Here is a 144,179-nt window from a genome sequence, read left to right on the forward strand (position 1 = left end):
AAAAACCCCTTCACCGGGATCTGCTGACAGAAGCCAGCCTCAGGGCTGGTCACACACTGGGATCGGGTTCCAGGACAGGTAGCAGGGGAGTGGGGTGAGGGTGGGGAGGGGTCTGCTCTGGGGGACAGGTTTAGTATCCGGTCAATTGCTCTTAGTATTTACATACAAAATCAGTTAGCTCTGTTTCTTAGAAATGCACAAGGAAAGAAATGAAAATCTGATCATTGCTTTATGAATTTGCCACTTTGCAATACCGACATCATCAGAAATAGAGACAAGTCACTCAGATACAAGTTTCAGTAGCAGGAAAGTATATCAAAACATTGTCACTGGCCCCTAATCCAAAACCTCTCCCTGACCTGATCCTCCCTCCTTGTCCCACCCCTTACCCTCCCTTGGCGGCTACCATTTCACTGCTGCCTGCTGTCCCCCACACATACCACACGAGTGTCATGCACCACCCCGAGGCTGGCTGAGAGAAGCAGGAGTGAAACAGGCCGATGACAGTGCTGCAACTCTGTCCCCATTTGTTTTTATACCACAGAATTCTTCAAGGATCTAGCCTTTCAATAGGAAGGTAAATAGCTTTTTAGAAGAAAAAAAAATCCTCAAAAAATAGGGGGATTAATTCTGATGACTCCAAACCAGTCATCTTCTTAAAGTAGAGCAGTCCACAGATTCACCAAGTCTATCAAACGGAGGTGAGGGGGGCCCCTGGAGGAAAGGCCTGTTAGGGGCAGGAGTCCTTGGGGCATGTGCCGGGGGTGAGGAGGGGGGCGGCAGTGGAGGAGCTGGCAGCCGGTCGGAGGCCCGGCCATCTGTCCTCCAAAACAAAAGCTGCCAAGTTGGGGTGTCTTGGTTTAAAAATTCCTGGTGGGGACAGAGAATCCTTGCAGGGAAACATAAAAAAAAAAAATTGTTGAGATGGGGGAGGAGAATGAGAGCTGTTGTCCAAGAGCTTCCATGTGAAGATCAAGTTTGAGAAAAAAGAGGGGGAAAAAAGTCTCTTAAATGATGGGAGGATTCTAGGGAGGAGCTGACAGGTGACTGGGACCATGGAGGAGATGGTCCTTAGCTGGAGCTTAGCTGTCTCCATCTGCAGCTCCTCCCTGCTCTGGGGCTCCGTGCCTGCCCCCAAACCAGAGTCAGAGCCTTGGGCAAAGACAGAGATGGCACTGCCCTTGGCATTGGGGTAGAAGCTGTTGTCTGAGGAGGGGTGGTTGGCCAAGTTGGGTACTGCACCTCACCGTCTCCATCGCATGGACTTGTTGCTCCAGAGGAACATCCTGCTGTGAGGTCATCAGTGTCTTCCTGGTGTGTGTGGTTTTTCCTTCACATTTCCTGGATGTCCTCTGTGGCTTTGTCTAGGACTTGGGCCCGGGACGCCTTCTGTCCTTGGAGTGACAGGTACTGAGTACCGCAAACTGGGAAAGCTTTCTTAATGTGCTCCCTATGTTTTCATTCTGGGAAATTATGATGAGCGGGCTTGTCAGCCATAGATTGAAACCTCGGTTGCTCTTTGTCACTCTCCATCTCAAGGTCATGTCGTCCTTATGGGTCATTTTCTAGGGTTCCCTCCCAAGGATGGGGGGCACCTCCCTGACAAAAAGCCCAGTCCCCCCACACACTCACTCACTCAATTGTGCATGCACGCACGCACACACACACACACACACACACAACATGGACAAGAACCACCTTCTCAGTCTAGTCAGCAGGTACTTATGAAGTGCCTACTGTGTGCAGACACTGGGGTCCATTCAGACTCTTCTCTTTGAGGTTCCTGGTCCCTGTTCAAGGGACACTGGACAAAATCTCCCATCCTTGAAAGGCCCAAGTTGCTCTCTGGGGGCCTGAGTTGACCAGGAAGGCCTCAGCCAGTTAGCAGGGGAGAGCAAGATACTAAGGCTTCTTAATCCCTCAGACCCCTCTCTCTCCTCAAAAGCTAGAACCCTCTGAAATAGACATTTCTTGCTCTGGAAAAGTCCTCTGGTCCTACGAACTAGAAAGACTTATGACTGGGAGATGCCATCCGAAAGCGGCTGAGATCTCTCCAGTGTGAAGGTGGTATGAAATGAGTTTTATGCCTCCAAATGTCCCTTATTCTTTCTCCTCAAAGTGACAAGATCTTCATTAGGCTTCAGCCCAGGGGAAAACTCAAGAATAAACCAACTGCCAATGCCACGGGGCTCTAGAATTTCAAAAGTGTCACAGCCATCAGCTAGACCGAGGATAGCCATGTAAAGTTGTTGCCAATGTAGAGCACTTGAGAATGGCAAGGAGTGCTGTTAATATGCGCACTGAACAACCACCAGAAACCCAGACCATCCTGGGCCAGCTGAGAGGTATGGTCACTCACTCTAGATTGGAGTTCCTCAGAAACGAACTGCAATGGAGAAATTTGGTTCCCCGTCAGCCGTCTCAGGATGTGACTCAGAACTCATGCTAACTGAGAGGAATCTTTCCTAGACAGGCCCACTCCCTTTTTCCAGAACACACGGCAGGAGAGCCTCCCCAAATGAGGCTGGGGTGGGCCACTTTAGAGAGCCACCCTGAGGGACCTCGAAGGCAGAGAGGGACACGGAAAAGATGCACGCAGGTCTCCTGTGAGGAAATCGCATCAATGCTGGAAACTTAGGGGCTCTTGAAAATATGCTGGCCAGAAGGAGGAAATTCTTGTAGTCAGTGAGGTTCAGAACACAGGCCTCCGCTCCACACTGACACTTTTCTAGAAGGTCAAAAATGTGTTTGGGCTTTGTAGCTGGTTTAGAGGAAGTTTCAGGCTCTGAGATTGAACTTTCCAGGCTCCCGTCTCTTGTTTCCATGTGGTGATGCGTTTACAGACTGTATTTTTAGAAGAAGATATTTGAAAATGGGAAGGCATTCATGACAGTGGAGTGACTCAGCCCTCATTGGCCGTGCCTCTGTTCTGGATGCCTTGGGATGGGATGGCATTCAGGACATGAGTGGGACTCAGAAGGTCCCAGCCTGTTACTATGAAGTGAGTGGAACCTAAACATTTTAACCAAGAGGCAGGCTCCCCAGTAGACCGGAGGCAGGGATACACTAGAATCCAGACTTACCCACGGGGCTGGAATGGAGCCGACCTGAAGTGTCTCAGCTCCCATCTGAGCGTGAGTGTCCAGCAGATCATATGCGTATGCGCCCTTCTCAAGTGAAAACCTTCCAGATCTGCTCAGCTATACACCCAACCAATAAGTGTCCTCTCTTCTTTAAGTACTGCAGTCGTGAGATGCGTCACGCTGCTCTCGGCAGAAGAGGGTAGCCCTGCAGAAGAGCTGGTTGCTTTGGACAAGGGTGGGTGTGGGCTGATCCTCTAGGCTGAGGGCATGGCACCAGGGAACAACTGGCTCTACCTTTTTTTGTCTCTAAAAACTGAAAAGGAAAACCCAGGGAGACCAAGAGAATAGACTTGATAATTAATTCTTACAACTAAAGATAGCTATACTAATAATAGCGTTCATGGTAATAATTACTGGGCACAGTAGCCAACATTTACTGAACATGCTTAAATGCAGGGTTTTAATGAATTCTCACGATAACCCTCTGAGGTTGGTATCATTGTCCCATATTTTAGATGGGAAACAGGCAGAGAGAGGCTATGTCACTAACCTGATCTCCAACTGCTGGAAGTGGACCTGGGTAGACCCAGCCTCCTTGGCAGGACATAATGGCCGTGGGTCAGATGGGAGTGTCCTTGGGCTCCCACCACCAAATCCCATGGCTTTCCCTCTGCTTCTTCCCGTCCTTCCCGTTTCTGACTGGTGAGAAAGGAAGAGGCACAGCTTACCAGTCTGATGGTCTATCCTCCTGGCCTGGCTCTGTCTTCAGCCTTTCCCTCCCTTACAGGTCCTTCCCATCACAAAGAAATATATGCAAGTCTCTCAGGGAAAAGAACCGAAAACTAAACCCTCTTCTTGGAGCCCATTCCCTTCCACCTCCTCTTCTTTCTACCCCCTACCACTAAACTTCTAGAAAAATTTGTTTGGGTTCTCTGTGTCCACTTCATTTCCTTTTATTCCACAACCTGCTATAACCTCTATTCTGCCCCATCCGCATCCCCTCTCCACCAATAACCTTACACCCTACCCAGCGTCCATCTCTGTCTCTACTGTACTTGCCTTCTTGAAGATTCCATCCCTGTTGGCCACTCTTTCCTTATTGAAGGGCTCCCTCCCTGTGACTTCCCTCCTACCACCTTCTTTTAATTTCCTCCTGTTCCTCTAGCCTCCCCTTTGTTGGCTTTATAGGCTCTATCCTTTCTGCCTACCTGTGATGGTTAATTTTATTTGTCAACTTGATGGGCCCATGGGATGCCCGGACATTAGATTAAGCATCATTCTGGGCATTACTGTGAGGGAGTTGGCCTTCTAGAAAAGGGTCAGGATCAGATTAACATGTGAATCAGTGGATGGAATAAAGCAAATGGCCCTCCCAATGTGGTGGTCCTCGTCTAATCCACGAAAGGCCTAACTAGACAAACAGGCTGAAAAAGGGAATTTGGTATCTCTGCCTGCCTTTGAGTTGGGTCATTAGTCTTCTTCTGCCCTTGGACTTAGACTCGGACTAGAAATTATACTGTTAGCTCTCCTGGGTCTCCAGCTTGCCCACTGTAGATCTTGGTCCTTCTCAGCTTCTAGAATCACTCAAGGCAATGCCTTATAACAGGCCTATCTCTCTCTACCCAGTACTCCTATAATATATATGATGTCCCACTGGTTCCATCTTCCTGGAGCCCTCTGACCAACAGGCTGGAGCCCCTGAGCACTCTTCAATTCTTATCCCCATCACATTATGTCTGTCATAAGAGAATGTGTTTCACATTTTCGTAGCCTAATGAGCTCCTAAGGACAGAGATTGTGTTTTGTTCATCTACCCAATCCATAATAAGTGCTCGGAGTTGTTTGTTGAATGAATGAATAAACCATGAACTTGGACGCACATAGGACTAAGTACGATGCATATAACCACAGGTGAGGCTCTTTTAATGTCCACGTGATCTTCACGTTGGCAGTGCGAACCCGCCATCTAGGGTAAGTAAGCTTCATGTACCTTAAATCCAATCTAGAGCTTAAAGTCCCTCAAATGCATTACCTCTGTCAGGCTTCCTGTGCTTTGGTCTCAATGGCCAGGCATGCTTGTTGGCTCAGTAAACAATCTTTGGGAAGGAGAAGAATAAGCATATATTTTCTTTCTGAACCTACAGACATGATTTCAAAATCTCACCTCCACCCAAGGCCCCAGATTCCCTTTCACTGTGCACTCTGTCACTTTCTTTCTCCACCTGTCCCCTTGCTATCACTCCGTCATATTTGCAAGACTGAGTTCTTGGAGAAGAGACTAAGCCTGCATGCCTCTTGTCTATAGCTAGAAATCATTTGGCAGGTTAACAGTCAGCCTTAGGCTTTATTCTCTGTCTTGAATTTATAGGGGAAGTACCTACACTCCTCAGGCTGACATAAAATCACAAGAACCTGTTTTGGCTTTTGTTGGGGATGAGCAGGGACCAGTGTGCAAGGGACCTGTACAAACAGGGCAGGGGAAATGTTAGAAGGCATGTCCAGGCCTGAGGGCTGCAGGTGGTGACAGCAGGAGAGAGTTTTGACAGAAGCCTATAAAACAGAAAAGGGCAGAAAAACAGGCTGTGAAGGTTCACAGGTCCATTAAGTAGAACATTCCATGACGTTCCTTCTGTGTTTTTCCCAGCCACATAGAACTAAATTCTCCCCTGTAGGTCATATACCCCACTTGGGACCCAAGGTGGGGTGTGAAGTGATAGAGAGGAGGGGTAAGTGCTTGCTTCCAGGATGGGCAGCCTGTGGTATAGGCTTGGACGGGGCTGCAGCAACTCCATCTTTGAAGAGAGGTAGGAAGCACCTGCCTCCAACGTCCACTGACTTCTGACATACAGTGTATGGAGATCTGCTCCTTTCCCCCAACGTGTTTATGATCCACCATTAAGGTCGCTGCCTCTAGCTAAAAATTCATATTGAATGTTCATTGGTGAATATCAGTGTTAATCAGACCAACGTAAATCCGTGGAGCTGGTAAAAGCTGAAATACTTCCTTAATTCTGAAAGAAGCCCTAGGGAGAACAGCAAAAATGCCTGCTGTCCTTTGGTACCAATGGACTCCACCTTTTTTGGGCCGGATTTCTCCTGAGTTGTGATCTGTGTGGCTGAGCTAGTTCACTACATCTCTGTTGGGGATGACTCTGAGGCAGCATTGAAGTCGGTCACTTGCAAGTTTGAAGTTGAATGCTTGGAGCGCCCAGTGCCCCTACCAAACAGTACAGAAGTAGAGCCTGAGGACCTTCGTGACTCTGGTGACACTGAAGCCACCTCCAGTGACGGCCCCTTCAGCATCAGGCCCTTTGCTCCTTGGGCTTATTCCTAATCAAGACAGATCTTCTCATGGCTGAGACAGTCTGAGCCTGGAGAATTCTCCCTCTCACTCGTGAGGAGCAGAACGGAGGGTTAGAACCCAGTGCCTCTCACCCATTGTGATCTCCCTATTATTTCCACTCCGCCTATTTCCTATGACTCCTTGGGTCTTTTTCATTCTGTTGTTCTTTTTCCAGCTTTCCAGAGAAGCTACAGAGAAGAACCCCTTGCTTGCCTAAAGTGACACGTTCCTGGCAGTCTTGAAAAGCCCAAACACCTGTCAAAGGCCTTTCTACTCAGAGATCTCCTTTAGGCACGTCTGATCCCTTCCTGCCCACTTCCTTGCACATTTGATCCCTTCCTGTCTGCTTCCCTGCACAGGCACTGTGCCCCAGGCTGTGGGGTGCCAGTCAGCAGTGCCTGGCTCTTGTTCCTCTTTGCATTCCAGGGCTGAGCCCCAGCAGAACGTGGTGCATGCTGCGTACGGACTGGACTTTCTCCTTCCTCAGTCCCACCTGTCCTGCTGGCCTTTCCTCCTATGTCCCAGTGTCCTGACTAGGACACTAGGCTAGAAGTCTGAAATCAAGGTGTTGCTGGTGAGGCCATGCTCTGTCTAGTGGAGGTTCTAGAGGGCAATCTGGTTTTTGTTTCTTTGGTTCCTGGAAACTCCAGGTGTTCTTTGGCTTGGGGTCACATATCTCCAAACTCTGCTGCCTGGGTCCCATGGCCTCCTCTCGTCTCTCTGTGAACTTTCCCCTGGCCTTTATCTTACAAGGACACATGCTGACATTTAGGCCCCACCGGGTACCCAAAAAAAGTCTCCTCACCTCAGAATCCTTCATGGAGTCACTTCTGAAAAGACCTCCTTCCAGCTAGGTCAGATTGACAACTTCTAGGGATCCGGACTTGTCACCTTTGGGGGCCATTACTCAGAGGACCACAATCCTTCAAGAATGGGCTTGGAGGGATCCCAGGTGCAAGTGGGGGCATGAGGTGGGCGGCAGCAGGGAGCCTATCACTTGGAGGAGGAGTGGGGGGCACTGGGATCCGGGGAAGTGTGCGAAAGGAGTCATGGGTGAGGAGTAGGGGCGGGTACTGGTAGGAAAGCGCCCACAGGGAGATTAAAGAGAGTGTGAAATCACTTCTGAGAGAATTAGAAAAGGGACTCGAGACCTGGAGAAGAACTGCCAGCAGCACCGAGGTCGCTGGGGGCTACAGGCCACAGATTTGTAGTGACACCAAACTCATGCCTGGGGAACATTCTCTGATAGTTTAAGCCTGTGTCTGTGTAAAAGAGAGAGAGAGAAAGAGAGAGCATGGCACAGAGAGCCCACCGTGTCTTTGGCCAGGTAGGTTTGCAAGGAGGACAGGGAGTGGGGCAGTTGGTGGCACTGGTTCAAGTATGGGCTCCCCAGGAACACCCAGGAAGGAAGGATCACCATGAAGAGCACAGAAAGACGGGCTAGTGAGTGCCGTCAAAGAGCAATTTGGTGCCTGCTGCTGGAATGAGTGTTTAAAGTTTTGGAAAATTGCCAGCTAGGCAGAATCCAAAGTTTGGGATGATGAGGGCACAGGATCGTGGGTATATTGAGAAAAATGGCTGAGATAGGGGGTGGTGGAGAGAGGGATAATGGGGGAGGGCCAGAGCTCTGGGACCAGCCTGCTGGATGTGACAGCCCTGGGGTGGGACTTACAAGGGAGGAGTTATGGGCTCAGGGGCCAAGGCCTTCCTTGAACACGGGAGGGGTGGATGGGCAGCCTCAGGATATCTAGGGGGCCCGGTGGGTGGGGCGATCTGCCTCCAGGTTGCAAACAGAACTCCAGTCTCTTCAAGGCAGAGCTGTGCCAAGGCCCTGGGGTGGGGTGGTGGAGTATGGGGGTGCTGAGTTAGCCTTGGAAGTTTCTGTTCCTTATTGGCTGACGATGCTCTGTTTGAGAGAGGTAGCTAAAGTTGGCGTTCGCTGCTGAAAGGCACTTGCAGAACAAAGGAAGAAGAGATGGTCTACTCTTGGGTCAGGGCCTGATGTCTGTTTTGGTTGCATAGGTTAGTCATTTATTTGCCAATGCTAAGGTCTGTGCTTGAGAAGCCCCTCTAGTCCGCAGAGTCGATGGCAAGCTCCTGCCATCAAGGAGAGGAGAGCTGCAAGCTGAAAGACTGCCGTGGCCCTTTGGGGTCTGCCCACAGGGGACCGAACAGCCCCCCTGCCAGAAAACCACCTTTGTGGCTGGACAGACCCACTCTGCTCTAACCTCTATTAGGGGCAACAACCCCCCTTGGTGGAGAGGTGAGGGTCCAGGCACCTCCAGGGACCGGAGGTGCAAACAAGGGACGACTTTGTACTGAGACCTTGTAGTAAAGGGTGGCCTCGGCTTAGGCAGGAAGTGACTTTCAACTCGCATAATTTAAGGTTGTTGCTGCAGAAATAAATACGAAGGAGGAAGACAGGGGCTTCGTTTTTTAAAAAATTATTTATTTATTTTTAAAGATTCTATTTATTTATTTGACAGACAGAGATCACAAGTAGGCAGAGAGGCAGGCAGGGAGAGTGGAAGGGAAGCGGACCCCTTGCTGAGCAGAGAGCCCAATGCAGAGCTTGATCTCAGGACCCTGGGATTATAACTTGAGCCGAAGGCAGAGCTTTAACCCACTGAGCCACCCAGACACCCCTTTTTAAAAATGTTTTATTTATTTTTTTAAAGATTTAAAAAAAAATTTTGGGGGGGACAGAGAGAGAGTGAATCTCAAGCAGGCTCCCCACTGAGCACAGAGCCTGTCACAGGGGCTCCATCTCAGGACCCTGAAACCATGACCTGAGACAAAATTGAGTGAGATGCTTAATTGATTGAGCCACCCAGGTGCCCCTAAAGATTTTATTTATTTATTTATTTATTTGGCTGAGAGTTGCTTTAAATCTTCTCCATCGTTGGCTTTTTACTATTTTGCCATGTTCTCTCTCCACAGTTGCCAGGGCGGGGGATTGGCGGAGCACAGTGGGCTTCTCCGTGACGTGTCAGCCTGCATGTTGGGTGAGCACTGCCGATTTGGGAAGAAGAATGTTGACTCCCGGCCACATGTGCTGTTTGCAGAACCAACCCGGGCTTTCCTCTTAGCTTCCAGATGCCCAAACCTTTGGCCTACCCAGCCTGGGGTGACAACAGCCAGATGTCAGCCCTGGGAGGAGCACACACGAGTGTGAAGTAGAGAATTCTGAATTCTAGTTCTAAAGTAGAGATGTAGAGTTTGGCAAAAGGAAGTGCTTGTGATTTTATAAACACAAGCAATCCGAAATTGAAGAACACATCCTTCTCTTACACCTGTCAGTGGTGTCCCAGCTGTACTATTATAATCACCTGTTACCTTTCCTAGCTTTCCCAGAAGGCTAGGAGGTCCTTGAGGGCTGAGGCGGTTTTCTCGTATCCCTAGAACCTAGTACCTAATAGATACTCAATAATGAATGAATGAATGAATGACTCCAATGTCAAGGGAAAAAAATAATTCACAGTGCTAACTAGCCTTATGATAACCAGGTCTTCATGTGTAAATGTGTGTGAATATAATACAATTTTATTTCTTGACCTAAGACTTAATACTCTATTATAACATTTTTCCTGTTGTAAAAACTCAGAGCAGCTTTTCTTAAACCATTGCACAGTATTGAAATGTGTGGCTAGGTCACTTTGGACAGTCAGTCATCCTTCACTGGTGAGCGGTTCCCATCTGCCGCACACCCTGAGACTTTCCACCTGCCAGCTTCTTCCGGGTTCTTCCTGGCCCATCCTGTGCACTCTGCTGTCTCACCATCCAGAAGTTCTGTGATGACTGACCGGATGCTCTCCTATGACCTGGCAAGAGGCAGGCAGTCTGTGAATTCTGGGAATGGAGAGGCGGAGCAAACCCACCCTCGTTCCCCTAAGTGGGTGCTCTCAGGAAGTCTTGCTCGGAGGACTTAGACACTTTGGCCCCCCTGAGGTACAGGAATCACCCTGCCCCACCCTGTCGCTGCTCACCTGCGTTTTCCCAGGGCCCCCTAGCCCAGCTGCTGGCTCTTATGAGGGGGATTGGGTCTGCCGGGCTCCCTATTTGATTCCCAGTGCTGGACATTCGGCCTGGCCTGCAGTAGGCTCTCCGTAGTTGTCTGCTCTCCCTCTCTGTGGCTCTCCCCCATGTGTCTACCTCACACACTGTGTCGGGTTATCTCATTACACCAGGGCTCCCCTTTCTCCTCCATGCCCTGTCCCTTGCTGTTGTGACCACCATGGGGCTTCTGGAGACAAATTCACCTGAGCTGCCTTTTTTTTTCTTATTTAAGATTTTATTTTTAAATAATCTTGACACCCAGTGTGGAGCTCAAACCCACAACCTTGAGATCAAGGGTTGCAGGTTCCCCTGACTGAGCCAGCCAGGGGCTCCTCTGAGCTGCAGGTTTTCCCTCCATCTTCAGGCAGAGTGTGGAACCAGTGTAATTAGCATAACAACACGGAGGCAGTTTACAGAGTGGGGGGCTGGTGAGGGAATCTGAGACAGCAGAGGGGAAGCATCTGATGGAAATGGACATCCGGAGGTGGGCAGCTTTCCACTCCTGCACCTTCCACTCTGAGGGCAGCTGGTGCTGTTTTCTGAGATAGAAAGCAGCCCCAGAAGAGAGTCACTGAGCCTGGCCACATCTGTGCACCTGTCAGCCTGGAAGGCCAGTGCATGGGTGGGTCACGAGGTTCTGGGCCAAGCATTCCCCAGTGTGTCCTCTGCAGGAAGGAGACAGCATTTCCTAAGGGCTGGATTCTGTCCTGGGCGGCTGGTTTTTCTCTGGAGCCACTTAGGTTCTGTCTCTGCTCACTACTTACTGAGTTGGTAACTTGAGGGCTAAAATCAAATATGACTTTAGAAGAATTCTTAGCCTGATACAAATGAACATATTCCAGACACTACTGATGCAGTCTTTAATATCTTTAATGTGTGCACTATTGATATGAAGAACATTTTCCAAGCTTCTAGGGACTTTCTGGAATTAAGCCTAGATATGTTAAGAAGGGTGTATAAATACACGCTCCCTCGCCCCCCCAAAACGTGTACCAGCTTCCAGAAGGAGATGCAGCTTCTCCTTTGGTGTTTCTCCTCCCTTCCCTCCTCCTCCTCCTCTTCTCATGCTCTTCTCCACTTTTTAAAGTTGTGGGTTTTTAGTTTTTTTCTTTTTAAGTAAGCTATGCCTAACATGGGCCTTGAACTCATGACCCTGAGACCAAGAATCGCATGCTCTAGGGGGCATCTGGGTGGCTCAGTCAGTGAAGTGTTCAACTCTTGACTTCAGCTCAGATCAGGACCTCAAGGTCCTGAGATAGAGCCCCGTCCCTGTTGGGCTACGTGAGGGGTATGGAGCCTGCTTAAGATTCTCCCTCTCCCTCTCTCTCTGCTCCTCCCCCTGCCTTCTCTCTCTCCAAACAAACAAACAAAGCCAAAACCCACCCAAAACCCCCCAAAAAACAAAAAGAGAATCACATGCTCTACCAACTGAAGCAGCCAGATGCCCCCATTTTTAAAAAGATTTTTAATGTCTATTTTTTTCTGGTTAATGAAACCCATATTCAGGAGTATTGTGTTTATGAAATAAAGGAGATCAAAATCAATAAATACTCCAGTGCAATGACACACCATGGTGTTCAGTAGAAAGGAAAGCTCTGTGGGAACAGTCATTTTCACTTACAGTGGGTTCAGCTATGGCACTTGTGAATTTGTTTCAAAGCAATTGATAGATTAGAGAACAATGGAAAATTACACGCATTCTGTGTTTGCCTATGAACAGTGATCTGCACCCAGCTGAACTGAGTTGGGTAGGAACACACAAAACACGTGCACACGTGTGCACACGTGCACATGCACACACACGCGCTCACACCTCAGCTACTAGCTACCTCGGTTCACCACGTGCACTCTCTCAGAAGGTGATCCTTTGTGATGTTTTTGCACATGCGAGCTCTTCGATATTACAGCAAACAAATATTCATCCAACATCCCAAACATGTCTAAGCCCGCTTGCTCCAAACCCCAAAGAGTCCCAGCGGTGAGGAAAGCATTATTTATATACGAAGATCTTAACGGCAATTGCCGAGTCCTGCAGAAGTGACTCCGTCCCAGTGCCAGGAACGGCTCATTTCGTGGTTTCAGGCAAACATTGCTACAATTTCCAAAGCACTGAGTGCAGATGAGAAAAATTAGAAACGGTGATAGAAAATTGTAAAAGAAGTCTATAATGTTGGATTCGATTTTCCCTTTTGATGAAACCAGTATTTATCAGAAACACATGCTGCAAGGGACCTGAATCTCAAAGGCAGAAAAACATGTCTCAGGATTTAAGGTTACAGAAGGTTACCTCTGATATTTGGTGCCAAGGGAAACCAAGGGCGATAAACCCACCCATCATCAAGGGTGCTCCCTCTTTCTGATCAATTTCAAATAATGCTCTTTCCACTGTTCAGGATCACAGACATGCCACAACCCTTCCGAGCCTCCTCTACAAGTACACCTCAGGGTCCTTCTCAAGGGAAAGTGCCCTATTCACTGTCATGTTTTCTGTTATTTATGAACCACTTCACATGTTCTAACCATCCCTGTTTTTATTCGGGTCCCATCTTCTTTCTTGGAAGAAGTCTTGGTGTCACTGATGGCATTTAAAATCGTGCGGAAATCACATTGACTCCCCTGTCCCTGAGCTGTTTAATTTTGCTTAGTCTGGTGATTTTTAGGAACACCTACATCAAGAGAAAGCACAATGGACTGTATTTGGAAGTGGTTTTTCAGCTGCATTACTTAATTAGACTTAGTAATCTTGCCACATGGCCGTGAGTGACTCATGACGTGTGGGGCAAGGCGAGGGTGGGGGAGTCTGAGCCAGGGTTAAACTTCTGAGGACCTCACATTTATTTACTTTTTATTATGTGGTTTCCCAAACATACACAAATGTTCCTTTTCTTTTTTTTTTTCTTTCTTTCTTTTTTTTTTTTAATGTTGGAAGCTATCGACCTGGAGCTTCTAATGTAAAAGATCCTGGAGCTGGCAGAGTCGGCAAAAGACACCAGGGCAGGCACTGCAAACCCAGCGAACCCACAAAACGAACCGAAGATGATTCAAGAAAACGCGTCAGAGAGGTGTGTGATCTGGGCAGACTCTCCAGAAGTGCAGCAGGGTCAGAGGTGTGAGCTCAAAGTGCGGGCTGGCGCTGGTGGGGTGTACATGTCTGGTGCGGGGGGTTATCCTGGGGAAACAGGGGCAGAGCGGAGGGTGTGGTGGAACAGGTGGGAGGTTACAAGCAAGAGAAACAACACATCTGAAGGGCTGGGTGCAAGAAGGGGGGCCACATACCACATCTGGACAAGACCAGTGACTCCTCTGGGCTCCTGACATCCAGTGTTTGGTTCTGTGAATGATGTCCCCCTTGCTTCAAGGTCTCAGTCAGTCAGAGTGTGGAGCCTTGGGCTCTGCAGCCAGAGGGAATGTGCTAAGGTTTGTGAGGAGTACCCTGGGAATAGCCACCAAATCCCTCACCTGAAGGGAGCAGAGCGAGCGCAGAGCTCGTCTCATGGCATGTCATAGTGGCCTCCTCGCTTCCCTGGACACACAGTTTTAAGAATCCGAGAGGAGCTGCACAAAGCAGGAAGGGCAGAAGGAGAGGTGGAGAGTGGGGCAGGATGCTGACGACTGCCTCACCACCCAGGCTTATCCCACAGGAGTGACTGGAGGGGCCAGAAAGGGATCGCAGCCAGGAAAGCTCTCTCAGGTCTCACATTGCTCACTCCATTGTTCAGCTTTTGGGGTGTGGGTAGAAGCAGAGGGGATAATCCCCTCTCAGCTATTCTGTCAAAGCTTCCTCACATTCCTCTGGGTCCTACCACTCCCTCTGGCATTACTTCCTGCTTTGGTCTTGAGGCTAGAGTCCGCTTGCTTGTCTAGAACTGTGGGGGTAAGGACCACCTCTCCTCCTCCATGGGGGTGACGGGTGACACCAGTGACCTGACAACTCTCCGCTAAGAAATTCTTCCTTCCCACTAACCACCTCCATCCATTCTCCTCCCCACATCCCCCTACCTCAACTGCTCTCTCAGACGGCAAGGGTGTCAGGGGGCACCTCCGAGCAATGTCTGACGTAGGTAGTCCAACATCTCTAGACTAAGTGGGCACTTGTCGTCTGTTATTTTCAGCTGGGGAGCCTCTGTTGAAACACCACCACAGTGAAAGATGTCTTTGGTTACAATCCTCCACACATGGACCTTCTGTGAAATTACTGTTCTCTTCCCTTGCTCCTTTGTTTGTGCCATGTCATGACTACTGTGTTTTTACTCTGAAGACCTTGTTGCATTTCTGATTCTCTAGAAATGTGGCATATCTGCGACCTTGGAATATATTCTCAGGTTGAAAAGAACAGTAGAGAAATCTTAAATTACATTCAGTTTTATTTTCTGTAGTAATATTGGCATTGTAATTTTGAAACTCATGTATATTGTAGGATAAAATAGGCAAATCTGTGGATGCAATGAGTCAAGATTTTCAGGGAGAGAGAAAACACATATAAAATTAAGGAAGAAAACCTTCTTTGTTGATTTTGAACTGATAATATTGGTGTAAATTCACAATTAAAAATAAAAAGTATTTCCTAGCTTTGTCCATTGAAAGGCACCCAAACTATGACACACAGTAGCAATGAGCACATTTGGGTCCAGACCCTGGTTTCTCAGTATTAGGCTGAAAGCTAGAAAATTGTCATATGGTATGGTATGGTATAGTATAATTCAGTCTAATATTGACCTAACTAAAGGAACCAGAGCTTTTAGAGATATGGCTGATTTCAGATCTAGGCAGAAGGATAAGGGGACCTTGATGTGTCATGCGCCAAAAAGTAAGGAATCTGTCAAAGATTAATGGAGTTGTACCAAAAATACACAGATTTGAAGGTGTTTCCTAATAGCCAAATTTGGGACAGTCTGAGCACTGGAAGAAAAAAAAATTAAGGTTGATTATAATTAAATAGATAAATATTTTGTTAATAGTTTAATAAATAAAAATCAATGGCTCCATAATTTTACAGACAAAAAGAGAAAAAGAAAATCATTTCCCACCATGGGTTATGACAGTTACACAAATTTTTTTCTCTACATATCTGTAATTAAAGGGAGAGAATTAAACTAGTATCCTGCCTTTTAAGGAGAAAGTGTTTTGCATTCCTCATTGAGAAGAAGCCATTCTGTACAGAAGAATGTCAGTTAATATGGGTAGAAGAGCAATTGAATGAGAAAATTACCATTTGGTGAACACCAGTGAAATAATTGGCTTGGGAAATAACTGAATTCTTTAAAACATGGACTCAGGAAAGTTCCTTCTACCTGTCAAATCCAGCCCACCATCTCTCTGATATTGTATATCCCATGAATTGAGAATGTTTTTTAAAAATTTAGATAGTTGACAAAATCCAAAGGACAGCAATACGTCTTGACACATGAAATTTTTATACAAATTGAAATTTCAGTGTCCGTAAGTAAGGTTTTTTTCTTTTTAAGGTTTTATTTATTTATTTGACAGAGAGAGAGAGACACAGGAAGAGAGGAAACGCAACTGCGGGGAGTGGGAGAGGGAGAAGCAGGCTTCCCGCTGAGCAGGGAGCCTGATGCGGGGCTCAATCCTAGGACCCTGGGATCATGACCTGAGCCGAAGGTAGACGCCTAACGGCTGAGCCACCCAGGCACCCCTATAAGTCAGGTTTTACTGGACCACCGCCATGCTCATTCATCACTGTGTTGCCAATGCCTGCGTCTGTAGTCCAATGGCAGATACACATAATTGAGATAGAGACAATGTGGTCTACAAAGCGTAAATTATTTAGTATCTGGAACTTCACAGAAATACTTGGCTGACTCGTGCTGCAAACATTTGTAGAAGGGGAACTGAGGAAGAGGGTGTTTGCACAGGGCAGATGTATCATTCTATAAATCATTCATTAATTGCAAAAGGAAAATGCACTTTATAATGGGAAGATCTGGCAGTCGCCCCTTGCCAAGTTATCAGCACTTAGCATCACCAGCAGAGCAACAACCTGACGGTCTGTACCCACTGGTGGTGAGGCGATAGGAATCCCTGTACCACCTCAGGAGCGCTCTTGCCAACCATGTTTAATTTGACAATTTTAAAATAGTTTCATCGAGGTAGAGTTGACAGACAATAAACCACACGTATTTATTTATTTATCTTTTAAAAAAAATTTTAAAGACTTTACTTATGTATTTGAGAGACAGAGAGAGCATGAGCAGGGGAAGGGGCAGAGGGAGAGGGAGAAGCAGACTCTCCGCTGAAGAGGGAGCCCCACATGGGGATCGATCCCAGGACCGCAGTTTTAGGACCTGAGCTGAAGACAGATGCTTAACTGACCCAGCCACCCAGGCGTCCCTAAACCACACGTATTTAAAGTGCATGATCTGATATGCTTTGGCTCTTGTATACCAGTAAGTGAAACCACCACCATCAAGATAATGAACATGTCTGTACCAACAAATGGTTCATCACACCCCTTTTAATTCTCTGTTCCCACCCCCCGCATCTCTCTCTATCTCATCGATCTGCTTTCGAGCACTGCAGGTTAGTTTACATTTTGTAAAACATTAAATAAATGGAATCCTACAGTGTGTATACTTTTTTATCTGGCTTCTTGAAGTCACCGTGATTATTTTGAGACTGAGCCCTGTTGTTTCATGAATCAATATTTTATTCCCTTCCTTCCACCTAAAAATAGGGATATATTATTATATTCATTTTTCCATTCACACGTTGATGGGCATTTGGATAATTTCCCAGTTGGGGCGAGGACAAATAGAGATACTGTGGACATTCATATATAAGTCTTTGTATGGGCAAGTACTTTTAATTCTCTGGGGTAAAGATCTAAGAGTGGAATGGTTGAATCATGTGGTAGGTTTATGTTAAGGTGTTTTTTTTTTTAAAGATTTTATTTATTTATTTGACAGAGAGAGATTACAAGTAGGCAGAGAGGCAGGCAGAGAGAGAGAGAGGAGGAAGTAGGCTCCCTGCTGAGCAGAGAGCCAGATGCGGGACTCGATCCCAGGACCCTGAGATCATGACCTGAGCCAAAGGCAGCGGCTTAACCCACTGAGCCACCCAGGCGCCCCTATGTTAAGGTTTTTAAGAAACTTCCAAACTGAATTCCGTTTACTCTGTATCCTTGCCACCCTTGGCATGATCAGTCTTTTTAGCTTTGGTCATTTGTGGTTTTAATTTGTCATTCCTGTAATGACTAATGATATTGAGTATGTTTTCATGGGTTTTTGCCATCTGTGTGTCTTTTATCCATTAGAAAAAAAAATTAAGTGCTTTTCTTCTTCTTGAATTTTGAAAGGTTTTCAAAAAGAATACATTCTATTTGCAAAAACATGGATGGAGCTTGAGGGCATTATGCTAATTGAAACAATCTAGACAGGAAAACAAATACTTGTTTGACTTCACTCTCATGTGGAATCTAAAACAAACAAACAAACAAACAAACAAAAAAACCCCAGAAACCAAACTCATAGAAAAGAGATCAGATTTGTGGTTACCAGAGTTGGGGAGCTGCAGGGTGGGGTGGGAAACTGGATCTGGGTGAGGTGGTCCAAGGTACTAACTTCCAGTTACAGAATAGATAAGTGCCAGGAGTCTGATGTATATCATGACATTAGCTAACACCGCTATGTGGTTTACTTGAAAGTTGCTAAGACAGTAAGTCCTTAAAGTTTTCATAACGAGGAAAAAATTTTTTTTCCTTTTTTTTTCAAGCATTTCTATGAGATGGTACATGTTAACTAAGTGTATTTTAATTATTTCACAATATGTGTAAATCAAACCATTATGCTATACACCTTGCCCCTATACAGTGATACTATCAATTATATCTCAATAAAATTGAGATATAAGATTAAGAAATAAATACATGTTCTGGAGACAAGTTTCTTATCAGATATATGACTTTCAAATGTTTTCTCCCAATCTGTGTCTCGATTTTTAGTCTCTTACTGTTTTTTCAAAAAGCAGAGGTTTTAGTTTGGACAAAGTCTAATGTATCCCTATTTCTTTTATGGACCATTTCTCCAGAGTTGCCTCTGCATCTTTGTAAAAGAAGTTGTCCATATGTATGTATGTGAGTCTGTTTCTTGAATCTATTCTGTTTCATTGATCTGTGTGAGCAGTGCATTCTCTTGTACAGGATTAGGTAAGTCTTGAAATCTGGTAGTGTTAATTCTCCAACTTTGATTTTTTTTAAGAATTTATTTACTTATTTGACAGAGAGAAAGAGATCACAATTAGGCAGAGAGTCAGGCAGAGGGAGAGGGGGAAGCAGGCTCCCCACTGAGCAGAGAGCCCAATGCGGGGCTTGATCCCAGGATCCTGAGATCATGACCTGAGTTGAAGGCAGAGGCTTAACCCACTGAGCCACCCAGGCACCCGTGATCGTTTTTTTAAAAGTCATTTTGGCTGGTCTGGTTTCTTTGGCTATTCTCCACATGTCCATATAAATTTTAGAACCAACTTGTCAATATCTACAAGAAAGTCTGTTGGGATTTTAATTTTGATTGCACTGACTCTATAAATCAATTTGGAAAGAGTTCATATCTCACAAATATTGAGTCTCCCAACTCATGAACATGGTATACTTCTCTGTTTACCTAGGTCTTTAATTCCTTCCAGCCATGTTTTGTAGTCTTTACAGTGCAAGTTGTGGTTGGCAGAGTTCAAAGATGTACCCCAAGGGACGCCTGGGTGGCTCAGTCAGTTAAGTGTCTGCCTTTGGCTCTGGTCATGATCCCAGGGTCATGGGATTGAGCTCCACATCAGGCTCCCTGCTCAGTGGGGAGCCTGCCCGGCTTCTCCCTCTGCCAGCCACCCCTCCTGCTTGTGTTCTGTCTCTCTCTGACAAATAAATAAATAACATCTTAAAGCAAGCAAATGAACAAACAAAAAAAAGATATCCACCAAAATTCCTGTCTCCTGGGATAGGCACCCTGTGTAATCTCCTCCCCTTGAGTGTGGGTAGGACCCATGAGTATAGCGTGTGGGTAGGACCCATTACATGCCTGTAATGAGGTTACTAATGGTTGATTCTGAGTTAATAAAAAGGACGTAATCTTACATGGCCCTAATTTTATTAGGGGAGTTCTTAAAAGAGGATGAAACACTGAAAAGACTTTCCTGTTGGCCTCAAGGACAATGGCTTCCCTGAGGTCTCCAGCTGCAGTGAACTAAATTCTGCCTGCGAGCTGATTGCGTTTTTAAGAGGTCCCCAAGCATCAGAGGAGACCACGGCTTCAATTGACAGTTTGCTCATGGCCTGGGTGACCCGAGCAGAGGATTCAGATATGCTGTGTCCAGACTCTTGACCCACAGAAACTGTGAGTAGACTTCTAAGCTATTGAGGTTATGATAGTCTGCAGCACAGCAAAACTAATCCATAGGCCTTGAAAATCTTCTGTCAGATTTGTCCTTGTTTCAGATTTTCGGAAACAGCTAAAAATGTCAATGAACTTGTTTTCTTAATTTCATTAGATAGAATATGGAAATACAATGGATTTTTGTATGTTGATCATGGATTCTGCTGGACTGCTAAGTTCATTTCACAGATTTATTAGGATTTTCTATATGTAGGATAATAGAAAAAACATCCCATAGAGGGTCTACGTATAGAATAATGTGAAAATTAAAACATTATTTTGTCCCTTCCAGTCAGCAAACCTTTAATTTATTTCTCTTGCCTACTTACTGCTCTGGCTAGATCTTTCAGTTCAGTGTTGAACAGAAGTGGTAAAAGAGGACATCTTTGCCTTGTTCTCATCTTAGGGAAAGGCATTCAGCTGCTCACTCTTAGTTTAGGGATTTTTTGTATATGTCTATTATCATGTTGAGGAAGTTCCCTTGTGTTCCTCATTGGGTTTCTTTTTGTTGTTGTTGTTGTTGTTGTTTTTAATGAGAAATAGATGTTGGATTTTGTCAAAAATTTTTTGCATCTGTTGGGATGACCATGTGATTTTTCTCCTCTATTCCACCAATATGGTGAATTACATAAACTGATTTTCTCATGGTGAACCAACTTTGGATCCCTGGGACGTGTATCAATAGGCTACGATGCATTATCCGTTTGCTATATCATTGGACTCTATTTGTTAATATTTTGTTTATAATTCTATGTTCTGGTTTGTTCCTTTCTTTTCTTATAATTCTTTGATTTTAGTAATAGATAATACAGATCTCATACAATGAGATAGGAAAGGTTCTCTCTTCAGTTTTCTGGGAGATTTTGTATAAATGTGTATTACCTTTTCCTTAAATATTTTACAGAAATTACCAAATTCACCACTAGAATTGACTACCTTTGGGCTGTGGTTTTCTCTGTGGGAATATTTTAAGTTACCAATTCTATTTATTTACTTTTCAATAGGTCTTTTAGGGTTTTCTATTTGTTCTTGAGTCATTCTTGGCAATTTTATCTTCCTAGGATTTTTTTTCCATTTTATCTCAGTTGCATCATGTCTTGGTGTCATATTTTGGTTTATAGTAAGAAATCTGTATTTGGTCTTTGGCCTTGCACAGAACTTCTAAAAACCTTGGGGTTTTTCTAAGTAACGAGATTGATAAAGGTGTCTTTTGTTGTGAATAAGGTGACCTGTGGAAAGCCCCTAGACAACCTAAAGATGGGGACTGGTTACCAGGGGAACCAGCCCTGTGATTAAAAGATTCGAAATTTTGGGCCCCACCCCCACAGCACCAGGCACCTCAGGCAAGGGAAGAGGCACTGGAGATTCAACAAGTGGCCAATGATTTAATCAATTGTGTTTATGTGCATGAAGCCTCCATAAAACCCAAAGGAATGAATACACGGAGAGTGGCATAGGAGAGCTGAGCTCAGAGAGGGCATGGAAGCTTTCTGCACCTTTCCCTATACCTTACCCTCTGTATCTCTTTGATCTAGCTACTCCCAAATTATATCATTTTTAAATAAACCAGTGATACAGTAAGTAACATGTTTCTCTGAGTTCTGGAAACTACCCATGCAAATTAATCAAACCTGAGGAGGGGTCGGGGAATGTCTGATTTATAAACAGTCATTCTGATGCACAGGTGACATCCTGGACTTTGAACTGGTACCCGAAGTTGGGCTAAGCAAGTCATAATGGACTGAGTTCTTGACCTGTGGGGTCTGATGCTATCTCCAGGTGGATAGTGTCAGCATGGGTTTGGACTTGTGGGATACACAGTTGGTGTTACAAAATTGCTTGGTAACATGGAGGAAAAATCATACACTAGAGTCAGTATGAAGTTATTCATAATTTTCCCTTATCATTTTTTAATATTTGTAGAATCTGTAGTAATGCATCTTCTTTCATTCATGACATGTACTTCTGTATTCTTTTCTTTTATATTGGTTAGTCTGACAAAAGGTTTATCAATCTTTGGACATTTTCAAAGAACCAGTTTTGGTTGCTTTATTTTCTCTGTTGTGTTTCTGTTTTCTATTTCATGGATTTGTTTTTTGATATTTATTATTTCCTTCTATTTACTATAGGCATGATTTGTTATTCTTAAATAGTTTATTTAGGCAGAAACTCAGATTATTGGTCTTAGATATGTAATTTTTAAAAAAGATTTTATTTATTTATGACAGATATGGAGAGAGGGAACATAAGCGGGGTTTGGGGAGGGCAGAGCTAGAGAGGGACAAGCAGGCTTCCTGCTGAGCAGGGAGCTTGATATGGGGCTGATCCCAGGACACTGGGATCATGACCTGAGCCAAAGGCAGATGCTTAACGACTGAGCCACCCAGGCACCTCTAGACATGTAATTTTTCTAATGTAAGTATTTAAAGTATTTTTTTCTCTAGGTATCACTTTCTCTACATTTCATAAATTTTACATTATGTTTTCACTTTCATCCAGTTCAAGATATTTTTATATATTTTTATTTTTTTAAGATTTTATTTATTTATTTGATAGAGAGAGAGCTCACAAGTAGGCAGAGAGGGAGGTGGAGAGAAGAGGACGAAGCAGGCTCCCTGCCGAACAGAGAGACCTACGCCGATCCCAGAACCCTTGGATCACAACCTGAGCCGAAGACAGAGGCTTTAACCCACTGAGCCACACGGGTGCCCCTCAAGATATTTTTTTTTTCGGGAGGAGTCAAGATGGCGGAGAAGTAGCAGGCTGAGACTACCTCAGCTAGCAGGAGATCAGCTAGAGAGCTTATCTAAAGATTGCAAACATCTGCAAATCCATCGGCAGATCGAAGAGAAGAAGAACAGCAATTCTAGAAACAGAAAAACAACCACTTTCTGAAAGGTAAGACTGGCGGAGAAGTGAATCCAAAGCGACGGGAAGATAGACCCCGGGGGGAGGGGCCGGCTCCCGGCAAGCGGCGGAGCAACGGAGCACAAAATCGGGACTTTTAAAAGTCTTGTTCCGCTGAGGGACATCGCTCCGGAGGCTAAACCGGGGCGAAGCCCAAGCGGGGTCGGTGTGACCTCAGGTCCCGCAGGGTCACAGAAGGATCGGGGGTGTCTGAGTGTTGCAGAGCTTGCGGGTATTGGAACTGGAAAGCAGGCTGCAGAGACGGAGCCGACAGTGAGCTCGCAGCTCGGAGTTGCCTTGAACCGGTCGCAGGCTCGGTGAGCTCAGAGCGCGGCCGGAGGTTAGGCAGACGCGAGTTACTAGGAGCTGTTCGCTGAGGGCGCACTGGGGAGCGGGGCCCCGGGCTCTCGGCTCCTCCGGGCTGGAGACCAGGAGGCCGCCATTTGTATTCCCGTCCTCCGGAACTCTACAGAAAGCGCTCAGGGAACAAAAGCTCCTGAAAGCAAAGCCAAGCAGATCACTCAGCCCGGCCCCTGCTAAGGGCGGTGCAATTCCGCCTGGGGCAAAGACACTTGAGAATCACTACAACAGGCCCCTCCCCCAGAAGATCAACAAGAAATCCAGGCAAGACCAAGTTCACCTACCAAGGAGTGCAGTTTCAATACCAAGGAGAGAGCAGCAGAATTCCAGAGGAGGAGAAAACAAAACACGGAACTCATGGCTTTCTGCCTGTGATATTTTAGTCTTGCAATTAATTTAATTTTTTTCTTTTTCATTTTTTTTCTCTTCTTCTGCTAAAATTTTTTATAACTTTTACCCTTTTCTTTTTTAAAGTTTTTTAACTAGATTATCTAATATATATATATTTTTTTCTTTTTTATACTTTTCTTTATTCATTTACTTTTTTTTTAATTCTTTTTTTTTCTTTTTTTTCTTTCTTTCTTTTTGAACCTCTTTTTATCCCCAAATCAGAAGAGATCCTAATCTCTTCAATCTTTTTTTCTTAATTCTTTTTTAAATTCTTCATTGAATTTTTAATTCAATCTCTTTTTTTTAATTCCTTTTTCTTTTTTTTCTTTCTTTCTTTTTGAACCTCTTTTTATCCCCAAATCAGAAAGAGATCCCAATCAGAAGAGATTGGGAGATCCCAATCAAAGGAGATCCCAATCAGAGGAGATCCCTCACCCAATCGTGAGGGGGGAGAAATCCGCCCTCACGATTTGGGATCTCTTCTGATTTGGTTTAAGCATATTTTCCTGGGATTGTTGCCACCCTTTTAGTATTTTACTTGCTCCTTCATATACTCTTAGCTGGACAATATGACAAGGCAGAAAAATTCACAACAAAAAAAAGAACAAGAGGCAGTACCGAAGGCTAGGGACCTAATCAATACAGACATTGGTAATATGTCAGATCTAGAGTTCAAAATGACAATTCTCAAGGTTATAGCCGGGCTTGAAAAAGGCATGGAAGATATTAGAGAAACCATCTCCAGAGATATAAAAGCCCTTTATGGAGAAATAAAAGAACTAAAATCTAACCAAGTTGAAATCAAAAAAGCTATTAATGAAGTTCAATCAAAAATGGAGGCTCTCACTGCTCGGATAAATGAGGCAGAAGAAAGAATTAGCGATATAGAAGACCAAATGACAGAGAATAAAGAAGCTGAGCAAAAGAGGGACAAACAGCTACTGGACCATGAGGGGAGAATTTGAGAGATAAGTGACACCATAAGACGAAACAACATTAGAATAATTGGGATTCCAGAAGAAGAAGAAAGAGAGAGGGGAGCAGAAGGTATACTGGAGAGAGTTATGGGGGAGAATTTCACCAATATGGCAAAGGGAAGGAGCATCAAAATTCAGGAGGTTCAGTGAACACCCCTCAAAATCAATAAGAATAGGCCCACACCCCGTCACCTAATAGTAAAATTTACAAGCCTTAGTGACAAAGAGAAAATCCTGAAAGCAGCCCGGGAAAAGAAGTCTGTAACATACAATGGTAAAAGTATTAGATTGGCAGCTGACTTATCCACAGAGACCTGGCAGGCCAGAAAGAGCTGGCATGACATTTTCAGAGCACTAAACGAGAAAAACATGCAGCCAAGAATACTATATCCAGCTAGGCTATCATTGAAAATAGAAGGAGAGATTAAAAGCTTCCAGGACAAACAAAAACTGAAAGAATTTGCAAACACCAAACCAGCTCTACAGGAAATACTGAAAGGGGTCCTCTAAGCAAAGAGAGAGCCTACAAGTGGTAGATCAGAAAGGAACAGAGACAATATACAGTAACAGTCACCTTACACGCAATACAATGGCACTAAAATCATATCTTTCAATAGTTACCCTGAATGTTAATGGGCTAAATGCCCCAATCAAAAGACACAGGGTATCAGAATGGATAAAAAAACAAAACCCATCTATATGTTGCCTCCAAGAAACTCATTTTAAGCCCGAAGACACCTCCAGACTTAAAGTGAGGGGGTGGAAAAGAATTTACCATGCTAATGGACAACAGAAAAAAGCAGGAGTGGCAATCCTTATATCAGATCAATTAGATTTTAAGCCGAAGACTATAATAAGAGATGAGGAAGGACACTATATCATACTCAAAGGGTCTGTCCAACAAGAAGATCTAACAATTTTAAATATCTATGCCCCCAACGTGGGCGCAGCCAACTATATAAACCAATTAATAATAAAATCAAAGAAACACATCAACAATAATACAATAATAGTAGGGGACTTTAACACTCCCCTCACTGAAATGGACAGATCATCCAAGCAAAAGATCAACAGGGAAATAAAGGCCTTAAATGATACACTGGATGAGATGGACATCACAGATATATTCACAACATTTCATCGCAAAGCATCAGAATACACATTCTTCTCTAGTGCACATGGAACATTCTCCAGAATAGATCACATCCTCGGTCCTAAATCAGGACTCAACCGGTATCAAAAGATTGGGATCATTCCCTGCATATTTTCAGACCACAATGCTCTGAAGCTAGAACTCAACCACAAGAGAAAGTTTGGAAAGAACACAAATACATGGAGACTAAACAGCATCCTTCTAAAGAATGAATGGGTCAACCGGGAAATTAAAGAAGAATTGAAAAAAATCATGGAAACAAATGATAATGAAAATACAACGGTTCAAAATCTGTGGGACACAACAAAGGCAGTCCTGAGAGGAAAATATATAGCGGTACAAGCTTTTCTCAAGAAACAAGAAAGGTCTCAGGTACACAACCTAACCCTACACCTAAAGGAGCTGGAGAAAGAACAAGAAAGAAACCCTAAGCCCAGCAGGAGAAGAGAAATCATAAAGATCAGAGCAGAAATCAATGAAATAGAAACCAAAAAAACAATAGAACAAATCAACGAAACTAGGAACTGGTTCTTTGAAAGAATTAATAAAATTGATAAACCCTTGGCCAGACTTATCAAAAAGAAAAGAGAAAGGACCCAAATAAATAAAATCATGAATGAAAGAGGAGAGATCACAACTAACACCAAAGCAAATACAAACTATTATAAGAACATACTATGAGCAACTCTACGCCAACAAATTTGACAATCTGGAAGAAATGGATGCATTCCTAGAAACATATAAACTACCAAAATTGAACCAGGAAGAAATAGAAAGCCTAAACAGACCCATAACCAGTAAGGAGATTGAAACAGTCATTAAAAATCTCCAAACAAACAAAAGCCCAGGGCCAGATGGCTTCCCGGGGGAATTCTACCAAACATTTAAAGAAGAACTAATTCCTATTCTCCTGAAACTGTTCCAAAAAATAGAAATGGAAGGAAAACTCCCAAACTCATTTTATGAGGCCAGCATCACCTTGATCCCAAAACCAGACAAGGATCCCATCAAAAAAGAGAGCTATAGACCAATATCCTTGATGAACACAGATGCAAAAATTCTCACCAAAATACTAGCCAATAGGATTCAACAGTACATTAAAAGGATTATTCACCACGACCAAGTGGGATTTATCCCAGGGCTGCAAGGTTGGTTCAACATCTGCAAATCAGTCAATGTGATACAACACATCAATAAAAGAAAGAACAAGAACCATATGATACTCTCAATAGATGCTGAAAAAGCATTTGACAAAGTACAGCATCCCTTCCTGATCAAAACCCTTCAAAGTGTAGGGATAGAGGGCACATACCTCAATATCATCAAAGCCATCTATGAAAAACCCACTGCAAATATCATTCTCAATGGAGAAAAACTGAAAGCTTTTCCACTAAGGTCAGGAACACGGCAGGGATGTCCATTATCACCACTGCTATTCAACGTAGTACTAGAAGTCCTAGCCTCAGCAATCAGACCACAAAAGGAAATTAAAGGCATCCAAATCGGCAAAGAAGAAGTCAAACTATCACTCTTCGCAGATGATATGATACTCTATGTGGAAAACCCAAAAGACTCCACTCCAAAACTGCTAGAACTTGTACAGGAATTCAGTAAAGTGTCAGGATATAAGATCAATGCACAGAAATCAGTTGCATTTCTCTATACCAACAACAAGACAGAAGAAAGAGAAATTAAGGAGTCAATCCCATTTACAATTGCACCCCAAACCATAAGATACCTAGGAATAAACCTAACCAAAGAGGCTAAGAATCTATACTCAGAAAACTATAAAGTACTCATGAAAGAAATTGAGGAAGACACAAAGAAATGGAAAAATGTTCCATGCTCCTGGATTGGAAGAATAAATATTGTGAAAATGTCTATGATACCTAAAGCAATCTACACATTTAATGCAATTCCTATCAAAGTACCATCCATCTTTTTCAAAGAAATGGAACAAATAATTTTAAAATTTATATGGAACCAGAAAAGACCTCGAATAGCCAAAGGGATATTGAAAAACAAAGCCAAAGTTGGTGGCATCACAATTCCGGACTTCAAGCTTTATTACAAAGCTGTCATCATCAAGACAGCATGGTACTGGCACAAAAACAGACACATAGACCAATGGAACAGAATAGAGAGCCCAGAAATAGACCCTCAACTCTATGGTCAACTAATCTTCGACAAAGCAGGAAAGAATGTCCAATGGAAAAAAGACAGCCTCTTCAATAAATGGTGCTGGGAAAATTGGACAGCCACGTGCAGAAAAATGAAATTGGACCATTTCCTTACACCACACACAAAAATAGATTCAAAATGGATTAAGGACCTCAATGTGAGAAAGGAATCCATCAAAATCCTTGAGGAGAACACAGGCAGCAACCTCTTCGACCTCAGCCGCAGCAACATCTTCCTAGGAACATCGCCAAAGGCAAGGGAAGCAAGGGCAAAAACGAACTTTTGGGATTTCATCAAGATCAAAAGCTTTTGCACAGCAAAGGAAACAGTTAACAAAACCAAAAGACAACTGACAGAATGGGAGAAGATATTTGCAAACGACATATCAGATAAAGGACTAGTGTCCAAAATCTATAAAGAACTTAACAAACTCAACACCCAAAGAACAAATAATCCAATCAAGAAATGGGCAGAGGACATGAACAGACGTTTCTGCAAAGAAGACATCCAGATGGCCAACAGACACATGAAAAAGTGCTCCATATCACTCGGCATCAGGGAAATACAAATCAAAACCACAATGAGATATCACCTCACACCAGTCAGAATGGCTAAAATCAACAAGTCAGGAAATGACAGATGCTGGCGAGGATGCGGAGAAAGGGGAACCCTCCTACACTGTTGGTGGGAATGCAAGCTGGTGCAACCACTCTGGAAAACAGCATGGAGGTTCCTCAAAATGTTGAAAATAGAACTGCCCTATGACCCAGCAATTGCACTACTGGGAATTTACCCTAAAGATACAAACGTAGTGATCCAAAGGGGCACGTGCACCCGAATGTTTATAGCAGCAATGTCCACAATAGCCAAACTATGGAAAGAACCTAGATGTCCATCAACAGATGACTGGATCAAGAAGATGTGGTATATATACACAATGGAATACTATGCAGCCATCCAAAGAAACGAAATCTTGCCATTTGCGACAACATGGATGGAACTAGAGCGTATCATGCTTAGCGAAATAAGTCAAGCGGAGAAAGACAACTATCATATGATCTCCCTGATATGAGGGAGTGGTGATGCAACATGGGGGCTTAAGTGGGTAGGAGAAGAATCCATGAAACAAGATGGGATAGGGAGGGAGACAAACCATAAGTGACTCTTAATCTCACGAAACAAACTGTGGGTTGCTGGGGGGAGGGGGGTTGGGAGAAGGGGTGTAAGGTTATGGACATTGGGGAGGGTATGTGCTTTTGGGTAAATTGGAAGGGGAGATGAACCATGAGAGACTATGGACTCTGAAAAACAGTCTGAGGGGTTTGAAGTGGCGGGGGGGTGGGAGGTTGGGGTACCAGGTGGTGGGTATTATAGAGGGCACGGCTTGCATGGAGCACTGGGTGTGGTGAAAAAATAATGAATACTGTTTTTCTGAGAATAAATAAATTGGAAAAAAAATTAAAAAAATAAATAAATAAAATAAAAAAAAGATTTTTTTCTTCAATTTATTTATTTTCAGAAAAACAGTACTCATCATTTTTTCACCACACCCAGTGCTCCATGCAAGCCATGCCCTCTACAATACCCACCACCTGGTACCCCAACCTCCCACCCCCCCGCCACTTCAAACCCCTCAGACTGTTTTTCAGAGTCCATAGTCTCTCATGGTTCACCTCCCCTTCCAATTTACCCAAATTCCCTACTCCTCTCTAATGCCTCAAGATATTTTTTAAAGATTTATTGATTTTACAGAGAGAGAGAGAGGGAGAGTGTACAAATCAGGTAGGGGCAGAGGGAAAGAGAGAATCTTCAGAGAGACTCACAGCTGAGCGTGAAGCCCAATACAAATCCCCAACAGGGCTCTATCCCAAGACCCTGAGATCATGACCTGAGCCGAAATCAAGAGTTTTCTGCTTAACCGATTTAGCCATCCAGGTGCCCCCTATTCAAGATATTTTAAAATTTGTCTTGTGATTTCTGTTTTGATCCAGGGTTACTTAGAAGTGTATTGTTTAACTTCCAAATTATTGGTGATTTCCCTATTTTCTTTCTGTTTTTGACATCTGATTAATTCTGTGGGGACTAGAAAACACATGTGCTATTAAATAATTCTTCTTATATTTACTGAGACTTGTTTAAGAGTCTAGCATATGGTCTATTCTGGAGAATCCCTAATGTGTATTTGAATGTCTAATTCTGATATTTTGGGGAGGAATGTTCAAGTCTTTATATTCATATTGAGTTTCTGTCTAGGTCAATCAATTTCTGAGAAAGGAGTATTGAATTCTCCGTCTATAATTGTTGAATTGTCTCTATTTCCTTTCAGTCCTGTCAGTTTTTTCTTTATGTATTTTGAGACTCTCTTGTCAGTTGCAAATACACTATTTAATATGATATTTCCCTGATGGATTATTCATCATATTTATAAAAATTTTGGAGATTGAAAAATTTACTTGACAATTACTTTTTCAAATAATTTTCCTATTCTTTCTCTTCCTTTCCTGTTTTTCTTAGACTCCCACTGCATGTATGTTGTTGTACCTTGCTGGACTTTGAACCTCTGTCTATTTTTCTTCAAATCAATTCTTGCGGTTCTTCAGTTTGGATAATTTCCATTGATCAGTCTTCAATGTCACTGATTCTTCTGCCAACTCTAATCCCCACTGAGCCTCTCTAGTGAGTTTTAAATTTCAGTTATTGTATTTTTTAACTATAAAATTTCTGTTCAAATCTTTATAATAGTTTCTATTCCTCTATTGAGATTTTGTGAAGTCGTTGTATTAATATGTTCAGGCTACTATAATAGAATACCACAGATTAGGTGGTCTAAACAATGTTTATTTTCTCAGTTTGAAGTCTAGATGTTCCAGATCAAGGACCTGCGAGATGGATGTCCAGTGAGGACTTTCTTCCCAGTTTGCAAACAGCTGCTTTCTTGCTGAGCTCTCGCACTGGTGGAGAGAAAGAACGAAGAATGCCTCTTCCTCTTCTTCTATGGGTACCAGCCCAAGCCTGTGATCTCATTTAACCTTCATGACAGGATTCCTCACTATCACTATGTCTAAATACAGTCACATTGAGGGTTAGAGCTTCAACATATGCATTTTGGAGAACACAAACATTCAGTCCATAACAGTCATTGATAGAATATTTTCTGTTGATTATTTGACAGTTTCCTTTACTTCTTTGAACATATTCATACTAGCCCTTTTGAAATTCTTGTTACTGAATCAAACATCTGATTCCTCTCAGAGTCACTTTCTGTTGACTATGTTCCTTCCCTTGAGTACAGACTGCAACTTCCTGTTTTTAGCATGTAATTTTATTAAAATATTCCATTTATTTATTTGACAGAGAGAGAGAGAGATCAGGCAGAGAGAGAGTCAGAGAGAGAGGGAGAAGCAGGCTCCCTGCTGAGGAGAGAGCCCAAGGAGGGGCTTGAACCCAGGACCTGAGATCATGATGTGAGCCAAAGGCGCCACCCAGTCACCCCTGCAGGTAATTTTTTTAATGGAAAAACAAACATTTTAGATAATATGAGGATTGTTGATGTTGTTTTAGTAACTGCTACCTGTTCATGTCCTTCTGTGATAAACCTGGCTTACAATGGTGATGTGTGCCTTAGGATGGAGACCTCATGGTACTGTGTTCAGTTCTTGAGGACACCCATTTAGTGTCCCTCACAAGACATTCTTGTCTCAGATGGATCTTTACTACACTCTCCCCTGGCATTCTTAGCAACTGTCTTCCTTGTTGCAGTTACCCAGTCTTTGAGGTGTGGGGCATTCAGGGCCAGGGGTTCAGGAAAGCTCAGGGGCTAATCAGTTTTCCTTGGTTGTTATGTGTGTCCCCCACTCTTCCCCCTGGCTGCTATTGTTGCCACAAATTTACTATGGTGTTTCCTCATCACAGGGGCTGTAAGGCAGGCATCAAGCACCCAGGTCCTATGGAGGAGAAAGGAACACATATTAGTCTCTTCTCCGGTGGTGGTACTATGCCTGCCTCTGACCAGGCCGCTCTGTACAAAATGAATACCCCCTCTCCCTTCCCTAAGAGTAAGTCACCATCTTTACTTCAGTTGTTCAACTTTATACCTTTTTCTTGCAGATCTTTGGCATCTCCAAGGTTGTACTTGGTGAAGGGGGCTAGCAATGGGCACTGGTTTGCCATCTTTTCAGGACTTCCTACTTCCTTGATTCATGCCTATCTTCTCTTGTAGACTGATGGCCTCATGAAGGTTGGCCTTGTCCCTCACTGCTGGGGCCTAGAACAGTGCCCATTACATAGGAAATATTCAATAAAAATGTCCCAAATGAATTGCCTACTTCCTTTTGGAAAGGCTCTGTTGTCTCTTGATTTTTTTACTCCTTCTCGGGGCCCTTTTCAGACTCCCTCCTCTCACAGGCCCTGAAATATTATTTCAAAGTTTCTGTCCTAAACTACATCCTTTCTCTTTCCCTGGGAATCTCATCCATATAAATAACTTAAATTACATGATGATGACTCCTGATTCTGGAATTTGTGAAAACTAAATTTCTTTCTTGAATCTAAGACTGTAATCTAACAATGATGGGCCTGGCTCGTGTCCTACCAATGATCCAGGTTCAATGTGATCAAAACTAAATTAACATGTTTCCCTGAAACTGGTATCCATCCTTCCATTCCTGAGTGGAGGGGTCTCTGTGGACTTTTCCCTCTCTGCCATCACTCTCATGTCATGTCTTTTGTGAGCTCATGAAATCCTGTAGACTCAGCCTCCTTTATGTGTTTTGTACTTATCTCCTTCTCCTCAACCCAGTGACCACTGCTTTGGATCTGACCTTGATCATTTTTCACCTAAGTAACTGCATGGACAATAGTCATCTTGCCTTTAGTTATTACTTCCTCTAGTTCAACCTCTGCATGGGTCCTAAAGAGAACTGTTACAAATGCCATTAATTAATTATGCCTTTATGTGATTAAATCCTATATCACTTGGCTCCCTGTGACCTTTTAGAGAACTCCAAATTCTTCAGTATGTATCTAGGATAACTCTGTGATCCATAAAGTAAACTGCATGAGGGTAGGGAGCATGGCTGTCTCATTGCATTCAGTGTCCAGGAAAGTACCTGGCACAGAGTTGCTGCTCGGTAAATATTTGTTGAATGATTGAGTGAATGAATATCTTTGCACACCACTCCAGCTTCATTTCTTTTTCTTTTTTTTTAAGATTTTATTTATTTGTTCGAGAGAGAGACAGAGAGACAGAGAGCACAAGCAGGGGAAAGGAGAAGCAGGCTCCCTGTTGAACGGGGAGACCAATGTGGGACCCAATTCCAGGACCCTGGGATCATGACCTGAGCTGAAAGCAGACACTTAAATGACTAAGCCACCCAGGCGTTCCCTCCAACTTCATTTCTTGATGTATCCTCCACTCCACTTTTAACTACACTAAAAACTACTATATAGTCACATATAGCTGAACACTTCATCTTGAGACAGCTGAGATCGGGATGTCTGGTGCATAGAGTAAGTGATATCTCTCCCCCACCCACCCCACATATCTATGGCCACTGATTTAAATGAGGGCAGAGAAACTCCCTGTGGAAAACACTCCAAATATATCTGAAACTGAGCTACACGCAATTCAGGAGTCATGATCAGGTCATGGAGATGTGCTGGTAGAAGGGAGTCACAGTACAAAGAATGGCTCTGAGGCATTTGAGAAAATTCATCAGTGGATCCATACAAGACAGAAGGGGAGGTAGTGTTTTTAGGAACAGCCTGGAGTCTGGCATGTAGAGCCAGCCCTTAGGATAAGATGTGAGCTCTGGGAAGGGAAAGACCACGAGTGCTAATCTGTAGAACAATTCCCTGAACTTCAGCACTTTCCAGTCAAGCAAACCTGATAGGGAGCCATTCTCATTCTCCATTCTCAGGGTCTGCCAAGATGTTGGGTCACATCAAGTCTGGGATCCATCAACAGAGATCTACAGTGTGGAGCAGTGGAGGCTGCACAGAAGAGCTGGGCTCAAGGAGGATACAGGTAGTGAGCAGCACTCTAGATTGCATATGAGGAAGCAACGGACACTGCTTTGGGATTACCAGAAATGAATGGGAGCATGGAAAGGGCCTAATGGTGGAGGTGGGAGCTGAGAACCATGGTTATTTGGATCTTAGTTCTCTTGCTTGCCTACCTATAGCCACTTTTTCTCTTCTTCTTTGCTAAAGAACCCTGGTTTTGTTCAGTTCAGCATTGGTGGAAGTATACATGTAGAAGTTGGGTTCAATTGTGTGGGATCAGTCATGATTGCTTGAAGCATCACAGAACCCTGTTTTTCTTTGGTTCATGGTTCATGAACTGGTAGTGAGTGGGCACATGACTTAGTTCTGGAAAATGAAACAGAGAGAGGGACTGCCAGGAGGTGTGATGCTTAATTTTATGTGCCAACTTGCCTAGGCCATGGGGTGCCAACATAGTTAGCCAAACATTATTCTGGGTGTTTCTGAAATGGTGCTTTTGAATGAGATTAACATTTAAATGAGTAGACTAAGGAAGGCAGATTGCTCTTTCTAATGTGGGTGAGTCTCATCCCATCAACTGAGGGCCAGAATAGAAACAAAAGCCTGCCTGAAAACCTTCAAGTTGAAACATTGGCTTTTATTGCCTGCAGATTTGAACCAAGACACTGGCTCTTCCTGGATTTAAGAGCCCACAGGCCTTTGAACCAAAACTTACACCATTGACTCTCCTTGTTCTCCGGCCTTCGGTCTTGAACGGGAATGACACCATTGGCTCTCTTGGGTCACCAGCTTCTGACTCCTCCTGCAGATACTGGCACTTCTCAGCCTCTGTGACTGAGCCAATTCCATATAATCTTTCTCTCTAAATACATGTATCTATCTATCTATTTACATACATATCATATATATTTTGGGAGGAAAATTATAATATAATATAATTTATTGTATATATAATACATATCATATAATAATATATGTAATATAATATTATTCTGTGAGAGATTTTCCTCTCTGGTGAAATGAAAGAGGTGAGGAGAAATGCCCTTTGTTGTCTTTGATTCTCTTGTGGGAGGATGGGAGGTCCAGAGCTTGTAATGGCCATCTTTTGATTATAAGAATATAAGATGAGGGGCGAGGTGCTAAGGATGGCAGGAAAGAGAGACAGAAAAGCCTGAGGCCGTGGTGACATTGTTGTGCCACCAAACCCATCATGGAACCACCTGATCCAGGTATTTTGCTGGATATATTAAGGCTTCCTCTTGACGTTCAATTCTTGCTGCCCAAAGTGTGGTCCACAGCTCATAGTGATTATATTATCAATTACGTTCTGCATTTCTTTTTTATTTTATTTTTTAAGATTTTATTTATTTATTTGACAGACAGAGATCACAAGTAGGCAGAGAGGCAGGCAGAGGGAGAAAGAGAAGCAGGCTTCTTGCTGAGCAGAGAGCCTGATGTGGGGCTCGATTCCAGGACCCTGGGATCATGACCTGAGCCAAACGCAGAGGCTTTAACCCACTGAGCCACCCAGGCACCCCACGTTCTGCATTTCTAATAAACTTGGCCCCACCCCAGATCCTCTCACTCAGTATCTTCATTTTAACAAGATCCCTAGTGATTTGTGTGTGCACTGAAGTCTGGAAAACCCTGGCTTGAGTGATTTTAGCTGGGTGTTATTTTTCTCACATCTGAGCACTAATATAATTGATATGACCTCATCTGGATCGACGGACTGCATTCTGTGACTGGATTATATGGTGTTCTGGCTAGGTGGTGCCCTTTCTCTCTTGCTTGTTCCTTTGGACAGTCTGGTCTCTCCCTTCCTTCCACTTATTCATGTACGAACATACCTCCTTCAACACTCTGCAAGACCTCACCTCCACCAGGAAGTCCACCTGACTCCCACCAGGTTGAATCGAAAGCGCTTCTGATTGAGGGTATGGTGTCATCCTTTCTTTGCATTGGTCCTTCTTTGACTCTCCTAGAACCCCAGTACTTTGAGACAATCTTTATTTACTCTTTGTACCCTCCACACCTATCTACTGTCGGGCACATACTAACAGCTGAGTAAGTGTTTCTGGAAGACGGAATGAAGTGTGCTTGGCTGACCTGCTGCTTGTTGCCATGTCCTGCCCCACAGGGCTCTGGGCATCTGAGGTGCCGAGGGCGGGCAGCCCAGGCAGGATTAGAGAATTAGGGGGCCTGCTGGCCCAGCAGCTGTCTCTCCCTCCCCTCCCGCCCCCTCGCCCTCCTGGGAGCACACACATCATAAACAGCTGCTCTCTTTCCCAGGAACAAATGTCACGAGGCACCCTAGTGACAGCTGAGCTAAAGGAAGACCCCACAGATAGGAGCTTCTGGAGCTGGACCGGCTTCTACTCCTGCCTGCTCCCTGGATTGGAGCCTGTGAGTGCCGCCAAGCCTCTCAGGCTGTGGCTGTCATTCTAGAAGCAGAGTGGAGTGGTAATAAAAGCTAACGAGCCTGGGGCCACAACAGCATTCTGCCAGTTACACCGTGAGAGCCTAAGTGCGTTTAATGGCACTTTCTTATTAAGAAATGATTAAAAATGGGATCTTTCCCCCTTGCTAGATGTGGCGCCCCCATTTTTATGGGCTGAGGTTTTTAATCAAAGCAAACTGGCTTTACTGTGGGGTAAGCCTGGGGCCTTGGTCAGGAGCAGGCTCCCAGAGTGGGGGGATGCAGAGCCCAAATCTGGACCAGAGCCAAGGACCCCTCGTGGCCAGGCATCAGTGAGCAGCCTGTATGGCTCATTTCCCGGCAGGCCGTGGCGCCTGTGACCTTGCCTCATTAGCTGGCGTGCCTCGGCCATCTGTGGCAGGCACACATGGCAGGGTGTGCTTGGGAAATCAGCTCCTGAGCTGAGACACACACACACACACACCCCAGCTGGTGCCTGCCTAGCCCGTTGTGCAGATGTGCTAATGGCCTGGCCTGACTTCAAGCAGGGGAAAGTACAGAGGATTCCGAGTGAAGAAGCATGAGTGTCTTTCCCCAGAGGGGCCCACGTGGAACATTCCTTTGGGAGGCCATGGACATTGCAAAGCCATGAGTAATTCATTGACTTTCTAAATGTTTTTGGAGTGAGCTGCTGTGAGCAGGAACCAGGGTCTGTGGTGGGTCATCAGGATTCGAATCTGGAGGTCATGTTCTTTCCCCGAAAGACCCATCCAGTGGGAAGAGGTGGAAGGAGATGGACAGACTGACAGATCTTATCTGGTGGGCTAAGTGCTGAGATACAGGTGACCCGAGGGTTTGAGGGGAACAAGGAGCCCAGGCCAAGGGGTCTGAGAATGTCCTGAGGAAGGAACACTGAGCTGTTTCTCAAAAAGACAAGGCTGGAGAGAAGGAAACTGACGTCCATGCAGAGCCCGTTATGCAGCTGGCAGCTGGTCTCTTCACCCACATCTTGTCCTGTGACCCTCCACAGATGGGGAACCAAAGCTCAGGGGGTGCTCCCTGGCCTACCTGAGGCCACAAGGGAAAGTCTTGAGCCTTATGCCATGACATGCTATCCACCAGTTATGCCAGGGATGAAAGGAAGGGCATTCTAGTCAGTTTAAACCACATTTTCTAGTTTCTGTAGTTGATGTTTTGACATCTAGAGCCTTGCTGACCAGAGGGACCAACAACCCTGGGGGTGAGCTGATTCCTAGGAGAGGCAAAAGACGGGCCTGGGAGTTTGCCTTCCATATGCAAACCAGTCAATCAAGAGCCCACAACCCACCCCCTCTTATTGGCTCCCTCACTCGGGGCCTCTATCCACCATGCTTGAATTTATTTAAATTAAATTAATTAAATTTAAAACACAGGCAAAAGGAGTTGCTGGTGAAAGGGGACTTACAAAAGCAAGTCATACACATTCCATGAGCTATTTGTGGGGCTGGAGCCCAAGGGTGTGGGGGCTTAGGAAGGTGGGCAGACACTGGTGGCCACGCTGAAAAGAGTCTTGAACCCAGAGGCGTGGAAGTGCTGTTGAGGTTGGGAGACAGACCGTGCTTTGTCATAATCCCTTCCTCAGCAGCTAGGAGAATGGTCAGGAGAGAGAGAGAGACAGAGAGGTGAGGACCCTGTGTAGTAATCCCAGTGTTAAAAGAAGGGAGATTTAACTGGGACCATGTTGGTGGGAATGAAGTGGAGGCGACAGACCTGAGAACCATGGAGGAGAACACAAGGACGAAAGCTTGGTGACTAGTTTGGTGGAATAAAAGGGAGGGCATGAGTTTTGGCAAAGACATGAATCAGTGGTGGCTCTTTATCATGATTGGAACCGCTGAGTCGACCGCCATGGACATCCATCTGGTGGGAGCCATAGACCACTGGGCCTCTGGAATCAGAGCTCAGGGAAGCAGATTAAACCAGAAGATTTGAGTTACATGGGAGGTTTGTCCTTTTACATAACAATGTTAAACTCCTTTATCTTTTGTAATTGGTTATTATTAAGCATTTCTCACAAAAACTGAACAGAAAATCTAATGGAAGGAGCTTCACGTATCTTCACACAAGGATCCCCAGAACTGTTAATAACCACGTGACAAAGAACAAATGTTCCTTATATAGTCTAGTTAGGGAACCGCTATGTTCTACATAGGGAGTTCAAAGGTGCTCTTTGTCCGCCATCCCTTAAAAGACTGCCACCACCACGTCGAAGGAGCTGGGAAAGCAGACATTTGGGAGGCAGAGAATTCGGATTTGCAATCTCAGGTTGATTGGGCAGGCATCCAATATTCTGGAATCACAAACACTCAAAGGTCAGGCAGGCCAAAAATGACTGATAAAGAAGAGAAACATCTGTGTGCTGGTTGGGGATGAAGGACCCGTGGTAGACACTCGCCGCTGGGTTCCTGTTCTGCATCAACTGCCAAAGTGCTGTAGGAGTCGTCCAGCCCTGGCACAGGGATCAGGTGTGATATGGGATCCTGGGAACCTACCTCTAGGACCTGGGACCTGGTGTGGAGCTTCCCAAAAGACCTGACAAATTAAAAAACGTGTGTGTGCACAGGTGTTGTGGGGGTACGCGGGTGCTCATGGAATGTTTTCGTACTAGCAAAAGGGTCCACAGCGAAGAGCCTCCGGTACTTGGTGCTTGAGAGATCCCAAAGCAGATGATGCGATCCTATTCCCGAGGACCTTCCAGGTCCTCGGAGGGCCCAGTCCTTCGTGAAGGACCTTCAGACATCTCCAGGGTATAATAAACATGAGTGTGCGGGATCTGTTTTGTAGCTGGAAAGGCCAAAGAAATCAAAAGTGGGAGCATATCCCCACGGATGGCCCAGGGGACGTGATGGAAAATGATGGACTTCAAAGCAGAGCGTGGCATCTTTATTACCCTCACGTCCTTCTTGGAGGGGAACCGGGCCCTTTGCAACAAGGTCTCTGGCCTCAGATGAGTTCAGGCCCCTGAGAGCCTGAGCTGTGAAAGTGTTATTTATAAGCTCCTGCACCTGTAGGGGACAGTAGAGTACCACGCAGACCCACAGAGGACATCGTCCACACCTGGGCCTCGGCCAGTTGGAGTGGATTTTGCTTGGTGCTTTCTGAGAGTTGTAGGGAGGCACACTAACGCTTTTCGGTCTCCTGAAGAATCACGGAGTTCGTTTGGTACCTGGAAAACAGAAAAGACAAAAGTAACCATAAACAAAATGAGAAGGTGGACACACTAGGGAACAACACTGGCTGGACAATGACAGACGAAGGCTGAGCATCCTTACTCTGTAAAGCTCATGCAAATGCTCAGAAAAGTAACAAGACTGCAACAGGGCCATGGGCACAGGCATATGTGGGGATGTCTTTTCCCTGCTGGGGAAGCCCACTCTGGAGGTAGAGACAGAGAAACGCCAGGAAGCCTCACTTGCTTCTTGCCTAGCAGATTCATATTGGTGTGTGTCCAGTTCTGACCGATGAGACATCATGATGTGGACTCAGGCTTTGGGGAAAGTACAGGAGAAAGAGGGGCAAGCGGGACTCCCTTCCTCTTTCCATCTTGCTGGTGAAGCGGGCTAAGTCAAGGGTTCATCCTCTGGCTGCTTGGAGGGCCCCAGCAGGCCGTGACCGTGAGGGTATCCCAAAGAAAATCACAGAACATTTGACCACAGCCTTTAAGTCACTGATGCTCTGAGCCAAGTTTCCAACAAATGTGAGGTTTTTCAATAACCTTATGTTGCTGAAGCTGTTTTTAGGTTAAGTATTCTGTTGCTTGGGATGGAGTCATCCTAACTAATAAAAGATGAAATAGGTAATTTTTGGAGGAGGAAATGACAGTCAGCTCATAAAGATATGCATAGTGTTTTGCCTCACTAACAGTTAAAGGAAATGCAAACCAGAATGACGCTGTTATTATTTGATTATCAGATTTGCAAACATAACGATGTGTGTGTGCCAGGATGGCTCCCTTTCCACACGTGATGAGAGAGCTCATTGGCATGATGTGTTTGTGAAGGAGTTTTATGATATATATGACGATATAAAAGTTCTTCCTCTTCGAGTCACTATTCTACTGCTGAAAATCATTAGAGATTCGAACAAAGATGCGTTGACTATTTATTTGACATCTTCATGTACAATGTTTTATGGGCGATTTTAGTTTTCTATTGGTACTATTGCAAATGATCACAAATGTAGTGGCTTAAAACAATACAAATGTATTATCTTATTGTTCTGAGGTCAGAAGTCTAAAGTCAGGATGTTGGCAGAGGCACCTTCCTTCTGGGAGCTCCACAGGAGGATCTGTTTCCTTGCATTTCCAGCTTCTAGAGGCTGCCTATGTTCCTTGGCTCCTGCCACTTCCTCCTGTCACTTCGACCCCCACTTCTATGGCCACAGCTCCTTTATCTCCAGGTATCCTGCCTCCCTCTTAGATGAACTCTTGGGTTAGGGATGCCTTGGTGGCTCCCTGGGTTAAGTGTCTGCCTTTGGCACAGGTCATGATCCCTGTAGCCTGGGGTCCAGTCCTACATCGGGCTTTTTGCTCAGTGGGGAAGCCTGCTTTTCCCTCGGCCTGCGACTCCCCCTGATTGTGCTTTCTCTACCTGACAAATGAAATCTTAAATAAATAAATAAATAATAAATAAAATGAACCCTGGGCTACAATGGGCTCACCTCAGTGACATCCTCATCTCTAGACCATTAACTTAGTCACACCTGCAAAGTCTCTTTGCTGTATAAGGTCACAGTACAGACTCTGGGGATTAGGGTGTGGGCACCATTGGGAAGGCATTGTTCTGTCTGCCACACAGGCATTTCCAACTTAAAATATAAGAAACGTCAGTTCTGTGTTCTTTTTTGCCCCAAACACTGCCTCTTCTTTTTGCCTCAAATCTCTGTGCCATGATCTACACAGTGGTCCAGCCCAGCAAACTGAGTGTCAAACTGAGTGTCAATACTGGCTCTTCCCTCTCTTATCCCCCATGTCCTGTTGTCATCTGTGAGTGTCACTTGTGTAGCCAGCACTGTTCTAGGCACAGAGACTCAGAGATGAGGGGACACATGGGGTCTCTGCTCAGAGGTGAACACACAAGGAGATATCACTGAGCTATCAATGCTTTAAAAAATAAAACCGAGGCAGTGTGATGTGTAGATTGGCTGGGGAATAGGTGGTCAGAGGAGGTCTCTCTGAAGGTGAAGGATTTAGTCTGGGATTTGATAAGGAGTCAATCACACAAAAGTCTCAAGGTGGTACAGCCCAGGTGGGGGAAAGAGCTTGAGCCAAGGCTTGTGGTAGGGACAGGCTTGTGTTGCTCAGGGATCTAAAAGAGCAGAGAGATCAAGGGCAAAGGAGAGATGAGGCCAGAGTAGAAGGTAGAACCTAGTAGACCAGAGCAAGGACTGTGGACATTATTGTCAGGAAGTAAGCCTCTTGCTTCTATCTTACCTCTGCCCTCGTAACCTGACCCACAGCCACCTCTCACTCGACTACCATCATTGCCTTCCTCTTGGCCTCCCTCCTTGACCTTTGCCTCCACTGATCATCTTCTACATGATAACCAAAGTGATACAGGTCTCTCGCAAATTTAATGTCTGTCCCAACATTCTCCCACTGTCTATCTATCTGTCCTGCAGCGGCTTGATAACTGAAGACCCTATTTCCCAGACTCCATGCATCTTGGCTTCCAGAAGCACCTTAGGCTCAGCTTAAATCAGATGTACTGGTGGGCCATGTGAGTTAGCTCAAAGAGAGGCAGGGAGAGAGACACACCCCATAGATGTGGGTCTCCCAGGTGTGGCTTTTACAGGTGTGTCTTGTACATTGGGTCTAGTAGGTGTGGCTGACACAGGTGCAGAGAGCCTCTGCAGCTACAGTCAAAACTGTGGCTTGTGGACGTGGGATTGCTGCCTCCATGGTGTGTTCTGGAACCAGCAGGTGTTGCCTCACTTGCCAGATTCCACAGCTTCCTGACTGCAGCAGACGTAATGGCTTCCCTGGTGGGTGAGCTCTGTGGTGATGTTCCAGAAACCCCTCCTCGAGGCCCAGTCCACAGGCTGTCCTTCCAGCCCTTCCAATAATCTGCAGGCAACTAACTCCCTGGGTTAGATTTCTTTCTATGTAAAAGAGTGAGAGTACTTTCTGTGATCTTCTGTGGATCTTGGAATACAAAAGGACCACCCTGATCATATCACTTCCCTGCTTCTCGACCAGAGAATAAACCCCAACATCCAATGCCTATGAGACCCCTCATCTTAATTTCAGCACATTCTCCTTTCCTCTATATCTGTCAGGTCCCGGCTTAACGTTACTTCCTCAGAGAGGCCTCTTGCGTCTAGGGCTGCTATAACCAAGTGGCACAGATGGGGGCGGGGTGGGCAGCTTGAATAGCAGTAATGTATTGTCTCGAGTGCCAGAGGCCAGAAGTCTGCAGTCAAGGCACCAGCAGGACTGGTTCCATCTGAAGGCTGTGAGGGAGAATCTGTTAGGGTTCTCTCCCCTTGGTTGGTAACCTGTCTTCATGTTCATGGGGCACTCTCCCTGTGTGTGTCTCTGTGTCCAAATTTTCCCTTTTAATAAGCACACCAGTCATAATGGATGGGGCCCCCACCCAAACGCCTTCATCTTAATTATATCCGCAATGATCTTTCTAAATTCTAATTTCATTCTGGGGTCCTGGGGCTTAGGGCTTCAACATATGTATTTGGGTGGGGAAGCACAACTGAGATCCTGGCAGTCAGGTTTCCAATTATAAGCTGTCGTCAAACTCCACTTTTTCATCCAAGTGGTCAGTGCAGTGTACAGCAATGTAGGCATTTGGCTGGCTGATGTCTTGCAACCAGACCATAAACTCCATTGGCTGGGAAGATTGTGTCTGCTTTGTGGGTTGCTGCATTCCAGCACTTTGCACAGTGACTGGCGCATAACAAGTGAGCAAAAATGATTCATCAAATTAGGAAATTAATGAATTGATAAATAATGATTATCTCTAAGAGCTAATGAAAGATCTAAAAGCCTAACGATAGGCAAATGGGCAAATCAACCAAGACACAGCTGTTTATTACATAGCTATTATACCTATTTATTACGTGGTTGTTAAAGTCTGTTTCTGAAGATTCCCACCCCCCCCCCTTTCTGGTAACCGTCAGTTTGTTCTCTGTATTTAAGAGTCTGTTTTTTGGTCTCTCTCTCTCTTTTTTTTTAATTCATTTGTTTTGTTTCTAAAGTTCTACATATGAGTGAAATGATATGGTATTTGTTTTTCTCTGACCGGCTTATTTTGCCTAGCAGAATACTTTCCAGCCCCACCCATCTTGCAAATGATAAGATTTCATTCCTTTTTATGGCTGAGTAACATTCTATTGTTAATACGTACCACATTGTCTTTATCCATTCATCTGTGAATCGACACTCAGGCTGCTTCCATATCTTGATTATTGTAAGTAAAGCTACGGTAAACGTTGGGTTGCATGGATCTTTTCAAAGTCATATTCTTTGGGTAAATATGCAGTAGTAGAATTACTGGATGGTATGGCATTTCTATGTTTAATTTTTTGAGGAAACTCCATACTGTTTTCCACAGTGGCTGTACCAGTTTGCATTCCCACCAACAGAGCATGAAGGTGTCTTTTTCTCTGTATCTTCACCAACACCTGTTGTTGCTGAAGAATTTTAACAATGTAAGGAAATGCTTATTATTTGTCATTGAGTGACATAATAGAATGTAACTATTTGTGCAATATTATTTGAAAAAAGAAGAGGAAAATGAGGTAGAGTCCAGCATTGACCTTTGCAGTAATTAGAAACCTTGATACAAACTAGATTCAAGTTTCTAAGTTTCCATATAGAATTTATTCAACAATTCTGATTATTTGCTCAGTGCCTTCCTGTCAGAGCAAAAAAATGATTCAGATCCTATTAACTATCCTATATTATTGGGGCTTAAATTATGGCGCTATGAGGAAATAAATAGGGCCTTGATGGTACTTATCTGGGCTAAGATAATCTTACTTTTAGTATCTCATTCTGTCATTAATAAAATAATGTCTGATTATATGTAAAAGTGATGGGTTTGAACTCCTTAGGTTGCATATTTGTTCCTTAAAATTAAAACTTTTTTTCTGATTTCAGAACTAATATGAGCTTATTATCAAAGAACTAAATGTCAAAGTAAAATAGAAATTGAAGTATTCTAAAATTCTGCCTCAAAACAATAATCATTGTATCACAATCCTGGTAATATTCTTCCAGAATGTACTCTAAATATACATATATGCTACATTAATAGCACACAAGCACTGTGCAGAAAGGAACCCACACTATATGATGGTCTGCAAATTGCCTTTTCATTTTGAAACATTTCTTGGCCACTGTTTCATATCAGTTTCCATGCACCTCTCTGGTTCCTTTTATCTGGAGAGTCTCAGACTTTGACTTGGTCACTTAGGGTCTGAGAAAATGAACAGGAAGCAACTGGTTGTCTTTCCAAGAGCTGAATGGCCAGGGTCCAGTGCCCAGATTGGTTCATACTCTTTTGCTTATTGCTTTTCCCGGCATGGAGGCCATGTTCACCAACCACATGTGCTGGTGTGATCGGAGGAATCGTGTGTGGAGTCCTTTTTGGGTGGAAGCTATTCCGTAAAGTAGAAGAACAGAGCCAGGGCTATCCTGTGCCTGCTGCAGTTAAAATCCTACCACTCTGCAGAATTTTCTGGAGCTTCCCAAGATTGGAGGAGTTATTTTACCATTGTTCAGAACTGTGACCCAGTCTGTCAAACTGTGTAGTGGGGCTAAGAATACAGTCAATATCTTTTAAGTGGTGTGTGATGCTACGGGATGTGGGTTGTGTGTGTGTGTGTGCATATGATCTCAGCATCATGAGATCGAGCCCTGTGTTGGTCTCTCATTTGGCATGGGGGTGGGAGTCTTGCTTGAGATTCTCTCTCCCTCTCTCTCTGTCCCTCACTCCTTTCTCTTTCTTTCTAAAATAAATAAATCTTTTTAAAAATAGAGGTTATTATAGTCTGTAAATAGAATTTTTTCTCACAAATCTGGAGTAACATGAAACTCCAAGACTGATTTTCTGCTCTGTTTTCCCATCTCCTCTCTGAGTAAGGGCTTGTGCTGGGAAGACCCAGTATCACCTTTCCAGGGAATGATGAATCCTATGACACTCAAGGTAAACAAGGATGTTATCTTCCAGCTGTGGGAAGACAAATCTCTGTGGAGAGGAAAACTGCAATCTGAAGGTGTTGTGGGTTTTCTTTTTTTATGATTTCATTTCCTTGCATTAAAATATTACATAAGACAATCTATCAATTATCTCATATTAGGACAGTTTTTCACCAATTTAACAGAGCAATTCTGTTCACTTTTTTCAGGGTATAGTACAAAGCTTAACAGCCAGCAATTAGGACAAAGAGGTTCTGGGGAGCCTTATTTCTGTCCACGATGCATACATCACCCACGTTTATTCGCTTCATCCCCGAAACTAAGCTAGGCACCAGACATGTCCTTTTAGGTCAGAATCAGGAGATACATTTCCTGGAGCAGCGATCGCAGATTATTTCATGCCATGGAGACTTACGTGAAGCAAGTGACGAGGGTACACAAAAAAGGACCTTGAGCCTGACCCTTGATTTTGAACCCTCACTGACACATTATGATGGTATTTTCCTTGTCTAGCCTCTGGGCAGCAGACCGCTGGAACCTGTCTGCTGGCCCATGTCCTGGGATCGCTCCACAGTCCAGCTTACAGCGAGCTCTGGGGCAGGGAGGGGAGCACTGTCCCGGTCAACCTGCACCTGGAGCAAGGTTCTGAACACAACAGGAGAGTGCTTGGCAAACGTTGCTCTGTCACTTAGACTTAACTCACTTGGAATTTCTTTCTGTGTCTAGTGTGCTTTCTGAAAGGAGTTCAAGAAACAGAAGCAATTTGAGGTTGGGGTTAAACCTGGCTCCGTCTTCACTGCAGGTATTACTCTGTATGTATTTTTTTTAAGATTTACTTATTTATTTTGGGAGGGGGAGGGATGGAGACAGAGGGAGAGAGAGAATCTCAAGAGGGAGACACCTTGCTAAGCACGGAGCCCCATGCAGGGCTTGATCTCATGACCCTAAGATCACGACCTTAGGATCATGACCCGAACCAAGTCAAGAGTTGGGTGCTTAACCTACTGAGTCACCCAGGTGCCCCTCAAACAGTTCTTTTTCTTCAAGAATAATTTGGAAAGTGGGGGGAGAGACTCCTGGCTTTGATATTAGGCAGAAACGATGACTCTGATTGTTACCTTCTGTTCAGGGAGTGGGGTGGAGTCGAAGATGAAGGAATGGCAGTCAGTGTGCAAATGTTGGGACTGTGACAGTGGATGAGAACACATTGCATAGTTCAATGGAAAGTGTAGGAGCCAGAGTTGAATACCAGCTCCTGGTGCTACCTTTTCTGTTTCTTTCTTTTTTAAATATTTTATTTATTTATTAGAGAGAGTCAGAGAGAGTGACAGAGAGCATGAGCGGGAGCAGAGGAAGAAGCAGGCTTCCCACTGAGCAGGGTGCTTGATGCGGGGCTCATACCCAGGACCCCAAGATCATGACCTGAGCCAAAGGCAAACGTTTAACCAACTGAGCCAGCCAGGCACCCCTTTTCTTTTCTTTTTCCTTTTTAAAGATTTTATTTTCATGGTGCCATCTTGATCACTGACAACCACAAACCTTCTTATGTGGCAGAGCTGTGGTTTGAACACAGACTTGGCTATGCCAGCCTAAACTTGTTTATGCTGAGACAGGGCCAATAAAAGCTGAGAAATTGGCTTAGTCTTCCTGAGGATGCAGGCTACATTATGCAAGTATATCATAGTTGTTACTTTTGAAGAGGCAATAACTCATTAAAGGAATTTTTTTTATCATTTTATCTATCATTTTCATTTCTTTGATCTCTTTTATATATTTATATGTTTCTATATAAATACATATATATATATAATAAAAATTATATATTTATCCATCATTATTATCATGGTAATATATAATAATATAATGATATCCATTTTTATCACTAATCAATATTATTAATGGAAAATTTTAATCTATAACTTAACTATATTCTATGCAAAGTGCTTTCTGTGCCTTATCTCATCTAATACCCACATGTACACAAACAGGATCTGGTAAAGCAGATGCAAGCATCATCCCCATTTTACAGGTGACAAAATTAAGGCTTTAAATACTGTATAGCCCAAACAGTCTTGAAAAAGAATAAAGTTGGAGGACTCCCATTCCCTGACTTTAGAACTTAACTACAAAGCTGCAGTAATTGAAACAATGTGGTTCTGGCCCAAAGACAGATATGTCGACCAACAGGATAGAATAGAGAGCCTAGAAATAAACTCTTGTGTTTTTGGTCACATGAACTGTTGACAAGGGAGCCAAGAGACACGCAATGAGAGGAAAGACCATCTTATTGACACTTGCTGCTGGGGAAACTGGACATAAGCTTGCAAATAATAACCTTTACCTAATGCCAGATACAAAAATTAGCTCCAGTTGGAGCAAGGATCTCCACATAAGAGCTACAATGATGAAACTCTTAGAAGTAAACAGGACAACAGCTTCATGAGGTTGGAGTTGGCAATGACTTCTTGGATGCAACAGCAGAGGCACAGGTAATTAAAGAATTCTACAAACTGGACTTCATGAAAATTAAAAAATTGTGTGCATTGAAAGACACAGTCAATGGAGGAATGAGGCAACCCATAAAATGGGAGATGATATTTTCAAATCCTAGCTGATAAGGGATTAATATCCAGGATAAATAAATATATATATGTATATTTATGATTAAAACACAACGACAGGAAAACTCAAACAGCCCAGTGGACAAAGCACTTAAGTAGATCTATCTCCAAGGAAGATACACAAATGGCTGTTCTTCACATGAAAAGATGGCACTAATTAGTAGGGAAACACAGACAAAACCCCAATGATATGATGCTTCACACCTATTATAGGACGGCAATTATCAAAAAACAAACAAACAGAAAATAACAAGGGCAGAAGAGGATGTGGGGAGATTGGAGCCCTGTGCCCCATTGGGCACGTGTTACAGTCACTGTGCAAAACTAGTCAGTAGTTCCTTCAAAAACTAAATATAGGATTATCATAAGGTCCAGCAATTTCACTTCTAGATATATATATATCTAAAAGATCGGGTGAAATCTCCAAAGATCCTTGTTCACTCATGCTCAGAGCAGGATTACTCATAATAGTTAAAAGGCAGAAGCAACCAAATGTCGAGGAACCGGTATACAGAATGTGGCATACGCATATAAGGGAATATTAATCAGTCCCCAAAGAGAAGGGAATTTCAACATATGCTACAGCATGGATAAACCTTGAAGACATTATGCTGAGTAAAATAAACGGTAAACCAGTCACCAAAGGGCAAATATGGTGTGGTTCCCCATATGGGAAATGCTGAGAGTAGTCAAATTCACAGAGACAGAAAGTAGGACAGTTGTTGCCAGGGGCTGGGAGGAAGGGAGAAGAGGGAGCTAGTGTTAATGGTGTGATGGTTAATTTTATGGCCACGGGGTGCCCAGATATCTGGTTAAGCATTATTTCTGGATGTGCCTTCGAGGCTGTGGAGAGCCCGGACTAATATAAATGGATACAGGGTTTCTGTTTTGCAAGGCAAGAAAGGTTCTGGAGATGGATGGTGGGGAAGTCTGGATCGTGTATAATGCCACTGAACTGTGCATTGAAAAACAATTAAAATGCTAAATTTTATGTTATATGTATTTTCCCATCATTTAAAAAAATGGGGGAACAAAAGAATAGCGCAATTTGCTCTCAGCCACACAACTAGCAAATGATGGAGTTTGGATTTAAAGTCGGATCTTTGGAACACTGAATAAAATAAAATTAAGATGTTTAAAAAAAAATAAAGCCATGGCTTAAACAGCTATGTAAAAAAAAAAAAAAAAAAAAGTTGGGTCTTTGGGATTCCAAAGTTCTGATTCAACACCAGGCAGTGGGTCTGTCTGCGGGACTGAGGCTGATCATATTTTGCCTTATAGAATATTTTTCAGTTGAGGTGTTTCAGTTGGACTGTCGGATCTGTGGACCGTGGCTGAATCTCCCCTAATTCACTCGTCTTCAACCCTGCTGATGTTTCACACCGGCTCGTGCGAAGGGTAGACATCTGAGATATCCAGGGGGCCAAGCAAGCCATTCATTTCCCCTCTCTTCATCCCTCAGGAGGACAAGCCACTTTAATTGGAAGAATCACAAATTGCTGTGTTGAATCGAACCCGTATAGTAAGTAGTCTTAGTAGAGAAACCCTTGTAGAGTTTAGCTTAAATGGGCCTTTCAGTGATTTTGAATTATGATTCTTGTCACAGTATAGAGTAATTCAGCTTCTGATGTTTTTTTTTTAAGATTTTATTTCTTTACTTGACAGACAGAGCCTCAGTGAGAGAGGGAACACAAGCAGAGGGAGTGGGAGAGGGAGAAGCAGGCTCCCTGCTGAGAAGGGGGCCCGATGTGGGGCTCCATCCCAGGACCCTGGGATCATGACCTGGGCTGGAGACAGATGCTTAACTGACTGAGCCACCCTGGTGCCCCCTGAAAGTTTTAAAAAGCATCTGTTTATTTATTCATAGAGCAAACGTTTGCTGAGCACCTAGTTGGTGTCAGGCACTATGCGGGGTCCCGTGGCTGGCCCTGTAGCCGGTCAGGGACCATCCGCCCTTGCAGAGGGCCACTGCTTAGGGCAGAGAGCCAAGTAGGTGAACCCTTGCCGGAGGGAATATGCTCTCCTGGCAAACATGGGTTGTATGGGCGGTGTAGCTAGAAGGAATCAGGACTCCTGGGAAGGTGTGTGGAAGCCAGGTGTCTGTGTTCAGACCTGGCAGGTGACTGGGAGTTAGCGAGCAGCAGGAGGACAGTGTTACAAGCAGAGGGACGTTAGTGGCAAATGCCCAGAGGTGAGGGAGAACATGGCGCCCACTTCAGGGACTGAACTTCATTGTTGGTGCTGGGGGGCATGGACGGTTGGGAAAGGGATAAAATGGTGAGAACTTCTTCTGGAGAGACAAGCATGAGCTAGGTGACCAAAGGCAGAGAGAACCTGGTCAGAAATTTGGACTTTTGTCCTGAGGCCAATGGGGAGCCACTGAAAAGCTCTTAGCAGGGAAGTTACGTGATCCAACTGACATTTTAGGAAGATTGTTTTGGCTTCAGGATGGGAAGTGGGTTGGAGGTGGTGGGGAGAGTGTGGGTGGGAACCTGCTTAGGAAGCCATTGGAGGGATGTAGTTGGAGGTCTGGGAGCCTGAACCAGAGAGGAGAGGGAGCCGAGCGGGCAGAGGGAATATATTTGCAGCATTAGACCGACTATGGGAGGGAGAAGGGGTGGTGGAGGGTGATCCCACAACTTCTGTGTGAGCAGATGGATGGAAGTTAGTGTGATTCTCCAGGAGGTGGGACACGAAGAGAATCAGGCTGGGGTGGGGGGCTGGGTTGCCATGGGGAGACGTAGTTACACTGGTTTTGGACAGCTGAAGCTCCAAATGATAATGTCCAGAAGGCAGGCAGACCTTTTGAAGCCACGGGAAAGGATGGTGAGGTCCATCACCACAAACCTAGTATCTAAAGACATAGGGACAAAGGTGCTGGCCCAGGAGAATGGGTGCATGGAGAAGTGGGGAGACAGAGGCCTGGGACAGGACTTCTCAACGCCAGCACTGCTGACACCTTGGGCTGCATAATTCCATGGTGGAGAGTGTCCTATGCATTACGGGGTGTTTAGCAGCATCTCTGGTCTCTACCAGTAGAGCTCCCTACTTGTGATAGACACGATTTCTTCTGGTCATTGCCAGATCCCTCCTGAGGCCTGAAACTGTCCTCTCTTGAGAATCATTGGCCTACGACAAAATAACGAGAAACATGAATTTTTAGAAAATGGGAAGAACCTGAAAAGGAGAAAAGGAGGAACCTGGGAAGGAGACTGGGAAGCAACGGCCAGAGAAGAGGGAAGAAAATCAGGAGAGTTTGAGAAACTAGAAAGTATTTAGAGGGGGACGAGTGGGTCTGAGCTGTCAAATATGCTGAGAGGCTGGGGACGAAGATGAGGACCCCACCAGAAGTAGGGTCAGGAAGTGGCCCACCTGTGTGCCAGGAGCCGCAAGAGGAGGTGGCCTGAGTGGGGCAGTGGGCGGGAGGGGGACAGAAATCAAGATGGTGAGGCTTTCCTGTCAGGAGTGGGGGGGGGCAGTGGCTGGAGAGGGTGACTATGGATGGCACTTTCAGGAGGCGGGGCTGGGGACAGGAGACATGGCTCTGAAGGCGGTGAGGGATCCCAGGAGCTTTTGGTTAAGATGAGAGAGACTTGTCCATGGGCAGTGGTGCTGGGAGGGGTGGGCGATGAACGTGGGGAGAGGGGAGGGGGTGAAGCTGCAGGAGCGATGGAAGCAAAGGACAGGAGGGGATGGGAAGCCAGACATGGGGGAGGGAAGCCGCCTCTGTCTGGTTTTGGGAGGGGAGGATAGGAAGTACAGAGGCTGAGGACATTCCCGTATGGAGGCTTCTGTTTACCAGAAAAGCAGATCAGCTCATTTGCTGGTGAGGCCACAGAGGTGTGAGTGAGCAGGAGAGTTGGAACAGCTGTTATTGGGAATGGGTGAGAGAACACAACAGGAGACCAGTGTTTGGTGGGGGGGTGACGGTGGAGGGTCAGAGCTGAGAGGCAGGTGAGGCTGGAGGCTGTGCCTTTATGGAGATGCCAACCTTCAGAGTCTGCAGCTTCCTCTAGCACAGCTCAGTTGCCTAGGGCTGGGGTTCCATGGAGGGACATCCGGCAAGGGAGCAGAGGCTGCTGATAAGAGGGGTTGATGGGATCACTGAAGAGTGTGAGCTCCTGAGGAGAAAGTATGCCAAGGGGTCCCACTGTTCCTGTCACCCCACCAAGGACAGAGGGCCCCAAGGGAAGCATTACCAGTCCAGGGTCCTATGTGCTGTCTGTCCCACTCTGGAAGAGCCGGGGGGCAGAGGGGACTGGGGCCTATGTTAATCATTGGGCTATTCCAGTTGGTTTCCCCATTTTATAAGATCAGTTCTGCTTCATGATCCAACTGGTTCACCCCTGTAGGTCACATCTGAAGACCCCACTGGCCAGAGGTGTAAGGGACTCATTCCATGACCTCAGCCTGTCGGATGACCCGAGAGCTGTGACCAGAACCAAGTCAGGTCTCAACAGCCTGGCCACGTCCAGGGTTGTGTGCCCCAGTGCCTCTGTATTGAAGCCAGAGGGATTGTTCCAAAAGCACTAACCGGAAGGTGCCCATTCACCACTTCAACCCTCCTGTGGTTTCCCATCATATCAAGAATGAAATGCAAACCCACTGTCAGGGTTTCCCTGGGCTTGGGCTCTGCTTCTTTTGGAGCTTATCTGGCCTACTCTCTGCCTCATAGCTGTACTGGCATCCACTGCTCAGTCCTCCTACCCCAAGGCCTTTGCATGTGCTGATTCTGCAGGCGGGGACTACTCCCCCATCTTCCCAGGACTGGCTCCTTTTCATCATTCAAACTGGCTCACATGCCATCTACTCAGAGGTTTCTCTACTCAGCGTCAGACCATTCAGAGCTGTCCTCCGCAGCCAGGCAATCCTGATCACATTTCTTGGCTTATTGTCTTTATAGCATTTACTGTGGTTAAAATGACCTTGTTTTGTGTTTGCTCATTTACTGATCGTCTGTCTCTCTCATGGGAATGTCAGATCCCTAAGAGCAAGGACCACGTCTAGTTCCATGCTTTGCCCCTAGGGGGCAGCCCAGCTAGGATCACTTAGATGGTGAATGATACTTTGGACAGTGTCTCGCACACATTCAACATCTGTGGGGCGGGGGGATGCTGAGTTATTAAACAGGATTTCCTAGAGTCCAACTGCAGCTGCTTTGGAATAATCACATTTCCTATGATATCACAAAGCTGTTTGAAGAGCACCCATGAGCATCTCGTCTTCCAAAGTTCTCCTGGAGGGTGGCTTGGAGGCAGGTTCACTCAGGTGTGAATGAACGGTCAGTCTTGCAGAGGAGACTCAGCGCTGCCCTCCCGCCAGCGTCCTGTCCCCCAGGCCTGTTGTCGTTGCCCTGGGAGCAGGCTGGAGACAGGGGCAGTTTGCCAGGAATCTTAGCTCCAGCCTTTTGCCGTCTAACTCAATGCATCCAAAGATCAACAGAAATATCACCAAATCAGAAGCTGTCCTCAAATCCAAAGCTCACAATTAGCGAAGGTGAAGCTTCCTGAGCTGCGTTGGCACAAGGTCTGGAAACAGCCCTGAATGAAGCCACCTAGTGCCCGACAAAGGCAATCGTTTCTACCCAAAGGAAACTGGAAAGATCCGCCAACTGCAGTGCCTCCGTCTGGTGCACTGACTGGGTGCTCGGGTTCCAGCAATCTTTAAGTCCCAACCCAGCCTTAGATGTGACCTGCCCTGCTAACTGAGGAGACACGGTTAAGGGGCGGAGATCGCTTCCCCTGTTGGAGGGCTCGAGGGTGCGCCTGAGATTATCAAAAAAATGACAAAGAGCTGTACCATCCCCTGCACTCTTGACCGTGTGTATTGAGAATGCTTTTGCCCTCCTAGATCATTTGTAGGAACAGAATCTGAATACTGGGAAAGCACACCTTGGGAGAGCTATTGATCCCTGAGAACCCAGGAGGACTAGCATCTTGGGATGAACACCCGGTGAGGCGCCCCCTGGGCAAGTGTCCACACCCCATCCCACCCCACCCCGCTTATGCCCAGCACTGGTTCTGAGGGTTCCAGATCAGCCGCGGCTCTCTGTTTCCCGCCTGCCCACAGGACGAGACTGTGAACCCAGAGGCTTTGCGTGCTGGCCAGGGCTCTCACGTGGCTGCGAGTGTGCTTGCACGGAGCTGGGAGGGGAGGGCAAGGCATGCCTGCGGCAGCACGCAACTGTTCATGCTAACTCGTCAACCCTGCAAGTGGGGTAGCGGTGGGAATTTCCTCCTTCAGTGGGTGGGAACGCAGTGTCCCCGGGGCTCTCAAGACAACACTTGGGGGTCCCAGGTGAGGAGTCTTAGCTGTTGGGTGTGGCCCGCATTAGCTGGACTGAGTGGGGGGAGTTAGGAGAGGGACCAAGGCGGACCCTCTCCCAGGAGGGAGCACTGGGGGAGACCCTGCTTAATTGGCCTCGGGTTTGGGTTCATGTAACTGGATTATTGCCCAGGCTGGGCCTTGTTAAACCACAGATCCTGGTTCCTTTCCTTTGTCACACTGGGGAATGACCCTAGAGGAATGTGGAAACTAGATTAGCAACAAGGTTCAAGGTTGGGGAGAGCAGTTGCTCACATAATTCCCAGAGTGTGAAAGGGGTGGAGGCTCTTTGTTATTTTATTCCATTTCCTTGTTTTCACTTTGTCCACTCTAGCCCCAACTACACATACGAAAAGGGGTGGTCTTCTCTTGTTTTTAACCCAACAGATTACAGACTGAAGGGCAGGGATACCACTTCCCCGGATAGGATTGGCGCACAGCGATGGCAAGGGGTGCCTGGCGCCATGGGGCAGTGACAGGCCAGGCAGCCTGGTTTCCTGCCCCAGCTCTGTGTAGTTACTGGGCCACTGGTGGGCTGTTATTCTGCCTGCCAGCCTCAGTCTCCTCATCTGTGAAATGGTCCTAACACCTGCCCTACCATCTCATAGGACGGCTATGAAGATCATACTGACCAACTGTGAGGTGTCGGAGGTCTCGCCAAGGCTTCTGCTTCTTCTAGACTCCTCCCAGGAAAGTGATCACCCAACTATGCTGTGATTCGGAGTACAGGGCATTACAGAGTAGAAAGCCAGGATGTAGCTTCACGGTTTTCAGCCATTTTCCCTAACTGATGTCTGGGAACTCTGAAGCATTCGGACCCCACCTAGCCTTCTGCGGACCACCGGGATACTGAGATCATGCTGTCACACCTGGGATATCACCCCACTTCACCCCTTGAACACTTTTAAGCCAGGAATGTCCCAGACAGGGGTAGACACCTAAGTGTTTCAATCATGCACCTGTCTGTTGATGGAAACTTTGCAGTAGGCTCCTTCGGGTAGGTGCCTCCCCTCGGATGTATCCATAGCCCCATCACCCACATAACTTGTTCCCACCCAAGGGCCAAGGGCCAAGGCCAGTCCCTTACTAAGGGATTTCATTGAAAATTCGAAGCCTAAGTTCTTGAGAAGCTATTACCCAGCCCTTTGTAGGTGGGGCTGTCGTCTTCTGGGACTCCAGAATGTGAGCACCGATGAACACATGTGTGCACACAGGAGCGAGTGTGCTTGTGCACACAAACACTCACACCCCAGGAGGGAATGTGGGGTGGGATGTGATTACTAGTAGATTCCAAGAAGTTGATAGGAGGGAGGAAATTGGGAGGTATTTCCTACCTGTGACAGCACTCCTCTAACATCATAGCTATTATCCAACCTATGCCTGTGGACATCTGATAGAAAGACATGCTGGAATCATCCATATTTTGCAGAGACCATCCCTGTGAGGCACAATGGCTTATCTAAGGTCCAAACGAGGTAAGCATAGAGACTTGTGTCTGAAACCAGGTGTGTTTGCAAGCTGGGGCCCTGGCTGCTCCCCGACCTTCCCTGGGGGCCTGTGGAGAGGGGTGTGTTGGGGTCACTGTACAGATAAGATGTGGCCTTGCATGCAGAAGGGGGATGAGGAGATGGCAGACGGGAGCACTGTTCATGTAGGGGTCCAACCAGGAGTGGGCCCTGGGAGGGGATCACAGGCGGTGATGTCACTGCCTGGATCACAAAGGCCCACAACTTGTAACCCCTGCAACCAGGACCAACACTCTAGTCCGGTATCAGGGCTATTTGGACAGAAACGTCTGACAGAGAAAGATGTTTTTGTGTTGTCTACGTACATCCCGGGGCTCTGGGGACCAGAACCCCCAGGAAAATGACTTGTTCCCTTCCTGGAGACATTGGCTAAAACCACCCCCACGATGCCTCAGGGCGTTTCGAGGGATATGCCATAAGGTACTTACTACTGAGGAGACTATGCAATGCTTACCCCTCTGAACAGTCCTAGGGAAGCCCCAACACTTCCTCTGGAGTTTGAGGGGAGGAGGGATATGTGGGGTTTCCCGTTAATGGGCTGGAGGACGGTGAGCACAGTGGATACCCTGGTGATCCCTTGTTCACACCAATGTCATGGTGGGCCGGGTACATAGGGCATTCCTGAGGTGCCTCTTAGCTGTGCCAGAGCACATCTAAGGCCCTGAAGCTGGGCCACGTTTCTCTCCTTGGGGGAGGGGTCTGCATCCTGGGCTGTGGTGTGTCTAGAATGGAGCGCCCTGGGTCTGAAGACCAGCAAAGGCCTCCAGACAGGGCTCTAAGGCCTCCTGCCTGGCTGCCGGGCACTGTCTTTACAGAACGCTCCAGAGGACATGGTGCAGGAGCTGAATGTTGACATCCCCTGCTCTCCTTCCTCGAAGGACAAGAAGCCGCACAGGGCCAACGGAGTCTGGCGCTGGCTCAGGGTGAGTGCAGGTGCTGGGGAGACCCGACCCCTGAGGCGCCGATGCAGCACCAAGGGCCCCACTTCCTAGAAGCCAGCCTGGCCTCCTAGAGTCCTGTACTCCCATGAATCTGCATCCCATCTATTCCCCAAACTGCCCCTCATGGTCCTGCCCATGCCTTCGACAGAAGCAGGGTCATTGTCCACATACTTATAGGAATATCATTAAAGAGACTTTAGACCAGATCTCATCCCATTTATCTAGACTCCTTTTGCCCTGTGCTAGGCATTTTCCTAACTTGTGCTCCCAGGGGTCCCCATTGGCCCAACAGTTCCTTCCTCAGGTTATACAAATCTTGCAAATGATCATTTGCAAGAGTGAGTTGAGAGACTCTGATCCAAAAGGACATGGGGCCCATGGTACTCTGTCTCTTGCTCTGTGCTTTTGTTTTGATGGAACATATCTTTGGGGCCCCTAGGGTGAGGAACAGGGGCCTCACTGCACTGCACGGCAGTCCGGAAGGCCAGTCATTTATCACCGGCATCGAGCCCTTTACAGGGACAGGACTGGATATAATCCCCTTCTGTGGCCAATGAACAGGCTGCATCCTACAGCCTACGTGCCCTCCTATCCTAAGCCCTCTCACCTAAAACGTCTGTGTTCTCATCTCAAGAATGAGATGTGTTGGGTGCCGGGGTGGCTCAGGGGGTTCAGCCTCTGCCTGCAGCTCAGGTCATGGTCTCATGATCCTGGGATCGAGGCCCACGTCGGTGTCTCTGCTTAGCGTGGAGGCCTGCTTCCCCCTGTCTGTCTGGCTATCTTTCTGCCTACTTGTGACCCCCCTCTCTCTCTCTGTCAAATAAATAAATAAATAATCTTTCAGAAAAATAAAAATAATGGGCTATGTCATGAGAAATTACAGGATCCATGCCACTCCTGCAGGGACGTGCTACCAATACTCCGCTCACAAAAGGACCTGAGATACTAGCAAGTTCAGACATCATTTTTTTCAATTCTTTGTATGGATATCAAGAATATTTTCTCTTTTCCTTTAAGGTTTCTTTCTTTTTTTCTTTCTTTTTTTAAATTTCATTTCTTTATTTGACAGACAGAGATCACAAGTAGGCAGAGAGGCAGGCTGAGACAGAGAGGGGAAATAGCCTCCCCACTGAGTAGAGAGCCCGATGCGGGGCTCGATCCCAGGACCCTGAGATCATGACCTGAGCCAAAGGCAGAGGCTTTAACCCACTGAGCCACACAGACACCCTTCCTTAAAGGGTTCTTAATTGATTGGTTGATTGATGGATTGAGAGGGAGGCAGGGGGAGAGTGGGGAGAAGCAGAGGGAGAGACAGAATCCTCAAGCAGACACTGCCCTATGGACACAGCCCTACGAGGAGCGCAGCCTCAGGACACGGAGACCATGACCTGAAGCAAAACCAAGAGCCTTAGGCTGAACCCAATGAGACACTGAGTCACGCGATCGTTTTTCGGACTCTGGGCTCTCTTGTCCCACCTCTTGCATAAGTCCCTGAGATCTGGGGGCTCATTCTGCCCTCCAAGCCCCAACCCTCCTGGTGGCCACAGCACTGACTCATGTCTCCTCTGATTCACCTCAGGGGAAAAATGGTTCAACGAGGAAAAGGAATAAGACCTCGATACTATGGAACACTCGGGCCAGTTCCTTGGAGGCCGGAATTGATTACCTGGTGACTGCCGTCATAAAACAAGATCTAAACTATGTTCATATGTTTCTGGAAATATACCGCACATTTGCTACCACCCAGGAGGTGCTGGCACTCCTCTTTGCAAGGTGAGCACCCTCCCCTGCCCCTAACTGCTCCGTGGGATTTGGCCAATGCCTGGTTGTGAGACTTTGGCAGGACCCCAAGCTTCCCCAAGCTTCCCTTGCTCCTAACTGGGGCAGAGGTATTATAGGGACACAGGGGGGTCTTGTAGGGAAAGAATACTTGGGAGACTGCGCCAGTGGAAAAGTCTGCTGGAGGGCCTGTGGGCATGCTCTTTGAACATTCCCGTGCCCTCATGATGAAGCCTCTGCCTCATTCCTGACTCTCAATGTGATCTTGAGCTGGGCTCCTTTGCCATTGAAAGGGAGATCTGAGATTCCTTCTGGGGTCTGTGTCTGGGTGAATCCAGAGCAGGCATCCCTGAGGGTGAGCAGGGGCCAGGCCCACTCAGATATCGGTGATGGGCTGGTTGGGGCCCTTTCATTCAGCAAGCATTCAGGAAGCCCCAGTAGGTGGAGGCAATAATCTAGGAGCTGAATGGGGTCCCTGCACAGAACAGACAGCACCCCGGGGCTGCAGGCTAGTCGAGGGTCAGGCGGTGAGAGCCAACATCCACAGACATCTCATGCGATGCCCCCTGTCCTCCTCTAGATTCGGATGTGCTTACTCCACGGATGACGAGGTCGGCGGGCCCCAGGAGCAGCACAACATGTGAGTAAGCTTTGGCTGCTCCAGGAGGGCCTTCCCTCTCCAGCAGGGTAGTGAGGGTACTGTGAGTTCGAGGGGCTGCTGGACCTTCACGCACAGCTCTGTGATTCCTGCTTTATGGTAAAGGTCTGAGAGCTTCTGCTGGAAACTGGGAAGGTGCCCTGGGGAGCTGGGGTAGGTGTGTGAGCACTGTGGGAGAGCAGAAGGGGATGGAGGACAGCTTCAACCCCTGAGAGGGTCATGCTCCATCCCTGCGCCCTCCCAGCCCTCTCTCTACCCCAATTCTGGGACCCAGAATGCAGGATTTAGGAACCATCGCACAGCATTCTGTTGGCACCTGCATGCTGGGTGCTCAGAGGGGGCTCAGGGAGAGTGGTGACCCAGTAGAGCTCAGGGAGCAGACATCCCACACCCTGTGGGAGGTGAGTGTCAGTGGAAACAGACCTAAAGATCACAGGAGAGTCCATCCATACCTAGTGAATGGGCAGAGGAGGTAACGGTGGAGGTATGTGGAGGGTCCCGGGAAGGCCTGGCTAGAGACAGAGTCCCTTTGTTCCCTCCTTGGTTGGATCTTCATGGAGCAGAGGCGAGTGCAGTGAGGATAATTAAGAGGCCAGACACCACCCCTCCCTGGGCACATGCAGTTGAATTCAACTGGCACGTGGGCAAGGAGACAGACTGAGGAGTGCGTCCAGCTCCCCTAAGAAGTCCAGAAATGCTCACCCCATTGATCAAGGACTCCCACTCCTAGCGGCTTTTGGCCAGCCTGCCGTGTGGGAGCAGGCCTGTCTCGGAAGGACTGCCAGGTCGCAGGTGGACAAGGAGTCCGACAGGTCTGGGACAGGAGCTGGAAGCCCAGGGGCCCAGGTTCCCACAGGGGTTCCCGGGAATATTGGTTTGGATGCGTACCCTGTGCTCTGACTTCTCTGCCTCCATGTCTGTCCCCAGGGCCGTCTATGCCATCCTGGATACGTGGGTGGAAAGGTATCCAGGGGATTTTGTGCAGCCTCCGGACTTTCCCAGCTTGCATGCGCTGCTGGCCTACCTGCAGGTCAATGTGCCGGGCTCGGACCTGCAGCGCCGTGCCCAGCTTCTGTTGCCAGAAAGGCAGCGCGCTGAGACCACAGAGCCAGAGGCTGGGGGTGAGGAGGACTGGGGGTGACTGATGTGGGCCTGAGGAGGAGGCAGGGTGGGCCACCCTGAGGAAGCCTCCGTAGATTGTCGTTGGGCCGAGAGAAGTGAGACGTCTCAGATCCCTGTCCCCATGGGCCTCCATTGGGGACACCTTCCAGGGGCTGGGTCTTGAAGGCAGACCATGCTGAGTGGTGGTGGGGAAAGGGAAAGGCAAAAGGGAAGTCAATCAAGCTGATGATGCTTTCTCTTCTTGGAGCTACAGCACCGGCCCCAGAGCCGGATCAGGTTGTGCCTCAGGAAGTCGTTCCAGCAGCCACTCTGGCACCCGCTGCACCTCTGGGGCCTGATCTGGCCCCTGCCATCCCTGCTGCGGCGGATCACAATGGATCTGGAAGACCAGTGACCCCCTCTGACCCGATGGGGCCAGGGCAGATGGTCATCAGGGCCCTTGTTCACTTCTCTGCCACGGAAGAGCCACCTGGCCTTAGGCCATTCCTGGATGACCAGCAGGGTCCTGCCCCGGAGCTGCCGCCCCCTGCCTCCGTGGAGCAAGCAGGCTCGACCCCCGAGCTGCCGCCCCCTGCCTCCGTGGAGCAAGCAGGCTCGACCCCCGAGCTGCCGCCCCCTGCCTCCGTGGAGCAAGCAGGCTCTGCCCCTGAGCTGCCGCCCCCTGCCTCCGTGGAGCAAGCAGGCTCGGCTCTTGAGCAGCACCTCGTGCTTGTTACAACCAGAAAACATGTTTTTCCCATTCCCCTCATTGCTCTGTTTATATTCCTTCTGTTTTGTGTATATGTATATAATTACATAAGAGATTTAATTGAATAAAGTAGAACTTGAGTTTACATAAAATTTGACTCGCATCCTTTGCAGTGGGATATGAAGGTCTCATTCGGTCCATTCAGAGTGTTGCACAACCAGGTCGTTCTACAACGTTTCCATCACAGAGACCCCCGCGCTCCTCATCGCTCACTGCTCAGTCCCTCCCCCAGTCTCTGCAACCACTGCTCTTCTCTCTATCACGGCCACTTCACTTCGACTTGGATTTTCCTCTGCCTGGAATCCTACAATATGGCCTTCTGTGTGTGTCTGCAGAACAGAAGAGTGATTCCCCTCCTTTCCAACTTCGTTATACAAATAATATTTTATTACATAGGACTGTTCCTGAAAGAACAAAGATCACGGGAAGCCCCCAGATGAACTGTTTTCCTTATCTGTGCTAGGTTTCCCTTTTAGAAGCATGCCTGGAAAAGCAGAAACCACAAGAGAAATGTCTGGGTCCATGAGACACCTTTACATGCTTTCATTTTTCTGGATAGTCTACGTTTCAACTATTCTAATGGGTATATTATCAAATATTAAAATTATATCTTAAATATTCTCATTTCTTGCTAACAAGTTAGGTCTCAAAAGAGTTCTTTAGGCTTTATCCAGAATGTGTTTATTTATTAAATAATGATTTAAAGATGAAAAAAGGAAGGCATGTTCCTTCTACCAATGAATAATCCCCTATAATACACGGCGTCCTTCTCTGCCTTTCCCTCTAAGTGTAGTGCGTGTGTGTGTGTGTGTGTGTGTGTGTGTGTGTGCCTGCGTGTGTGCACATGTATGTGACAGAGTGGGGCAGGGAAGGTTCCGGGGCTGTGCTCTTGTTCTACCTTTAGTCCCCTCAGTGGGCAGACACTGTCGCTCTGTCCCCTTGGGCATTCTCAGTGACAGCATTCAGGAAACCCCTCTGTTGGACAACTAATTCATTTCCAGTTATTTGACTCTCATAATGTAAGCGATAAGCATGTCTGTGACATAAATGCCTGTTTCTTTAGGAATGATTCCTATAAACACCAACACTGGAACACGCTATACCCACATTTTTAGGGGACTGGCTGCTGGCTCCTCTATGCTGTCTTCATTAGGGAGAAGCATTGCTTTGGAAAGGAGGGATTTAGGATTCTATAGATGAGACCTGAAATCATGAGGAGGACAAGCCAGCAGTGCTGACGTCAGGGTCCTGGGAGTGACCGTAGAGCATTGGGAGGCTGCCCATAGCCCCCCTCATATGTGCTCTCCCAGTCGCTCCCCTGCCCCGTGTCCTGGAACATACCTCACCCATGCCCTGTCTGGTTACACGCTCCACCCACTCCAGCCCCCCGGGCTCAATCACCCAGACTCTAACTGGAACGACCAGACCCTGCTCCAGGCCAGCAGAGGGGCGCAGGCCAGGCCACTCCTCTCGGCTTGCTCCCTGTCCTTCTTGGCTGAACCCCATCCTCCCAGGGACTAACCTCTAAGGATGGTGCCGGTCAGTGGGTTACAGACAGGTGTTCATGCAGATGGAGTTTTAGTGGCAACAGCAAGAGCCACGTGAACTGTGTGAGCAAGAGCGGCCTTTACAAAGCACATCGGCTGCTCATGGAAGCTGCAGGATGGACAGAGCCGCAACCAGGGCCTTTGGCACTGGACAGAGCTCATCCACACCCTCAGGATCCTCTGGCTGTGACCCCAATCCTGCCAACCCCAACCTTGGTATCCCTCAAGTTACGCTTGTGTGAGAGAGGGGGCCGGGCTTCCTGCTGACACCCCTTCTCTCCCACAAAGTCCGGTAAGAGGGAGTCCCCTTGTTCTGAGTCTCTAATAGAGGTCATCGCCAGTAACTCCTGTCTTGTCTGCCAGAAGATGGAGCTAACCAGGCACAGAAGATAGATCCTCAGAGAGAGGACATTTGGGGCTCTCCCTGCAGGAAGAGAGAGAAACACCAGCGAGTGGGACTCAGTGAGAAAGGGGAGTTCTGAGCACTAGGGGAGGGGCTGCCGTGGGCTGGGCGCTGCCTTACTGGTCAGGGGCTCAGGCTTCGTGTTGGCTTGCAGGGAGTGGCCAGGCTTCATCCCACCAACAGGTCCATCAAAAACCAAATTGACCTCCATCAAACATTTTCAACTCCAGCCACGAAAAGGCTCTGGGGCCCTGGCAGCCAAGGAGGCCTAAGACGCTATGTACCAATGACTCCACGTTGGGGGAAATGTGGGACAGGCATGGTGGTACTGGGGGCAGCTCATTTCCCTGCTCTGGGGAGAAAGAGCCGCATCACAAGGCACCCCAATATTTGTTCTAATAACAGGTGGCTGCACAGCGGGCTCCAGCCTGCCAGTCTCCACACGGAGGACTGTGCATGTCCAGGACACTAGCTCTGGGGGACTCTCTGCCCCAGGGCTGGCCTGGGTCTGATGGGTGAGCACCAGTGTAGTAGGATCCCATACTGGCAGGCAGGAAGGCTTTCTGGAAGGACAACTGGGTCAGGGGAGTCTGGATTGGCAGGCTGAAGGGACACAGTAGGGCAGAGGCCCAGAGCCCATCATGGCAACGTGCTCCCAGGGGGCTACTCTGAGCAGGTCAAGCTGAGGATTACTGAGTATCTTTTGAGAGCATGAATCATGACAGTCAATCCCCCTAACAAGCCCATGAGGAAGGGCGAAAGGCTGTCTCTGTTTGACTCCGAAGGAAACCAAGGCTTTAAGAACCCGCCCCTTTCCATGCTCCCCATTGAGTCACAGGCAGGATTTGAACCCAGGGCTTGCCAGACTTGTGGGCCCGACCTCACAAGAAGGTTGCGTCCAGATGCTTCAGAAGGGACTTCTCAACTCTGAGGTTCCATGACCCTTTGTACCCAGGGAGAAGCCTCCTCCTGCCCAGACAGGCTGGTTGGGACTGGGAGAGTCCTCAGTGCCAAGGCACAGCGTCGTCAGACAACAGACCCAGACCAAGTCCCAGTCAGAGGGGGCACCACTGCCCCTTGAGTTCAGGGAGGTCTCCAGGCCTGGGGTTGGATGTGGAATTTTGTTTCCAGCGAAATAGACTGCCCGACAACAGGGACGTTTTTTCCCAGCTGAAAACATCTCCCTGTTGAGAGAACATTCGTGGAGAGGTGACTCGCTGTAAACATATCCCTTAGTCGGTCCGCGTCACAGGACCTGGGGACCTGAGAAGCATGCCCGGCAAGGCCAGGAGTCAGCGCAAACATAGCACAGACTCTCTGTGTGAGTCTAACATCCCTGCCTGGGTTCAGCCCCTGGCGGGCCTTGGGTGGGCCGTGGGGCTCCTGGCACAGACTAGACCAGAGGTGACTCTAGCAAGAGCTTGACAACCAGCTTTCCGGGGGTGCAGCCCGGGCTCTGGTCCCACCACCTCCCCACCCCAGCCCTCTCCTGGGAAGGGTCTTACCTCCAGCTGCTCCTACTTCTGGTCACCTCCACTGTTCCTACTGGGTTTCTTGGCACTCCCATCACTTGTACTGAGTCCCTGCTCCCATATACAGGGTTGGATGGGGTGATCGACGGCACAGCTGGTTGCAGAATTGTGCACCTAGAGATGTTTACCTGTTTGGGTCGCCTGTGAGGACCAAGAATGATCCAATTCCCTTGTCACCATCCAACATCTGACGTGGCCGGGCAGCAAGGAGAAGACTGAACCTGCAGCCCGGCGGGCCAGACCCTGAGTTGCCTCAGCCCATTCCCCGACGGCTCCAGCCGCTGGAAGGAAGGTCCGATCCGTCCCAGCCGCTTGACAGTGAGAACTGTGCTCCAGGCATGATTCTTTTCACCTCTTCTCATAGATGGGATTTCCTGCTGTCAAGAAGTACATGTGGGGGGCACCTGGGTGGCTCAGTGGGTTAAGCCGCTGCCTTCAGCTCGGGTCATGATCTCAGTGTCCTGGGATCGAGTCCCGCATTGGGCTCTCTACTCAGCAGGGAGCCTGTTCCTCCTCTCTCTCTCTCTCTCTCTCTGCCTGCCTCTCTGCCTACTTGTGATCTCCCTCTGTCAAATAAATAAAATCTTAAAAAAAAAAAAGTACCCGTGGAAAAGGGCTTCCTAGAAACATCATGTATCATTGACAAAAATGTCCATTCTCCAAAAGTGCGATCTGCTGGACCTCCCCTCCTGTGGGTCAGATGACACGGGGCCTGGGGCCCTCGGGGGCGAGGAGCAGGCACAAGTCTGTCCCCCTCAAGTTTCGTGGCTATTCCGCCAGAAGCCGGCTGACCCTCTCCTTAGCCCATGTGTGTGTAAACTCCATGCGGTCACAGCGTCAGGGCCTGCCTTGGTCAAAACCTTGTCCAGGGTGGTTTTTGGACACATGGTGGGCAGTGGGGAGCCAGGAGGGACTGACAAAGCTCAGTGTAAGTAAAACCCCAAGAAGAAGACAAATGGGCAAACAAAACCCCAAGATCATGAGAGAATCCTCAGCCACGGTTTCTTGCCTGCGGCCCCCAGCCTGTCCTGTCTCTGTTTCGTGTCCATCCCTCGTTTCCTTCACTTTGGTCCCTGTACTCTGCTGTTTGGTTTTTGCTTCCCCAGCCTGAAAACGACACTGCCTTGAACCACGCCTTTGTCCTTTCCTGGATCTCCTTCCCACAGCTCTTTTCTGCTGCTTTTTGGCCAGGTATGCAAGGGGTCCGTGGCTGAATTTCAAAGGTCTGACCCCGTACTTCCCCCGCAGGGGAACAAGGCAGCCCCTGGTTCCTTCATTTCCATCCTTCTCTCTTCCCTTTCATATCTGATCCCCCCCCCCACCAGCCCTGTGGGGCCGCTCACTCTACCCCCTGTGCTCCTCTTACACCTCCCCCAGCGCCCCTGCCCCAGATCTTGGGCCCCTCAGAACCCCCCCAACATACCCCCAGGGAAGGCCCACATTAGTTTCCCCTGAGCTTTGTTCTCTTTTTATGTTTGTTTGCTTGTTTGTTTGTTTGTTTTTATCATACTACACCTTCTCACCTGGGTGAAAGTTCTCGGGGTAATTTGAGGCCAGGCACCAGGACTTTGCTGTTTCTCAGGCCTCTAAGTTCCCTGACCCAGGGACGGTAGAGATCAGGGCTCAGCCTCCGTGGGGGACGAGCCCCCTGGGAGCGGCTCGTGGTTTGGGTCCCCACCTGCAGCCTCGGCCTTCCTGCCCTTCCTGCACCTGCTCCCACCGGCCCCGCGCATCTTTCTCTGATGGGCTGAATGCAGGGCTGGTACCACAGACTCAGGCCTCGCTGCCCTGTGTGTCCCGCTCAGCTTCACGCCTCTTCCCGGTCCATCTTTGTGCCCAGGACAGCCCTCTCCATTCTAAGATTTCCACGAGCCTCCCCAGCTGAGAGCCCTCCCCTCTGACCCCAGGCTGGCACCCAGGATCCTCCCCACCAAGAGATGAATAGCGAGGTTCAGGATGGTTGCTCAAATGATTGAGAACTTGGAGAGAGGTGCTCTCCGAGGAACCACGCAGCTTGACACTCTGTCCTCTGATTTCAAAGCATCCTAAGCATGGTGATTCAGCTCAGTGGTGTGCAGGAAAATGTCCCAAAGACTAGAGGGAGTTCTGAGACAACGTGCATCTTGGTGGTACCTGGGTACATGAACAGACAGGCGGTCCATGTGCAGGGACCTCCACTCATTTTGCCTGACAGTGGATGTTTTCCAAAACTTTAAGAGCAGATCATGGAGGAGGACATGTGGGAAAGGGCTTCTGGGTCCCTGTTTGCATTTTGTTTCTCAGCTCCATGGCCCGACAGAAATATGCCAAACCTCTTTGCTTTTGCCATTGACCAGAGAGCATGCCCCTCCCCGAGTGGGAGTGCGTCTCAGGGCAGTGAGCGAGGAAGGTGCCAGCCGCGGCTCAACCCGGGGAGCCCATCAGCTGTCGGTGTCAGTGAACTTAGGACTTTCAGCCAGACCGTACCCCTACCCGTGATCCAACCTCTTAAACATATTTCGAGTTGGAGAGGGGATTAACAATCGAGGATAATGTTTTTCTAACCTTAAAAAAATGTAAACAGTAAACATAGCATTGATAAACAAAAGTGCCCAGACCAGAGATGTAAGACTTGCTGGATTTCACGCAGACCACACCTGAAGTACCTGCCACAACTGATCTTTCTCTGGTTTTCACAGATGCTGAGCTCCCAAGTTCATGTGCTTTCTGAGCACGTATGTCCTTTCCTTCCTGAGCACACAAATTTCTGAACCAGATGGGTTCTACTCCCTGGAGCTTGCTGTTGTGGACACACCAGTCCTGAGTGGGCTGAGAAGGGAAAGTCTTTCTCTGGGTCGGGTATGACAGAGCATTGCTGGAACCCACAGTGGCCAAGGGGCCTTCCAGATCGACACAGAGCTTCTTCCTGACTGGAAGACCCCATGGGATATGGAGACTTTGCACAAGAACCAGGAAAAGATGGAGCATGTGTGGCAGAGGACAGCTCCCACCTTCCAGCATCCCAGAGAGGGAGCTAGTGAAGTGGGGCTGGAGAGAAAGCTCATTGCTCCCCAGCACCACTGTCACCGCAGGGGGATACAGCCCACCCACGGAGGACAGCCTGCAGCATGGCCAATGCTTGGTAACTGGGAGCTGATGCAAGTCACGGACAGGTTCCTACATCCCACACCATTTCCTCCCTAAAGCCCTCCACCCCCGCCCTCCACACACCGTGATTGCTTTCTTCTCTGTATTCTGGATGGAATGCTAACGATAAATGCAATTAATCCAGCACACACTGATCAGCCACTGCTGGGGTCCCCACCGTGAACAAGACTGGTATTTTCCCCCTGGGACAGGCAGGGCAACGAGGAGCCCACGGGCGCATGCCGCCATGGGTTATCAGGGTCCAGTGTTCACAGAACCCTTCTTTGAGGAGACCATGTAAGTCAGTAGGACTCAGTGGCATAAAACAAATGGCAGGAGACAGTCGCTGACAGTGTGGAAAAGCCCAGGGAGGAGAGGGCTTGCGCACGTTCCAGGGACAAAGGGATTTCAGGCAGAGTCTCAGGGAGAACTGAGGGAGTGTGACTACCCTGTCCTGGGGCTGTGGAGGGCTTGACCACAGAAGGGGGCCCTTTCCCGAAGCTGGATTGAGCTTTAGTCCAGGGCCAAGGGAAAGCCCTCAGAGGCAGGTAGGTGAAGGGATGGCCCATTTGTGGGGAAGGCCCAGAGCCCCAGTGGGGCGGCACGGACCAAACATTGGAGGTGGAGGTCTGCTGGGGGGCTGGGCAACATTGCATGTGTAATCCACCCACAAACCAATCTGGACCAGTGGTTCAGATCTAGACAAACTAAGATCAGCAGGCCTTGCCCCATTTTTGGCATAAATTCCAGCTGAGAAAGCATGTGGATGCTTCCATTGTCTCTTGAAAACCTTAAAGGATTCAATTTTCCTCTCAAAAGATTAGAGTTAAAAAAAAAAAAAAGTTCCTCTAGATTTTGGAAACACACCTGTTCTGCCCCTCATTTAAAAAAAAAAAACTTATCTCCTAATTCTTAAAGATTCTGTAACATTTAAGAGATACAGAATAACACATATAAGATTGAGGCATCATAATAAAACAAACACCATGAACCCACCACTGGGCCTAAGAACAAGAATGTCATCAAGGTCACCAAGATGGTCACCAGTGTCACCAAGGCCCAAGAACAAGAGGGTCCCTCCCTGACTCTAACCCCTTGCTCTATCCATAACCCTGGGGAAACCAGGCTCCTAAATTTTCTTGGTATCAGCTCCTTGTTTTTTATTTAGTTTTATAACAGGAAGTCTAATTTTGAATGTTTTGATCTTCATAGAATATAGTACTCTATGTTGGCTTTTCTGAGACTTTTTTGATTCAATATTTTTCTAAGATTCATCTTTCCTTTTGCATGTGGTGGATAAACACTGTTTTCACCACTGCATAATATTTCATTAGGTGATCTCATCTTGATTTACTTACCCATTTTCCTGTGATGGACGCAATTCAGTTGTTACTAGTTTTCATCTATTCCAAACAGTGCTGCTGTGAACATTCCCCCAGATGCCCCTTGGCATTTCGGTGCAAGAGCAAGAGTGACCTTAGAGCATGAACCTAACAAAAACTTGCTGAATCTCTACATTGTTTGCTGAGTGGCCGTACCATTCTTATTTGCCACTTCCTTCTCTTCTGAATGATGTTTGTTCATGACTTTCACCCATTTTATTGTTGGGTGATATGATTATTTCTTATTGATCTTTTATTGTTCTCTAAAATTAACCTTTTTTTGATTATATATATTTTAAAAGCAATTCTCAGCTTGTGAATAAATTCTCTATTTTGGAATAATATCAAATTACAAAGTTGCAAAGATAGTATGGGGAATTACCATCCACTCTTCACTTGGTTTTCCCTAATGCTTACATCTGATATCACCAAGGGCACAACAAAGAAACCAACATTGGTATTTGCTAGTATTAATTAAACTCTAGACTTTCTTTGGATTCCACCAGTTTCCCCAGCAATGTCTTTTTGCTGCTTCAGGAGCCAATCTCGGCAGGATACCACCATGCGTTTCGTGTATATTGTCTTAATTCCCGTTATGTTGTCTTTTGGTGAATGGAGTCCTTAATTTTAAAGGAGTTGTATTTTTCATTTATAATTAGTACTTTGGGGAACTTGTTTAAGAAGTTCTTCCTTGTGCCTATGCCACGAGGATGAGCTCCGATATTTAGGTTTTGTCTTTTACATTACAGCCTTTCTTCCATTAGGACTGAACTTTGCGCCTCATGTCGGGTGGAGACCCAGTTTCCTTATTCACTTGTAGTAATACCTGCATAATGAGACCTTCGATTTAATATGAAAGTCCCTCCGCTTTTTTTCAAGAATTCTTGATCTGTCCTTGGTTCTTTACCCTTACATAGGATTTTAGATTCAACTTCTAAGTCCCTCGAAGAAGCCCGCCGGAATTCGGCTTGCAGCTGCGCGGGGATTCTTCAGAGGAATGGACTTCTGCACGATATCGCATTCACAATGTCCATATCTGTTATCCATGAACTTCACGTTCTCTGCATGGATTTTGGTCTTTTAAAATATGTCTCAATTCTTCCATTTTGCAACCACTGCTAAAGCACCAGTGGCCAAAATGAAGTTCAAATCCTTTGTGATTTCTGACTAGTGTAAGAACCATAAAGGGCATTTTAATGCCCCTTCCCACATTTGCAGCAAGATTATGTCTCTCCTCTGCCCAAACATCGGAAACAGAAGCGCAGTGTTCAATCCATGCCCATCTGAAAGGATGATGTCATTCCAGTTCTTGCAGGACAGCACAAAAATGTCAGCAAATTGGTAACATAGACCGGGCTTGAAAGAGCTCCGTCGTCTACACTGAGCAGGTGCTACAGGAGAAGGCTAATGGCACATTGTCTGTGCAGCGTGCACCCTCGCAAGGTTGTTAACACTAGACTACTACCAGACAGAGATCCTCCCAAAGATCCTTGAACATGAAGTCAAATCTCGTCAAGAGGAAATGAAAAGAGCAAATATAAGGAAGAAAAAATGGAGAAGATGCATGAATAAAGTAATCCTCAACTTTCATTAAAAATCACTAATATGGGGGCACCTGGGTGGCTCAGTGGTTCAGCGTCTGCCTTCGGCTCAGGTCATGATCCAAGGGTCCTGGGATCGGGCCCCACATGGACTCCCTGCTCGGCGGGAAGCCTGCTTCTCTCTCTCCCACTTCCCCTGCTTGTGTTCCCTTTCTCACTATGTTTATTGGTCAAATAAATAAATAAAATCTTTTAAGAAACATTGCTAATATGAAGGGTGCCTGGGTGACTCAGCTGGTTAAGTGTCCGACTCCTGGTTTCGGGTCAGGTTGTGATTCCAGAGTCATGAGATGGAGACCCAAGACTGGTACCCTGCTCAGAGGGGAGTCTGCTGCTCTCCCCCTCTGCCCCCCCACTTGCACATACTCTTTCTAGATACAATAAATAAACCTAACATAATCGCTGAAATGAATAAATAAAATAAATGTGTCAATGTCTTTTAATGTTTTCTCTAAAGAGAAAAAAATTTGCTTTTGTTAGATTTATTCCTACGTATTTGATGTTTTTGCTGATATTGTAAATAATATACAGATTTTTAAAGATTTTATTTATTTACTTGAGAGATAGAGAGAGCATGAGCAGGGGGAGGAGCATGGAGAGGAGCAGAGGGAGAAGCTGACCCCTGCTGAGCAGGGAGTCCAATGAGGGACTCTATCCCAGGACTCCAGGATCATGACCTGAGCTGAAGGTCATTGCTCAACCAACTGAGCCACCAAATATTATATTTTCTTGTTTAGTTGATGGCTAATGCATAGAAATCCAATTGGTTTTTAAAATTCATTAAGTTGGGAAAATTCACAAATCATAGAAGTTGTTCTTTCAAACTCTAGTGTGTTCACAGAGTTGTGCGACCATCAGCACTCTCTAATTCCAGAACATTTCATCCCCCAAAAAAGAATCCCCGTACCTGTTAACAATCAATCCTCAGTTCTCCTTCCCTATATAACAACTAAGTTATTATTGCTATTTTTTTCTGTGTGGACTTGCCGATCCTGGACACTCTGTGTAAATTGAATCATACAATGGGGAGTCTCATATGATGGGCTCCTTGCACTTAATATAATATTTTCAAGGTTCATCTCCATGCAGCATGTATCGTTCCTTCTTATAGCTGAATGATATTCCATCGTACGGGTGTCCCACGCTTCGTTTGTCCATTCATCAGCTGTCGCGCATGTAGATGGTTTCCCCTTTGGCTATGACGAAGAACCCTGCTATGAATCCTCATGTACAGATTTTTGGGTAGACACGTGTTTTCAGTTCTTCTGGATGAATACATAGGGATGAAATTGTCAGGTCTATGGTAACTCCACTTTTAACTTTTAGAGGAACTGTCAAACTGTTTTTCAAAAGAGTGGCACCATTTTGCATTCCCACAAGCAACGTAGGACGGTTCCAATTTCTCCCATCTTGGCCAACATTTGTTATTGTCCGTCTCTTTGGTTATAGCTATTCTAGTGGGACGTGCTCTCGTTGTAGTTTTGATCCACATTACTCTAATGACTAGGGACGTTGGGCTCCTTTTCACGTGTTTATTGGCCATTTGTATATCCTTTCCAGAAAAATGTGTATATGTATCCTTCGCCCATTTTTAAATTAGGTTATGTGTCTTTTTAGTGTTGTGTTGTGGGAGTTCTTTATATATTCCGGATATAAGTTTCTTGTCAGATGTATAATTTGCAAATATCTGTCTTCTAGTCTACAGGTTGTCTTTTTTCTTTTTTAATAACAAGGCACAGAAGTTTCTAATTGTGATGTAGTTCAGTTATTTTCACTGAAAATTCACTGATTTTTTTTTTCTTTTGTGCCCAGTGCTTTTTAATGGTGATAGACCAGACGCATCTCCCTTAAAATCAGGAACAAAACAACAGTGTGTGTGTTTGATTTAAGAGTTTCCTCTCTCACTGAACCAATCAATCAATCGCCTGCTCCCCCTCCACTGACTGTAGTCATCGCTTCCGGAAAGGACAGGTGACCAAGCCAGGTCCCCCAGCCTTCTTCAGTGGGATCCGTCCAACCGAACCTGGAACAGAGCAACCCATTCTCTCCTCTCTGATTGGAAAGATACAAAAAATTGCCCAGAAGTAACAACCTCAGTTCCCCTGCAGAGTGAAGAAGTCTAATTGCAGAAATGGCAAAACATACTGCTCCTTGTCGCTTCCCTGACCTCCCAAAAATTCACTTTTCATGTTGGGAAAATTAAAATAATTCCTACCTCATGGGTTGCTACAAATACAAATAAATATACAAATAATATACAAATACAAATACAAATAAAATAATGATTACTAAATGCTTTAGCACGAGGACTCACTAACTGCTCCCTGTCCATTTTGTCATTATTGATGTTACAGATAAGCTCATTCCACACTTGCAGCCTGACCTTCCTTCTCCCTCCTGGCATTGCCACCTCTCCTCCCACCATGACCCCCATCCCCACCCGTGGAGACTGTAGAAGGATTGATTTCCCCTCTAATATAGCACATGTTAGCATAGCATAGGTATCATTTGCACTGATAATTCCCATCCGCTGAGGATGTGTTTCCAGAATGCCAACTCCATCTTGTCTATTTTTAAAATATTCTTTTCTAAATTGTGATAACAATATACACAGAATTTACCATCTTGGCCATTTTTACGTGCAACATTTCCACCGGTGGTGACTATATTCACATGGTTGTGCAACCATCACCACCGTCCAGAACTTTTCATCTTGCCAAATTGAAACTATGTCTCCACTAAGCAATACCTCCTCGCACCCCCCTCTAGCCCCAGCCCCTGGCCACCACTATTCTGCTTTTTGTCTTTATGAATCTGACTACTGTAGGTACCTCATGTAAGTGGAATCATATAGTATTTTTCTTCGGGTGATTGGCTTATTTCCCTTAGTGTGATGTCCTCAAGTTTCATCCATGTTGTAGAACATGTCAGAACTTTGCTCCTTTTTAAGGCTGAACAATATTCCGTTATATGGATAGACCACATTTGCTCGCCCATTCATCTGTGGACACTTGGGTTGTCTTCACCTCTTGGCTATTGTGAGTAAGGTTTCTGTGAAGTGGGTCTACTGATATTTCTTTGTGACTCTGCTTTCAATTCTTTTGAGCATACACTCAATGGACCATATGACTTCTAAGAAAGAAAGAAGCTCTGGAGTTTCAGCACAAATCCTCTCTGGGGTTATTACCCCTTATCATCATCACTGGCAAAGACTCTGTGGCTCCGGGAAGGTGGCTTCTTGCCCGGACGTGTCCCACACAGGTCGTGAGAGATGATGAACCTGCAGCATGGCCCATCGGCTCCAGCGCCCAAGCTCTTCCCATCTCCCTCCCCAACAGAGTATTCTTGGGGATAATCGATGGGCTCACCAAAACAATGTGTTAGAACATGAATCCACAAGACCCAACACCTTCTAATGCATGAAGGCTAAACAGAAAACATAGTGAAGGAGGAAATTCCATTCACAGAAGCTTTGAAATTGCTTAGAAATTAACCAGTTGTAGTAAATTTCAGGATTTGCTGAAGAAGATTTAAAAATTCTTGAGGGAGAAATAAAGGAAGAATTGAAAGTTGAGGTTTGTTTCAGGCTAGGAAGATTCAGAATGATAAAGATCGAGAAGCTCCTCTAGTTCATTACAGATAGAGCACAAAAATGAACTAAAGCAGTGCCTGAGTGGCTCAGTCCTTAAGCGTCTGCATTCACCTCAGGTCATGATCATAGGGTCTTGGGATTGAGCCCCGCATCGGGCGCCCTGTTAAGCAGGGGGCCTGCTTCCTCGTCTCTCTCTCTCTCTGCCTACATGTGATCTCTGTCAAATAAATAAATAAAAATCTTCCTAAATATAAATAAAATAAAAGATTATAAATTATAAAATAAAACATTAAAAATAAAAATAAATAAATATTTAGATAACTAGATGAATAAAGGACATCCTTAGAGCACCAAGAGTTTATTAGGAAGACTTGTCTCTCCCACAGCTCTGCAAGGATGTCCAAGGTCACAGGAAGTGTTGAGTCCCATACTCATGCCCGAGACCCTCCCAGGGAAGCGAAACCCCAGAGCGCTTTTGCAGAGCTGCCCCCTCCCTTCTGTGCCCCTTTCCCTCCTCGATGGTGGAAGCAAGCCTCTGGCTATGGCCTACCCTCTTGCCCGCACGGGCTCTCCTCCTGCTCCTGGGGTCCGAGCCTGTGCTGATAAAGACGAGCGCTGTGTGGAGCTGTGGGTGCTCACGGCAGCAAAACCCACCCTGTGGAGAGTTCGTGGATATTTGAAGAAAAGTAGTGCTTGTCTCCGCTCACCTGGGAGGCATTCCAAAGGATGTGGTGACCTTGTGTCCTGCAAGTCCCCATACCCTGGGTATTCTCCTCCCCCACTGACCCCAAATCATTGAACCTTAGCTGTGAAGTCCTTATCCGTGTCTTTCTGATGCAGGAATCGCTGCTCTACCACGGTCGTCTAGCCTCTGCTCGAATGCTTCCGTGACAGGGACCTCACTGTGTCATTGCCAGTGGTTGCCCCTGTCTTTCTCCCCATCCGGAGCATAGACACTCAGGAGAGGAGGGTGGGCTCTTCACTCATCATCTTTTTTTTTTTCCAATTTATTTATTTTCAGAAAAACATTATTCATTATTTTTTCACCACACCCAGTGCTCCATGCAAGCCGTGCCCTCTATAATACCCACCACCTGGTACCCCAACCTCCCACCCCCCTGCCACTTCAAACCCCTCAGATTGTTTTTCAGAGTCCATAGTCTCTCATGGTTCACCTCCCCTTCCAACTCATCATCTTTAATACTTAAATGGATATTAGGCAGACACAATACCCAAAATTCTGATGCTTTACTTTTTCCTTTCACCCCACAAAGATTTCGTTAGCATCTGCTTACGTGCCAGGCACTGTGCTAGGAGTTGAGATTCCATCAGTTCCCAAGACAGAGTCTCCAGCCACCTCTTAGCTTACCTGCTAGAGAGGGGAAGCATAAACAATCAAAGGAAGAAATCATTTACTTTTTTACTTTTCAGTGGTGATGCTTGCTAGGAAGGAACAAAGAGCCAGGTGGACGGAAGCCATGCGGGGGAAGGGGGCTGAGACAGGTGGTCAGGGAAACATCACAGGCAGGATACAGGCTCCTGGCTGCTGTCACTTGGACTGTGCACCTGCTGGTTGTCATGAACTTACCCCTTATTTCCTTCTAGAAGTTTTACCGCTTTAGTTCTTTAATCTACCTAAGTCAGTGTTTGAATATGGTGTAAGACAAGGGTCCAAACAAAATATTTTGAACATATTTCTGAGACTTTGCTTTTGGAAATAAGAGGAAAAGTTCTGAAATATATGAATAGTTTTAATTTAGGGGGACTGATGACAGTAATTAGTTAGGACACAGTTCTCAAATGGTACTGACTAATATAGTCTAGTGTGAGTTTCTCAGTTCTTTTGTTTCTTATAGTTGTGAGCCACTGATATGGAAACAATCAGTAGTCTAGGGCTAGCTCAAGATGAAACACAAAATGACTGGGAAGAAGCCAAGTATCAGAGTGCAGGTGATTGCATTCTGTGCCTCTTTATTACAGATAGGTAATGCATGTGGTCAGTTGCTGAGCATACCTTTTAAATCTCTTCGGTCAGAGCCATTTACTAAAAATTCAAAAGTATCTATAGCAATTAGATCTCATATGAAATATTTATTAACCTCATTAATTTCTCTAATTTTAGGCTTTGTGCATTCATTATAGATGAGATACATTAATTGAGACTTGAACAGACTAATTTCAGAGTTTGTTAAAAAAATTAAAAATAATTTTTCTAGGTTTTGACCTTTTCTTTTTCCTGGTATATTGAGTACATTTGTCAACACATTTGAATGAGTTTTCTACTTTTGAAAGACATATAATAACATTAAGAAAGTCTTCAAGATTTATTCTGAGTCTGGATTTTTTAAAATAGTAAGGTAGCTATTTACAGAAAGGACTAAAGATTTTAGTAAATCCATTTTGTAGGATACAGAAGGATGATAAAATCTATTAAACATCAAAATTAACTTTCAACTAATGTATATTGTGTTAGTTTTTTTTAATTGTAAAGGGTTTTGTGTTAGGAAGTTGTTTGGTATGGTTTTAGTCTTTCTCTCTCTCTCTCTCTTTTAAGATTTTTATTTATTTATTTGACAGAGAGAAACACAGCAAGAGATGGAACAGAAGCAGGGGGAGTGGGAGAGGGAGAAGGAGGCTTCCCACTGAGCAGAGGGCCTGATGGTCTCAATGCAGGGCTTAATCCCAGGACTCTAGGATCATGACCTGAGCTCAAGACAGACACTTAACACCTGACCTAGCCAGGAACCCCTGATTTTAGTCTTTCTAAATGTGACAGCATGACTGAATTTTCTCTATGTATAGTTTGGGTTCACCGGAGGCATAATAAATCAAACTTAGTCCTGGAGAAAGCAAAGTAGATTATTAGGTAGTTCTTAAAATGTTTATTCATAGTACACCATTCCTTATGTCTCTATAAAAGAAAAAAATTACTCTTTTGGTTATTTGAACCAAAAGAAAAGAACTCTGTTAATAAAAAAACAAAGAAATTACTCTTGAAGTATACTGGGGTTTATGAAAGGAAATCTTTCTGGAAGATAAAGCTTAATGTTCTTCAAAATAATATTTCTAATTCATTTTTAAAATAGTAATATTTCTTTTTTAAAGAATATTTTTCTATCTGATAACTCCTAGGAAGCAAATGGTATATCTGTTTGATTTGCCTTGTTGCATACATTATCAAGACCATTTGGGTATAAGAGTACATTAGTTTCCTTTTTTCTTCTAACAGTAGGTTTTTTTTTGATTATAGGAATGTTAGGTGTAGAAAATTTAGGAAATACTAAATTATGCAAAGAAAATAGAAAATGGCTAATAATGCCACCATTTAAAATTCTTTTAAAATCACTTATTCAAATATTTGAATATCCGCTCTGTACTTGTGTACCATTCTAGATATTTGAGATATGAAAGTGAATCATAGAAGTTCTTGTTCTCAGAAATTGAGATGAATCAGGTAATCATTTTATCATAATTACTATATTTTGATACAAATATGATATTTAAATAGTAAAACTTAGGCATAGAATCTCATGGCAAGGTGTTGGTGTAATTATTATTTTACATTATAGGTAAAGAGCAGTCTCTAGTGAAAAATAATAGCCTATTTGTGATTGTGCCAGGCCTGAGATAGTTAAGTAATGATTATGTATTGGGCCGCCCCCCAACACTGGCTATCTATTGAATGCCTGTTATGTGCCAGGCACTGTTCTGGATGGCAACAATATAGCAAACAACAAGAAAAGGGGGATCCCTGTTCCTAAGGAGTTTACATGCTGTGGGGGCTGGGAAGAGAGAGAAACAATGAACAGGTAAGCAGATTAATGTAAAGGATAATGACATGCCTGGAAGAAAACAAGATGATAAGGTCAGATCTTAATAGTCTGTTACACTGGTGACTGAAATCTACAGCTGGTCGTCAAATTTCCTTTCAGCCATTAGTTTTTCTTCCTCACCAGGAAACCTTTGAATTAATACTGCCACAGAGAAACAAATAGTGGCATCTCTGGTTCCTGCCCTTTGCCTTATCCTTTCCTGGAGGTTTCGTCCTCAGTGAAATTGCTAAACAGCAAAAGTAGGAAGGAATTTAGAGGAGAAGCAAGGCATCTGGCAAGTCATTTCTCAGATAATGTCTTTTTTCATGAAGCTGAGAGTTTGTTGAGTTTGTACCTGTCAGTATCTCAGCAGAAATTACTCTTCGTATGTTCTGAGTCAACAAAAACAAACCCTACCAGTTATTAGGAGGGAACAAGCGCAAACGATTTTATCAATCCTTATAGAATTTGCAGCTTTACTGTCAAGTTTCTCATATCTCTTCCAAAAACTGTCATCTGTGTCACCTTATAAAGAACTCCTCATTTGTAACTTCGCTGATTAAACATCTTTGCAATTGAAGTCTAGGACTTTTGTTCCCTGCTTTCTTTGGTACATAAGACTTTGGAGTGTGACTCATGACTCATCAGTTGACGTTGTGATGCATTTTTAGAAACAAAGAATGCAACAGCAGATTTCCCTTAAGCAGCAGGAGTGGAAGTGAATACAAGAAAATTCAGATGCACCTATCTTTGTGGGTGTTATTACAGTTGTATGTCATCTTGATTCTTGGAAGTGTGTTACAACATTGGGCATTTCAATGAGTTTGAATAGAATAGGCATAAACTGTGTATGTGTCTTGCAGCAGAATTCTTACATTTTTATTATGTGGTAACCGCATTTCTCCTATTTTTACGGTATGAACTCACTTTGCAGATAATACAATACATGAAACAAGATGGGATAGGGAGGGAGACAAACCACAATACTTAATATTTAAGCTTGTGTTTTACTTATTTTTGAAACGAGACAATGAGGAAAAAGCATCTTGGGCACACCACTTCACTTTTAGTACTCCATAATTTTGTTATTTCTGATGACAATGTCTGGTTGGCTTACTTTGCTTTTTAATTTTAGCCGTGTATAATCCTAGCCAAGCTGGCTATGTTCTACTTTATTTCCCTTGGTATATGCTTCTACCATGGTATACTTCAATACATTTTAAAGTCAGCCTGTGCAGGGGCGCCTGGTGGGCTCATTTGGAAGAGCATGTGACAATTTTTTTTTTGACTCATGATTTTATTATTCAATTTCTATTTTCTATTTAAAGTAGTCTTCAGTGGTTGGGAAGCCTGGCCTCCCAAGACCAGAGTCAGTTGGAGCTGGTTGTTGTTGGAAGGGTTGGGGTGGGGACAGGAATGGGGGCAGGGAGACCCTGCTCTGTTGGCGGTCCTGGGTGAAGACTAACTGCACTTCACAGAGCCTGGGGTGTGGTGGGAGGGGGGTGAGGCAGGAGCAGCAAGCTGGGGAGATGGGACCCACCTCACTCCCCAGCTTCATTCTCTTCTAATGTTTCCCCACTGGTGGCATTCTCTGCAGTCTTGGAGGCCTTCTTTTTTTTCTTTTTCTGGGTTTTCCAACTTGCAGAACTCTGGAGGAGGGCCTTTAGCTCTGCATCTTGGACCTCCATCTCAGACTTGTAGAGGTCAGGTTCAAAGGGACCACTGGTTATCCGCATGGGGCCACTGGGCATGAGCAGGACTGTAAATTTAAACTGGGCAACAAATTCACCCTCCTCATAGAGAACATTAAATGGCTGCAGCAGTTCATGTTTGGCGCACTCCACCACACCCATGCGGGCCTTCTTCTCATCTTCAAATGCTCTTAAAGTAAATGGCATGGCATCAAAACACCTTTCAACCTCACTGAAGAAGGCACCTGAAGTATTCATTTTCAGGCCATACTGTTTAGAAGGGTCTCGTTTGTAAATGGTTGTTCTCTGTCCCACATCCTTGGCCTTGCCCTCTCCTGAGCTGACAAGAACATCCACGGCATATACTTCATGTACCTCAAATTCAGCTTTTTCATGGTCCTTCTGCTGGTCTGTGGGATTCTGGATAATTGTTTTCTCTCCATCGATGACATGCTGCTTCAACTGATGAGACAACATACCTTCTATTGGTGTGCAATTAAACGAGTGGACAACCTTGTTCCAGGTTTCTGTCTCTTGTGTGTTCTGGTTTCCAGGTTTGACCAGGCACAGGGCAGCTTCAGCACAAAGGTGAGCTGCCTTAATGACATCTGTTTTCCGCCTGTTACTTGGGTCCCCTGAGCTACGTCAACCACAAAAGTGTGAGCCACATTAGCGATGAAGCCATCCACATGGACCCCATGGTCAATTTTTACCAAGTCACCTTCCTTGAGAATATAGTCCTGGTCGCTCTTCAAAGGGGAGAAGTGACATACACAGTTATTTACTGAAATGCTGGTGGGAAAGGCAATAGCTTTTTTCATTTCTTTTTCTTTCTTGAAAATGTTCCCTGTCTCTTCCATAATCATGGCGTCACCTTCCTCACACAGGCTCGGCACCGACACACCTGAGCAGGATGCTTCCACCAAAGACCGAAGTACCCGGTTGGCGATGTCGCCCCCCATCTTCTACTGGGTCCCGACCAGGTCCTCGGCAATAGTTTGCTCCTGCTGCTGGGCCTCGCCCGACATCTTCCCACCACCACCACCGCCGCCGCAACCTCGTTCCCCCTGAGCCGCGCCTCTGCCTCCCTTCCAGCCGCAGGCTGGCCCCTTCCATCCGCCAGGAGAGCGCGAGCAAAAGCGCGAGCTAGCAGGGGAGCAGGCGGGCGGGCCGAGCATGGGACTCTTGATATCGGGTTCGTTTGAGCTTAAAAATAAGTGACTCTTAATCTCACGAAACAAACTGTGGGTTGCTGGGGGGAGGGGGTTTGGGAGAAGGGGGGTAGGGTTATGGACATTGGGGAGGGTATGTGCTTTTGGGTAAAATGGAAGGGGAGATGAACCATGAGAGACTATGGACTCTGAAAAACAATCTGAGGGGTTTGAAGTGTCAGGGGGGTGGGAGGTTGGGGTACCAGGTGGTGGGTATTATAGAGGGCACAGCTTGCATGGAGCACTGGGTGTGGTGAAAAAATAATGAATACTGTTTTTCTGAAAATAAATAAATTGGAAAAAAAAAGAAAATAAATAAATAAACAAATTAAAAAAAGAAAAAACCTCAATCTGCACAAATAGATATTTTATGAAAAACAAGCCTCAGAATTATGTCCCAGTCACAGTTCCTTCAGAGTTGACTACTGTTGGTTTTTGGTATATCCCTCTAGACATATTTTGTGCATAAAATAAACTCGTGTGTATCCGTACAGACAGATGCTTTAAAATACATACTGTTCTTGGGATGCCTTCATGACTTAGTCTCTTGATGTCTGACTCTTGATTTCAGCTCAGGTCTCAATCTCAGACAAAGTGAGTGCATACCTGAGTTCAAGCCCCTTGGATTAAAAATACTAATAAATATGGGGCCCCTCAGTGGGTTAAAGCCTCTGCCTTCAGCTTGGGTCATGGTCTCAGGGTCCTGGGATCAAGCCCCATATCGGGCTTTCTGCTCAGCAGGGAGCCTGCTTCCCTTCTCTCTCTGCCTGCTTGTGATCTCTCTCTTTCAAAATAAATAAATAAAATCCTTTAAAAAATACTAATAACTAAACACACATATACTCTTCTGTACCTTGATTTACATTAGCTCAAAATTTGTTTTAATTTGGTCTTCTTTTTGAAATTCAGTTTTTAATTTGGTTGCTGATATCACTAAGGTAATTGTATTACCTTAAAAAGTGTTTATCTCTTGAAGAACATGTATTACCACATACGGTTTTCTCAGCTGGTTACAATTATAGAAAAAAGGATTATCTGACTTTTTTTTTAACTATAAATCATGACCTTGTTGTTTTTGCTTTTTTAAAGGGATAGCTAAACATAATAAAAATTTAATCATCTCAATAACTTTTTTACTAGGTTCCTGTGATCTGGCAAATACAGTACAACCATGGAAGAATATCTATTTAGTTCATTTTAAATTTTGCTAAACACTTTGGTTATTAGGGAATATTATAGTACAAATTGCACGGATTTAATAATTATTTAACAAATCTGCTTGCTCGTCAGAAATGTCTTGGTGGGGGTGCCTGGGTGGCTCAGTTGGTTGGGTGTCTGCCTTCAGCTCAGCTCATTATCTCAGGGTCCTGGGGTCAGGACCTGTGTCTGGTTCCCTGCTTAGCAGGGAGCCTGCCTGTGCCTGCTGCTCTGCCTACTTGTGCTCTCTATTTTTTTTCTAAGATAAAATCTTAAAAAAAAAAAAAAAAGGAATGTCTTGGTGCATTTTACGGTGTTCCTCAATTCTGCAGATTGTACCTTTACCATATTCGTGTTTGCAGTGGGCACACTTAGAATAGCTTTCATTTTGAGAAGTGCTTCTCAAAAGATTTCATTTTGAGAAGTGTTGAGTGTATTCATTTTATTCTAAAAAGGGGAAAGGGAAAGGTGGTCTTTTCCTGTTCAATTAGAATATAATATTAGGGCACCTGGGTGGCTTAGTCAGTCGGTTGAGCCTCTGCCTTTGGCTCAGATCATGATCTCAGCGTCCTGGGATTGACCCTGCACCGGGGTCCTTACTCAGTAGGGAGTCTGCTCTTCCCTCTCCCAGAATATAATATTGATCTGGAGGGGCAAAAATGTAAACTATTTTCAGTAATTTAAGTGTATCGCCCTAGAGGCTTTAATTTTTTTTTAAAGATTTTATTTATTTATTTGTCAGAGAGAGAGGGGGAGAGAGGGAGCACAGGCAGACAGAGAGGCAGGCAGAGGCAGAAGCAGGCTCCCCGCCGAGCAAGGAGCCCGATGTGGGACTCAATCCCAGGACGCTGGGATCATGACCTGAGCCGAAGGCAGCTGCTTAACCAACTGAGCCACCCAGGCGTCCCTGTTAAAACTGCCTTCCATTTGGCTGTGAAGCAGAATGGGCAGAAGAGTAGAACTGCCAATGTTAATCATTATAATAACTACCATTTGAGTGACTACTCTGGCTGTCACTTTGCTAGGAGCTTTAAGCCTTCATTCAGCTGTTAATTATGACAGTAATCCCATGAGGTCACCACTTTGCATTTAAGAAACTGGAGTTCAGAAAGTTTCAGAGATAATATATACAATTTGGATAAGGGTAAGTGGTTACCTATGGTTGGAAATCATACTTATATGATCTAAAAGCCATTAGTCTTTACTAAGTTGTTTCTCTGAAAAGATGAAGTTCTGATAGAACCATAATTTTTTCCTTTTTGGTGAAGAGCATTTCATAGATCATTTTTGTTTAAACCATATAGTTGACAAAAGAAGTAGGTTTCACATGTAAAAGGTCATAGTCTTATTCTAGGACTCATAATAAGATGATTTTTCAAAAGAAACTCAGTAGGATTGTTTTGTTATAATGCAGTTGAAGGATTTTACAGAAATCATGGTTTTAATTCTAAAACATGAGAAGAGCTGATTGCTGACTTATAAGTGAGATCATACAGTATTTGTCTTGTCTGACTTAATTCACTTAGCATATACCCTCAGGGTTCATCCATGGTGTTGCAAATGGCAAGATTCCATTTTTATGGCTGAATAGTATTCATGTGTGTGTGCATGTACACACATTTTCTTTATGCATCATTCTTCAGTGAATACTTAGATTATTTCCATACCTTGGCTATCATAAACAATACTGCAGTGAAGATGGGTGCATATATATTTTTGAATTAGTATTTTTATTTTCTTCAGATAAATACCCAGAGGTAGAATTGCTGGATCATACAGTATTTCTATGTTTAATTTTTTGAGAAGCCTCCATATTGTTTTCCACTGTGGCTGCACCAATTTACATTGCCACCAACAGTGCACAGGGGTTCCCTTTTCTCCACATTCCTGCCAATACTTGTTATTTCTTATTTTCTTGATACTAGCCACTCCAGCAGGTGTAAAGTAATATCTCTTTGTGGTTTTTATTTGCATTTCCCCAATGATTAGTGATGTTGAGCATCTTTTCATGTGTCTGTGGCCATCTATATGTCATCTTTGGAAAAATTTCTATTCAGATCTTCTGCCTATTTTTAAATTGGATTGTTTGGGGCTTTTTGCTATTGAGTTGTTAAGAGTTCTTTGTATAATTTTAGATATTAACTGCTTATCAGATACATGATTTACAAATATTTTCTCCTATTCCATCAGTTATGTTTTCATTTTGTTAGTGGTTTCTTTTGCTGTACAGAAACTTGTTAGTTTGATATAATCCCACTTGTTTATTTTTGCTTTTGTTACCATTACTTTTGGTGTCAGATCAAAAAAATCATCACCAAGACAAATGTCAGGGAGCTTATCACCTATGTTTTCTTTAAGAGTGGTAGAATTTCAGATCTTACGTTCCGGTCTTTAATTCATTTTGAGTTAATTTTTGTGTATGCTGTAAGACAGAGGTTCATTTGCATTCTTTCACATTTGGCTATCTATAGTTTTTCAAACAGCATTTATTGAAGAGACTGTCTTTTCCCCATTACGTATATACTTGGATTCATTGTTGTAAAGTAATTGACCATATAGGTGTGGGTTTTTGCTGGGTGCCATATTTTGTTGCATTCATCTAATGGTCTCTTTTTATGCCAGTACCATACTGTTATGATTACTATAGCCTTGTAATATAGCTTAAAATCAGGAAGTATGGTGCGTCCAGCTTTTCCTTTCTTTCTCAAGATTGCTCTGGCTATTCAGAATTTTTTGTGGTTACAAATTTTAGGAAAATTTGTTCCATTTCTGTGAAAAAAATAGGCACTAGAATTTCAATAGGGATTACATTGAATCTGTATGTTGGTTTGAGTCGTATGGTTATTTTCACAATATTCTTCTAGTCTAAAGCATTGAGTATTTTTTCATTTATTTGTGTGTTTCATCAATTTCTATAGTTTTTTCTGGGCTTTCATTATCTTGGTTGAATTTATTCCTAGGTATTTTATTTTTTCTGATACTGTTATAAATGGGATTGTTTTCTTAATGTCTCCATGATAGTTCATTATTAATATATACAGATTTTTGTGTATGAATTTATATCCTGTCACTTTACCAATTTTGCTTATTCTAACAGTTTTCTGGTGGAGTCTTTAAGGTTCTATATATAAAATACCATGTCATCTGCATTTAGTGATAGTTTTACTTCTTCACTTCCAATTTAGGTGTCTTTTTTTTTCTCTTCCCTAATTGCTCTCGCCAGGACTTCAATACTCTGTTGGTTTAAAGTGTCAAGAATGGGCATCCTTGTTTTGTTCCTGATTTTAGAGGAAAAAGCTTTCAGCTTTTCATTGTTGAATGTGATGTTAGCAATGGACTTGTCCTGTCTGGCCTTTATTATGTGGAGGGTACATTCTTTCTGTATTGTCTTTGTTGAGAGTTTTTATCATAAATGGATATTGAACTTTGTCACATGGGATTTCTGTCACATGATCATCTCTGTTGAGATGATCAGGTGATCTTTACCTTTCATTCTGTTTATATGGTTTATCACATCGATTGGTTTGTGGAGTTGAGCCATCCTGACATACCTGAAATGAATCCCATTTGATCATGATCTATAATTTTTTAACATGCTATTTAATTAGGTTTGCTAATGTTTTGCTGAGGATTTTTGCATCCATGTTTATTGGAGTGTTGTCCTCTAATTTTTTCTTGTGGTGTCCTTGTCTGGTTTTGGTATCAGGGTAATACCAGCCTCATAAAATGAGTTTGGAATTGTTCTGTCCTCTTCTATTTTTTGGAAGAGTTGAGGAGATTGGTATTAATTTTTCTTCAAACGTTCAGTAGAATTTACCAGTGATACCATCTTGTCCTGGACTTTTGTTTTTTGGGGAAGATAATAATTGCTTCTTCGCAGAGATTGGCACCCAAAAAGTACAGTTACCTTCATTTTGGTAATGAGCTATCAGTAAAAGGACTCTGATTTTATTTTATCAAATCTTTTTTGTAATGATGGTTACTTAGTGAGATGTTTACCTGCATGGTTTGTGTATTTATTTTTTACGATGCTTTCGGACAAGGAATTGTACACACACACCCCCGGACACACACACATCTCCACAGTTTAGGTGCAAGCATAAGAAAATGGGTTACTATGAAGAAGAGTAACATTGTCATAGCTTAAATGTTCTTCTTAGTGATTCTTAAAGTGCTAGGTTTTCTTTTTCTTTTTTAAAAAAGTTTTATTTGCAGAATAACTATTATTATTAAAATACTTAAATGGTAGAATAGTAGATAGTAGAAAATAGAAAATTTGGAAAACAGGCAAGCAAGAGTAAGAAAAATATGTATTCCCTTCTACCAGGTATATACCTGTTTGTTCTTGTCCCCATTGATAATTGTTGGAGAGTTTTCCTAATCTATAGTGAAACTTACAGTGGCTTAATAATCATTTTTCATACTCTCCAAGGACGTCCCCTAATTACCCACGTGTTTCTTAATCTTTCCCCACTGCTTCCTTGAAATTGCCTCAGCCTATATAGTAAAGGTTTCATTTAAAGTTAGAGAGATACTTTCCTTCATTTTCAGCACTATCATACCCATACCTTTTGTAGCCATATGGGTGACAGCTGTTGAAATGAAGAGCAGACAGACCAAAGTTGAGGAAACAACTCGTTTTGCAGAACACATTCAGTTTCGCGTGGCTCTATAGAGTAGTAGTAGTCATTAGCTGAATAGCATTTGCAGTGCGTGTGCAGTTGACTTAGCCCATGTACGACTCCCCTGGCCCTGCTTGCTCTCCTTGCTGGTACCACAGCACAGCATGCCAAAAATAGTTAATTGTGTGTTGTGGGTTTTTTCCTTTTTATATAAATATCTATGTTTTCAGTAAGGAAAACATTTTAGAAAACATAAGAGAAACAAACCTGTCCTTTGCAGAGTGGTATTAATAATTAATAAGATATATGTGTATTAAAATTACAGTTGAACATCTAGTTTCTGGTGGAAGGATACTTGAGGATCCTTTTCTTTCACTGACCAGAAGCTTATTTATCACTCTATGGTATAGTGACATTGGGCTACTTCAGCAGCATTTCTTAAAACTTTGTGCCCCGCTGCTGGCATATGTGTACGAGGAAAATAGAAAACAGCTGTGTAGACCCTGGCTGCTGCTAGGCATATATGTGCAGGTACAAGTATGTGAAAAGAGAGATCTGGCCATTCCTGAAGCTGGTTGCCTGTTCAAGCTCTGCTAGTGGATTCCACAAGCTGCTCTTGTTAGTATTTGTCATCAGCAGATGGCAGTTTATTGACTGGGATAATCACGGGCTGAGTTCTTGAGTTCTCTAATGGCATCACTTACGTAGGCATACCCGATGGGAAATGGTCCTAATATATCCAAGTAATGATTTACTCTTGCTTCTAGGATAGCCATGCAGCTTTTACAAGCTAATTAAGAATATGTAGTTGTACCAAGGTGTGTTTTTGTTTGTATTTTAAAGGGTGGCATCAGATGCTGCTCTTCTCCCCCTAGAACTGAATTGAAAGACGTTAACTACAATTCCAAAATGGAATTATGTTGGGAAAGGTGAAGACATTCTTTTAGTAATAGAAAATAGGAGTTAGGTTTTAAAGGGAGACTTCCACAGCATTCTGTTTAACAAACGTGTTTCAATTCATATTATTAATCCTGAATTACGGATTGTTAGGTGAGCCATGAATTGTTGAAGTTATTAAGTAATAAGAGATGAACAGAAGGAAAAGTTAGTATTTTGACGTCAGTTTCCTAAGTAAAAGTGCTAATATATGACAGCATAATTGTTTCCTAAGGCAACTAAATGGAAGTATATTTTCTAGTGAGTATTTACCCAAAGTGTTAAAAAACATTAATTTGAAAAGATACGTAGACCCCTTTGTTTATTACAGCATTATTTACAATGGCCAAATTATGGAAGCAGCTCAAATGTCCATCAAAAGATGAATGGATAAAGAAGATGTGGTATATATGTGTGTATGTACACAAACACACACAGAAATATTACTTGACCAAGAAAAAGAACAAAATCTTGTAAAATTCAACAACATGGATGAATCTAGAGGGTATAATGCTAAGTAGAATATGTCTATCAGAGAAAGACAAATATATGATTTTGTCCATGTGGAATTTAAGAAACAAAATGGAAGAAAAGACAAACTAAAAAACAAACTCTTAAATATAGAGAACAAACGCAGTTACTAAAGGGGAGCTGGGTAGAGGAATGGGTAAAACATGTGAAGGGAATTAAGAGTACCCTATCACAATGAGCACTAAGTAATGTATGGAATTGTTGAACCGTTGTATTGTACACCTAAAGCTAATTTAACACTGTATGTTAACTACTAGAATTAAATAAAATAATTAAATTAATTTTAATTAATTAAAATAAAATACATTACAGTTAAAATTTATAAAAAGAAGTATACTTTCAATCATGGGACTTCTAGAAAGTGGGAAAAGGTTTATATAAAATTCTATATAAAATTTATAATATTTTAATTTTTCTTAATATTGTCCTTTATTTTATGTACCGCTCAGTTATTCTTGTGCTATAATAATCTATAAATCATTTCAACTCAGAAGTGTTAACTACTCACCTACAACACAATGCCTAACATTAAAAAGACTGACAGTATCAAATGTTGGCAAGGATATGGAGCAACCACTCATACATTCTTGGTGGAAGCCTAAAATGGTAGGACCACTTTGAGAAAGATCTGGCAGTCTGTGTGTGTGTGTGTGTGTTTAATATTTTATTTATTTATTTATTTATTTATTTAGTTGAGAAGTGAGTGTGAATGGGAGAGAGAGGGAGAGAGAATCTGAAGCAGACTCTATGCTGAGCACAGAGATTGACATTGGGTCTATCCCATTACCAAGAGATCATGACCTGAACTGAAACCAAGAGTCAGACGCTTAACTCTGAGCCACCCATGTGCTCCACTGTGTGTTTATTTATTTAAGATTTTATTTATTTATTTGACAGACAGAGATCACAAGTAGGTAGAGAGGCAGGCAGAGAGAGAGGAGGAAGCAGGCTCCCTGCCATGCAGAGAGCCTGATGGGGGGCTTGGTCCCAGGACCGTGGGATCATGATCTGGGCTGAAGGCAGAGACTTTAACCCACTGACCCACCCAGGTGTCCCCCAACTGTGTGTTTAAATAAAACCAAGCATAGATGTATCTTGAGTCCCAAGTCTTCCACTCTCAAGTATTTACCCAAACATATGCTCGTAGGAAGATTTGTACAAGAATATTCATAGAAGCTTTTATTCATAATCACCAAAGGCTGGACACAGCCCAGTTGTCCACCAATAAGTAGCATGATAAAGTGGGGGTACTGCTGAGGGATGAAAAGAACAGACTGCTAATATATACCCCAACTTGGATGCTGAATAAAAGAAGCCTTACATGAGAGTGTGTACTCCATGTTTCCATATAGATGATATTCTAGAATAAGCAAAACTAATCTGTTATGGTAAAAAAAAAAAATCAGGGTTGTGGTTAGGAAGGGACATGAGGGAACTTTTTGAGGTGATGATTATGTCCCACATCTTAATAGAGGTTTGTGTTACATAGATGTATGCATTGGTTAGAAACTCAATGAATATATACTTTAAACAATGCACAAATATTAATTTTATCTCTAAAGAAAAAATACAAACAAATATCAAACTTCAGTTAATGATATGCATGCTGAAATATTTAGAAAGAGGCATACTGACTTCTGCATTATACTCTGAGGTACCTAAAAAGCTATGATGGAGGGAAGGATGGATCGATACAGGATAAAGCAAATACATCAAATGTTAATGGTGTATTTGTAAGATAGAGGCATTCACTGTAAAAAATGTTAAATTTAGAAAATTTTCATAATAAATTGTTGGAAAAATATTAATTGATAATGGAACTTTTTATGGCCTGTTTCTTCATGCATGATTAGTTATATAAACCTTATTTTGTTTCTCTTTGCTTCAGTGATATTTATCTATATTTTTAATTATACTAAGTCATAGCCTTATTTGAGGAGTCAGGGTACAGAGACGTAATTGCAGCTCATTAATACAGTAGTCTTTCTTTGGGATTATTGGCAGATTTCCTTTTTTTTTTTTTAAACAAAAAGTAGGGAGCACCTGGGTGATTCATTTGGTTAAGATTCTGACTCTTGGTTTCAGACTGGTCATGATCTTGGGGTTGTGGGATTGAGACCCACTTGGGCTCCATGCAGAGCATGGAACCTCCTCTGGATTCTCTTTCTCCCTCTGCCCACCCCCCACCTCTGCCACAAAAAAAAAGAAAAAAGTGGAACTGAGTGGCAATGTCTTTAAATAGATGATTATAAATTGTATGGTTTCTCTGGGAATGTATTGCATGTTGCTTATATAATGTCTTTTTGTTTTTTTTCTTTAATGGACGGGGTAGAGGGAAGGAGTGGTAAGAAGTTTCCCAAGTTCAGGTTCATACATCCTGTGTGTCCAGAGGAAGCAAGAGAGAGAGAGTACTGAGTCCAGTCACCTGACTTTTTTTTTTAAAGCCAATTTCAGTCATATTTTGTCAGTTGTAGCTGGAAGAATCCTACAGAGATGATCATTCAGTTTGTATCTGTAAGCAGTGTTGCTTAGGGGTTCTTTTTTTTTTTCAATTTATTTATTTTCAGAAAAATATTATTCATTATTTTTTCACCACACCCAGTGCTCCATGCAAGCCGTGCCCTCTATAATATCCACCACCTGGTACCCCAACCTCCCACCCCCCCGCCACTTCAAACCCCTCAGATTGTTTTTCAGAGTTCATGTTTTTTTTTTAACTGGACTCCCTCCCTTCTTTCAGACTTCCCCTTAATTCTTGTTTCACAATATATCCAGAATAAGTTTTTGAAATTACAGATCTCATCTCATCATTGTCCTTCTTAGAACCCTTCAATACCTTCTTTTTGTTTATAGAACAAACATCCAAATCTTTAACATTGTCCCCAGCACCTTGTGAATTACTCGTACCTCTGCAGATTTCCCAGGTTTTTCCTCATGCTCTCTAAGGACTTTTCAGTTGACCTTCCTCAAATATCAGCTAAAACATCACATTCTCGGGGAAGCCTTACTTTGAACTTCCTTGTTGGGCTCCTCTAAAGATAGATCTTGTATTTTTATCGTTTTATATATATTTGTGACACTGGCTAATTAAGACCTTTGTACTAGATTAAGATCTGTGAGGGCAGGGACTGTCTGTTTAGCTCTCCACAGTAACCCTCTCCCCATCACAGTGCCTGGCTTGCAGCCTATGACTAGCAAAAGTCTGTTGAATAAATCATGAACTTTCTAGTGCCTAATTTATGTATCTGTTATGTGCCATGTTAGTTAACTGATAGGGAAAAACAATGTAATGTGCTTTGCTTTTTAAAATACATTATGTCTTACTCTTAGGTTTTCTTAATTTGGACTGTTCCCATGGAAACAGCAACCAAGGTTGTTGGGGTTACTATAATACTCTGTAGGTGATATTTGCTGCTGCCATTGTTAACCAAGACACAAAAATTTGAATTTTTAGATGGAGGTGTATTGGGTTTGAGAACCAAAGTATAAAAATTTAATTTGAGGGAGAGTTGTTAAATATTCACTTTTCCAGTACTCTTTTGAAGGTCTTCCTTTCCATTAAAATAGTTTGCTGCAGACCTCTAGGAGTTGGGAAAGCATGAATGCTGTTCTGTTTCTGCTAGATAACTTTGTTGTTTGTTTTCATTCTACTGTCTATCACTTACTGATTTCCTTTCTTAATGAATGCTTTGTTAATAAGTAATACTAATAACCTTTACATAGTTAGAACATAATTATATTGTCTGTAACATAAGTGAACCTCTCTTACTAGGCATTGTAAGTTAGGATTGTTGGGGTGCCTGGGTGGCTCAGTCAATTAAATGTCCGCCTTGGACTCAGGGCCTGATCCCAGGATCCTGGAATTAGGACCTGAGCTGGGCTCCCTGCTCAGTAGGGAGTCTGTTTCTCCCTCTCACTCTGCCCCTCTGCCCACTTGTGCACGCTCTCTCTCTCAAATAAATAAAATCTTTGAAAAAATATTAAAATAACATGAAGTTTCCTTTAATACCTTAAAGGCCCAGAGGAAAGCTGCAAACATAGTTAAAACATTTCTTTAATCACCCTTTCATATATGAAGGTTGCAGTCAGAACTTTGTAAAAATTTTATGCCCCATGGCAAATATGAGTAAATGTTTTCCAAGAAACTTTTAGAGATTGAGGAACATCTCAAAAATTGAGATGCTGTACAGTTTTATGTTGATTTTGATACTGAATGCAGAAGCAAAGAGTTATTTGGATTTTTGAATTAAAAAAGAATGTTGATTTTGAAGGCCCCATTTTATCATAGTAAATATAAAAATAAAAATGCAAATTTGTGGGAAATTCCCTTGAAACTGAAAATACGAGGCCTCCCTAGTACTTTGGCCCTTAAATGCAAATAGCAATATCTATTTTCTTCTGGAAGTTAGCGTCTACAATGCTAACAACAGAAAATAAATAATTTCCCTCTGGGTCTATCATCCATTTATTTATATGAACATATATGAGTTTGTGCATATTTTGGCTTGTAGAACCTCTGCATATTTACTTTAAGTATATGTACTTAAAAAATTATGGGTTTGGAATCAGATTGCCTGATTTGAATCAGGCAACTAGTAACTGATTGAATCATGTTCAATCAGTTACTAGCTTTGGCATCTTGGGCAAGTTACTTAATGTTTCTTACTTTCAGCTTCCTCATCTGAAAAATGAGGTCGCTGCTGCTAACCATGTCAAACTCATGGGGATTAAATCTGTTGATTTCCCTTCTCAGTTAATAGCATGCCTGATATATAGTAAGCCCTCAGTAAATATCGGCTATTATAACTCTCCCCTCAGTCATTCCTTTTATATGTTAAAATTGCTCTCTTGAGTTAAACCCTGTTTAATTTACACTCTTTGTCTCTTCATGGCATCAGTCATGTGGCCATTGTCTAACAACAAAAATCCTAATATTTTGTCCTCTCCTCATGGTCTTCTTGTTTTTGCTTGTTCTTATTTTAGTTGCCTGCATCTCAAATCTTTTTCTGGCTACACTGCGTTTTTCCTTAGCTTGCTGGGCATCAGTATTTCAGACAGGGTGGGCCATAGGTGTTGACCATAGCTGTGTTTTACTTTTAAACAGCGAGGAGACTTCCTTCCTCCAAACTACCCACCCTCCCTGTCCTGTGCTGTGCTGGAATGATTGAGCTGGAAGAAGTTTTGCTGGTTGTTTAGCCCAGGGCCTTTGTTCTTCAAAGCAGAAGGTTAGAGTCTGAGACTACAACTCTTCCAGATGATGGACATTTTTTTGTAAATCTTGCAAGATATTTTATTTCTCCACAGAGGATAAATCACAGAATACAATAATAAATGGGTTACTAAATTTGGGCTTTAGAAAATATCAGGAAATTCTTATATTTATGACTGAGAAGCTAATCTTGAATTATAGGGTATGTAGTTGTATTTTGTTGGGAAATGTGAGGAAAATTCATGTGTAGCTCTTTTTTCTTCCATGTATCTGTGCTGGTTTTGATATGCTGACCCCTTGCCCTCTTGTTTCTCTCTTTATTATTTGAACATCCTGCAGTGTTGCTCAAATCCACCCCCCATTTGATTGTTCCTACTCATTACATTAGTTCAAGTTCTCATTACCATTTATCTTTACCATTGCAGGAACTTTCTGTTCTGCCTCCTGCATTATTGCCATACCTCCTAACCTGTACCAAATCTGCTGCCATAGATGATCCTATCCCCCCGTAAGTAGACCTATTCACATCATCTTCCTCTTGCTATAATCCATCTAGTGATAGAGAGTTATACTATTGATAATGGAAAAAACAGGAAGGCTGATGGATGCCTGATCATTTTTGAGGGGAAAAAGTGCATATTTTGTTAGGGGAGGAAGGTCTGAATTCCTCTGTTAGAGACTCTCATGCCAGCAGGTTAAACTCTACAAAGAGGCATCTATCTATGCCTTATAGTACTGGGAGTATGGGAAAATCTCCTTGTTAAGTCTGGTCCACTCAGATATCTTTCTTTGGCAGTATCTTAAATTAATTAAAGATTTGTTCCTTTAATATTTCGTTTTGTCTTCCATTATATATAAATGTCCTTAGAATAGGGTAGTATATTAATTTTCATAAATTTTATATAAACCAGTTTATTGAGATTTATTTCCTTAGATTTTGTTTAAGAAAGAAAAGGCAGGTAAGGGTAGAGAAGGTAATATTGAAATATGAGAAAGGAAAGGACATAGATGAGGAGAGAAAAGATGAAGAAAATAAAATTTATGACCTAGCATTGATCTAAGGGCTGGCCTCATCTTTAACTTTAACATCCTTTCAGTGGGCCCATTCCTTTTCCCCATCTTTTCTATGAGAATTTCTTTTTAGAAATAAAGTTCATCTAGTTAAATAATGAATCTGTAAATTCTGTGAACTGGATACTTCAGTATTCATGTAGATTAAAGTCATCCTCACAATTCCTAAGTACAAATAATGATATAAGTCATATTTAATTGGAAATATTTCTGATACTTTTATTTATTTTTTAATATAAATAAAATAACTATTATAAAATAAGTTTTTATTTATTTGGCAGACAGAGATCACAAGTAGGCAGAGAGGCAGGCAGAGAGAGACAGGAGGAAGCAGGCTCTCTCGCTGAGCAGAGAGCCTGATGCGATGCGGGGCTCCATCCCAGGACACTGGGATCATGACCTGAGCTGAAGGCAGAGGCTTTAACCCACTGAACCACCCAGGCGCCCTGAAAATATTTATTTTTGTGTAATGGATTTCTGGCCTGCTTTATGATTGTTCTCTAAGCCAAAGGATTTCCTTTTATGAGTATTTACCCTACATCTCTATCTGCTTTTTACATTCCATTGAAATAAATTAAAATGAAGAGAATGTACATTGAAAACATTTTATCTGCCTAGAGCCACAAATTAAAAAGAATTTTTCTTTTATTACTTCCAGTTTTGATCAGATTTGTTCATTTTTTTCCAATTTATTTATTTTCAGAAAAACAGTATTCATTATTTTTTCACCACACCCAGTGCTCCATGCAAGCCGTGCCCTCTATAATACCCACCACGTGGTACCCCAACCTCCCACCCCCCACCACTTCAAACCCCTCAGACTGTTTTTCAGAGTCCATAGTCTCTCATGGTTCACCTCCCCTTCCAATTTACCCAAATTCCCTACTACTCTCTAACGCCCATTGTCCTCCATACTATTTGTTATGCTCCACAAATAAGTGAAACCATATGATAATTGACTCTCTCTGCTTGACTTATTTCACTCAGCATAATCTCTTCCAGTCCCGTCCATGTTGCTACAAAAGTTGGGTATTCATCCTTTCTGATGGAGGCATAACACTCCATAGTGTATATGGACCACATCTTCCTTATCCATTCATCCGTTGAAGGGCATCTTGGTTCTTTCCATAGTTTGGCGACTGTGGCCATTGCTGCTATAAACATTGGGGTACAGATGGGCCTTCTTTTCACGACATCTGTGTCTTTGGGGTAAATACCCAGGAGTGCAATTGCAGGGTCATAGGGAAGCTCTATTTTTAATTTCTTGAGGAATCTCCACACTGTTCTCCAAAGAGGCTGCACCAACTTGCATTCCCACCAACAGTGGAAGAGGGTTCCCCTTTCTCCACATCCTCTCCAACACATGTTGTTTCCTGTTTTGTTAATTTTGGCCATTCTAACTGGTGTAAGGTGATATCTCAATGTGGTTTTAATTTGAATCTCCCTGAGAGCTAATGATGATGAGCATTTTTTCATGTGTCTGATAGCCATTTGTATGTCTTGATTGGAGAAGTGTCTGTTCATATCTTCTGCCCATTTTTTGATGTGTTTGTCTGTTTCGTGTGGGTTGAGTTTGAGGAGTTCATTATAGATCCTGGATATCAACCTTTTGTCTGTACTGTCATTTGCAAATATCTTCTCCCATTCCGTGGGTTGCCTCTTTGTTTTTTTGACTGTTTCCTTTGTTGTGCAGAAGCTTTTGATTTTGATGAAGTCCCAGAAGTTTATTTTCGCTTTTGTTTCCTTTGCCTTTGGAGACGTACCTTGAAAGAAGTTGCTGTGGCTGATATCAAAGAGATTACTGCCTATGTTCTCCTCTAAGATTCTGATGGATTCCTGTCTCACGTTGAGGTCTTTTATCCATTTTGAGTTGATCTTTGTGTACCGTGTAAGAGAATGGTCGAGTTTCATTCTTCTACATATAGCTGTCCAGTTTTCCCAGCACCATTTATTGAAGAGCCTGTCTTTTTTCCACTGTATATTTTTTCCTGTTTTGTCAAAGATTAATTGACCATAGAGTTGAGGGTCCATATCAGGGCTCTCTACTCTGTTCCACTGGTCCATGTGTCTGTTGTTATGCCAGTACCATGCTGTCTTGGTTATCACAGCTTTGTAATAAAGCTTGAAATCAGGTAAGGTGATGCCGCCAGCTTTATTTTTGTTTTTCAACATTTCCTTAGCGATTCGAGGTCTCTTCTGATTCCATACAAATTTTAGGATTATTTGCTCCAGTTCTTTGAAGAATGCCGGTGGAATTTTGATCGGAATGGCATTAAAAGTATAGATTGCTCTAGGCAGTATAGACATTTTAACAATGTTTATTCCTCTGATCCAAGAGCATGGAATGGTCTTCCATCTTTTTGTGTCTTCTTCAATTTCTTTCATGAGTGTTCTATAGTTCCTCAAGTACAGATCCTTTACCTCTTTAGTTAGGTTTATTCCCAGGTATCTTATGGTTCTTGGTGCTATAGTAAATGGAATCGATTCTCTAATTTCCCTTTCTGTATTTTCATTGTTAGTGTATAAGAAAGCCACTGATTTCTGCACATTGACTTTGTATCCTGCCACGTTGCTGAATTGCTCTATGAGTTCTAGTAGTTTGGGGGTGGAGTCTTTTGGGTTTTCCATATAAAGAATCATGTCATCTGCGAAGAGAGAGAGTTTGACTTCTTCATTACCAATTTGGATACCTTTTATTTCTCTCTGTTGTCTGATTGCTGTTGCTAGGACTTCTAATACTATGTTGAACAAGAGTGGTGAAAGTGGGCATCCTTGTCTTGTTCCTGATCTCAATGGGAAGGCTGCAAGCTTTTTCCCATTGAGGATGATATTTGCTGTGGGTCTTTCATAGATAGATTTGATGAGGTTCAGGAATGTTCCCTCTATCCCTATACTTTGAAGCGTTTTAATCAGGAACGGATGTTGGATTTTGTCAAATGCTTTTTCTGCATCAATTGAGAGGACCATGTGGTTCTTCTCTCTTCTCATATGAATTTGTTGTATCACATTGATTAATTTGCGAATGTTGAACCATCCTTGTAGCCCAGGGATGAATCCCACCTGATCATGGTGGATAATCTTTTTAATGTGTTGTTGGATCCTGTTGGCTAGGATCTTGTTGAGAATCTTAGCATCCATATTCATCAGTGATATTGGTCTGAAATTCTCCTTTTTGGTAGGGTCCTTGCCTGGTTTGGGGATCAGGGTAATGCTGGCTTCATAGAAAGAATCTGGAAGTTTTCCTTCTGCTTCAATTTTTTGAAACAGCTTCAGGGGAATAGGTGTTATTTCTTTTTTTTTTTAAGATTTTATTTATTTATTTGAGAGAGAGACAGTGAGAGAGAGAACGAGCAAGGGGAAGGTCAGAGGGAGAAGCAGACTCTGCATGGAGCTGGGAGCCTGATGCGGGACTCCATCCCAGGACTCCGCGATCATGACCTGAGCCAAAGGCAGTCGTCCAACCAACTGAGCCACCCAGGCGTCCCGAAATCTGCATTTTCAAACCCTATCCTCTCCCACCATGTGATTCTGATCCAAGTTATCTGCAGACCATTCTTTTTTGTTGTTGTTGTTTAAAATTTTTTTTATTAGCGACTTTTTCTTTCAATTTATTTATTTTCAGAAAAACAGTATTCATTATTTTTTCACCACACCCAGTGCTCTGTGCAAGCTGTGCCCTCTATAATACCCACCACCTGGTACCCCAACCGCCCACCCCCCCCACTGCAAACCCCTCAGATTGTTTTTCAGAGTCCATAGTCTCTCATGGTTCATCTCCCCTTCCAGTTTGAATAGGTGTTATTTCTTCTTTGAAGGTTTGGTAGAATTCCCCAGGGAATCCGTCAGGTCCTGGGCTCTTGTTTTTTGGGAGGTTTTTGATCACTGATTCAATCTCGTTATTAGATATTGGTCTATTCAGGTTGTCGATTTCTTCCTGGTTCAATTTTGGTAGTTTATATTTTTCCAGGAATGCATCCATTTCATCTAGGTTGCTAAGCTTATTGGCATATAACTGTTCGTAATAACTTCTGATGATTGTTTCTACTTCCTTGGCGTTAGTTGTGATCTCTCCCTTTTCATTCATAATTTTATGAATTTGGGATTTCTCTCTTTTCTTTCGGATTAGTGTAGCCAGTGGCTTATCGATCTTATTGATTCTTTCAAAAAACCAGCTTCTAGTTTCATTGATACGTTCTACTGTATCTCTGGTTTCTCCCTCATTGATCTCAGCTCTAATCTTGATGATTTCCCTTCTTATGTGTGGAGTTGGTTTGATTTGTTGTTGATCCTCCAGTTCTTTAAGGTGTAGAGACAGCTGGTGTGTTCTGGATTTTTCAATTTTTTTGAGCAAGGCTTGGATGGCTATATACTTTCCCCTTAGGACCGCCTTTGCTGTATCCCATAGGTTTTGGACCGAAGTGTCTTCATTCTCATTGGTTTCCATGAATTGTTTCAGTTCTTCTTTGATCTCCTGGTTGATCCAAGCATTCTTAAGCAAGGTGGTCTTTAGCTTCCAGGTGTTTGAGTTCCTTCGGAACTTTTCCTTGTGATTGAGCTCCAGTTTCAAAGCATTGTGATCTGAGAATATGCAGGGAATAATCTCAGTCTTTTGGTATCGGTTGAGTCCTGATTTGTGACCCAGTATGTGGTCTATTCTGGAGAAGGTTCCGTGTGCACTTGAGAAGAATGAGTATTCTGCTGTTTTAGGGTGGAATGTTCTGTATATATCTATGAGGTCCATCTGGTCCAATGTGTCATTCAATGCTCTTGTTTCTTTATTGATTTTCTGCTTCGATGATCTGTCTAATTCTGAAAGAGGCGTGTTAAGATCTCCTACGATTAGTGTATTCATATCAATATGACTCTTTATCTTGATTAACAGTTTTCTTAAGTAATTGGCTGCTCCCATATTGGGAGCATAGATATTTACAATTGTTAGATCATCTTGGTGGATAGTCCCTTTAAGGATTATGTAGTGTCCTTCTGTATCTCTGACTACAGTCTTTAGCTTGAAGTCTAATTTATCTGATATGAGAATCGCTACCCCAGCCTTCTTTTGAGTCCCATTGGCATGAAAGATGCTTCTCCACCCCTTCACTTTCAGTCAGCGTGTATCTTTACGTTCAAAATGGGTCTCTTGTAGACAGTATATGGATGGGTCCTGTCGTTTTATCCAATCTGCAACCCTGTGCCGTTTTATGGGTGCATTTAGGCCATTCACATTGAGAGTGATTATTGATAGATACGTTTTTATTGACATCGAGTTACCTTTGAAGTCTTTCTTTCTGTAGACTGTCTCTATATTTCTGTTCAATGCTATTCTTGGGATTTTTCCTCTCTTATAGCACCCCCCTTAATATTTCCTGCAGTATCGGCTTGGTGGTTGCATAATCTTTTAAGCCTTGCCGGTCTTGGAAACTCTTTATCTCTCCATCCATTTTGAATGTCAGTCTTGCTGGATAAAGTATTCTTGGCTGCATGTTCTTCTCATTTAGTGCCCTGAATATATCTTGCCAGCCTCTTCTGGCTTGCCAGGTCTCTGTGGACAGGTCTGACGTTATTCTGATGGGCTTCCCTCTGTAAGTAAGGAGCCTCTTTGCCCTGGCAGCTTTCAAGAGATTATACCTACAATTATAATTTCTCAATTTGACTATCAGGTGTCGTGATGTTTTTTTGGAGTGTATAATCTTGGGTGGAGACCGTTCAGCCTCTAGTACATGAACGCTGGTTTCATTCGCGAGATTCGGAAAATTTTCATGAAGGACTTGTTCCATGATATCTTCTAGACTTCTTTCTTTCTCCTCCCCTTCAGGAATTCCAATAATTCTGACGTTGGAACGCTTCATGGCATCATTTATTTCCCTGATTCTGCTTTCGTGGGATCTAAGCTGTTTGTTCCAGGCTTCCTCCTGATCCTTTCTCTCTATCTGTTTGTCTTCCAGATCACTAATTCTATCTTCTGTCTCAGTTACCCTAGCTTTGAGAGAGTTTAGATTAGATTGGAACTCATTGAGAGCATTGTGGACCTCCTCCCTGGTAGCTTTAAGCTCCGCCCTAACATTGTGAACATCCTGTCTGGTCGCTTTCAGTTCGCCCCTAATCAATTCTGTTTGGTCATCCATGGCCTTCTCCAACCTAGCTATTGCCTGGATAATTGTTAGCCTGAATTCTCTTTCCGACATATTGTCTATGTTGATAGCCATTAGCTCTATTGCAGAAGGTCCATCCTCTGTATTTTTCTTCTGTTGGGCATTCCTCCTCCTAGTCATTTTGGTGGGAGAAGACTGAACAGATGTAGCTGGATGTATCAACTCTGGTGCAGTCAAGGTGCACCCTGGAACACACCGGAATAGTGGAAATGAGTGAATAATACAAGTTTTCCTATGAGTTAGTGGTGGTTCTCTTGTAGTCCTTTTTTTTTTTTTTTTCTTTCTTGGTTTGTTTTCTGGGGGAGGGGCCTGCCACGTGGGTTGTCGGTCAATAATGTTTCCTGAGTTGAGTCCCCCCGCCCCCCTCAAGGGGGTGGGCTCTGGGGAAACTGTTTTTTTTCAGGCTTTTGTTCTCTGGCGGGTTTTTTTTTTTTGCTTGTTCACTTTTTTTTTCCTCTCACCTGACCGCCTTTGATGGTTTTTGTAGTATTAGAAGAAATCAAACCGCACCCTGATCTCCGTCTCAGAGAGAAGCCTCAGTCTGGGTGCAGAAGCTGAATAAATTCCCCCTTGGACGCTGGCAGCGCAGGTTCCAAGTTGCAGACCCTGGGGGCGCAGGATCTTTTGCTCGTCCCCAAAGCCAAGGCAATGGCGGCTGTCTGGGAGCTCCTGACCCCCAGAGAGGTTCCAAGCAGCGATCGCACACTGAGATTTTGCCGCCGACCCGGGCTGGGAGTGCCCGGCTTGCGCGCACCTCTTTTCAGAGGCGTCTGTGGGTCGGGTGCGCGTCTGGGGCACTGAGAACGGGGCGCTGGTCCTTAAGCCCAGGCTGGGCTTTTGCGCGTCTCTGTCCGGGGAAGAGTTTCGCATGCACGCGGCTTAGACTTTGAAACAATGGCGTAGGTCAAGAAGCGCCCCCGGGCCTTAGTAACCCAGGAGAGCTAGAGGGACGTGCGCACACATCTCAAGCTTTGTGGTAGGGCTAGTGCGCATTCTGCAGACCGGTGCAGCTCCCATTCCCTCACAGGAGCCGGAACCCACGTGCTCTGGGGCGCGCTGGCGGCTTAGGGACCAGGAGCTGGTTTCTCCGCCGCACACTCTCTGCCTCCACGCCGGGGAGGCCGTCTGGGACTGGGGACTTAAGCCCCTGTCCCAGCCGCCCCGATTCCCACGACTTCCCCCCGTGATCCTTTGCTCTTTTGGAGTGATTTCAACCAGTCTCCAAGTTAATGCTGGTCCCCAGACGCAGGGCGCTCTCGCTCGTATTGGGGTATTACTTTCCCACCAGTCACCTCTGGTGGCTCCCTCCCCCTTTTGTTTATCTTCTGATATCAGTCCACTGTTCCCATCCCGCTTTACCTGCTCACTGGCGTCTTCTGCCCCTGTAGAGATCCAGACGTGTATAATTCTGATCTCAGGCTGATTTCATGGGTGATCGGAGTTCTTTGGTAGGTAATCAGCTCACTTTGGGGTACCAGCTGAAAAGACGCCTCTTCCTAGTACCCCGCCATCTTGTCCCCCCCCTCAAATTTGTTCTTTTAAAAACTATTGTTGTAAAAATATATATATATACAGGTTGAAAATGGTGATGTAAATGTATTCAATTAATAGAGTTGTGGATTAGATACTCAATTTTATTTGCCTGGTTCCCAGCCTAGCACATACTGGCACTCAGTAAATATTTATGGGGTATAATTTAATACATTAAAGATGCATGTAATTAATGTAATTAAAATGACATTAAAGTCTACAGTATAATATCTATGACCATGAAATTCTAAATCCATTCAGAAGCAATATCCTGACATAATATTTTGAAAAGATGAATAAATTTCTCAAAAGCCATTAATTTCCTTGTTTTCTGTATATTGGTAGAATTATTTAACTCAGTAAAATAGGCAACCACCATTTTAACACCTCTACGTTTGAAAATCTGGCTCTCGTGCTTAACTGAATCTCTCAGTTTTATATATGTGTGCATTTTATTATTAAGAGTAGTTACATAGTCAAAATTACAGGTATCCCTGCTTTTCAAAAACTTGTGTTCTGCCTCTCTGCTTTTTCAAAGGACCTATCTGTTTTCACTAATTGAAAGAAATCCAAAGGGGATTTTTGCTTTTACAAAGGAAGAAAAAAAAGACCCCAAAGCAAAAATAGCAGCCAGCATTTGTTGTGTGTTGAGCAGAGGCTGTGCACATCCGGACAGGCCAAGCAGCCCCACGGCCCCTCGGGGTGAGCTGAGCTCTGCATCTTGCTATCAAGCCACCAAAGCTTTGAACTGTGTCTCTGAGCATCTGTGCTTTGTCTCCATTTATTTTGTGCATCTTTTGGCAAGTTGTGTCCTAAGGTATGAGAAAAGCTGAAGAGATGTTATTTTTTGGGTCTGGGAATGCTCAGGAATCTTTCCATATAAATTAATAGTGATTGCTTCTTTGCTTTATGCCATTTCAACTTACAAAAGATTTCAATGGAATGCTCTGCTCTCAGATAGTGGGGGAAACCTGTATTTGAAGAGGATTTGTGGGGAGGGAGCAAATTATGGGTCATTGGATTTCTGGTGGTAAGCAGACTTGGATGGGCACTAAATGAACTAGAATGGTCCAAGAATAGTAGTAGTAGTAGGGGGTTGCAGTTATACCTGAGATATAAAGAAGCTGAAAAGTTAGAGTACAGGATTCTAATCCTATAAGATTATAGGATTATAGGCAGAGAATAACTTGGTTTGCTTGTTTTGAGTTGATCAAAGACTGTTAGATTATTAATCTCTTCATTGGGATGGACAGGGTAAAATAGGACGACCCCTTGGTCCTTGGGACTTCCTAACAGATAGAATTCTACAGGGTAATAAGAACTTTTTGTGCAAAAGATTAGATACAATGGAATAAACTCTCTTTGTACTCTTATGGGTGATAACCTTAAAAATAAAAGTTACTTCAATAGCAAAAATGAGTTTACTTGGGAATAGCAGAAAATTTCCATTTAAGACATGGAAGGTTTGTCACGCAATAGGCAAGCCCCACAAAGAAGAGGAATGTTATTTTATGGAGAAGAAGGAGGAAGTTGGGAAGGGTTGTTTTGAACAAAAGTGCCTTTGAGAAAAACAAGAGTTCAGGGTGGTGATAATTTCTCATTGGTTGAGTTACCAGGGGCAGCTGATTCCTTGTAGGAGATACAATGTCCATCTTTTCCTGTTGGGGCCTGTAATTAATGAGTCTTTTCTGTTAAGGATTCTTCTGTTTCAGTCTGTTATTGATTGTTCTCCCTGTAATTGACTGTTGAGTGGTATGGCTCCTACTTCTAGCCTCCCAGTTCCATTTAGTGAACTTTCCCTTTATTAATTCCCCCAGGTGTTTGGCCAAACTCTGGGCCTCCACAGTTCTTTATCCTGGGAGGCATGGAAGGATAGGTCCTATTCAGATCTCACATGCCTGGCTTCACTGGGGTGGCTGTCTCTGAATGAGTGCATTTACAGAAATCGGGAGCTTCCTGTAATACAAGTTGCTGTTTTTATTTGATCCCCTTTCTCTGGAATCCTCATGATCTAACTACTCCTTTTTAACAGTGCCTTGGGATATGTTATTGAAATCCTCACTTTTAAGAAAGTTTAATCTAGACTTTTATATTTAGCATACGGAAAGAAATAATAATGTCAAAGAGATCCTGAAGATCTTTATACTCCATCCATGTCATGCTCCTAGCATTGAATGGTAGGAACTTGCTACGAAGCTAGAGACCTGTCCTCACATGCCCCATCCCTATGTAGGTCCCTTTTTCTTTCTATCCCTTCTTCATTTATCAATTTCACACACTATTTTGTTAATTTGGAGAGTATGTATTACTTCTTAAATTAACAAATGAACTTGATTTTTTTTAAGATTTTATTTATTTATTTGACAGACAGAGATCACAAGCAGGCAGAGAGGCAGGCAGAGAGAGAGGAGGAAGCAGGCTCCCTGCTGAGCAGAGAGCCCGATGCGGGGCTTGATCCCAGGACCCCGGGATCATGACCTGAGCCGAAGGCAGAGGCTTTAACCCACTGAGCCACCCAGGCGCCCCTGAACTTGATTTTTATTATACAAGTTGCTCATGGCCATTTTAGAAAACACAGGTAAACGTAAGAAGAAAGTAGTCTCCTGTGATCCCCATCCCAGTTAGTACTGCTTTTAATGTTCTGTGTGTTATGTTTTAAGTTAAAGAACACATATATTAAGTCTAATGTAACTACTTTTTATTTGACCAGTTGGCCAATGATTTATAATTTACTGATATAAGTTAGTATAATATATGGCTTAAAAATTTTTAAGTGAATATTTTTAAATGATAAACATACTTAATCTCCCCTACCACCAACCCTGCCAAAAAAGAAAGGCGATTGCCTGGGCAGATGGTAGTTAGAAGATAATAGTGTTTTGGGGAAAATATTTTTAAAATCAGTAATTAACTTACATTAACTCCTCTTCTATCAGAAGTTAATATACTCAGTAATATCTTTTTCATTCCTCCTTTAACTCTGAAATTTGGTATTAGAAGTGTGGGGCATTTATAAATTATAGAGTATAAAGACTGACTCATCTAACTGCCCTTTTCAATTATTAAGCATACTACAGCTAATATTGTTAATGTTTGAGTAGTTAATAGTATTTCATCTACATTAAAAATAGTATACATATCCTTAATGTAAGTTTACTAAGCCTGACTATAAGTTGTTTTATGATTAAATAATATTTTACGTATCATACGTTTCACTTCCCCACGTACATAATACGTACATTGCCACACAGCACTTGTCATGTGTATTATTGTACTTCTCCAACCGCTGCAGAAATATAGTTAGAAAGACGTTCATCATTCAGAAGGTTAATAAGCATATGTTACTGAGTTGTTTATACCATATGTACTTAATAACAAGAAATGTTGTAAATATAAGGTAATTGATAACTATCTTATAATTGCTTAATTGTTTATGTGAATTCATTTAAATAAAAAGGAAATATTTTAAAATTTCTGTATGTAAGCAAAAAAACCTAGGAATTAAGGATATTTTTCACATTCCCTAAGCTCTGTTTCCTACTGGTCTAGACACTATAGCCATTCTGTTTTTGTTCTTTTTTTAAAGATTTTATTTATTTATTTGATAGAGATTACAAGTAGTCAGAGAGGCAGGGAGAGATACAGGAGGAAGCAGGTTCCCGGCTGAGGAGAGAGCCCGATGTGGGGCTTGATCCCAGGACCCTGAGACCATGACCTGAGCCAAAGGCAGAGGCTTTAACCCACTGAGCCACCCTGGTGCTCCACTATAGGCATTCTTAAAAGTGAGGAAACATTCTAAGGTGTTATGATGAACTCTGAATATATTTAGTACATCAAGAGAAATTATAATAAGCCTCCATAATTGTGGAAAAATTATTGTTCTGCTTTTCTATTTTGTATTAGCTTATGCTGAACATCTACCCTAATTACGGTTTTCTTTTCTGAAAGTGTTAAGATTTATGTATGTGTATATGGCGTAGTTCATAGATTATTTCAGATTCAATCAGATGGCTTCTAGAAACAGGATAAGTTCTCATACTGGACTACTAAGCAACAGATATTTTAAAGTAGAAAATTGTAAGTCCACTCTCTTAATAAATAAATTTGAGGAAAGAAACAACAATATAAAATGTTGGAGTAGAAAATGACTATGTCAAATAGTGGCATATTTTATGTATGTGTGTATATATATTTTTGTAATGAAAATATTCCATTTTTTGAAAAAAAACTTTAAAATTTAGAATTATATCTGTAAAATTTAGAATTCTATGTATATAATTCTAAGTTTAAGGTTTTTTTTTTTTCAACAAAACCATTAGATTTTTTGTGGAGGTATTACTTAGGACTAAGATATAGAAACCAATAAGAATTGTGAAATTTCTTGTTTCTTAAATTGTCTGTCTTTTAATATTAATAATAAAACCATTGAAATACCTAGTAGTAATTATTGCCACTTTTCAAAAGCTTCTCATAATATTTATCTTACGTTAGAGGCTCTAACAGGACGGAAAATTACAGTATTTAAAAACACATTCAAGAACTGTCAGTCTTTGAGAAATTGAAAATGAATCTGAACATCCCATATTTAAGAATAGGTATTCTACAAAACGATGTTCCAGAAGTAACCCTATTCTGTAGTATGACTTGATTCTTTTTTTCATTTCATAATTCCTCTCCCTAGATTATAGTTGAAAATGGTACATCTCATAGGTAAGTAAGTTTAGTTTAGTTTAAATCTGTTTTAAATCTCAGATTAAAATCTCAGATTTTAGTTGAAATCTCATAGGTAAGTAAGTTTTTTTTTAAAGATTTATTTATGTGAGAGAGGGAGTGAGTGTGAGTGGGGGAAGGACAGAGGGAGATGGAGGGAGAGTCTCAAGCAGACTTCCTGATGAGCACAGAGCCCCACTGGTGCGCCCCAGTCTCAGGACCCTGAGAGCACAACCTGAGCTGAAACCAAGATTCTAACGCTTAACCAACTGTGCCACACAGGCACCCCTCATAGGTCTAATTTCTAAGTAAAACCTGTTAATGTGTAAAGTGTAAAATGAAGGTAAGCTGAGGAGATGCATTGTGATGCCATCGTGGTGACCACCAAAGGGATTGACATATATATGTATTCCAGATAAAATATATGTACATACATATAAAATGCAGAGTGAGAGGCTCACCAAGCAAGTGAAAATCTGCTCCCTTACACCTGATCTGCTTGGCAGTTACATTTCACATGATGTCTTATGATGACATTTTGGTTTACGAGTAAGCCACTTCCGCATTTGGAAAAAGGGATTTAGTTCACTGTAACCAACCATTCTTCTTCTTTTTTTCTTTAAAGATTTTATTTATTTATTAGAAAGAGCGAACACGAGCGGGAGGGGCAGAGGGTGAGGGGAACTAACCATTCTTGAGGTTTCACATTGGCAAAGCTATAACACAGCACTGGTAACTTAATTGTGCTGGGTCACTCTTGAGATCAGCTAGATTCCCTGACCTATTGTACTTCTTTTTACTCCACTGAGGACTCTAATTTAGAATTCATTCCTTTTTTTTAATTTTATTTATTTATTTGACAGAGACAGTGAGAGAGGAAATACAAGCAGGGGGAGTGGGAGAGGGGGTGGGAGCAGGGAGTCTGATGCGGGCTCCATCTCAGGACCCTGGGGTCATGAACTGATCTGAAGGCAGCCACTTAATGATGGAGCCACGCAGGCACCTCTAGAATTCATTCTTTAGGAAGAATGGTGAATGGTGAAATACCAGGCATGAAAAAGACTGGCGAGCACTATAACCATTTGTGTCCAATTTGCTTCATGGAAGCCACACACCTTGTGATTTTTTTTTTTCCAAGTCTCATCAAGCCTGGCTCCTGGCTCCAAGTTCCTAATAAGTTTGGGTATGTGAATGCCCAGCCTAGAGCGGATTAGCAACAACAAACTACAAGCTCTCTCTCTCTCTCTCTGTGGGATCTTTGTCAGAGAGAGAAACAGGTGACAAACATTAAGGGAGGTGGCAGAAAAACTACCAAATTGACTCAGTTGTAATGCTTTAGGTGGAAGAATCATGGATATATATCATAATTAATCTTTATTTTCTATTTAAGGAGGTAAGTATGGAATAGGGAAGAAGTCTAGGAAATTGGTGGGAAGCGTAAGGGGAGTGTGATGCTGGGGTGCAGAGGAATAGCATCGGTGAGAAGAGGAGGAAGTCATGGAGAAAAGGAAGAAGAGACTCAGGAAGATATTATCCAAGAAGAGTGACGAACCAGCAATCCCTGGAAACAGAGTGGTATGAGGTCTATGTTCAGAGGTGGTTTGAAGAAGCATCTGGCTAGAACCTGGGGTTTGGAACCTTAGAGATGGGAATAAGAGTCAGATATATCCTGTTAAGATACCTGGCCTATCTTCTATTAACAGATTTTTTTTCCCATTAAGGGGAAATGATAGAATCATAGTCGTTTGTCATGAGATCATCTTTTGTCATGGGGAGGGGAAACAAGAAACAAGAGGCAATCAAGAAGTTACAGGAGCCTGATTTAGAACAGAGGCGATGAGAAAATTCCAGAGCTAGAATCCAGATTTGGAATGGCAAGTGAAAGCAGAGGACTTATTTGTTCATTTTCTCTTTCAGTCTTGAGATTGTTATTAACCACGTGCTGTGTCAGGCACTCTACAAGGTGCTGGGCCTATGCATAATGTAAGACATGCTACCTGGCTCTTAAGGGATGCCCAGCAGGGACGATACGTCTAAGCAAGTGAGAGCTCACGACAGCAGTGAAGGCATAATGAAATAATAAAAAATGGTGGCTCAAGGGACAGAGTGAGTATTTTGTTTGGGTGGATGAGAAACAGCTCTGTAGCAGAGGGTTCCCTTGAGCTGACCATTAAATGGAGGAGGGGATCTGCAGATCAACAAGGAAGGAGAGGAAATTCCTAGCAGAGGGACTAGCATGCTGAGGTCAGAAAGTTGGAAGTACTTTAGCATAGCCAGAGGGTAGAATGTGTAAAATTGTGTCAGGAAATGAAACTAGAGGAGCCAGATCTGGAAGGTTTAAGTGCCAGGTTGGAGAACTTGGCTTTCCTTTTGTAGAAGCAACTGGGGGCTGCAGAAGAATGTGAAGAAAATAATATCACTGTTTGGGGGAATCCTTGTGTTGTAAAGGGTAGCTAGTAGAGGAGGACATGCCTGAAAACCCTTTTGGGTGGTGGCTAGAAGAACAGGTGCAACACGTAACTGCGGTCCAATTTGGTCGCAGTGGTGGGATGGATGGAGGGTGGAGGACACACAAGCAGCGTTTTCCGGGGGTGGGGGAGTCGGTGGGAACTTGGTGACTGGGTGTGGAAAACGAGCAGAGAGTGGGAAAGAAACAGGCTTCTCTGGTTCTAGTTATAGGGTGCTGGGAGTCTAGAAGTACCATTAGGAAGTGCTATAATAGGATCACTTAGAAGGAAATAATGTCATGGTTTTTGAACGTAAGTGTGAGTCACATATATGGGAACTGGGACAGTTATCTAATAACTGTTGGGAGAAAAATAAAGGTAGATCTGTATTCGTATTACATACTGACCAGAACAATGTGATAATCATTTTATTAAAAACTATCAAATAAAGAAAATACAGGAATCTTTATCATCTTGTTATGGAGGACTAGAATAGTGGAAGAATTTTTAAAGGAACAAATGAATGTATTTAATTACATGAAAATGGACAACTTTTTTATGTCAGTGGACATGCAGGCATATAGGATGCCTAGGGAAAAATTATAATCAAAGACTTTTTTTTAATCAGCCAAAGAGCAAATTATAATCAAAGACTTTTTTTTAATCAGCCAAAGAGGTTTTATTACTAATACGTTAACCTCTTGTCAAAAAAACACTATAATGTAATAGAAAAAGAAATGGACCAGGGATTAGAGGTGCTCAGAAGAGAAATAAGTATAATAATCATAGAAAGTTAGTCAAAGAGGTGCAACTAAAGGAAAAATTAGATATTATACTTGTATTTTAAATGGTCAGATTTATAAATATTAAAAAGAATAAAAATAACCTCAATTAGAGCAGTTCAGGAGAACTTAGCATGCTTACACATTTCTGGTAGGAATCAAAATTTTATTCACCATTTCAGAGGGCAGTTAGTGAATGGCAGCGAAGTAAAGCAAGAAGCTAGAACTGAGAAGTGATCATGAGATTTGGCAGTTAGACACTTCTGGCCACAACAAAACCAGTCTCAGGCTGATGGAGATGGAAGCCCTTTGGGTAAAGAATTGAAGTTTGCACTGATGGTCTTACATTTCAGATATACTGGAGGTGAAAGAAGGTGGGAGAAAGGGTAATGAGTGTAGACCAGTCTTTTGTTTTCATTTTTGTTTTTATTACTTTTTTTAAGATTTTATTTATTTATTTGACTCAGAGAGAGAGAGATCACAAGTAGGCAGAGAGGCAGACAGAGAGAGAGGAGGAAGCAGGCTTCTGGCTGAGCAGAGAGCCTGATGCGGGACTCCATCCCAGGACCCAGGGATCACAACCTGAGCTGAAGGCAGAGGCTTAACCCACGTTAGCTGAATTGTAGCTGAATTGTATGCTGGTAGCATGCTAGTTTTTTAAGGAACTGCCACAGTTATCCCAAGTGGATAACGGGATCCTTAGGTGTAAAAGTTTGACACCCATTGCTTTATACAAAGGCATTATCAAAGCTGATGTGTCACATAGACAGTAAGAGAGTTTTCTTGTATTGATATCAGGTAAAAAAAAATTCAAAATTCTCAGACTTTTGATGACTAAAGCAAGTTATATCTTATTCTTTGTAATGATAGAGCAGGGTCCAGTATATTGACTGGTTTTCAGTGCCATAAATTGCAAGGTCTTCTCTATATGTTTATAAAGTGATATTTTTTCACTTTTTTCCATTTTCATTTCATTTCTTTTTTTTTTCCATTTCAGCACTCTTAACATTTCAGACCCAAGTATGAGCCTGAAAACAAAAAAAAAATTTTAGTGTGTAATATGTGCCAAGAATGGCGAATACAGACAATAAAGATGATGCTATCTTCACCCTCAAAGAGCTGAGAAGACAGATTAGCAAGAAGGCAAATGTAGTAATTGTTGAAATGAAGGTATGTGTAAGAGCAGCAAGGGCAAGAAGGAAGGGAGATGTACTCAGGAGTAGGAGTGGGGCTGGTGGGTTCTGCAGAGCAGGTAAAGTTTGAGAAGGAATCTGCCAGGAGGACACTTGAGGAGAGAGTAGCCCGAGACTCTTGAAGTTGATGAGTCAAAGGAGCCCTAGGGATTTCCCATCTAACCGTACTTTGGTGGGAATCTTTAGCTCATGGCCTTTTTTTTTTTTTTTTTTTTTTTTTTTTGGGCTGGATCTCCAAAGTTAAGGACTGTGAGGACTCTTTCTTTCTGAATTAAAAATAATCGACAGAGGGGCACCTGGTTGGCACAGTTGGTTAAGCATCTGACTTGATTTTGGCTCAGGTCATGATATCAGGGGCTGAGATTGAGCCCGTAGTCAGGCTCCACACTCAGTGGGGTTGGTGGGTTCTACAAAGTAATTTAAATAGGAACTCTCTCTCCCTCTCCCCCTGCTCTCAATCTCTCATGCTTGCTCTCTCTCAAATAGATAAATAAATCTTAAAAAAAATAACCTCAAGAGAAATGATCTGAATAACATGTAGTTTTGGAGTTTGCAAATGAACTATGAAATTAGCTCTTCTTGAGAGTCTTTGATGCACCAGGGTGTTCTTGTCTCATAAACTAGCCTGTTATTCCTAACTAGAGTTAGATAGGAAACAATATCTTCTCACTTCCTTTCCAGTGTACTGGGGATTTTTCAAGATATTATTTAAAATATATTGTAAGAGGCACCTGGGTGGCTCAGATGATTAAGCATCTGCCTTGGGCTCAAGTCATGATATCTGGGTCCTGGGATCCAGCCCTGTGGAGGGTTTCCTGCTCAGCACAGAGTCTGCCTTTCACTCTCCCTCTGTCTCTGCTCCGGCTATGCTTGCTTGCTTGCCTGCTTCTCTTTCGCTTTCTCTTTTTCTCTCATGTGAATAAATAAAATCTTTAAAATAATAAAATGTGTTGTAATATTCTCAGCCAACTTAATAACCTCCATCTCTTTACTCTTCCTGGAATACTAGCTAAACATAAATGTAGTTCGTGAAGATACATATCATCCATATGTATACATATCTTTATATTATGACAAATATTTAGGATTTGCTTAATTTGCATTTTGATATTTCAGATTGTGCTCATAGAATATCTGATCTCAAAATTATATCTAAACATGGGCATATCCTCCTATAACCATAGATGTACTTATGGCCACCTAAATGTAGTTAAGAGCGCACAAGTAAGTTGTCATCTCTGTGGCCACGCAGCATTCACTGAACTGCTCTTCTGCAGGAGGTCCAGCTCTTAAGGTGCTCAGTTTAGTGTGAGAAGTAGTTTTAGATGTTGCAATTAGACTTACATACTAAGAAGGAATGAAAGCATCTGTCTGGGTTGGGAGCAGAGGGAAGGGATTAGGGGTTGGAAAGACAGGATCAGGCTGCCCTTAGTCCTTACAAAATTCATACAACTAAGACTACATGAAATGCCTCTCCTCTTTCTTACAATTACTTAATTTGCTCTTGGGTTATTTTGAAGCAAGAAAGAACTAGATTTATCACCCTTATCTCTTACCAAGTAATTATAAGTTGTTTGGCATTTCACAAATCATAACATCTGTCTGAACTTCTGTTTATCTTTAATAATGATAATAATAGCTAATAAACAGCACCTACGATGTGCTAGGCACTACTTTATACACTCATTTATTATTTTATATGTTCATTTCTTCTTTATGTCAACCCTTTGCTATAGGCACCATGGTTACCCCCATTTTACATTTTACACACGAGGAGGAAACAGAGACATTTAGAAAGGTCACAGAGCTCCTTCAGTGGCAGAGCGAAGGTTCGAACCCTCCCAGACTTCCTCCAGAGTATGTGTTCTTCGGTACTTGCGCTGCACAGCCTGGCAGCTCTTCAGTCAGTACGCACGAGCACGTGCTAGTGAGCGACACAGGGTGATTTTTCACTTCATGTTTGTGTCATGGTAACAGAGGTATCTTGGGGGTGGAAAATATTGCAGTTGTTATTTGGTATTTTAACTGGGAACATGTTATTTTTCCTCATGAAAAGATTTTGTGATAAAAAACTCAAAGTTATTTAGAGATTTAAAAAATAGCTAAAACATAATAGTCAAGAGAAATGCTTTCTTAGTCATTATGTGGGAGGCTTGAATTGCAGTATATTTTCTTGAGGAAAAGAAAAATTAGAATAAACACTATCACAAAGAAAGAAGAGGATATGTGAGTTTTCTGACTGGAATTAGAGTCTGTAGACATTCTGTATTAAAATACTTTGTCTGGATAAATGCTATTTCTCTCCTTAATCTCACATGCCTTGCACTGAAGTCTGAAAAGGTATGATGCCCAGAGGGTAAAGAACAAGACTGGTGAGTTACATTTGCTCTCTTAATGTTGGTACAATAGGAGTTTAGATCACAGGCTGCTCTTGTTATTTTATTAAGTCATTTTTCAAAACAGTGTCTCGCAGATCAGCCATCCCATTTGAATCCTGGCCACCTGCTCATAAGTCATGGCACCTCTTGTTAACTTTTTTAAAATGTTAATATTGTTTTTCTAATAAATACTCTGGATAAACAAAGTGATAAATATGGATGTGTGATGGGAAGAGAATTTTCTCATTGAAACATCCGTTGGGAGCATTGACTTGGTGTTTGCCCCTTCTGCTCTTGGGGTGGGAGGCCCAGGTTTGATGATTCCCGCAGCCTGAAGGTGTTGCGCCTCGGATAGTTTGACCTGCTGCATACTACGGAAGCGGGCCACATGCTCTGAAGCCCTTGAGGCTCCACAGAGGGGCCCTTGTCTGGGTCCATCTGGCCAACGCCCTGTCACACAACACAGCAGTGTGCGCTTTTCCCCTTTTGAAAGTATTTCCGACTATAAAGCCAAACGAGTTAGATGACCAGTTCTCCTCATCTTTCTCTGTATTCACATAACAGCCTCCTGTGCAGGGCTTTCTTGGAGTACGCTGAATTTTAAATATTGGGTTTTCTTAATTGTCCTCTCCCTACCTCTCCTGTCTCCTTATTCAATGTAGAGTCATACTAGAGACTAAATATTTACTGAAGGGTGACTATAGATAGCTGCTGCCTCTGGAGTTGATTTTTAAGCCCTGGTGCTGCTGGGGAACCTGAGCGCAGCATTCCTTGCTAGAGGTGCACTGACCTGGGGGCAGGGGGGCTGCTTTGAGGGCCTTCTGTAGTTGGACAAGAGACAGACACACACGCACACACAAACTGCTGTTTTGAGTAAGCAAGAACAGATCAAAGTGTTGAATAATATGAGGTGGAATTATAATTTTTAACACATTGTACCAATTTAATTGAATGACAGTGGGCTTTTTCCCTAATGCTGAAAAGTAGTACTGCACTTTATGGAGTTTGCACAGATGTTATCTATATATGCTATGTAGTTTATCTTTCTATAATCTGGGCTACATAGAGAATATGTAAATCATACATATTTTGAAATCCATTTTTTTCAAACATAGTACAGGACGAAGGTCATTGTTTTAAATACACACTGAATTATGATTGAGACAACATTTCAAAGACACAGTCTTGGTATGGCAATGTAAATGCATAAAATGAGAAGCAAAGAACCATGACTGGGATGACAGATGCAAATGTATTGCATAATATACCTCAATTTGCATTATTAGCATGCTATGTAGATTAATTGGCTCTAAAAACTACCGTTGAGCAGCGAAGTGTTGGAGGATTTCAGTCTATAAAACGGATTGATTCTCTTATGTCACACCATATGCAGCATCTTTGCTTTTAATCCCAAGTTCTTCTTTCACCAAGAACTTGGCAATGTTGTAGCCAAGTTTAGCAAGTTAAGCTTTGCAAGCTTTATTTTTTTAAAGATTTTATTTATTTATTTGACAGAGAGAGATCACAAGTAGGCAGAGAGACAGGCAGAGAGAGAGAGAGGAGGAAGCAGGCTCCCTGCTGAGCAGAGAGCCAGATGCGGGACTCCATCCCAGGATCCTGAAATCATGACCTGAACCAAAGGCAGCGGCTTAACCCACTGAGCCACCCAGGCGCCCCAAGCTTTGCAAGCTTAACCAGCTAGCAAATTAGTTAATTTGTTAGGATTTTATGACTAATTTATCACCTGATCTAAATTTTATTTTATTTTTAACCTAAAAAAGAAGTTAACTAAGTAATATGATATCGATGACTTTTAGCCCCTCTTGACTGATGCTAATTACAGTTGTGGTTTGTTTTGTTTATCTAGAAAAACCTTGATTTTAGTCAGATACATCATTGCTCATCAAAGGAAACCATACGTGAAGTGAAAGTCTAACTTGTGAAGATACAGAAACTGCTTCGGTTGATTCAAAATGGGAACAACAAGTAATGAGATGGTGTCTGTGGAGCAGACCTCCTCCTCCTCCTTCAACCCTCTGTGTTTTGAATGTGGCCAGCAGCACTGGACAAGAGAGAACCATTTATACAATTACCAGAATGAAGTAGATGATGACCTGGTCTGCCATATTTGCCTTCAGCCTCTGTTGCAGCCACTAGACACCCCCTGTGGACACACGTTCTGCTGCAAGTGCCTCAGAAACTTCTTACAGGAGAAGGACTTTTGTCCACTGGACCGGAAAAGACTCCACTTTGAGTTGTGTAAGAAGTCCAGTATTCTAGTTCATAAGCTTCTGGACAAATTATTAGTGTCATGTCCATTTTCTTCAGTGTGCCAAGATGTCATGCAACGCTGTGATCTGGAGGCACATCTCAAAAACAGGTAAGCACAAAATATAAAGGGAAGAGAAGTCAAGTCTAGGGTTTATAAAAAGGTTGGTCAATCCAAAACTTCCTGAAAAGTACCAAGACATCAGTAAGTAAATGGACAAATCAGATACAAGAGACACACAAATAAGTTCTGTGGAACAACATTTTTACATGACAATTTATCAAAAACATAGATACAGAAACTACAGTGAAGAAGTACCTACTAATATTTTTGCTGGTATAACATGAAGCAATTACATTCATGTGGGCAGCAGGGTATAGTGATAGACTTTTTTTCCAAGGCAGTTTAGCAGTTTGTTTCAAAAAGTGAATGTGAGTATCCTTTGATGTAGCTTATTATCCTAAGGAAATAACCCAAATGAAGGAAAAATTATGTATAAAGATGTGTTCACTGTAGCATTGTGCATAGTTCAATAAATCAGAGTCAATCTAATTAACAGTAGGGAAGGGTTAAAACTACCACAGTACATCAACTCCATGGGATATTATGCAGAAAGCACAAACAGTAATTTGGTTGCAACATGGGAATGAAGGTACATTATTTTATTTGCTAGGATCTTATAAAGAATCTGTGTTCAAGGACTAGACTGAATAAGAGCTAGGGGTTGGAAATTTAAAGCATTCAATGGGGATTTTTATTTTAATAAAGCTTTTAATTAAAAGCTTAAGTAATTTATTGAGCCAATTAGTGAGTTTTATAATTTGACATTAGTGAAAGACTTGGATTTTAGAATTATTTATACCCTTAGGAAAGGTTAAAATATATCTCTATGTCTTATGTATGAAGAATCCCATAATATGACAGAAATAAATGTATTGATTTCTGAATTTCAGAGTTCAGCCACTTGCGCGATAGAAAGCTAGGATTGCTGTGAAAAAGTCACAGTACAATATATGGGGTATCATAGAATTGATGGAGATTATATAACTTCATCCCCTCCTTTTACAAATCAGGATACTGAATCACAAAGATTTAGAGCTAGTTAATGGTATAGTTAGGCCTAAACTTCTAATACTCTTATTTACAATTCTGATACACTGTGCTGACTTGACCACAGGTCCAATCATGTTCCTTATGACTACGTGGTAGTAAGTTTCCTGTAGACATGTGTATATGTGGTCCTTCTATTCCTAAATATCAGCGTTATAAAATGAGGATACTCATTAGAAATAGTTAAGATATATGAGAAAGAACAAGATGTTTTTACTGTGTCAGAAACATGAAGGTTTATAGAAAAATTGTTTAGATCTAAGCTGTATTATCTAGTAAGAGCTAAGAAAAAGTGTAGGGTAGATACAGAGACTTGTGAAAGTGCTTATGGCCTTAGGTTACCTTGTGTCCTCAGTCACCAGCAGGTGTAGGATCTGAGCACGACAGCAGAGACCTTGTACAAATCGACAGCAGACTTTTGAATGTGGTATTCTGGGTGGGTTCTGCTTACTGAGGTTGAGGAATATCTTGGGCTTGCCTTATTTCTCGCAGTTGGACTATTCCTTTTAGGGAATAGTTTTCTTTGACTCTTTTATGAATATCATTTAGAGGATGTTAGAAGAACTGAACAAAGTCTCAGTTCAGTTACCAATTATTTTGAGAGCAGTGAGGTAAATGTTGCAGAAATTTTTAGGAATATTCACTTAACTAATATGCCTACAAGAATTTAATGTGTAATTGATGTATTATTAGTATTTTGGATCAAGCAGTTTATGTTGGTGATGTAAAAACTTGGGAACAGCACACTGTCCTTTCATTTGTAGGTTGAGAATGGCTAAACATTCATGTCCAGTTGCAAGTTGCATTTTCCAAGTAAGCTTGTTAATATTTGAGCTACTCGTTTAGTCATTTCCAAAGCATCTCAGGCCTATATAGTGAACGATACATTGAAAAAGGTGAATGATTTTAAAAGGTGAGTGACTGGCTTGATATAAACAGCCAAGAATGATTATTGACTATGAAGAATAAAAAGGCAAATTACAAAGTATGATTTTTCTATCCCATTGGCTTAGACATGGATGGAGCAGCCCAACTTTTCTCTAGTTTTCAGTTAAAAATGTTGATGTTAAGTAGTCTCTGCAAGTGGAGCGCAAATTAGAATCTAATGCTGGCTTGTGAATTGTCTTTACTAGTCTTTGAATCCCTTTGCTAAAAACTGACATTCAGCTAACATTTCTTCATTTAAATGGTTAATCTATGTTCTAGTATCGGTTGCTGAGAACCTAGCCACCCCAAATGTAGTGACACAAAACAAGCATTTGATTCTGCTCATGGATTCTGTGAGTCAGGAATTCAGACAGGGCACAGCAGGGATGACTTGTCCCTGTTAGGTGTAATCTGGGCCACAGCGGGGAGGAACTGAAAGCCAAGGACCAAAACATTTGGAACTAGAGAATCTACTTCTAAGATGGTTTCTTCATTCACACGTTGGGCACCCTGGTGGAGAAAACCAGAGGTGCTGGCTCAGCTAGGAAAGGCTACAGGTGGCCTTTCCAGCATGGCAGCCTCAGGGTATTTAAAGTTTTTATGTGGCATTCAGTGTGGCAGAAGCTAGATGGCTTTGTATGAACTAATCTTGAAAGCACATATTATCCCTTGTGCTGTCACTCTGTTTGAAGCAGTCCACTCAGATTCAGTGGGACAGGGGGCCTGGGCTTCGCTTTGTGATGGGAGGAGGCCAAACATTTGCAGCCATGTTTTCCAACCAACCCAGACAGGCAACCAAGTGATACCATGAGTCACAGAATATGATTATTCTGACTGTGGCATCTCTGCACACAGTCTCACTCATTTGAAAGAAATTGAGAAGTTTCTTATCAACTCATAGAATTTCAGGGGCGCCTGGGTGGCTCAGTTGGTTAAGCATCTGCCTTTGGTTTGGGTTTGTGTTTCAAACATTTTTGCCAGCATTCTTTTCTTATGTATAATGTAAAAAGCAGAGATATATAGATAGATGATAGATAGATAGATAGATAGATAGATAGATTTGCAAATCATTTGAGAGTATGAGTATCCAGAATATATAAAGAATTTTTACAACTCAATGAAAAAGTAAGTAATCCACAATTTTAAATGGGTGAAAAATTTGAATCGATATTTCTCCAAGGAAGATTATTTAAATGGCCAGTAAACATGTAAATAAATGCTCAGCATCAGTAGTCGATTTTCATAATGGGCTTTGTTTGTTTGTTTGTTGTAAGCATCCTGTATATATTTGGATACTAGAACCTTATTAAATATATCATTTGCAAATGTTTTCTTTTGTTCTGTTGATTGTCCTTTCACTTTCCTATGCTCTTTGAAGGACAGATGGGTTTAATCTTATGAAGTCCAGTTTCTCGGTGTTTTCTTTGTTTGCTTATGCTTTTGGTGTCATGGCCAAGGAATCAATGCCTAATCCAAGGTCACAAAGATTTATACCTGTTTTCTTCTAAGACGTTTATGGTCTTTGATCCATTTTTAATTAATCGTGATTAGAGAACATGCTATGTGTAATTCAGTCCTTTAAATTAAATTAAGGCTTTTTTAAAAAAATTTTTTTATTTTTTTTTATGACCTAGCACATGGTCTACCCTGGAAAATGCTCCATGTTTACTGTGGAAGAATGTGTTTTATGCTCTTGATGGGCGGATAGTTCTATAGATGTCCCTTTGGGTCTGGTTGATTCATAGTGTTATTAAAGTCTTTCCCTGTTCTTATCTGGCCATAAGGGTTCAATCCATTATTGCAGGTGTGGCATTGAAGTCCTAAACTATTATTGTTGAATTCTCTATTTCTCCTTTAATTCTGTCATTTTTCCCTTTATGGACTTTGCGTGTCTTTTGTTAGTTACACTTATAATTGTTATAGCTTCTTGATAGATTGAACATTTTCATCACTGTAAAATGTTGGTCGGTAGAAAGAGTTTTTTCTTTTTTTAAGATTTTTTTGTTTGTTTATTTGGCAGACAGAGACATCACAAGTAGGCAGGGAGGCAGGCAGAGCAAGAGAGGGGAAAGCAGGCTCCCTGCTGAGCAGAGAGCCTGATGCAGGGCTCAATCTCAGGACCCTGATATCATGACCTGAGCCAAAGGCAGAGGCTTAGCCCACTGAGCCACCCAGGCACCCCTAGAAACAATATTTTGTCTCAAAGTCTCTTTTGTCTAAAATTAGTATACCTACTTAGCTGTCTTTAGGTTATTATTTGCATGGTATACTTTTTTTTTCTTCTTTTAATTTTGACCTGTATGTGTCTATGTGAGTGTCTCTTGTAGACACACTTACAGTTGGATCTTTTATTTTTTTATCCATTCTGCCAATCATTAACTTTTCAGTGCAGTATTTAATTTATATTTAAATATATTCATTATATTATTTATATTTATAAATTTATTTTATTTATTCATATTACTGATGAGGCAGGATTTATGTCTGCTATTTTGCTATTCTGTCGTTTTTTTGTTTCTCTGTTCTTCCATTACTTCCTTCTTTGTATTTTTATATATTTTCTAGTATTCCCTTCATCATTTCTGTTTACATGTATATTTTTAATTGTTTTCTTGGTAGTAGCCCTGGGGATTATAATTAACATCTTAATTTATAACAGTCTAGTTTAGATTAATACAAACTTAATATCACTAGAGTACAGAAACTTAGCTCATAGATAGTTGTTTCTTCCCCATTTTTTGTGCTGTTGATGTTATACAAATTACATCTTTATACATTATATACCCATCCAAACAATATAATTATTTCTTTTTGCAGTTGTCTTTTAAATCAGATAAAATAAAAAAGGAGTCATGAAACCAAAACTACTTTTTTTTTTCAAGATTTTATTTATTTATTTGACAGAGACAATTGGAGAGAGGGAACACAAGCAGGGGTAGTGGGAGAGAGAGAAGCAGGCTTCCCACACGAGCAGCCCCATGTGGGGCTGGATTTGGGACCCTGAGATCATGACCTGAGCCTGAAGGCAGCCGCTTAACAACTGAGCCACCCAGGCGCTCCCCAAAACTACTTGTATGCTTTTATGTTTGTGTAGTTACCCTTACCAGCACTCATTTCTTCATGTGGATATGAGGTACTAAGTACCTTCCATAGCAGTCTGAAAGACTTCCTTTCGTGTTTTTTTGTAGGGCAGGTCTGATAGCAACAAACTTTTCGTCTGGGAATGTCTTCATTTCTCCTGTTTTTGAAGGATGTTTTTTCCAGTTATAGGCTTCTTGGACAGTGTTAGTTTAGCACTTTGTGTTTACCACAGTCCCCTAGCATCGATGGTTTCTGAAGAGAAATCAGTTGTCAGTCTTACTGAATTTCAGATGTATGTGATATGAGGTATTTTTCTCTTGCTGCTTTCAAGATTCATCAAATTCAGCAAGATTTTGGTTATGTCTTCAAATATTCTTTCTGCCCTCTTTTCTGTCAAAAATGACATATGCCATTTTTGTGGAATTCCAATTATCCATATATTAATACTCTTGTTAGTATCTCAGAGGTCCTTGAGAGTCTATCCTTTTTTTTTTTTTAATCCTCATTTTTTTCTTTTTGTTCCTGAGACTGGGTAATCTCAATTCACATATCTTCGAGTTCATGGATTATTTCTCCTCCCTGTTCAAATGTGTTGTGAATTCATTTTATATATTATACTTTTAAACTCCAGGATTTCTATTTGGTTCTTTACTATAACTTATATTTCTTTATTGACATTTTTATTTGGTGAGACATCATTCATATGTTTTCCTTTAGGAATTTCCTTTAGGAATGATTTTGTATGTTCTTGGAACATATCTGTAATGCCTGATATAAGTCATTGTCTACTAAGATCAATGTCTAGGCCTCTACAGGTATAAGGTTACTATGATGCATACACAAAGCTTCTTTTCCCCCATCCCTGTTGTCTTTGGGTATTCTCCTGATGTACATGTTGATATGTTTGATGGTGTCCCATAGGGCCCTCCATTGATTTTTCTTTATTCTTTTTTCATTGACTCTTCAGCCTGGTTAATTTTAATTTCTTTATTCATACAGCATTCTCTTGATATCCTTTATTAGTTATTTGGGCATATTTAAGACCATTGATTTAATATCTTAGTAATGCTTAACATCTAGCATTCCTCAGGGATCGTTTTTATCAAATTCTTTTTCTCCTCTCAAAGTGCTACGGTTTCCTGTTTCTTTGTATGCTTTGTAACTTTTTAAAACAGATTTTTATTTATTTATTTGGCTGAAAGAGACACAGCGAGAGAGGGGAAGTGGGAGAGGGGAAAGCAGGCTTCCCTCGGAGCAGAGAGCCTGATGTGGGACTGGATCCCAGGGCCGAAGGCGGATGCTTAATGACTGAGCCACCCAGGCATCTCGTTGTATACCTTTTTGTTCAGAACTGGACCATTTGAATATTACGGTGTGGAGACTTGGGAATCAGATTCTCCCCTTTCTCAGTGATTGCTGTTGAGGGTTGCTGTCATCTCTTTGTGTGGTGACTTTTCCAAAATGACTTTGCAAAACCTGTATTCTTTGCTTTGTGTGGTTACTGCAGTTTCTTATACGTTATATTTGGTCAGCTTGTGACCTGGCAGAGATTTACTTAAATGTCTAGGTCTTCCCTCCCACCGGCCAAAAAATTCAGAAAGGGAAGTTCATGCAGCCCAGGAGGGTGGAAGCAAATGCAGGTGTCTCTGTTGTTTCCCTAGGCTGCCTCCAGTATGATAAGATACATAATCCAAATGTCAGGAGGGCAAGGTCCCCATTGCCTACCCTGGCACCAGCCAGCACTTGAGACACATGGGCCCTGTGCCTGCCTGGGCTGCGAGGCAGAGGGACAGGGGCTGTTTGCTGGTTCATGCACTCTACTCTCTGACCTGGGTTGAGTATCCTCTGTCTTCAGCAGCCACTCCCCTGGCTGGTGTAAATGCTCTGAAATAGTTGATTCTCACGAGTTTCCATGATTTGTGGTGGTATTGATCCCTGGAGCTTCAATTTTCTGTGACGTCACTCCACCCGTGGGTATATTTTGGACATGCTGTGGTGGCAGCTGCAGTCAGTTCCTGTCTGTGTTTGACAAAACTATTTAAGTTTCATGATATTTTTACTTTTTATTAGGGTGAGCAGGAGTACATTTAGCCTCTAGAATCTGGAGTATGAACTCCGTTGCAGTAACAGTAACTCAGGAAATAATTTTTATTTCCCTTCAATTTAATAATACCTTGTCTCTATATAGTGATTTTTGTCACAGGAATGTGACAGGCTTTACAAATAGGTCATTATTTGTAAAAATCGAAGTGTTCACGTTTTTGTAAGTAGAAAAGAATTGAACATGTGTTTTCTGATTGAGCGTTATCATAGAATCAGTTATCCTAGTCACGTGTCCAAAGCTGGCCTAGTACTGGTCCAGGGCTCCTTATTTTTTATAGAGAAAAATATTCTGTTCTATTATTTGGTAAAATAGAATAGAAAAATGATAAAAAGAATATGGTAGAGCTTAAAGTAATGTCACATTTCTTGTTATTTGTTTGACCAGAGTAGGTGAATCTCCACAGAGAGGCTATAAAAACCAAATCTTAACCTTTTTTGTCATAAGTAAGGTACCATTAAGGGAATTCAGGTATGGTTATGTTTTAAATGTGTATCTGTACTTGAGAGTGTTGTATAATTTTCTCAGGAAAGTTTTTTTGGTATTGATATAAATAGGACTTGTAAAATTCAGTGTACTCACTGAAATTAAGCATGCCATTATATGAAACTTGGTCATATTTGAGAAATTTCTTTTTGATGTTCTTATTAAGCTGACCAGAGGCTTAGCAGAGTAATTTGTGCTAAGCCCAGTGTCACCATCATAACTTTCTGACAGAGGTGAATTAATGAGAGCGTTTTCAGTAACTCCTTGTCTCATGAACACTTAAGAGATTAAAGACGTGGATTTTTGTTGTTGTTTTTGGCACCAAGTCAATGTTATCACTTTCTCATTCTTTGACTGATTTAAAAGATTTAAAAGTGAATCTGAATCTTATTTTATTCTCTACATATAAATATTCTCTACAAATAACACATTTATTTGTGAATTATATAGCTAATCATTTCACTGAAGATGTTAGATCAAGTAATACAGAGATCATAGCTTTTAACACCTAATAGGAATATTGAGGTTCTAATGGATATGTGAACTTCTGGAGGTGAAAGTTACCTGTCTGATGTTTTTGGTTTGGTCATTTATCATTGAATTATAATGATTCAGATATGTAACTTGATTAGCTTCTGTCTCTTACATGGTGTGTTTGTGTATATATTACTGTTAGGTGGAAAAGATTATATAAGTGCAGGTCTGAATTTGCAGTCATTTGGTCAGTGATTAATCATAGAATTGAATTTTCCATAGTTGCTTAGATGGAGAATGTTACCTGTGTAACTTACATGTCGTGTATATGCCCCTGTGGTGGCTGCTGACGAAGGGAGTAAACTGCTTTAATTTCTTCTGAAAAGAACTATATTCTTGAAAACTTTGAAAACTTGCCAGAAGTCTTCACTGCTGGGTTGAAGATTTTGGGGGTGCTGTGGAAGATAGAGGGAAGTTGGAGGTACACATGAACATGTACATATGCACCATTGGGTAAAAAGTTTATATGGCTTCTCCTCCATGGAACTTACAAAGAGGGCTTTCAGAAGAGCTGTGATGGTAACAGAGGCCAGAGCCCTTCGGGAGTGTGATTGATTTCCAGAGGTTGATAATTGGTTGTATAGTAATTCGGGGATACGAAGGTGTTTTGAGTTCTCCATTTGTGTTGGAGACCATCCCACCCTCTCTGTGTGTACCATTTATACCATGAGATGTCTTGCCAGGGTTGGCTTTGCTTTGTGCTGATCTCGGATTCTCAGACAGTACTTGCCACCCTCTGTGACATGCTGCGAGGGGGCCTTGCGACTCTTGGGCCTGGCCCAATCTTAAGAAGCCCATGTACTTTCTGTGGAGCATGTTTTCTCTTTGATGGCCGAGTTAAAACCAGAGGAGGCCACTGTAGAGGTCCTAGACCAAGATTCTTGGAATGATGGTGCACCAGTATGGAGTGTCCAGATACTTTCTCAGTTATTTTGGCAGTGTCAGTCTCTTGGGGGGTTGATCTGAAGTTGGGACTAAGAAGGAGTAAAGAAACTATTGGTTTAGTGCCTACTGTGCCAGACATTGTTCTAAATATTCTATACAGTTTTTAGAAACAGGTCATAATAAGTAAGCATTTTGTCTGCCCTGTTTTCCACATTTGGAAATTGGAGCACAAGAGTGTGAACTGTTTTGCCTTAAGTTCACACCGTGATTGTGAATCCATGTTGCTGCTGTCTTAGAATTATAACATTTTAGATTCACAGTGGCTGCCATAAATCTGGTCTCTCTTACCTTGCTGATGAGAAAAGCAAGGCAGAGTGATTCTGGACGGTGACGCTGTGCTTAGCTCTAGGCCAGGAAGGCAGGCCTCCTGCTTACAAGCCATTACTCAGTGATGGCACAGCCAGCATTTGGAATGGTCGAGTGTCTACTCATATTCTCTGGGCTCTTGTTTCACCAGCCTGTAAAGCTAGAATCGAAGTACCTCTGAAGGAAAATTCAAGGCTTGGCTCTTTTAGTTACATCTGTTTATAAAGCCTTTCCCCAATTCTGCAGCTCCCAGAGTCATTCCTGTCCTGATAGCCTATAGTACATACTGCATACTAACATAATTTGACATTTGTTTTCCCCTCTGTAATTTTAAATTTATTTGCAATCATTTTCTATCTGGTTTCATGAAAAACCAATTTTTATTCACTGTATACTCCTCAATTGGATCATGACTTCATGATTCTTTCTTACCCGTTTAAATCTTTGGTAGCACTGTCTATATCAAAACTTCTTTTATTTAAACTCACAAGGGATGGGTGCCTGCGTGGCTCAGTCAGATAAGCATCTGCCTTCTGCTTGGGTCATGATCCCAGGGTCCTGAGATTGAGCTGCGCATCCGCACCTCTCTCTTCCTTTCTGCTCTCTGTCTTTCTCAAATAAATAAATAAAATCTTCAAAAAGATTTAAAAAATTAACTCACACTGGGGGGCAGCGGCGGCGGCGGGAGGGGCCGGCGGGGGCAGACAAAGCAATGGCTAATGAATGGGAGCGCCCGCCCGTGCTGGCCATCGTCCGCAGGCGGGCTGTGCCTCCGACAGATCTCGAGCCCCAGGCCCCAGTCCTGGCGCGCCTTTGCAAGTTGGGGCTGGAGCGGGAGGAGGGCGAGGGGCGGGGCCAGGCGGGGTTGGGCCGCGGGGCCGGGAGGGTGGGGTGGGGTGCGGTGGCCGGGGTCGCCGGGACGCGGTGCGCGCTGGGCCGGGGGGTTCTTCGGGGGCGCGGGCGCGGTCTTCCGTGGGGCCTGGACTCCGCCGGGGCCGCCCGCCTCCGCCGCAGAGCCCGCCTCGCTGAGGCCGGCCCGCAACCCCTGGGACCTCCGGCCCGCGCCCCCCCTCCCTCGGGCCCCCCGGCTGACAGCTGGCGCGCCCGGGCCAGGCGGGTCGCGCCCGAGACGGGTTTTCCGGACGGCGGCGCTCTGTTGACGAAATGCCCCGAGCGCCCGAATGTTGTGTGGCCGGGACGGGGCCGGCGTGCGCTCCGCCTTCTGCCCCAGGCGCTTCGTCCGTCCCCGCGAGGCGCCAGAGAGCCGAGGCGCGCGCGACCGCCCGCGCGTTTCCAGGAAGAGCCGCCGCGGCGGGTCGGGGTGCGGGGAAGCGCAGCCGCCACGGCTCTGAGCAGTCCCGGACTTCGTGGGTGAGACGCGAATCGAGGTTGGGCTTTCTCGTCGCCGTTGTCCCTCCGGGCCGGACTCGGTCGTCCGTGGGTCTCGTTTCGCCCTTTGCCGTGAGCGGCACCGCCCCGCCCCGCCAGGCGGCTCTGGCCGCACGTCTCCGCCGAGAAAACGGGAAGTTGTTCCGGAGTTCGCTCTAACGGGATTCCGCGCACCGTTTCTGCGAAGCCACTTCAGGGCGCGCGGGGCCCCAGGGGTCAGCGCCCGCCGATCTGAGCCCAGTCCTGGGATCCTCCGCGGGGAGGTTCTCTCGCTGCCGCCGCCGCTCCGGACCCGCTCGCCCTCGGGTCAATCAATGAAATCTTTTTAAAAACCCGGTTCAGACTTCAGCGAAGCGGGTGCGTCCAAGCAGGGCACCTCGTGCCGCTCCACAAGCGAACAAGTTTCGCTCGTCCGCGTCGTCGTGGTGAAGTTCCGGGGCGGGATGACCCGGTCGGCGTCCGGGGCGCGTGCGAGGAAGAGGAAGCCGCGTTCCGGTCGGGTCGGCGCCGAGGCGAGGCCGCGTCTGGAGAGGAAAGTGCTCCCGGGAGCTGCGCTCGGCTCTGGCGGTCCCGGGGACGCACGGTCCGGGCCGCCCGCGCCGGCCGCGTCTCCCGCCGCGCTTCTCCGCACGAGACCCGCACCGGGTCCACGCTGGGCGAGAGCCGGGCTCCGTGCGCCTGCCCGTTGGCCCGCGCGACCGCACCCGCCACGCTGCGTGTCCCGCGTGGGCCTGGTGTTTCCGACCTGAAGACGCCGCTGCGCTGGGTGTCCCCGCACGCGCGCCGGGGTTGATGAGGGACCCGCTGCCGAGGGAGCGGCCTCAGCCTGGAGCACGGGCGCTGAGAGGACAGTCGGCTGGATCTGCGGCCACGCATGCCGGAGCGCGCCGGGGCGTGAGGCGTGTCGGGCTGTGTCCCCGCCGAGGCCGCAGAGCGAGCAGAGGGCGGAGGCGCGGCCGGTGCAGCCAGTGGAGCGGGGGTCGCCGTCCGCGCGCGCCTCGTCTTTACGCTGCTTTCGCGGCTTTTCCTTGCGGGGCCTCCGCAGCTCCGGCTCGTGGACGCTGGTCCGACGGCCTTCGGCGGCGCCGGCCTCGTGAGGGACGGCAGGTGGGGCGCTGGCGCGGAGCCGAGCCCCGGGGGGCTCCGCCGCTGCAGCCTGCTGCGTCCTGCCGAGCCTCGCGCACCGAGCGGCGTCCGGCTGCGGCTTACTCTGCTCTTGGCCGCCCGGGCTCGCGGCCGGGGCCGTAGGCGGCTGTTCTCGCCGGCGCGCGGGGCCCGGAGGAGTTGGGCTGCGTGGAGCCCGCGGGCGCCTCCTGCCGTCCTGCAGCCTGTGCGGCGCGGGCGCTCCACGGGGCTCCCACGACTGTCCCGGGGCTCCCCCTTCTCTCGCCCGTGTCTCTCCAGCCCTCCCTCACCCCACGTTCCAGCGCCGGGCCTGTCTGCGGCGGGACGTGGCTCGGATTGTGGTCCGGATCGTGGCCCGGACCCCTCCCAGGTGAATCCCTCGGCGACATGCTTCTGGTGGTCAGAGCTCGGGAAGGCGCTGCTGGGAGGAGACCAAAGCCTCCCCCTCTCGCGCTCTGGTCCGGAGCAGAGTCCTGGGGCGGAGAGTGCTTGACCCGGGGAGGGCTCAGCCGGCCCGGCGCCCATGTGGGGATGGCAGGCAGCGGCACGCGTTAAGAGAAGGCCTTGCCTCAGGGAACCTGAGTGGCGACGCCAGGGACAGCCCTGGCCCAGAGAGAAGGCCCAGCCGGCCCGTCTGGGAAAGTACAGGCGGTTCCGTCTGAGACCCTGTTCCGGGAAGACCCCTGCTGGGTGGGGGGTTCCAGCCTATAGGATCTGGGTCCTGAATGGGGGCCCCAGGGAAGAAGCCCCAGTGTCAGGGAGAGGCCGGCCCCCTGGCAGAGACCGAGTCCTGTGGGTGCCTCCGGGGCCACTGCGGCCTGTGCTCCTGACCGGAACCGGCTCCGTGAAGGCCCCTCGGCAGCCGCGCCCCAGCCCTTTCCCAGCACCCGCAGCTGATGGTGGCCCCCGGGGCTGGGGTGCGGCAGGCTGGCCCCGCTGGCACCATGGGGGCTCTGGGCTATGGCATCCTCTTCCCAGATCTCTGATTGGATTGTGGTTTTGCTTTATTGTCAGCCTCTGGAGAGTACAGTGACTGTACCTCTGAGCCTCTGGTGGAATTGGCCTGAGTGAGGAAATCCATTTTTTTAATAATACATTATTATTATTATTATTATTTTTAAAGCTATCTCATCTTTCTTCTGACTTGCTTTCTTTTCTGTTGCATGGAGCAGATATTTATTAACATTACTGGCTAAGAGAGTAGCTTTCTTCCCCCCCTTGAATTTGAAGGGAAGGCAAAGAAGGGAACCAATATTTATGGGACACTGCTGGATGCTTTTATAGAGGTTTAAATTCCTTTCCTTGTAGCTATCCTCTGAAGTAGTTGGTGACATTTTCCTTTTGTAGTTAAGGAAACCGAGATGCAGAGAAGTAATAACTTGATCCATAGTGAGACTTACTTTGAGGATGCAGGACAGCTGGAGGATTTTCTAAGCAGGCATGAAAATCTGTGATGGAGGGGCCGGAATAAGTGGATCCTCTGGCATGGTTAGAATACACCGTCTGTGGTGTGTGATTGGCATTACATTGGAGAGACAATGTTCATGTGTTACTGTGTTCATCCTAAGGGCCAGAAATGCTTTGCTGGCATTTTACTGTTCCACATAAAGAGATGTAATAAGGTTGTATTTGGGGTAATAGAACCTTTCTTCTTTTTCCTCCTTCCCCTGCCTTTTCCCCTGCCCTTCTGTTTTGGGGGGAAGGGGTTATACTTATTTGAATAAACAAGTATTAGTTTTTAGAGTAGGTGGTAAACATCTGGTTTACAGATTTTTTTCAACATATTTGAGGAAATTTTATGACCTGATAACTTGTGCTGGCGGGGATGAGAGGAGGGGCTTCCAACATTCGCACCAAGACAGATATGTTCAGTAGATCTTGTAGCTGCTGAAATATTTGAATTTGATGTTGTTCTGAAACAGTGGATGGCCAGATGAGAAATAAATGGTACCTGTAAACTAGCGATTATATGAAGGTTTTGTAGAAAGCCTAAAATAAGTCCTAAATTAAAAAAAAATAAAGGCCCTGTCATGTTTATATACAAGTGCTGGAGGGCAGGACGATGTTAAAGGAAATGTCTTGTTTTGGTAGAATTTGACCACCAGTCCACCAGGTCTCTTTAATCAGTACTTGCAATCAGGAAGTTGAGGATGTGTCCTCTAACAGAGGTTGGGCTTCCCAAGTCCAGGAGCGGAGCTCAGTCAGGAAACAACAGGGATGGGCTTCTGGGCACAGAGGTAGCGTTAACCTGGAGTCAGCGCCTCGGAGGAGGCATAGCGTGTATGTTGTCTTGTGTGTGACTTTGCCAAGTGGTGTTCAGGTATTTTGTGAGTCGTACCGTATCAGTTTTATGTAGGTGGTGGTATGTTTTCTTGGGAGTTTTCAAGTCCCCATATCTAGAGTTGGGTTTTCAGTATTGCTGTCGTTTCCCTTCCAGCTATGCTTGGAGTCCGTTTAGTGGCATGTGCCACTACACAGGGACACCCTGCCCCCGACCTCCCCCCGCTTTTTTTCAGGGACCCCAGTGCACAGAGTTGAGTCAGTCATATTCCTGAGACTGTGACACTCAGTTGTTGTCTGGACGCAGGGCCCTTTTTTTTTTGTTCCATTTCATTTTATTTTTTCCCTTTTTAATCCCTCACCCTCAATGCCATGTCCCAGTCCTCTTTCAGCACCCACTCAAGTATGTTTCTTGTATGTTCTTCAGTCCATTTGCCGTCTGTTATTTTTTATACATGTGTTAGTCTCATTTTTTTCTTTAACGTTATCTTTTTGAGAAATGGTCGTGCTTTTGTATGTAAGTCTAGTTCCATGATTCTGACTCTGCTACGTAGTAGGATGGTTGGCAGTTGCAGAGTCATTAGTGCCATTTCACACAACGTTCTTGTCGTTTGGGATCCGTGTGGGGATTTTCAGGTATATCGCTCCAAAGAATCGTTAGGTTATTGAATATCTGCATATTTGGTTTTCAGCTCTCCTGTTAGAGCACATGGTACAGCAGGGTCTTTAATGCATTACCCAGAAAATAGTAACACATTACAAATAGAATTTCTTGATCCATGCTTTGGTTTCCTGAGGAAGTTCTTGCGAACTAGTTTTTAGTCATATTATTAAAATCCTTTACTCTTCACTATCATCCTTTATTTTCCAGTAATGTTAGGGAGTCAAAGGGAACATAGCTTTTAAAGGATTTCTCTGTAATGCCTATATAACTGTGAAAACTTCATACTACAGATACTAAGATCTCTGCTTTTGTTTCTGTATTTTTTTAAAGGGTGCCAATGCCTCAGCATTAGAGAAAGAGATTGGTCCAGAACAGTATCCAGTCAATGGGCACTATTTTGGATTAGTCAATGTAAGTACCCGTTGATACTTAGTCTTCACCAGTACCTTTGGAAATAGTTTTTAAAATACTGCATGCATCTCATCATTTATTAAAGGAAAATTGTTTATTTGCCTCACTAGGCTTGATGCCAAGAAACTTGATTTGAAATTCCCTTTTTAATGAAAGGGAAACAAAGTTGCCCAAGGTCTTAAGAGTTTTAAAATAGTTTTTTAATTTTTCCTATTTTGTGTCAGAATTTTTCATAACTTAAATTTTGTATGGCTTACACCAAATGATCTCTTGATTCTTTGAGAATCCCTTAAATGCCTAAATATAAGTGGTCCAGATGTACAGGTATAATAAACTTTTGTAAATGCCTCCCTGTGTCTGTAAATATTTGTCAACTTCTGGCAGTGTTTAACTAGTATAGATCTACAAGGGCAAAATACAAGTAAAGGGTACATTCCCCAGGCTTGTGGAGGTAATTCTAGTAATTATGCATTATTAAAACTTTGGAAGAACTTTCTTTTAGAATTTTTAACTCTTTTCTGAGTCATCAGCACACACCACAATAGTGGTACCCTACAAATATTAGGTGGGTCCGTGGTGAGTGTTCTACACTAGAGAGAGAGAGAGTAATACGGGTGACAAAGAAAGTTCCATTGAACACACCTGTGTGTTACTAAACACTAGTATGTAATTGTGATGTGTGAGGTGGATTTCTTGTGTGATTTGCAGCAAGCAGTTAAAGTGGTGTGGGTGTTTCCTTTTTCTTTGGGAGTCCTCTCGTGGGTGTGAAGCTTATGACAGAATCAGCAGCCCCCACTCCACAGTGCCCTCTCCCCAGAGGAGGCTGGCCATTTTTCCTGGAATCTACCCCTGTATTCTAGATCAAGTGCCTATGCTGCTATTAGAAACAGTCCATTGGGGCGCCTGGGTCATCAAGCATCTGCCTTTGGCTCAGGTTGTGATCTCAGTGTCCTGGGATCAAGCCCCGAATCGGGCACCCTGCTTGGCAGGAAGCCTGTTTCTCCTTCTCCCACTCCCCCTGCTTATGTTCCCTTTCTCACTCTCTCTCTGTCAAATAAATAAATCTTTAAAAACAAAAACAAATCAGTTCATTGACTTCCTGTTACGGTAGGTAAGAAACTTAGCCCTCTTCTAGCACCATCCCTGCCCATTCTCTGGTATGGAATTCACCACCGCTTTATTTTTCCACATCCTTAATTTTCATTTATTCATTTTCATTAAATTTCATCCTTAATTTTCATTTATTCCAAGTCTTCAGCAGCGCCAGCAAATGCAAAAAGACTTCCTCAGTACCAGTTTGCACTGTGTCAGCCCCAGAATGTTAACATCCCTCTGGAGCCCTGTCATCCTACCGTGTGGCCTCTGCGTCCTTTTACCTTTAGCCCGGACATCCCTTCGCTTCTCTCCTTCCCTGGATCCCGTCTTCTGCTTGGGTTTTTCCCTGCTTTGTGGAACATGTTCTGTAGTAGCTTCTTTAGGGAGTGTGCACAGGAGGTGACTTTGAGATCTTGTGTATTTAAGAATGTTTTGGTGATTGTCAAAACTAGATGGAGATCCTAAGTTACAACCTTCCTTTACAATTGTAAGGGGGTTACTCTGTGGACTTCTGGCTTCCGTTGACATCGGCAGGACTGATGCCCTTCTGATTCTTCATGTCTTCTGTGTGTGGCTTTTGCCCCTTAGAAAGATGTTTTCGGAGGCTTTCCTTTCAGAATGTGAATGGATAGCCAGTGTTCTGAAATTTCATGATGCATCTTCGTGTCTCCCACTGTTGTTGTGGACCATTTAGACCCCTAGGCCCCATGATGCGGTCCTTCGTGTCTCCTGCTGATGTTGGCTGTTTATCAACCCATTTAGACATATTTCATTTTCCTCAGTTCTCGAAGATTTCTGATACCAGTATTTGGATAATTGCTTCCAATCAATGTAATCTCTTTGTTCTTTTTTCATATACTCTTTGTTGCATATTGAAATGCAGATTGATTCTCTGTTTTTCCTCCATTTTCTTCCATTTTTTGATCATCTGATATTATTCTACATTTTGCACTATTGCCCTTTTTGGTCCAGGTCATTGCACTTTTTTTTCGTAGAGCGTTACCTTAATTTTTTTATCTTGTTTTATGGAGGCAATATTCTGTTGTTTTTCCCAAGATATTATTTATAATTTTTGTTGGTGAGGTTTTCTTAGGCTTACTGGATTGTTTTGAGGTCCTCCCCCCACCACTGTTTTAAACTCTGTCTTTTCTAATGGAAGCATTCCTTAAATTTCATTCATACATACCAGTGAGATTCTGAAAGGCTGATTGGGACTTGGTGTACTATGGGTGGAGCTTGTCTGCTGTGGTTTCCTCTAGGGTGACCCTTGGCAGGCAGGTGTTAGAAATGGCTGCACCCCCCCCACCTCCCTTTCCAATGGCTGGAGCATTTCCTCTGGGACTCTTAATTGGTGCTGAGAGACTTTCAGTTTCTGTCAGAGGTAGCTTAGTTCAGGGTTTTGTTGAGCCCTCTGTTTTCTGTTTGGTGCCTCACTGCTGTCCTCTGCTGTCCTTAAGGACTTTTGAAACAGAATCTTCTGTGCAGCTTCTGTGGAGACTAAACTTGCAGTTGAAAGAAAGGTTAAGTGTCATCTAGGGGTGTTAATGGTCCTTTTAAAAGACTTCTGACCAGATCGTGTTTTAAGGGGAAGCTTGACCCCCCCTTTTTTCTTGGCCTTTTGAGTTTTTGCTTAATATCTTCTTTTACTGTCATATTATTGGGATTTTGTGGGGAAGGTGGGGAGTTGACTATTTAATTTCCCTGGTTTAACACGATCTGGGCGTCTTCTAACGTCTTAAGCATCCATGCTTACGAGCAGAAGTGTCTGGTGATTGGAAGCCTGGTGTACATTCTGGCAGTTCTGGCAAGGGCAGCACCCTAGCTCCTCCACTCCCATGAACTCCTTCCCTACGGCTCCCACCCCAATTCGGTCCATGTTCTTACGTTGATGTGTGTCTTGAATTGTGTCTCAGAAGAACCCATTTTCTTCAGCAGAGGAATGTTTTATATATTGAAGGCTGTTTTACCTTTAATCCTCTCCAGTTTAAATATTTCAGTCTCTCTGTTTTGTGTCTGACTGTAACTTTTTCTGTAGATAGACTAAGAACAACTAAAACAACATCCTTGAGAAAATTTATTTTATTTTATTTTTTTTCCTGGCACGGACCTTATTTTTTATTATGTTCAGTTGGCCAACATACAGTGCATCATGAGTTTTTGTTGTAGTGCTCAATGATTCACTGCTGTGTCTAACTCCCAGTGCTCATCACCACACATGCCCTCCTTAATGCCCATCACCCAGCTACCCCATCTTCCCACTCCCCTCCCTTCGGTAACCCTGAGTTTGTTTCCTGGAGTCCAGAGTCTCATGGTTTGTCTTCCTCTCTGATTTCTTCCCACTCACTTTCCCTCCCCTCCCCTGTGGTCCTCCACGCTATTCCTTATGTTCCACATATGAGTGGAACCATATGATCCTTGTCTTTCTCTGCTTGACGTATTTCACTCAGCATAATCCCCTCCAGTTCCATCCACGTTGATGCAAATATTGGGTATCCATCCTTTCTGATGGCTGAGTAATGTTCCATTGTATGTATGAATCATATCTTTTTATCCATTCATCTGTTGAAAGGCATCTTGGTTCCTTCCAGTTTGGCTATTATGGACATTAGCATGGGCTTCAGAATCTAATAGCAGGGCTGTCAATCCTGCTTCTGTTCATTCGATCTATCTACATGCCCCCCTCCCCGCCGCCGGCCTTTCTAAAGCCTTCTGAACTTCAGCTTCCTCAGTTTTGCCATGGGAGACATCATGGCTACTCTACATTGTTGGGATGGGGACCAAGCGAGGTAATGCATGAATTGTATTAATCACATGGAAGACGATGAGCAATTCATTGCCATTTATTAATGCGGTCCTTAAATTGTGGCCACAAGTTTGCACTAGGTTTTCTGAGTTGTCGTTTTCATTGGCGGCTGTTACGGGAACATATCTTTTCCAGGGGTGCCTGGGTGGCTCAGTTGGTTGGGCATTTGACCTTGATTTCAGCTCAGGTCATGATCCCGGTCAGGCTCGTGGGATCAAACCCCGTGTCAGGCTCGATACTCAGCAAGGAGCTTGCTTGTGTCCACTGCTCCTACCCCCAGCTTACTCTCACACATACTCTCTCTCAAATAAATAAAATCTTTTTTAGAGAGAGAGAGAGAGAATAGATCCTTTTTAGAACATGAAAAAACATGGGATCATATTGAGAACAATATATTCCTGATAAATCACCTTTACATAAGCAGAATGCCTGGAATGGACAAAGGATGTTAAGGAAAATAGAAGAGCCTTCTTTCTATATGTTGTTTCCACCCCAGACATTCCGTTTTTCTTTTCTTCTTTCACTCGAGTAGTTCAGTAGGTTGGATCCAGGTCACCTTCAACAATAACCTTGAGATGATGTTTAGGAGCCTCCACCCCTGTATTAGGCAGGCTTCTCGAAAGAAACAGAAGTCATAAGAGACGGACTTGTCCAAAGCAACCCAGTTCCTCATCCGTGCGGAGCGCCCTATGGTGCTGATGTGAGCCAAGGCCCAAGACAGCTGCCTAGTGATGGCCTTCACAACAATGCAGGAGGATTTGCAGGTTCCTTCTTGGTGATCAGTCAGCTTAAGGAATTCTTCTCCATACGTGTCCCTGAGTGGGCACAGCCCCTGCAGAGGTAAGTTTGAAAATAAAAAAATGTTCCCATGTGTTCGCCTGGTTATTTTATTCAACACCACAGGCCGACAAACACGAGGAAACTAGTTGTGATGAAAAGGGTCGAGTTGTCTTGGAGGAAGTGACATTTAAGCCCCCATGTTGCATCACCACTTCCTCATATCAGGGAGATCATATGATATTTGTCTTTCTCCGCTTGACTTATTTCGCTAAGCATGATACGCTCTAGTTCCATCCATGTTGTCGCAAATGGCAAGATTTCGTTTCTTTTGATGGCTGCATAGTATTCCATTGTGTATATATGCCACATCTTCTTTTTTTTTTATTATTATTTTTTTAATGTTTTTTTTATTTTTTTTCCAATTTATTTATTTTCAGAAAAACAGTATTCATTATTTTTTCACCACACCCAGTGCTCCATGCAAGCTGTGCCCTCTATAATACCCACCACCTGGTACCCCAACCTCCCACACCCCCGCCACTTCAAACCCCTCAGATTGTTTTTCAGAGTCCATAGTCTCTCATGGTTCATCTCCCCTTCCAATTTACCCAAAAGCACATACCCTCCCCAATGTCCATAACCCTACCCCCCTTCTCCCAACCCCCCTCCCCCCAGCAACCCACAGTTTGTTTCGGGAGATTAAGAGTCACTTATGGTTTCTCTCCCTCCCTATCCCATCTTGTTTCATGGATTCTTCTCCTACCCACTTAAGCCCCCATGTTGCATCACCACTCCCTCATATCAGGGAGATCATATGATAGTTGTCTTTCTCCACTTGACTTATTTCGCTAAGCATGATATGCTCTAGTTCCATCCATGTTGTCGCAAATGGCAAGATTTCGTTTCTTTTGATGGCTGCATAGTATTCCATTGTGTATATATACCACATCTTCTTATTCCATTCATCTGTTGATGGACATCTAGGTTCTTTCCATAGTTTGGCTATTGTGGACATCGCTGCTATAAACATTCGGGTGCACGTGCCCCTTTGGATCACTACGTTTGTATCTTTAGGGTAAATTCCCAGTAGTGCAATTGCTGGGTCATAGGGCAGTTCTATTTTCAACATTTTGAGGAACCTCCATGCTGTTTTCCAGAGTGGTTGCACCAGCTTGCATTCCCACCAACAGTGTAGGAGGGTTCCCCTTTCTCCGCATCCTCGCCAGCATCTGTCATTTCCTGACTTGTTGATTTTAGCCATTCTGACTGGTGTGAGGTGATATCTCATTGTGGTTTTGATTTGTATTTCCCTGATGCCGAGTGATATGGAGCACTTTTTCATGTGTCTGTTGGCCATCTGGATGTCTTCTTTGCAGAAACGTCTGTTCATGTCCTCTGCCCATTTCTTGATTGGATTATTTGTTCTTTGGGTGTTGAGTTTGTTAAGTTCTTTATAGATTTTGGACACTAGTCCTTTATCTGATATGTCGTTTGCAAATATCTTCTCCCATTCTGTCAGTTGTCTTTTGGTTTTGTTAACTGTTTCCTTTGCTGTGCAAAAGCTTTTGATTTTGATGAAATCCCAAAAGTTCATTTTTGCCCTTGCTTCCCTTGCCTTTGGCGATGTTCCTAGGAAGATGTTGCTGCGGCTGAGGTCGAAGAGGTTGCTGCCTGTGTTCTCCTCAAGGATTTTGATGGATTCCTTTCTCACATTGAGGTCCTTAATCCATTTTGAATCTATTTTTGTGTGTGGTGTAAGGAAATGGTCCAATTTCATTTTTCTGCACGTGGCTGTCCAATTTTCCCAACACCATTTATTGAAGAGGCTGTCTTTTTTCCATTGGACATTCTTTCCTGCTTTGTCGAAGATTAGTTGACCATAGAGTTGAGGGTCTATTTCTGGGCTCTCTATTCTATTCCATTGGTCTATGTGTCTGTTTTTGTGCCAGTACCATGCTGTCTTGATGATGACAGCTTTGTAATAAAGCTTGAAGTCCGGAATTGTGATGCCACCAACTTTGGCTTTGTTTTTCAATATCCCTTTGGCTATTCGAGGTCTTTTCTGGTTCCATATAAATTTTAAAATTATTTGTTCCATTTCTTTGAAGAAGATGGATGGTACTTTGATAGGAATTGCATTAAATGTGTAGATTGCTCTAGGTAACATAGACATTTTCACAATATTTATTCTTCCAATCCAGGAGCATGGAACATTTTTCCATTTCTTTGTGTCTTCCTCAATTTCTTTCATGAGTACTTTATAGTTTTCTGAGTATAGATTCTTAGCCTCTTTGGTTAGGTTTATTCCTAGGTATCTTATGGTTTGGGGTGCAATTGTAAATGGGATTGACTCCTTAATTTCTCTTTCTTCTGTCTTGTTGTTGGTGTAGAGAAATGCAACTGATTTCTGTGCATTGATCTTATATCCTGACACTTTACTGAATTCCTGTATAAGTTCTAGCAGTTTTGGAGTGGAGTCTTTTGGGTTTTCCACATAGAGTATCATATCATCCGCGAAGAGTGATAATTTGACTTCTTCTTTGCCGATTTGGATGCCTTTAACTTCCTTTTGTTGTCTGATTGCTGAGGCTAGGACTTCTAGTACTATGTTGAATAGCAGTGGTGATAATGGACATCCCTGCCGTGTTCCTGACCTTAGTGGAAAAGCTTTCAGTTTTTCTCCATTGAGAATGATATTTGCAGTGGGTTTTTCATAGATGGCTTTGATGATATTGAGGTATGTGCCCTCTATCCCTACACTTTGAAGGGTTTTGATCAGGAAGGGATGCTGTACTTTGTCAAATGCTTTTTCAGCATCTATTGAGAGTATCATATGGTTCTTGTTCTTTCTTTTATTGATGTGTTGTATCACATTGACTGATTTGCGGATGTTGAACCAACCTTGCAGCCCTGGGATAAATCCCACTTGGTCGTGGTGAATAATCCTTTTAATGTACTGTTGAATCCTATTGACTAGTATTTTGGTGAGAATTTTTGCATCTGTGTTCATCAAGGATATTGGTCTATAGCTCTCTTTTTTGATGGGATCCTTGTCTGGTTTTGGGATCAAGGTGATGCTGGCCGCATAAAATGAGTTTGGGAGTTTACCTTCCATTTCTATTTTTTGGAACAGTTTCAGGAGAATAGGAATTAGTTCTTCTTTAAATGTTTGGTAGAATTCCCCCGGGAAGCCATCTGGCCCTGGGCTTTTGTTTGTTTGGAGATTTTTAATGACTGTTTCAATCTCCTTACTGGTTATGGGTCTGTTCAGGCTTTCTATTTCTTCCTGGTTCAATTTTGGTAGTTTATATGTTTCTAGGAATGAATCTATTTCTTCCAGATTGTCAAATTTGTTGGCGTAGAGTTGCTCATAGTATGTTCTTATAATAGTTTGTATTTCTTTGGTGTTAGTTGTGATCTCTCCTCTTTCATTCATGATTTTATTTATTTGGGTCCTTTCTCTTTTCTTTTTGATAAGTCTGGCCAAGGGTTTATCAATTTTATTAATTCTTTCAAAGAACCAGCTCCTAGTTTGGTTGATTTGTTCTATTGTTTTTTTGGTTTCTATTTCATTGATTTCTGCTCTGATCTTTATGATTTCTCTTCTCCTGCTGGGCTTAGGGTTTCTTTCTTGTTCTTTCTCCAGCTCCTTTAGGTGTAGGGTTAGGTTGTGTACCTGAGACCTTTCTTGTTTCTTGAGAAAAGCTTGTACCGCTATATATTTTCCTCTCAGGACTGCCTTTGTTGTGTCCCACAGATTTTGAACCGTTGTATTTTCATTATCATTTGTTTCCATGATTTTTTTCAATTCTTCTTTAATTTCCCGGTTGACCCATTCATTCTTTAGAAGGATGCTGTTTAGTCTCCATGTATTTGTGTTCTTTCCAAACTTCCTCTTGTGGTTGAGTTCTAGCTTCAGAGCATTGTGGTCTGAAAATATGCAGGGAATGATCCCAATCTTTTGATACCGGTTGAGTCCTGATTTAGGACCGAGGATGTGATCTATTCTGGAGAATGTTCCATGTGCACTAGAGAAGAATGTGTATTCTGTTGCTTTGGGATGAAATGTTCTGAATATATCTGTGATGTCCATCTCATCCAGTGTATCATTTAAGGCCTTTATTTCCCTGTTGATCTTTTGCTTGGATGATCTGTCCATTTCAGTGAGGGGAGTGTTAAAGTCCCCTACTATTATTGTATTATTGTTGATGTGTTTCTTTGATTTTGTTATTAATTGGTTTATATAGTTTGCTGCGCCCACGTTGGGGACATAGATATTTAAAATTGTTAGATCTTCTTGTTGGACAGACCCTTTGAGTATGATATAGTGTCCTTCCTCATCTCTTATTATAGTCTTTGGCTTAAAATCTAATTGATCTGATATAAGGATTGCCACTCCTGCTTTTTTCTGATGTCCATTAGCATGGTAAATTCTTTTCCACCCCCTCACTTTAAGTCTGGAGGTGTCTTCGGGTTTAAAATGAGTTTCTTGGAGGCAACATATAGATGGGTTTTGTTTTTTTTATCCATTCTGATACCCTGTGTCTTTTGATTGGGTCATTTATCCCATTAACATTCAGGGTAACTATTGAGAGATATGATTTTAGTGCCATTGTATTGCCTGTAAGGTGACTGTTACTGTATATTGTCTCTGTTCCTTTCTGATCTACCACTTGTAGGCTCTTTCTTTGCTTAGAGGACCCCTTTCAGTATTTCCTGTAGAGCTGGTTTGGTGTTTGCAAATTCTTTCAGTTTTTGTTTGTCCTGGAAGCTTTTAATCTCTCCTTCTATTTTCAATGATAGCCTAGCTGGATATAGTATTCTTGGCTGCATGTTTTTCTCATTTAGTGCTCTGAAAATATCATGCCAGCTCTTTCTGGCCTGCCAGGTCTCTGTGGATAAGTCAGCTGCCAATCTAATACTTTTACCATTGTATGTTACAGACTTCTTTTCCCGGGCTGCTTTCAGGATTTTCTCTTTGTCACTAAGGCTTGTAAATTTTACTATTAGGTGACGGGGTGTGGGCCTATTCTTATTGATTTTGAGGGGCATTCTCTGAACCTCCTGAATTTTGATGCTCGTTCCCTTTGCCATATTGGGGAAATTCTCCCCAATAATTCTCTCCAGTATACCTTCTGCTCCACTCTCTCTTTCTTCTTCTTCTGGAATCCCAATTATTCTAATGTTGTTTCGTCTTATGGTGTCACTTATCTCTCGAATTCTCCCCTCATGTTCCAGTAGCTGTTTGTCCCTCTTTTACTCAGCTTCTTTAGTCTCTGTCATTTGGTCTTCTATATCGCTAATTCTTTCTTCTGCCTCATTTATCCTAGCAGTGAGAGCCTCCATTTTTGATTGAACTTCATTAATAGCTTTTTTGATTTCAACTTGGTTAGATTTTAGTTCTTTTATTTCTCCAGAAAGGGCTTTTATATCTCTGGAGAGAGGGTTTCTCTAATATCTTCCATGCCTTTTTCAAGCCCGGCTATAACCTTGAGAATTGTCATTTTGAACTCTAGATCTGACATATTACCAATGTCTGTATTGATTAGGTCCCTAGCCTTCGGTACTGCCTCTTGTTCTTTTTTTTGTTGTGAATTTTTCTGCCTTGTCATTTTGTCCAGCTAAGAGTATATGAAGGAGCAAGTAAAATACTAAAAGGGTGGCAACAATCCCAGGAAAATATGCTTTAACCAAATCAGAAGAGATCCCAAATCGTGAGGGGCGAGAAATCTCCTCTGATTGGGATCTCCTTTGATTGGGATCTCCCAGTCTCTTCTGATTGGGATCACCCAATCTCTTCTGATTGGGATCTCTTCTGATTTGGGGATAAAAAGAGGTTCAAAAAGAAAGAAAGAAAAATAAGAAAAAAAGAATTAAAAAAAAGAGATTGAATTAAAAATTCAATCAAGAATTTAAAAAAGAATTAAGAAAAAAAAGATTGAAGAGATTAGGATCTCTTCTGATTTGGGGATAAAAAGAGGTTCAAAAACAAAGATAGAAAAAAAAGAAAATGAATAAAGAAAAGTATAAAAAGAAAAATATATATATATTAGATAATTTAGTTAAAAAAACGTTAAAAAAGAAAAGGGTAAAAGTTATAAAAAATTTTAGCAGAAGAAGAGAAAAAAAAATGAAAAAGAAAAAAATTAAATTAACTGCAAGACTAAAAAATCACAGGCAGAAAGCCATGAGTTCCGTGTTTTGTTTTCTCCTCCTCTGGAATTCTGCTGCTCTCTCCTTGGTATTGAAACTGCACTCCTTGGTAGGTGAACTTGGTCTTGCCTGGATTTCTTGTTGATCTTCTGGGGGAGGGGCCTGTTGTAGTGATTCTCAAGTGTCTTTGCCCCAGGCGGAATTACACCGCCCTTACCAGGGGCCGGGCTGAGTGATCTGTTCGGCTTTGCTTTCAGGAGCTTTTGTTCCCTGAGCGCTTTCGCTTTCCGTAGAGTTCCGGAGGACGGGAATACAAATGGCGGCCTCCTGGTCTCCTGCCCGGAGGAGCCGAGAGCCCGGGGCCCCGCTCCCCAGTGCGCCCTCAGCGAACAGCTCCTAGTAACTCGCGTCTGCCTAACCTCCGGCCGCGCTCCGAGCTCACCGAACTTGCGACCGGTTCAAGACAACTCCGAGCTGCGAGCTTCCTGTCGGCTCTGTCTCTGCAGCCGGCTTTCCCGTTCCAATATCCGCAAGCTCTGCGACACTCAGACACCCCCGATCCTTCTGTGACCCCACGGGACCTGAGGTCACGCCGACCCCGCGTGGGCTTCGCCCCGGTTCAGCCTCCGGAGCAATGTCCCTCAGCGGAATAGACTTTTAAAAGTCCTGATTTTGTGCTCCGTTGCTCCGCCGCTTGCCGGGAGCCGGGCCCTCCTCCCGGGGTCTATCTTCCCGTAGCTTTGGATTCACTTCTCCGCCAGTCCTACCTTTCAGAAAGTGGTTGTTTTTCTGTTTCTAGAATTGCTGTTCTTCTTCTCTTCGATCTGCCAATGGATTTGTAGATGTTTGCAATCTTTAGATAAGCTCTCTAGCTGATCTCCTGCTAGCTGAGGTAGTCTCAGCCTGCTACTTCTCCGCCATCTTGACTCCTCGAGAAAATTTATTATTAAATGAGTTCTGAAATTAGTCTATTTTTTTGATATGCTGTTTTTTCTCTGATATATTGCTTTGTGCCAGCTGTGTAAAAAAAAAAAAAAAGAAAGAAAAAGAAAAGGATTTCTAAGAAGGTTTTATTTTTATTATTATTCTCATGGATCAATCAATCCAAATTAAAAGGGTGGTATTTGTGCTTCTCCCTGAAACTGACTAACTGATACTGAGTATCACCCAAGAGAAGCAGGAGGGAGTGAAGTTAGTAAGAGATCTTTAGAGGAAGCTTTGACTTTTATCCCTTCCAGAGACTCATCTAATGGGTAGAAATGTAGTTTCTGATCTCTGTGCCTAGTTATTATGAAAAATTGGGATCTCTGAGGTAACCAGCGCTCCAACTATGAAAGATTGATGAACACCTGAATTATATTGAGAAATTAATTGGTGGTCAGAGTAGATGCAGCAGAACTAGTATAGTGTTTAACTCTGTGATTTAAACCTTCAGGCTACCTTGCGACTGTCTTCTATACTGTTAACTTTATTCTATAGGTCCTGTTTTGCCGCTCTTAAAATATCATCACTCTATCTCTGTCTCCACCCCTCCACGCCTTCCTCCTTTTTAAAAACTTTTTGGAGTTAATCACACTATAGGAGTCCCTTAAAAATGAAGGGTGGAGCTTTGTGGGGAGAGGGTAGGAGAGGGTAGCTTATTTAATTCAGAGGTAACATTGTGACTTTTTTTTCCCTCTCTGTACCTGTCTACAAGGTAGTTAGTGTTGAAACAACACTGGAATATAACTGCTTTAAGAACTCTGGTTTATCTTTTCCAACAATTGAATTTTGTTAAAATGAGGCACACATATATTTTCTTTCTTTTATCAGTATGTTCTTAGATAAGTATGCATTTTCAAGGTTCATTTTTATTGCTTCTAACAAGCTTACACCGAGAAGGGTTTCTATCAGAACTGCCTGTTTGG

General features: G+C 43.5%; 2 protein-coding genes, 1 long non-coding RNA gene and 1 pseudogene across 3 annotated transcripts; 1 reads left to right on the plus strand and 3 right to left on the minus strand.

Annotated features, from left to right (window-relative positions):
• Window positions 1–730: 730 nt before the first annotated feature.
• LOC122907421 lies at window positions 731–31,997 on the minus strand (annotated as a pseudogene).
• A 1,750-nt stretch (window positions 31,998–33,747) lies between these two features.
• On the plus strand, window positions 33,748–48,040 carry LOC122906981. The gene is made up of 3 exons (XR_006384654.1): window positions 33,748–33,852; window positions 46,169–46,244; window positions 47,794–48,040. It is a non-coding gene; the product is annotated as an uncharacterized LOC122906981 (long non-coding RNA).
• Window positions 48,041–79,544: 31,504 nt separating this feature from the next.
• LOC122906974 (proliferation-associated protein 2G4-like) lies at window positions 79,545–80,875 on the minus strand. Its single transcript, XM_044249499.1, is given in 2 exon segments — window positions 79,545–80,464; window positions 80,467–80,875. Coding segments are annotated over 2 exon segments (1,176 nt in total). The 3' UTR covers window positions 79,545–79,697.
• Window positions 80,876–124,649: 43,774 nt separating this feature from the next.
• On the minus strand, window positions 124,650–128,611 carry LOC122907422 (collagen alpha-1(I) chain-like). Its single transcript, XM_044250291.1, has 3 exons — window positions 127,361–128,611; window positions 126,310–127,262; window positions 124,650–124,716 (listed from the first exon to the last, which is right to left on the minus strand). The coding sequence occupies exons 1-3, from the start codon at window positions 128,609–128,611 to the stop codon at window positions 124,650–124,652; spliced, it is 2,271 nt and encodes a 756-aa protein (XP_044106226.1).
• Window positions 128,612–144,179: the final 15,568 nt, after the last annotated feature.

This window comes from Neovison vison, chromosome 5 (genome assembly GCF_020171115.1).
Source record: "Neovison vison isolate M4711 chromosome 5, ASM_NN_V1, whole genome shotgun sequence".
NCBI lineage: Eukaryota > Metazoa > Chordata > Mammalia > Carnivora > Mustelidae > Neogale > Neogale vison.

Coding starts and splice junctions, on each gene's coding strand:
- LOC122907422 (XM_044250291.1), bottom strand. CDS start 128,611: ATGGGCGCCGGGCCGGCTGAGCCCTCCCCGGGTCAAGCACTCTCCGCC. Junction 127,263..127,360: donor GACGCGGACGAGCGAAACTT/GTTCGCTTGTGG, acceptor GATTGACCCGAG/GGCGAGCGGGTCCGGAGCGG. Junction 124,717..126,309: donor GCGGACGATGGCCAGCACGG/GCGGGCGCTCCC, acceptor TATCTTCCACAG/CACCCCCAAAATCTTCAACC.